Source organism: Lutjanus erythropterus, chromosome 7, assembly GCF_056507025.1.
Source record: "Lutjanus erythropterus isolate fLutEry1 chromosome 7, fLutEry1.hap2, whole genome shotgun sequence".
Lineage (NCBI taxonomy): Eukaryota > Metazoa > Chordata > Actinopteri > Lutjaniformes > Lutjanidae > Lutjanus > Lutjanus erythropterus.
In genome coordinates, this window is record NC_139323.1 from 12,438,583 (window position 1) to 12,555,668 (window position 117,086).

Genomic DNA, 117,086 nt, shown 5'->3' on the forward strand with positions numbered 1-117,086 from the left:
TTATCACCCAACCGTACAGTTCCTCTCAGCTTTGTGGGGCTTTTTAGCAGCATAATGTTTTGATTTTATAGCTGAGTCGTTTTGATTTATTCTCACCAATCTCATAGTTTTGGAGAGGGGGAAGCGGTTTACAGTGAAAAAGCTCTAAAAACACACTCTGCACTACCTGTACAACACTGGAGACAGTTAGCAGTTAGCTAGTGAGCATGCTGTAACCCTAGCTGAGCATTTAGCATCTACACAGCTAGGTACGGTGGTTGGTGGTAAACTGTCATCATAATGATAAACTTTCTCAAAATAATGACTTGGAAATTCAAAATAATGACTGTACAGATCTCCTGAGGGGTGTGACTTATTTATTTTTTTTATTTGGGACAATATCAATACAATTTGACTTGATTTATTATTTTCAAGCAATGACTTAGTATCTCCGAATGAAGACGAAGTATCTCAAAATAATGGCTTAGTAACTCAAAATCTTTTTGGAATTTTCTTAAAGTAATTACTTACTTATCTCAAAATAATTAGAAGCTTTATCAACTCAATGGGCTTTCATATAAAACAGAGCTAACAGTGAGTATTGGGCTTATATTCATTTGATAGGAACTTGTCTCTGAATGAATGCTTATGTTGCTGATAGACGTGTAAATAAACAGCCAGCTTGCTAACAAATTTGCCATATTAACTCAACAGGTGATAATATGTCAAAGTTGTGTTTCAGGTTTGTTTCCTCTGCCCCCAAGTGGTCAGTTACAATAACCGTGTACATGTAAAACTGCAATTTGCAATACCTATAATTACTGCTAATTAGTGACGCTATCTAATAGATTCCACATTACCCTAAAAAGTGTAATAATTAATCTTTGCTAAAAACTCAAGCTGTAAAAAAGCATACAATAACAAGCATCCAACTGACTGGTTTGATGTCCATGATCACAGGTGGATGCTAAATTTACTTCCTGACTTCAGAAATGCCCCTCTCCGGTTGGCATGGCAACCTCATATATTCATAGAAGTCAAACAATGTGAGAAAACAGCAGGGGGCGACTGATCCTTACAAATGAGGCAGCCACTGAGAAACACACACACACACACACACACACACACACACACACACACACACACACACACACACATAACTCACACACATAACACACACAAATGATCTGAATAGAGCAGCAGTCTCGCAGGTTGTCATTAGCAACCGTGCCGTGACCTTTTTTCTAAAGATGCTGTAATGAGTCAGATATGAGTTAGAATACCACCATCGAGTGAGAAAATCTTTGCAGTTTGTTGAAATGGAGATAAAGAGGCAGCTTTTCCACCAAGTCAGTGGTTTTAATGAGTAAACAGCCTCTGGGAAATACTGAAGAGATGGCTTAGACTAATGGCTGTGTTCTCTAAATGTTACAAATGTACATTATGTTATAAAGGCATCTGCTGTAGACATTAAATCAGTTTCTCTATTATTCATTCAGCCACATCCCTGTTAATTAATCACTGCTATTTTCTAGATAAAAGATGATTTAATATCTCGTCCTGCATCGGCTCCGTGTGAGTAATGAGAGAGTCTCTCCTAAGCAATTTAACAACTCTAATTTTGATTTATGGTGAGATTACAGGCGGTATATTGGCAGTCTTGGCAACAATGACTTCATAACAGTACAGTGAAATATATCCAGAATGTTAGTTTGAACTTTTACTCCCACTCCACCTCGAATGTGGAATCCACAGTGGTGACTCCTCTCCTGTAATAATATCCCCAGAAATTAATGTGCTGACTGTTGTAGATGAATTGTCAAGGAACTGCTGCAGAAAGTGGAGACTCTAAATATACAGATTTCACTGTCACATGAAAATACAAAAATACAGATAATTTGTTCATATTTTCTTTCTATTTCTTTTTTTAAGGTTTCAAGCACGCAAGTCATTTTATACATATCCATATATATGTTTTTAGCATAATTAAACTTCACATTATGCTGTTACATTCAATCACATCAGTCCCCAGTGTTTGTTTCATGCTCAGCAAATAAGGATTCAGTACCTTACTTAATGGCACCTCAACAAATGCTCTCAAAGCAGAAATCTGTAATATATTTACTACTAATAATTCATAAAATGACCATAACTTGTCATTGGAGGTTAAGAGAACTTGCTAAGTTGAAATACTCAATTCTCTGACAACAGTGCTACAGCCAGTACTGTATGTTCCTCTTTGAAATTTCTATTCTGGTCTAACTTGTGTTATTGTTTGCTGGTTTCACATTAATCAGAAATAAAATTGATGCCGAATGTTCATCTATGAGTAAGTGTCTGTTCATAAGTTAATCATTAATAATCTTTAAGAAGGAGTAGATGTTTATAATGGTTGAATTGATTAATATGTTAATGGAGTCTGGCAGACAGTGAGACTTAACTTACACTTAACACTTAAGTCACAACTCCAAACTCAGTGTGTATTTTCAGAGCAGTGGGTTTCTGTTTTCAAGATAACAGGCTTAACTTTACATTGACAGACAATTGACAGTTATAAACAGCTTATCAACTGACATTGTAGAACTTGTTGTCATTTGTCAAATTATAATGTTGTTATTTTTAACAAAAATACGTTTTTTAAGACAGACTAAAAAGTAAGAATATTATAGGTTCAAGTAGCATTTTCCTCACCTGAAATCTGACCTGAAACTCATTAACAGTGAGAGTCATTTGGCTGGGTTACATTGTGCACCGTATTTCTTACAGCTGATGCGAAGACACATCACATCACACAGGAGGCACCCGAACACATCCTACACTTCTCATCATTCTTCTGCAGTTACCAAGCAACATGATCACATAAAGGCCGAGGGAGAGAGAGGAGCCAGAGAGAGAACATGTGTGGGTAGAGGAGATAGATGCGTGAAAATAAAAGGATGCAGCCAGTCCAAAGCAATGTGCATGTTTATGCTCACACAATACGTCCCCCCCAAAATCCAAATCCTCTCCTCCTCCTTCCGGGTTTGACGGAGGATCTACTATGTGTGAGAAAAGGGCCTTCATGATTTGTTAGGTCAGGTTCAGTTCAATTTGGAAAAGACGCAACATAAAACTTTAAAAGCTATTTACTTCCACATAGTAAATCTACTAAAATTGCCTGTTATTACTGTTTAATCCTGAATGAGGTTGTTTAACATCTTCCCTCATGCTGTCAGAGCAGGAACAAGCTGTGAGGGTCTATTTGCATGTGGCTCCTCACAGCAGGCCTGCTGGATGATATTCGTGCCACAGCAGTTACATGGGAAATGACTCATGAAAGCAGACAATGATAAGATGCAGTGTAATTTAATGTAATTACAGCCGTGTCTACAAAAGGTCATAAGTGAGCTGTTCAACTTGGTCGTCATGGAAAATGTCTTCCTAATGGCTGACAGGGTCTGCTGCCTTTGGAGTCACCTTATGGCCCAGCAGCCTGTTTGTTAAACTGAGCAGCTCAAACAGCATCGTCGCAGGCGAGTGGCAGCTAATCAACATGTGCACGCGACCTGCACACGACCTGCACACGACCTGCACAGCGCCTGGCGAATCAGATTTATGAAATTATATTATGTAGCTAAAGTTAGAAAGAAGTGTAAGGAAAGTTTGCTACAAAAAAGTGTGTCATCACAGCTGAAGTCAGAGAACTGTGCAGAGCATGAGACAGCACTGGCCCAAAATAGACAATAGATAAATAAATAATACAACATTAGATCAGATGATAGAGTTGTAGTACTTGAGATCAGCCTTGTTCTCAAGACTATTTTTTGAAGGTCTCAGTCTAGTGTTAAAATCAACTGCCTTTGTACTCTTTCACAGGACTCCTTTTATTTCAAGGCCAGTCAACTTTTGTTACAAAATACAGTGACAGCCACAGGAAATGAAGCTGTTGCTATCTCTAATTCTGTAATAAAATTTGGCTAGTTCTGCATCTGCAACACAGCGCCAAAAAGAAACACACAGTCTTGTGTAAATTCTGCAATGCAATGTGTACTGAGAAGGCCGGGACAATATCAAGTGATGCTAGCTAGTTTAAGTGACACTAGCAAAGCTAGCTAGCTAAGTACATTGTTTCAAAGCAATGTAGCAAATGTGTAAATGTAGCCAAGTTACATTACAATAACATTAGCTGGTGTCAACTCTGACATAAGCACCAAACACAACAGGAGCCTATTTGGATAAGAGAACAAGAGATGTGACCCCTCTAAGTCTAAAAAGTCACTCAGTCTCAGTTACGGTGGTCTTGACTACAACAGTGGATTTGAAGTGTGAACTCCAAAAAAAATAATCCAAAAGTACTTAAGTAATTTTAAACAAGACAAAGAATTTACTTAAATGCTAGCAGCTCTGTGATGCTTTGAGCTTAATGCTAATGTCACCATGCTAACATGCTCACACTGATAATGCTAACATGTTGAGGGTAAGCAGGTATTATGTATATTATAAATATTAGCATGCAAACATTTGCTAATCAGCGCTAACCAAAAAGTACAGCTAAGGTTGAAGTGTCATTAGTTTTGCAGGCAAAAGCCAAAGTGTTGGCCAGCGTTACATTTTGACCTTATGATGGCACTGTGTATACTGTATTGTACTGTACTGTTCTACATGTGCATATGAAATGTCATTGCAATCGATTCAATAGTTGTTGAGAAACTCATAGCCACTAATATCCACCTCATGGTGGTGCTACAAGAAAAGTCAGGGGATTACTAAAGGCAGGAAGATTTGCCATCTGGGAAACATAAATGTAACCCATTCAATAGGTGTTGATATATTTCAGTCTGGACCAAAGTGGTGGAGCGACCAACAGGTTAGCATTGCCCTCCCTAAGCTATCAGTAGCATAGCTAAAAATGACCTTTGCTAAAGCAGTATTTCATCTTAAAATGACAAATATTACCATTTAGTTTGTACTGACTACACTTGCAGTGTTCCAAAAAATATATTCAATTCTAATTATTACTGACACATTTCTAAAATCTTAAAATGATACAGCTCAGTAACTTAATTTTCTGTAATATAAACCAGTAGACAGAAGAAAGAACATAGTGAAGTCACACTTTCCCACCCAAGCTAAACATAGCAAAACAAAAATACATAAATGGATAAAGTGTGAAGTAAATAAGCAGCTCTAGTCCAATTCCTCACAGACTTTATGTGGACTTCTCTCAGTGAAAGGGAACGGGTCTTTTCAAAGTCATTCAACTTGTCCTTCAAAGCAAACGTGATTCTTTCCAGGTAGTGAGTATAAGACAAGTCATTAAGCCAGTGTCGTACTGTGTTTTCCAATACTGGAATAGAACTTCCTTCCCTGTTTGAACACAGGTAATAGGCAGGAAATTGTCTTTGAGGTGTACAGAGACAAAAGTCTCTGTTGTGCCAATACAGTGACAGAATACAATGTCAAACCAGCCACTATAGAGAAGATGCTGAAAACGAACCTTGGACATCAGGCCAAGCTGTATGCAGATGTATGCATCGTCTGGAATTTATGGAGCATGTCTATATATAAGACAAACTGTCATCCCAGACGTCTTCACATATCTCCAGTTATTTTTCCACTGCTTTAATGTGTCATGTGTTTAATGTCTTTTGACAGAGATCCATTTTATCCAGATCTGAAGTGGTAAAGTGGGGCATACTTTTTTACTTGAAGGTATCTGAAGACATTGTTTGTAGGTATGTTGAATATTTTCTGGAGCTTGTAGAAACTATGCTTGTGATCTGCATAGATTTAGTTTTCTGTACTGGTAAAAGTTCAGACCGCTCTCCTGTCTCAATCAATGAACTTGTTGAGATTCATCTACCTAAAATCTAAAGATTCTTTGATTGGTTGTGGAAAAAAAGGCACAGCCAGACCACCTTCTGACATCTTTGACCGACTATAATCATAAGAATATTGATTAACCATAATTACAAATGCAATGGGATTGAATGTGTGCTTGTAAGGTCCAGTGTGTAAGACTTGCAGAGGTTTATTGGCAGAATATGGCAGAAATTGAATATATGAGTGCACATTTTCATTAGTGTATAATCACCTGAAACTAAGAATTGTGTTTTTATTACTTCAGAATGAACATTTTATGTCCACAGAGGAAGCCATGTTTCTACCAGAGCTGGACAAACCAAACACCGGCTCTGGAGAGGATCTTTCATGTTTTGTGTGAGTTTCACATAGTCCATATTTTCTTCTACACAGCTTGGAAGGGAAGAGTGAGAAGAGTTGTTTGCAATCTACTAGCTCACAGCAAGATGCCACTAAATCCTAGACACTGGTGTTTTAAAACACTTCACCATTAAACTTTAATGCATGTAAGCTACATCTCATCATGATGAACTACTTCACAGTGAATCAGAGAAAATTGTCTCCATTTTTAAGAGTTTGCACTTTATGGTAAGGCATAATGTGCAATTACACAATTAATTGACTTATTTAAACATAATCCCTCTACGTCATCACTTATGACCCACTAGAAGTGTGTGGTGGTGTCTATATCTGCAGTGACCCATCCCTCTGCCTGTATTTTCTTATTTTATCATATTTTTGTTCTGCTCTGGATGCTGTGTGCTTCAGCTTGTTTAGCTGTGGTGAGTAGCCAACAGCAAATACAGCATGCAGGTTTTGAGGCTGGGACTCGTAGCGACCAAGAGCTTCATGACATTCTCCATCTCCTTCCCCTGCTGTGCATTTGTGAGATCTGCAGAAAGAGTTTTACACGCACACAGGCAGAGCAGACTGAGGATCATTTGATCGCTGAGTGGAGGTGTGGACGTTTACTTGTGCTTTAGAGCATAAGTACTGTGAAACAATCAGAAACGAACAACTTCGAATGGTGTACAATCATGTGTATTCTACCTTTAATGAAATATAGAAATCATAATAACTCACAAACTGTATCATCATAATGTAGTCTGCACAGTATACAATGACTGAAGTATACATATAATAATGTGATCGTATTTAAATAATAATAATACTACAGATAATAAGTTATCAATAAACTAAATCATACCACCACTTATAAAGAATTACATGTGATTTTACATAATTTGTCTTGGTAGCATTACAGCTGTTGGAGGAAATCAACTGTCTTTTTTTTCCAAGAGCAAGTCATTGAATGTATAAATTGAAGTTAATTTTATGAAAATTTTGGAAACAGTAATTAATTATAGTAATTAGCTCATTATAATTATGCACTCTAATGATAATAACCCAATAACTAGGTTTCTTCAAAGGGACGCAGCATTCACACTGTAGTTTAATTAAAAGTCCCGCTGCTATGAGACATTAGTGATCGTGAATGCTGTTCGACCACTTACACACAAATACACACAATTTCTGACACCTGAGCACACACATTAATGCAAATATGTATACAAGCATGCATATGCAAATACACAAGCATGAATAAGAATAAATCTGAAATGTTTAAACATAAAATGAGTCATCTTTGTGTGCATAATAATGCTGCAGCTGGACAGAACTGCAGGTGTACTGCGGAGGAGCTGCAGCCTCCAGTTAACGCCTCCTCCAACTAAACTCTGACTAAAGTTCATCATTAGTGTAAATTTATGGATTCAGACCTTTTTTCTTCCCCCAAATGTACTTTTTGGAGAACATTCTGTGCATGCTTTATTATTAATTCTGAAGCATCAATAAATTTGCCTGATGCTCGAATTACAGTAAAATATCATAATCCTGCAAAGAGGATGACAGAGGGGAGAAGAATCAGAGCAGCTACGGGATGAAGAGAGAAGGAGGGGTGGAGAGAGGGAATGAATTAACAGCTTTAGTGTCATCTCTCAGTCTGGGAGAGGAACCAAAGTATCGACCACCTTAATCCGTTCATCCCTCTCTTCCTCCTCCTCATCCTCCCTATCCTCCTCCGTCTCTGTCCCTCTGTCTGCTGCCACCCCCTGACTTCTACCTCTGTTTATCTTTTTTAAGATTAAAGTCGTCTAATGCTTTATGTTTGTTTGTATGTGTCAGTGTTGATGTGAGTTTGGACTCTTTAATCTGCCTGTCTTGACTGAGAGGCTTCCAGCAACAGATTCAAAATGACTGTTGCTTTACGTGAATTATACAAAACATATGGTATATATACATATGGTTAATAAGGTCCTTATAAGAGGCTTAATAATATATGTTAATAAGGCTATATATGGTTTATGTTTATTGTTGAATTTAGACATTTATAAGCACTTAAAAGAAAATGAAACATTTTCTAGGCAGCTTAATGAAAGAGTCCCTCATAATTGTTTATAATAACATTATAGATCTAATGGCCAAGTTTAACTAACTTGACTTTGTTAAACTTTTACTAAGCTTCTGTTGTTACTCTATTAATATTGATACATATGTTATTATGTATGATATTGTTTTTATTATTTAATCATTGTAATTTCAGGCTTCTTGTCTTTCTCAGAAATGCTTATAAAAGACTTTTCAAACAATAGACATGTTTATTATGCCATTATGAACACTTATATAGTCTTATTAACACATTAATATTAATAAGCATCAAATGAAAAGTTGTTTTATTTGTCAAAATGTACCAAACATGATATAAAATGCAATACTTGAATTTTCATCAGTAAGATGGCAAATTATTGCCATGAGGTAGAATGTGTATCAACATCAGTAAGAAAAAAATGGACAAATGAAAAAAAAAAAAAAAAATGAATGCATTTAAAGTGTTCCTGCTTTCCTTGCACATGAACTTGGCCTGCGCAAAAAAGTGGATTTTGAATGAACTGTCTTTGCCAGTGAATGTTTGAATTATATATGTACAGTTGCAAAACAAAAACAATGCAGCAGTAACCGTACGGTACAATGGAAATAGAAAATTGTTGGACCAAATTTAAAAAAATACTTAAATTAGAAAAACATAAATAAATTAAGCTTTTCAAATCAAGTTAAGAAATTAGGTACACACAATTCAGTCAGACAACTCATGTTTTAGGGCATAGTTAGAGTTGGATGTCTTGGCTCTGACCTCATCACTCCTCGCAGATTATGCTTGCATAGCGATATTGAGGAGTGATGAACAAATACAGTATCTTGGACCCCCTGTCAGGGGGAGAGATGGGAATTTTTACTGGTTTAAACACACCGCCAGATTGGAAGGGTGCGTTTGGTATGTACAACAGATTGTGAGGCCTGTCACGTGTGATTGCGGCGCAGCTCGAGTTGACTGCCTGAACTAGCTTGCGGGTGTCGCTACATTTGTTTTAAGTAAGATGCACTAGATAATCAAGTTGCTTTCAAATCAACAGTTTACATTAATGCAACTTAAATTTAAGGCAAATCAACTTTAAAGTTCACTGTTTCCCTCAACTCTATTATTTGCTTTACCCAAAGTAAAATATTGGTCCATTACAGCCTAATGGTAGGAATGTTTTTTTATTGTAACCTTTGTGTTTTATTTTAGATAATTATAAACTGAATAAAATTAATATAATTGATAATGTTAGCCTGATTTAACAATAGCTGATTGGTTCAGTGACTTTACAAAAGTTTAAACAACACTATTTAACCAATTCAGGTGAACCATTTTATATCTAAGAGAATACACTATTTGATTACAGATTATATTTTTCTTGCATTAGATTTTCAAATCACCAAAAGAAATATGGAAATAACGTGCATGTCATGACATCAGACAGACATTAACTAAGAGAAAGCAGAAATGAAGTTGAATGAGACTCATTGCGAAACATTACATTACTTCAACTATGGCTGAAATACTTTACAACTATAATTTATTCAGTATTTGTTACATCTTTAGTAAGACTTGCAGTGATGATATGCATCATTTCCCAAACACATTACAGCCAGTTTTGTGATTAAACACCGCTGAATAAATGGAAGTGATATGATGATGATTAAGTGTGTATATTGATCTGAGACCGTTGAGGCCGGGGTGGGTGAGGTAACAGCTTCTGTCTACATTACAGATGGTTTATGAAGCCGTGGGTATCTGTTAATCTGACACTAGTTTCAGGGGGAGAATCAGGCCTTAATCCTATGACTAGCCTGATAAGTCCACTCACAATGAGACCCTACGTGTGGACACCATGTGTAAACACACACAGACACAAACACAAACAGCACAGTCACCAGTAAGATGGTCTGGGATGAAAATCAATAAAAGACAGTACATAGCTTAAGAGGAATGAAATGTGTAATCTTGTAGCTGCACAAGCTCAAAGTCAGACTTACAGTGTAGTAGATTTGTAATTTAAAGCTTAACAGTTGAAGTGATGGATTAGAAGCCGGTTACAAAAACACTGAGATTATGGAGGCGGTCAGGAGAAGGGGGAGCAGGGAAGTTAAATGACAAACAATGCTCCTCGAGGCACAGTGAATACAGAATATGAGCTTTTACTGAAGAGAAGAAGAAAATATAACAGTATGTGTCTTCTGATAATGAACGCTTCACAGCACGCTACATTTGTTTCTCCTCAAATTATATTTGAGTTCAATCAGAAGGAAAAGAAATCACAGAGCCGTGAGGCATCCTGCTGACATTACGGTAATGTTTCAGCTCACAGTGGGTAGACAAAATAATGCAGACGCGTCAAAGGACTTTAAAGGAATAGTTCAACATTTTGGACAGATTCCAAACACCTTATTTCACTCTCCACTTCCAAGCGAGAACCTACAGTATGGTGGCCACAAAACTTATATAGTCATATGAACACATTATTAATGTTAATAATCATTTATAAGTCCCTTAATACCTTAATAAATAACTAAAGCTTATTACAGGAACATTAATACTATGTGTTACAGATAAGGGTTTATTAAAATTGTTTTGTTATTTAGGTATGCAAACGAAAAGTTGATTTATCAGTCAAAATGTACCAAACATGCTACAAAATGCAACACTGGATTTTTCATCGGTAAGATGGGAAATGACTGACATGCAGTGAAGCAGCATGTGTATCAACATCTGTAAACACCAGGAATGTAACAACAACAACAACTCACTGCAAAGAAAGAAAGAAAAGAAAGAAAATGAATGCACTTAAATTACTTCTGTTTTCCTTCTTTAATGAGGGGGGGGGGGGGGCAAGTAGCCAGTCATGACATCAGCATGTGCAAAAACTGGATTTTGAATGAGCAGTCTTTGGTAATGAATGGTTAAATTGTGTTTGTACAATTGCAAAACAAAAACAGTGCAGCAGTCAGTAGCAGTCATTTTATAAAACAGAATGAAATATACTACCACACTTAAAAAAGAAAATTGTTGGACCTTCAAGATCACACAGACTCACACTGTGAACAAAGTGGCTGTAAAACAGTGGGTAAATTTTTCGCGCTTCACGACCCTTTCAAAATGACACCCTTGATTTTGATTCATTTGATCCAATAATATGATTAGATCATTTATCCCTGCCAAGTTAATGGAGGGCAATACTGGAAGTTAGCCACTTAGCTGAAGGAAGACTCTACTGTGCTCGCACTATAGGCCACACAATAAGGAAACACATGCAGGAGATAACATGTGGAAGTCGGCTTCATGCACCACTGAGTAGCTCTCATAGGACTGAACAGAGGCCCACCTCCAATGTTGTATCCAGTTAAACATCCATGATGGAAGAGGACAATGATTGTTATTTTCAGATGATTATACACAAATTAAAACAATATGATATTCAATTTCTGCCATATTCTGTCAATAAATCCCCCTAAATGTTAACTCTGGATCTTTAACTAGCAGACTGATACCACTCTTGAGTCTGTATGTTAAATATGAGGCTGAAGCAAGTTTAGCTTAATAGCATGAAGACAGGAGACAGGGGGAGACAGCCTGGTAAACATGCAAAACATACGGTTCACACACAGTGTACTGTGCATGGATTGTATGGGACGATGATAAATTCTGCTCATGCATTTGGTTTTCACTGAATACTTAATGACATCCATTTAGCTGCTTCAGCTTGTGTTACTGGCTCACTGTCACAATATAATGACTTAATGGGACACTTGAATAGAATGGAGCCATTATTAATGTTATTAGTAACACCTGTGCTTTTCCTACTATAACAAGTCAACATGTCTGAGGTGAACAAGCCCTACTGACATGCAAACTAATGTGATCCTCCTTTGTGTCGTAACTGTGCGTGCTATTGTGTTTTAACTCAAGTGACATGTTTTTTCAGTCGCTAACATGAAGCTTCTTTTTCATAAGTCTTCATACAGTTTGAATCACCAACACGAATCTTGGCCAGACAGTTAATGTCACCTGCAATACTCATACTCAAACCAGCCAAACGATAAAAAACACGTCTCAGAATAAACTCGGCCAAAACACTGAAAACAATTCTCGCTCAAAGCAAACACCATCACTCATAACACACTGATCTAAAACCTCAAACAACAGGGTGCATTATAGAAATGATGGATTTTGTCTTTGAAATTTGAAGTGCTAAAATACATGCAGCAAAAATGAATCAGAAATGTAGCAGTTTGCTTCAAACTGACTGTGTTTTTTCTGTCTTTTTTCTGAAGAAAGTAATTTACTTGCAAAAAAGAAAAGCTGAAACAAAAAACAGGTTCCTAAATTCCAAGACTGCAAAAATACACTGATAATAATAATAATAATAATCATAAGAGGAAGAATGTTACAACATATATAGTACAGTCACTCAGACTGTTTCTAGTCATCCCTCTCTCCTGCATTTGACCATAATTAGGCTTTCAAATTGCAATCAGCTCTGTTTAGTATGATTATTACTGTATTTAATTTTATTGTAAATATTCTGCAAAGATTTTCTGTATATTTCAACAATTATGAAAAAAGTGTGTTATAGTTTGAAATGTGCTGCAGATATATAGTGTTTTGCAGGTGGTAGAAAAAGAATGAATTTTGTGTGAAAGCAATGAAAAATGATTCATAGTTTGGTCTTACTTTTGTTTTGCTGGCTATGTGAAAAGTTTGACTTAAGTATGTTAACATTTGAGAAAAATGTAAAGGGTTGGTTCAACCAAATTACTTACTATGTATTTTCACACTGTTAGAACTAATTGTCCCTATTAATAAGCTGATATATCCTGGTATATCTGAAGATTCTGTTTAAATGTTGTTTTATTCTTTCTTTAGAGCCTGTAGAGCTTATTTTTGTGCCGCTTTTTACTCAAACTGTTTTGAAAGTTTAATGAATGTTTTGTCATTTGTGACTAATCACATCGATCCAGGATTAGACAGGTAAAATCAAACCATTCAAACAGTGTTTGGGCTCAGGCCTGATTATGAAGTGCCTTCATATTTCTTTTCATATTGTGTGTCATTTATCAGTGTGTGTGTGTGTGTGTGTGTGTGTGTGTGTGTGTGTGGGTGGGTGGGTGGGTGCGTGTGTGTGTGTGTGTGTAGAGAGTGAAGGAGACAGATCCTCAAAGCGGGGCAGGGAGGGCAGGGGCCCCTCTTGAGGTGAGACGTGTAAGCCTGTTGCTTGTAGCAGAGTTAGTCAGGATTAGGACATGTATCTGTGGGATAAGGCTGAGTTACTGGGACCCTACAGGCCTCCACCTCACACCATCTGTCCCAACAGTCACAGCCTGTCCTCAACTCTGTCACTCTCTCATTCCCTCTGTCCTGTCTGTCAGTACTCTCTCATTCACTTCTGCTTCTTCTTGCATCGTTTCTCATCCTTTCCTCCCCCCCCAAAAAATACCCTCACCTGTGCCTCTGGTTCGTTCTCGTCCCAAGTTTCTCCCTCTTAGCAGCTCGTGACCCCATGACCTTAAGAGCCTCTCAGGGGATAAAAGCTGGAGGATGTGATACCGGGTTTATGGGGTGATGCAGAGGTTAGCTTCCCATTGAGGGGGTTTGGGGCAAAGATGGAAGATGCTCAAGCTTAAAGGATCAGTACACCCAAATCCCCAAAACATATTTTTTTCACATGCAGATAGTTGAAGTTTTGAGTTATCTGTCTTTGAGATTTCTGCTGCCACCCAAATACAACGAAGGAGGCTTTCTTAGCAACTTAATTCTTTCCTGGTCCCAGTAAAACTCTAAAGGGGGGGAAATGATACTCTAAAGGAATTGTTTGACATTTTGGGAAATATATTTAGACTTGCATATTTGCTTTCTTGCCATTAGTGAGAGATCAATACCGCTCTCATGCCTGTGTGATGAAGTTACAGTGAGCAGCTGGGGCTCAAAAACCTCCAGGTTCTAAGAATGTGTAACTTACTGCTTTACAATCAGCGATTTCCCCTTATATGATGCAGCGTAAATGTGGGTTTAGTCAGGAATAGAAGCAGACACAAAGAGATAAGCAAACTTTTTGGAAGATGAGGTCATGGCAATGGTCGAGGAGACTGAAGCTAGGCAGCTTGTATTTATCTGTGAACTGAAAAGCAGGTTGACAAATAAAGTTCAGCACACACTTCTTGTCACACTGTTCAAGCTAATGCAAAGTTTACCACAGGTTTGGACACACAGGCGTCCCAAACTGCAATACCCCAACATAGCAGAAAAATCACTTACGTCCAGTCTAGACTTTGCTTAAAGATAAGATCATTACTTGCTACAATACAGAGTTTTCTCCAAGTCCATTTTAATGAGGCCCATGGTTAGCTTAGCCTGGTTAGCCTAGCATAAAAAGAGGAAGTGCTGGGGACAGCTTGTGTGGCTCTGTCCAGGTAAAAAAGGTATTTTAAAAAAACTAAACTAAGCTCACTTTTACTTCAAAAGTGACCTCAAGCTGCTGATTAGTTTAACATTAAGACTGGAAACAGGGAGAAAGAGTTAGCCTGGTTCTGTCCTCACAAAATCCACCCACCAGCACTAAGGCTCACTAATCAACACACCGTTTGTTTAATTCATAAAAAAATAAAATAAAGCTTAAAAATGGGAACTATGTCCTGGACTATTGTTGGACTTACTGGAGTCTCTGCTGGTTGCCTGAACAGCAGAGGTAAGACTACTCATCCTGCCTAAAACTATTCCCTTTCGCTTCACGACCAGGATCTGAAGACAAACCCTTTCTTCAGTCTAGCCTCATAGTGCTCTCATGTCTGTGCACTAAATATGAAGCTAAAGTCAGCAGCCAGTTAGCTTAGCTTAGCTTAGCTTAGCACAAAGACTGGAAACTGGGGAAACAGCTACTCTCTGTCCAAATATAACATAATACACCTCCTAACACATCTAAGATAACTAATTAACACACATATTTTATGTGTTTAATCCAGACAAAAACTACTACCTACTTACCTGTGAGAAGATTACTACAAAAAGCAAAAGCAAATACACATTTTCCCCAAAATGTCATTAAAATCTTGCAAACAACCACTGCCCAAAGGTCCAAAAATGTATGCTGTTGTTTTTTTACTGAGAGGAAGTCGAAACGTGAGCTCAGGGAATTTGTATGAAAGGTTGTAAAATTAAATTAACTATGATGATCCACCGCACAGTGGGAGGAAATACACAACCTGCAATCAGAATACAACCAGCACAGCGTCTACTACTCACTACTACTACCTCCAACCATTATGATAATCACAATGTGGGACCCTGATGGGCTAATTACTTAAATATACCTCTGGAAATAAGGGTGCAGAAGAACAGCTAACTGTCTCAGGGTGTAGATCAAGTTCCACCTGAATGTGAGGCGCACTGAGATGCATCTGCAGGACAAATGTGTGCATGGACGCAGACGCAGGAGGGGTGGTGGTGGTGTGTTCGGCACGAAGTATGAGGTAAGTTCCTCTGTGTCTCTCCCTCTCTTTGTCCCCCACCCTCATGGGAGGCCCTGTTGGTTTAGCTGCTAAGCTTTCCCCGGAAACACAAATGATGGACAGATAGAGAGGTTAAAATAGAGAAAGAGAGGAAGAGAAACTGAATGAAGGGAGTAGAAATGTTTTTTTTTTAAATGTGGCATTGTCTTCTACAACCTTGATTCCACAAAAGCTGGGATGTTGTGTAAAAATGTAAGTAAAAACAGAATACAATGATTTGCAAATCATTTTCAACTTGAATTCAGTTGATATTTTTTAAAGATTTTTAAGAATTTTAAAAAACTTGGGACAGGGTTAACAAAAACAGTTTGGAACATTCAAAAGGTAAACAGGTTAGTAGGTAATAGGTGACACTGTCATGACTGGGTTTTCCTCAAAAGGCTCAGGTGTTGACAAGCATGGATGGAGTGAGGTTCACCATTATGTTAAGAAAACGTGGGAAAATAGTCCAACAGTTTAAAAGCAATGTCTCATGTCAAAATTGCAAGGAATTTCTACCATCTACAATCCATGATGTCATTAAAAGTTTCAGAGAATCCAGAGAAATCTCTGCACAAAAGGGGCAAAGCTAAAAAAAACAACTTTAAATGTCTGTGACCTTTGACCCCTCAGGCAAAACTACATTAAATATTGCATTAAAAACCCACATAATTGTTTGTGCTCAGGAACATTTAGGAAAAATGTCAGTAAACACAGTTGTTGCTGCATCTAGTTAAAACTCTACCATGCAAAGCGAAAGTCACATGTCGACAACATCCAGAAAAAACGCGGACTTCTCTGACCTGACAAGTCCACATTTCAAAATGTTTATGGAAAAGCCAGCAGCTGTGAAGGTATGGGGGTGTGTTAGTGCCCATGCCCTGTCACATCTGTGAAGGCTGATAGATATATACAGGTTTTGGAACAGCATCCAGATGTTGTCTTTGTCAGAGATGTCCCTGCTTATTTCAGCAAAACACATTCTGCATGTGTTACAACAGCGTGGATTTGTAGTTTAAGAGTTCAGGTACATGACTGACCTGCCTGCACTCCAGATCTTTCTCCCACTGGAAATGTGAGGTGCATTATGAAGCACAAAATACAGTAATAAATACAAGAATTCAATTGAATATAGGTAGAAACCTTTCTGTTCTGTTTTTTATTTACTCTGCTTGTCAGAAATCCTCATTTTTTGTTGAATATGCAAACTAAATGGTTAAATCCTGTTTGTGAGTCTTGTGCTGTTTCCATGAGTCAGCGTGTCTGCTTGCCTTCAAGGTTTTGTTTACTCTCCAAATCAGATTTGTGAAGGCACTATTAACTCACTGATTCCTTAACGAGACACTATTAAGACACAGAGACTCCGGATTAACAAGTTTAGCTTTTAAGGAGCATCGAGAAACGCTTGTTGTGCATTTCTCTGCTTGGCCGACTTAAATGGGTCGGAAACAAACAGAATTAATTCACAGATTTTGAGCCTAACTGCGAGAGGCAGGGCAGTGTGGAGACACGGGGGGGTGCTAATTTGTGAGAACAAAAACAAAGTCCTTTGTGGAAATATTGAAATCTCTAAGACAGCAGAAGATGTATTGTTTGAATGTTGGAAATAATGCAGCTGAAAAAGTTTCACTGCAGACAAAATGCCAGGTTATTTAGACTGCTGTTTACTGACGTATGTTCAGTTTTTCTTTCAACATTCATCTTAAATACAGTGAAACCTCTGTAACTATGTGTTCCTGCTTTTAAGGACAGAAATACCATCTTTTTCAGGTAACTGGTATGCATGTTGATTCTGATTGAAAAGGTTCAGCTTCACTTTAGGTCAACTGATTTATTAGATAAAGAGTTTATTCATTTTTAATAAGCTCTCATCCTACTACTGAAGTGATGGTCCTGTACTTTTATTATGGAATCCTGAGTCATCTAACCATCCTGGTGCCAAGATCCAGTTTCAAGACATTTATGTAGGACTGCAACTAATGATTGTTTTCATGATCAATTAATCTGTTGATCACTTTCTTGATTAATCAATATATTGTTTGGTCCATAAAATGTCACAGAATTATGAAAAAATGTCAACCACTGTTTTCCAGTCTGAGAAATCTGAGAAATCTGGCATTTTTTCTTTATTGCAGCTACATTGTTTTAGTTCATATTGTTCCTTCATAATATTTGTATTTAATTTAATTACAAAACACTGACAAATAACAAATCTGGGAATGAGTGTACTCAGAACAGAATCACTGGCTGGTGTCTGGAGCTCTTGGAATATAATTAAGACTTATATTGTTTTTAATTAAAGACATGATAAAAAAAAATCAAAACAAACAAACACAAAAACCTAACCAAAAAACTAAATTAAAATTTCTCACTTGGGAGACCTGAATGGTTAACTATAGTCAAGCAGAGGACTCCCCGTCAGATTCCTGTCAAAGTCTCAGTTTCATGGTCCTTGTCTTTTACAAATTTTATTTTTATTTATTTATTTATTTATTTTTACCTAAAAAGCAGTTATGGAAGAATTATTCTATACTTTTAGATGTAAAAGCAGAAATAAAATCTCAAAATACTCTTTTAAAAATATGACCCAGAGTCAGAATATTCTTTAAGTACAAGTGTATTATTGTTAAAAAGAACTCGCAAATATTCATTATGCTGAAACACAAATCTCAGAGTGTTATACTATTAATAATACATTGGATTACTGGTTATTGGGGATGTGATGATACCAAAACTCAAGGTATGATAATACAACAATAAAATGTTCATGATATGATATTCATCGTGATATTAGAAGAAATCTGATTTGAAAAAAATGTCCTTTATAAACAGTAAATCTGATGTGAAAAGCATGCTTTTGTTCAGTAAAAATTTGTTTTTCCTTTTCATTTAAAATGCTTGTGCTTTCTTTATTTAATAAAATAAAAGTGGCCAGCCATGGTCTAAGTATGTGAAAAAAATGACATGAATTGAGACTGCAAAACAAAAAAACAATGCAGCAGCAGTCTTATAAAATAAAATAAAAAATAGTAAAATGAGATAGTTTTATATCACAGTATCTTCACTGCACAGTTCATTATCAAGACATTTTTTTATTGTGATATATGATATATTGTGACATTCTTATTGGATATTATGACTTAATCTTATGTATAGACCTATGCACTTTATAGACTACTGGTCAGTTTAATAGTAAAGCACTGGATCTTTCTTTATGAGCTCATCATTTGTTATGCATGTAAAATCTTAATATGAATCTAGTTAGTAACTAAACTGTTGAATAACTTGAGTCAAAAGTGAAATGTAGAGGAGGCCAAGAATGAAGGAGTACAAAATACTCAAATAAAGGGCTACTTAAGTTCAGCGAATGAGTAAATGAAGTTTCCACCACTGTTAAATAATTATACTTTATTGCTTTTTCATTACAGTGAAATATTCAAATACAAGACACTGACTAAAATCATTAGTTCAAATAGAAAGTCACACATGTATTGTGTATCACGTTATACACATGTTGCTGGTAATTTGTGGATGTATTTTCCATCAGGCTCAGTTCATCAGTAGCTGTGAGTGTCCACTGTGGGGCAGTGCAGAGTCCACTGTCCAACCTGTGACAACTCAACTGTTAAGACATTGTTTTACTCTGTGACAGATGACTAAGCCTCATTTTTTCATAACAAACTGAATCTGAGCTGGTACCACGCAGAGGAGGGTATGAAAACTGCATGAGTGTTACGACTGACATGAAGATGTGTGCATGATGTAGGATGTGATGAATGGTGATTGTGTGTGTGTGTGTGTGTGTGTGTGTGTGTGTGTGTGTGTGTGTGTGTGTGTGTGTGTGTGTGTGTGTGTTTTATACAAGGATGCAGCATCAGAGGAAGAGAGGTGTTTGTAGGTGTGTGTAGGTTCTAGAGAAAACTCTTAGTAGAACCCAGGAGTGTGCTCTAGATCAGTGGTTCCCAAAGTGTGGGCCGTGGCCCACTGGTGGGCTGTGAAGGCCCTGCAGGTGGGCCTTGAGAGATCATGAAAACTAAATAAATAAACATTTTTAAGTTTCAGTTTTTTTAGTTTCAAATGACCATGAAATATTCATAATTAATTTTACAAAATAAATAATCTTAATTAATTAGGGCAAAGCCACTGGATCTTCATTTGTCTGAACTAGTTTAACAGGTGTTACACCATATTTGGTGACCTGTGACATCAATACCAGGATGTATCTTATATCTCGGCATTGCAATTAGTCTTGTGTGTTGATCATTAAGGTTTGGGTGGGCTGCTGAAGATTTTAGGATTTCAAATTGGACCGTGACATTCTTAAATTTGCGAATGTCTGTTCGAGATTAAATCCCCTTTGAATATACCCCTTGGGTGGGTTCTTGTTAGCACCTTTAGAAGGTGCAAAGGTTCTGGATAGAACCAACAGAGAGGGTTCTGTTTGAAACCTTTCACAGATTATTCAACATATAACCCTTTATGTTACTAGAACCCAACATGAAGGGTTATACATAGGATCTTGTAAGGTAGAAAAACATTCGCACAACAGGTGACATAGCTACAAAACAGCCAAACATGGATCATCAAACTGCAATGTTTTGGTTGATGTCGCAGTAAGAAAAAAACAAGAGAAACTTTTGACACAGGGAGGGAGATGGTTGACATGTTAATATGTCACTGGAACGCAAAAAAAAAAAAGTTGAGGCCAGCTCAACTTTGATTTGTAGCGCCTCACCCAACACACAGTGACAAGTGTTGGATGTTTCTGGCTTTATGTCACCATAGAAAATGAGTTGTAGCCTGCTGCTGTGTCACCAAGAGCTTGAAAACACTGTTATTTCTAAGAGTGTACATGGAAGCAGAGAGAGAGAGAGAGAAAAGAAAACAGGGAAATTAAGAGACAGAGAGAGACAGACATAGGAGGGATAAAAACAGAGACATTGCCAGAGAGTGTGAACATGCCTGTGAAGCATGAGAGAGGGATGTGTGTGGACAGAGACAGAGAGGAGGGGATTGTTGCAAACAGGGATTTGCAGCAGAGGGGAGAGAAAGAAAGGGGGCAGTGGCACTCAGTGACAGAGTGCTATACACACTCACATGCGCACACACTCACACACACACTCCCTGTTTCCTCTGTGTCTCTCTCCAAACGTGTCAGTCAACCAGTCAGTTGATTATTTTTGTGTGTGTGTGTGTGTGGCGGGGGGATGTTGAAAAGAGCTCGATACCATCCTTCATCTCTATGACCGACGGTAAGATCATTTCATTCACTTTGACTCTCATATCGGGCCTTTATCTTTTCCCTGCTTTCATTCTACTTTTTTCTCTCATGCTTCTGTGTGTGCGTGCGTGTGTGTGTGTGTGTGTGTGTGTGTGTGTGTGTGTGTTGCTCTTTTTTTGGCTGGCTTTTTGCCTGGTCCACAGCCAGATTGAGGCCTCCATGGAGCCCTGTCACTGTTTGCTTTCTTTTACAATCCATTTTTTACCCACGGGGGGTAAAACTAATGAGCTGTGCAGCAGAGGCACTAGTCAAAGGTGGATTTTTAATTAGATGTTCATTTTAACGCTAATAACTGTTATATGTGAAGGCCTTTAATTAGAGTTGTTGGAGGAAATGGCTTTGCTCTCCTACAGCTTTCTTTGATGTAGTTACTCCTGTATGATGTTGAAAATATTGAACTTTTCATTGATTTTCTGAAGAGATACTTAGACAGTTTGGTGTCTATGAATGTTCTGAATAGTTTGATGAATGTTTAACTTATTTGTCGAATTGAAAAGAGAATAATCTGTAAATGATTCTACACTCCACTTTCATATAAAGTTTATTCATATAAGAAACAAACATGTTTTGATCTTGAATGATGACTAGATTAGACAGAAAAAGAACAAGTTCTAACATTTTGATACATAACATTTAAGGTCAACATCAGCTTCTCAGCTAAAAATAAAACTTTTTTTCACCCCTCAGGCTGTATCAAAATGTGTTTCGATTCATTTTAGAAAGTCTCAGCCTCTGGATTAAAGCTTGAACCTGTTGATAATTGGATTTGGTCTCTGAGACTTGTGGATCTTTCTGTCAAAAATGATTAAGCCCTTTGAATTCTTGCGCTTCAGTTGGTTATGTGTCCAGTAAGCAGATCTTTCTAGAAATATTACGTTATATCTATTGTGTTTTTGTGTGTGAGATTACATTAGCGCAATAACCTGCAATCATTTCTACACATAGATGAATAGGACACTTGGCAGGCTGGAGATGAAGCTTTTTTTGAGATAAACAACCCAATTTTTTGATGTATTAGTTTCTCATGCAGAATGCTCCATTTCCACAGATGAGATTTGGCATTACTGGCTAGAAAGAGGATCACTGTTTCTCACCTCTTAAAAAATGAAACAACAAAAGTTGTTGAACATGCAAAGTGAGGCTCAAATTATGAGGTTTCAAGAACACCATAAAAAATCAGAGATTCATGATTTTTTGTGTTGGTCTGTATGCGTCACAAACTTTTGCATGTGTAAATGAACATGCACGTGTATGCAAGTGTGCATGCGTTTATTAGTCATAAACGTGTGTGTATAACATGTTGGGCAGGGGGGATGTGCTGCAGATTAGTGTCTTAATATAACACACAAACAGGCCTGACACACAGACTCACGTAGTCTCACTTCATGCTGAACAAAGTCAGAATGACCTTTTTGTCGAAGCATTTATAGCACAGTTGTCTTTTTGTGCAACATCACAGCCAAAACACCTCAGACATCTACAAACTGGACACCGTGTTTAAGATCTCAGTCAACAACATGCATAGTAAAAAAAATGCACAATTACCTTATGCTTCATAGATCAGTTACAAACCATTAATTAAACCATCTTTCAGGTTGTCAAATATCCTTCTCCAGCAGTTTCAACAACCTGGAAAAAGCTTTGTCCTTTGCTTTGTGTTTCTTTAACTCAGTAGGAAGTGCTCTTAAATTGTCTTAAAACATTGACTCACGGTAATAAATTAATGTTAGTACATTTGGTGGTCAAACAGTAATAAGAATAAGAATAAGAATAAGAATAAGAATAAGAATAAGAATAAGAATAAGAATAAGAATGTCTAAATTTGAAAAGATATGTTTAGGCAATTTTGTAATAATTTAATGCAACCATATATTTAAGTGTCTAAGTTTATAAAGTTTAAGTAACTTGAATAAACAAAACCTGAATATTCAGTTATATTGAAGTTAATTAGAAAAGATTAGTTTACAGCATTTAAAGGGGGCTGTCTGGTGAATTTAAGGGTTAGCTAAAAGGTCAAAGCAGGCCATCAGAACATTGTTCTTACTAATGGCTTATAACTGATCTATAAATAATTAGTGAATTATTAAAGGGCAAAGTCTCATAGTAGGTGCTACTAGCATACCCCACATGCATCTTTGACTGAACTGTAGGCAGTCAAATTGCATTGTGGGAAACACAGGCGCAGGCCTTCACAAGGAAGAAGAATGAGTGGGAGAAAAGATGTCTATGTGCAGCATTGATTTGGATACTTTAGAAACTGTCTGTGGAGAGTCCCACCCCTTTTTTGCTCTATGATAACAACAGCTGAGTTCTTAAGTTAGATAATGTAAGCAAAATGCTAGTTAACCAGCTAATAATCTACATCAATCATTAGCGAGCTAATTAGAGCTAACAGCTAATGTTAGCAAAATACTAACTAGCTAACTAGCCTACATTTTTCACATTTTTAGTTTCCTTGATAGTTACCTAGCTAAGTAGCTACCTTTTTGCTAACATGACCTAACTTAAAGATGTGACTAAATATATATGCTGCTTTTCAGTTCCAATATTTTTTAATCATCTTCAAAATTTGATTTTCTTTACAACATAGACAAGTCGAGCATATGGAATATCTATGTGCTAAAAGAACCAGGAATGGTTGAGGTTGACCAAGGTTCCTCTGGATACCAAGCTTACTCAACAGCAGGTTGAACGGTGATGGGACTTAGGAATGGACAATTAGGAAGTGGTACCAAAAAATGCTCTATAATGACTGTCTTTCTGAGAGATTTGTAAGCTTGTAACACTGTTCATTTCTCTTGTTCCTGTATCTCAGACCCTCTCTTTCCATCCCATCTTCCCTTCAGGACAAGAGAAACAGAGACAAGGACACAGGGAAGTACAGTTTCATACAGAGAAAACTTGCCAACCAGTTGACTTCTTGACATCACCACTGCTGCTGTCTATGAGCTGCACTGAGACACAGGAGTGGACTTTCCAACAATCCTGACACACGGAAATACCCTGTTGAAGCTCCACCAGCAGCAGCAGCAGCAGACACCATGTCCTCTCCATCCCTCCCAATGCCCTCTCTCCCCCCCAGCCCTCTGGCCATGGAGTATCTAAACGACTTTGACCTCCTCAAGTTCGAGGTGAAACCTGACACTCCTCCGCTCCCTCCTCCATGTTCATATCCCAAATCTGGCCTCCCCCATGACCCCTCCAGCTCTCCGTACACCAGCCACCCTCCACAGGACTCCAGTTTGAGCTCCAGCCCTTACAACTCCCTGCCGCCCTCGCCGACGCTCAGCGACGCCCACCCACCGCCTTCGGGCTCTTCCTCCCTCTCTTCATCGTCCTCCTCCATCTCCTTCCCCCTCTCCATCTCCAACAGCTTTACCTCTGGCATCAGCTCCGGCTCTCAGGGGAACGTGGAAGGCAGCCCGGCCCACGGCGGGCCTCAGGGTCCCACCCCGGCCTCCCTGGAGGACCTGATCTGGCTGGCGGCACTGCAGCAACAGTTTGGAGGTGAGGTGACAGGGCCCGCCACTTTGCTGGGGGCCTTGGGAGGAGTTCCAGAACGAGGGGACAGAGAGAGGGGACCAGTCAATGGCTTCCTGGGCTGTGAGGACGCTGTAGAGGCTTTACTGAACTCAGCTGCTGCAGCCGTGAGCTCACAGGTAACGATCTCTCATTTCTACCTCAAGTTATTATATGTAACCCATTAAAATGTCTAGAAACAGTAAAAATTATGTTATATATTTTGTTTATTTGTGTACCCCATGTGTTTCCATTAATGTTCAAATGCAGAGAGATCTGTAATTTATTCAGGATAACAGTGTGTTTCCTGCCAGCTGTTGCTAGCTAGTTGCTATAACTTACAGGAAATCACAAAGATGTATTATATTGAGCTAGATAGTGAATGCAAAATGGCACCCATTCAGTCTAATGTGAGTTCGACATGAAAAGTTGTTTAGCTTCAAGGTTTATGTCCTGGTTATAGAGCCCACTGATTATGTGCAGTAGTTTTTCCCTCCTTGCCCCTGCCTGCAAGTTCCCTCCCCAACCACAGACTCTACATTGTGATGATGTCACTGACATAGCTTTTTTCCGCTCAAGCAAAAAAATTACAAATATAAAAACTCCATGGATCAAAAACTTGTTTGCAGTGTGTGGTGTCCTATCTACAGTTTTACAGATGTCTCTTTTATAATGGTGGCTTGTGGGGGAAACTATTTTTGGGCCTGTGGGGAAATTTTTGCTGCAATACCATGAGTGGCCACTGGGCAAAATTTTTGGCAAGGCTGAATGGCAATGCCTTGTCTAGTTCTATTGTCTATGGAAAACACAGGATATGTTGGACATGTCAGAGCGTGACACAGGACTAATGTGAATAAAACTTAAATATTACCTCGTCCATGAACTCGACTTCTGCCTCAGTCATGTCAGGTAGATTTTCATCAGCTATGGTGGTTATTTAAAAGTGCAGATAACAATTCCTGTGATCCCATACTCCTTCACAACACCATCAAATTGTTATTGTTTTAATGTAAGAGAAACCCCTAGTGGCAGAATTTACATATTGTATATTTAAAATTATGGTTGGTATCATTTGGATTTTATTAATTCCTTGAGCGTCCTCCTTTATTCTTCACAGCAGAGTTATGTGAAACACTAACTATCAGAGATAAATGTTACCAGTGGAAACACTGAGCTAAGCTAACATTAGCTGCATGACCAGAACAACAGCGGTCTCTTTCATGGTTTTCTCGAATATTTTGAGGTTTACTGAGGTTACTTTATAATAGATTGACATCCTGTCCTTGCAAAGCATTTTGTAACATAGCATTTGCTAAATTGAGGTGATTGTTACAAACCGTTGTGCTGTACACCTGCTAGTCACGCAACAGCTGAGTAGAATAAAAGAGAATAATGCTGGACTTATGATTTAATAAGACAAATGCATTAAGAGATGGGAAGACATGCATGTCTATAGGCGCAGACGGATAGTCTAGTTGATATACGATACGTGTTTGGGGTACCAGTTTTAATTTGAAACTAAAGAGAGTGAAAATTGTGTAAGAATCAATAAGCAGAACTGATAGCAGAATTCCTTAATGATTCCTTTGGAATCTTGATTTTAGAATTAATTATTATTTGTGTGGCTTCCCACCATTAATAAAGACTCCTGATCCACTCAAGGTGTCTGCCTGTTAAAAGGAGGTTTTTCCTCACTACAGTCGCCCCAGTGCTGGCTCTTACTGCATATGGTCTAGACCTGTTCTATAGTAAAAGTGCCCTGATATAACTCTGTAATGATTTGGCACAATACAAATAAAATCTAATCTAATTTGGAACTGGTTCTTGATGCCCAGCCCTACTTATGATTTTCCTTCCTTACACATGCCTCTTCATCATCTTCTTCATCATCAGTTTCCAGGTCTTTCTCAGAGTTCGAGCAGCAACTTGGGGGACTCCAGCAGCGACAGCGGAGGTGACATCTCCTGCACCAAAGGGACAGACATGTGCCATCGCCCGCTCGTATTCCTCTCATCAGCCCCCCCATCGCTCCCCAACACCGCCCCCGCCTCGGCCCCTTACCCACAACCCCTCAGCCCCCAGGGCCGCCTTCATCACCACCAGCATCACCATCATCAGCACCACCCACACCATCCAATGCATGGCAGCCATCACCATCATCACCACCCACAAATTAGTCAGGTACATGGGGCGTCACTTACACACACTGACCCAGACTGGCTGAGACAAGATGATAATTTGTTAACTGTTCATCAATTGAACATGGGTGATAACAAAAACCTCCAAAGCACTCACTTCTAAACAATTAAATGCCTTTATTGTCATTTTTTGAAAACATGGGATTTTTGAAGGAAATGAGAGAACAGTGAACTTGTCGCATTAGAGGGCTGAGCACAGGGAGAGAGGGATCGTACAGTGAAGGATTAGGATTAGGACATTAGAACATGTTATTAATGTCTGTGTGTGTCTGAAGTATCACTTTAAGCATTGCTCGCTACGTGGCAACAACAAATGAAGCTTTGTCTTTGAGGGTGAAAAGTATTGTTTTCTCATGAAAAAACAGAGCTTATCTCTAACACTTTACTCCCCAATGTAGTATTTAATATTTATCTGTCTCAAATATGTTTTCTTGAGCCAAAGAAAATTGTACATACAGTAAACTTGTGCCAGTACTCATTTTCATAATATAAGAATTATATTATAGTTTATTCACAAATATATAAGACACTATTGTATTGTATTTCTGATTAGAGTAGTATCAAATTTAACAAATCAATAAACGAAAAAAAAAAAGAACTATAATTACATTAAATGAAAAAATTATGTACAAGTACAAAAAAGATCTGAATCTGAAACTAAGAGTAAAAACATAACTAGGATAAGGTTTTTTAAGAGCTGTAATTTCTTATCTTTATCATCTGTCATATTTATACTTAAGTATTTATAAGCACTTTATAAATACTTAACACATGGTTTATGACATACTACAATATAATGTTTAATACTGTACATGTTCTATAATGTATGTGCATTTGCCTGCAATTATAAATTATCCCATAAAGACAAATTTTATACTATTATAACTGTGTTTTATCTGTTAATGCCAGTACTAGCCTCCACCTATGGGTGCCAGTTATAGATATTGACAGCTGCACTTACACCTGCTTACAGCTATGTTATAGTGTGTTATAAACCATGTGTGAAATGTTTATGTGCTGTATATGAATGGCATTTGCACCACTTTAATTGACTAAATGTGCTTGGAGGAGAAATCAGTTGCTACTTCACAGAACTCGGTCTTGAATGCCGTTTTAATGTGATTTTAATTGGCCAATAAACTTTGCTTATGTGTTTTGTGGTTGATCAAGATGTCTGGGCGGATCTCTATATGGAGCACGGTGTGAGCTTATGATAATATCTGCTATTATTGCTGTGCGTAATCCCGATAACTGTCACCCACACTTAGTCAGATTACATGACAGATTATGGACATGTGGTGTTGAAATGTGCCCCCTGACAGACAAACACCCGGTATAAGACATCACATGTTCAACGCTATTATCACAACTGTGCATTTAAGTCTGAATATTCACACTCATCTGACTGTAAACACATTTTCCAGCATGTGTCTCGTTGCCACTTAACATTAAGCAACAGCATATTCTGTGTGTGTGTGTTTTCTCCATCTGCTCAGCAGTGCGGGGTGAATGAGCGCTTCTCTGATGAGCAGCTGGTGAGCCTGTCGGTGCGGGAGCTGAACCGACACCTGCGTGGAGTGAGCAAGGATGAGGTGGTGCGCTTGAAGCAGAAACGCCGCACGCTAAAGAACCGCGGCTATGCGCAGTCCTGCCGCTACAAGCGCTTACAGCACCGCCATGCTCTGGAGTCAGAGAAACATGTGCTCACACAACAGGTACACACTCTCACACACACACACGCACACATCCGTATCACTATCTGTATCTGTTCAACAAACAAAATTATCTGTCTCTGTATCTGTATTCGGATTACACTGTAAGTCATTTTAAATTGGGCAAATGTTTAATAAACCATCAAAAATAATTAGAAACCTTACTAAAGATATATATGTATTTAAAAATATCCTTCAATTAAATTGAATAATATTGCTGCATTAAATGACTGACTGACTAAGGTAGAGGAACTTTATTAAGGTAATCATGGAGTGGACTTTTTTTCTGAACAGTATTGCAACACATTATTTAAGATTTCCAGAATGATGTATTCAGACTCTTCCATACAGATGTACCTGCTTGGCTTGACTCGGCAGCCTAGTTCAGCAGGGTTTTACAACTCCATTACAACAGGGCTCCCCGCTTGAAGGTGTTTCTTTTAACTGATGATGAGCTTAGCTCGAGCCAAACAGCTATAAACAGTAAACTGTGAATGAACATTTAATTTCTGATAAATTCTTAACAATAAAATAATAATAAAAGTCCCATGACGCTTTTAACGCTTTTATTATGAAGCAGCAAAATGAGGAAATACTGCATTTATTTTCTTCAGCTGTAACACAACTCTGACTGAAAGCAAATATGAAATGTAAAATAAAGCAGATACCTGAAAATACAAACAGCGACACAAGAGAGAAACTAGGTTCTACTGAGAACAATATGCTTCTGAAGAACCTGTTTTTGAAGAAGCGTTCATTAAGTGTTTTTTGCAAGACTAAGGGTTGCATTAAGAACCCTTTTTAGGAAAGTTCTTCACTATAATAAAAAAATGTTCTCAGTAGAATCCAAAGTGTGTTCTTAATAAAACCCTTGGAATATAAAACAGTTCTCAGTGGAACCCCTGGGTAGGTTCTTGTTAGCACCCTTACAAGTTGGTAAGGTTCTGGATAGAATGTGTCAAAGGGTTCTGCATGAACCTTTTCACAGCTGGTTCTAGGTATAACCATTTATGTTGGATTCAAGGTGGAACTCTGTGAAAAGGATCCAAGTGGAACCTCTACAAAAGGGACAACCCAAGGAACGCTTTATGGTTCCAGTTAGCAGTTTTATTTAAAAATGTGGTCTTGCAACACAGGAGGGAGAAAGAGGGATTGTCATGAGTTGGCTGTGGTCGGTGTAAAGTCACCACCAACTGCTTGGAGGCGGGTTGGGTGCGCTTTGACCCCACTCCAAAGAAAGTCCAATTCACACAGCACTCGATGGAAAAGCCCCAAAAGATGCTTGAATTAAAAGGTGTGGATGTGGGGAGGGGTCCGTAGAGAATACCTATGCATGAGGTCCAGAATTCTGTGCTATGCCCCTGCACACACACAAACTTAATCCTAAATCTAACATCAGATTCAATTTGACATTGCAACAGTTTATGGCATGAATCACAACAAGTGAACATCTCAGCACTGACACAAATGGCAACTTTTTTTTCTTCCCTCCTCAGTTGGAACAGCTACAGTGTGAGCTGACTCGAGTGCTGAGGGAGAGAGACGCCTACAAGGCTCGCTACGAGAAGCTCCTCAGCACGAACCATGGCATCGGCAGTGGCGACGCCCCACCGACCCGCACCAGCAACCCACCTTCCCCGCCCCCTGATTACTTCCTCTGAGTTGAACCCACAGGGAGAGGAAGAAGAAGAAGGAATGAGTAACAAGACCAGCCAACATGGAGCAATCAATGATGAGTAATCAGACTTAGGGAAGAAAACAAGGATGTGTATGTGTGTGCGTGTGTGTGTGCATGTGTGTGTGTGTGTTTGTGCGTGAGAGAGAAAGTGAAAGAGAGACATTGGCAGGCAGTTTTGGGGGCTATACAACTGTGAAATCCACCCTTGAATGATTAAAGGGGAATTGACTGTTAATTCATAGAGTTAGGCTCAGCTTTAGGCTGCTTCATGGACTTCTTTTGAACTTCACTGTGAATCATAGTTGCACAAAAACCAGCTGAGAGCTCCTTGAGGTCTTTTGCTTGTGATATCAGTGCAACAGTGGACAAACAAGACTATGAAAATGGATGGAAAAAAAGCTTTATTTTGCATTAAAACTTATCATTAGTCCCTTACACTGCTTGGCATATTATCTATGCAATATTGCAATGTGCTCTCCAAATGAGTGGTTAACTGTAGTTGTGTTTTTTTATAATAAGCTGCTAAAGCTGCAGAGGTCTGAGTAGTGCAGTGGTGCTGGATGTGGAGTGGTATGGGCTTGGATAAAGTATCCACGGCATGCAGTTGTATTTGCCAGCTAATATTTCACAGTTGCCTACCAAAGTGTTGAAGCTCACCAAAACTTGTTATTCTTTGTAAGATGAATAATCATAGATTAAAGAATGTACAAGGATACCTTTCATGGGAATCTTCCAGTGATTGTGCTAAATGAATAGTGGGGATATTGCTCTTGTGTTTTAGCAAAGAAATCTACCTTTTGCTAGTCGCAAATGGTGACTTTTCAGCCATCAGAAGCGACAGAAAAGACTTGCTGTTTGCTCTCAAAAATGGGTTTTTACATACAGAGAAGTGGAGCTGGTAGTGTGCCTACGTAAAGCAACTGCATACGAGAGGTGAAAGAGAGAAAGAAACCCATCGCAGCAGGCGAAAAAGAGTGTGGCATGATTTGTGTGGTTGTGTCCAGTTCTCCAGACTACAGAAACTATTTTTGGGCAGATTGAACACCTCTGTAACGGGGACGATCACCAAATTTATGCATGCGCAACCACAGAGCTGGTCACTGTGGGCTCGGATACTGTGGGCTACGGATGCAACAGAAAATTAATGGTGCAGGGATTTAAAAAAAAAAAATGCAAAAAATCTCTTCATGGAGACACCTTCTTAACTGTCCCATGAAATCATTGCCAGGGTTCATGCATTAGAGCTATTTATTTTGTTTGGGTGTAGGTTAAATAAATTGTTCTTTTATTTATTCACTTATTTATTCAGTATTTATTGTTTATTTATGTACTGATTCTAATTATTTTACTTTACTAGTTTTACTCCATTAGTGTGTATTTTTACTTTCCTACAGTTTATTATTTCATTCAATTAACCTTTCCTAAGTCCTGCCCCTTTTAGAATCTTGGTCAAATTTCTCCTTCCCTGTTTCCTATAGATATACTGTGTGCTTGGCTTGTCTGTGTTGAAAAGAAGCCCAAATTCTGATGATGGTTAAAAGATGTTGCGAGGGGACTTAAAGTAAATATATGTTGCTTGTAGTTCCTCAGCAACATCTTTCAACCATCTTCAAAATGTGGGTTTCTTTTCAATGTAGGAATTTATAGCACATAGCAAGTATAGGAAACAGGAAAGGAGAAATTTGACTGAGGTTCTGCTGCATACCAAGCTTGCTCAACTGTTATTGGACCACAGAGCAAAAAAGGAAGGACTTAGGAAGGGTCAATTATGATTAGAATTAACATTATTACAAAAATGATGGCCATTATCATGGTTTCCTGCTCCTGTTGTAGTGTGGTTTCATATGCATATGAAATAAACAAAGTACTTTACCATCCCTGCCATGCTGTGGTGTGTTTTTGTGCACCTTGCACACAGATTTTAACCTTCATCTCTTCTCCATTCACCTATCTGAGCATCTCCCATGTTCGCACAGTCTTCCACAGGCCTTTTTCCCTGCAGCAGCTCGCCCCTGCAGCCCACATGCCCTGCTCCATCCCTCTCTCTTTATCTCTGTCCCTCTATAGTGAGGCAGTGACCCTGGGTGTGCACTGTTTGGGATGACCTCATCTTCAGCTCTACCTCCCTCTCTGTGTCTCTCGCTCTCTCTCTCTGGCCTGTATAATAGGAGCAGGATTAGGGCTATAATAGCGCCCTGGCTGCTCACTGCCGGAGTCTATTGTGGCTTTGTGTGGGAGGGACGCACCACCGCTCATGGCCACACTCACATTTTGACAGAAAACATGTCCAAATACACTCCTTGGATCAGGAACTAGAAATTACTTGATTTAATAAAATGCAAATGTGTCTTAAACATGTTAACAAGGGAAAAGAGGAGAGAGACAGACTGATACACATGATAGGCAGGTAGGTAGGTTGTCACGTCTCTTTCTACCAAAGGAATATCCTAATGACACATTTTAAACATATATCCCCCAAGGACACACTCACACTTACACAAACAAGGCCAATTAGCACAAGTAAAATGTAGACTTGTCGTATGCTGCCCCCTAGCGGCTGGTCTCCGTATCGCCTCCATCTTCCAGAGGTCAATGAGAGATTCGTGACACTGAGCATCCTTCCACAGAGCTGCTGCCTCCCTGCCTCCCAGCCTGCCTGAACCACCATCATCCAATTCAATTGCAGAGCTGCATGCACCTGCAGCAAGCGCTTCCAGGAGAGGAGTCCTCGGGGTGGAGGCTAATTTCATCTCTCCTCGAGCAGTGTCAAGTCAGTGACTCAGAGTCAGTTTGGACTGGAGAGTGAGCGGTGATGAATGACGGTGCTGACAGCAGGACTGGACCTGGGCCCTAACCTGAGGAGACAGAGTGATAGTAGATAGTAGAGAGGCGGAAGGAGACGTAAATTGTGGGTGAGAGTGCGCGAGAGAGAGTGCGTAGAGAGCGCGCGCGAGAGAGAGACCAAGCTTTTACTTTGTAGTTGCCGAGAGCCGCGTGACAGGTGAGAGATCATTCCGAGCTGCCAGTTGGGCACGGGGTTGATAAAGTCAGAGTTGGGTGGGGGCGGATGGGGTGAAGAGGGTGGAGGGGGAGGGTGTTCTGTATCTTTGGAGTGCTTATTCCACGGGTTTCAGTTTGCAGATGCCGACAGATGTGCCCGAAGACAGGCTCAACACCGAGGAGACAGCGACCAGGGTAAGGAGAGACAGGGTTGCCTGCACGTGAGCTTGGGGCAAAAAGCTCTAATACACAAAATGCAATTAACTAATCAGGTTTTGGGCAAAGTGGTGATAATGTTTGATACTCTGGAGTGGTGTGTCGAGCTTCCAGTGGGTATGTGTGTGTGTGTGTGTGTTTGTAGTTTAGGTAGGTGGTGGTGCAGGGTGGGGGTGTCTTGCATTACAATCACTTTTCTCATTTCAATCACTAATTCATTAAATTCAACTTTTGGCTATTTTTTCTTCTTCTACTAGTTGCTTTAGTCAGTATAATAATTTATAAAATGACAACGTGAAAGATGTCCTCATCCACAGAGCATTATCACCTGACTCTGTAACGCTCTTATTGCTGTTTACTGTAACTGGTGTTTTCAACCCACAACTTTTTCCTGATTCCCTATAAACACAGTATGTTGTGGCAACATAGTGACATTTAATTTATGACGTAACAACGTAACTGCAACATTACAGTTTCAACGTTACCATTAAGTTACGTTGCTGCTATGTTTGAAATAGTCCAAGGTAACTGGTAATCTGTGGTATTTTTGCAACTACATGTTCTTTATGTAAAGACGTTGCTGCAACGTTGCTAAAATGTGACAGTTTAACTTTATGACTGTGATGTTCATTCATTTTATTCACTTATGATGTAGCAACACTAGCTTCATTTAGTGTAATGTTCCTGCAACACTTAAAATGTTGTGTTGCAGCAATGTTGTGGCAGCTGCCCTGACTTAGCTGCATGCAACACCCTGACAGCAAGAAGTGACATTGTCGCAGCATCTCCAGAAAGTGGTGAAAAAGTTGGGATTCATACCGTTGATTTTAAAATAGCATGCTGGCGACGACACTCTGTTATTTTACTTGGTTGTCACATTGTCATATGTTGCAAAAATTACATTGCAACCACATTCCTGCAACATCTTTGTGTTAGTAGGATTTAAGTCACTCTGTACTCTCATTGTGACAGTTTCTGTCACAGTAAGTGGCTGTTTTCAGTGGAAATGCTCTAAAAATCCATTGTATGCTAACAACCCACCTCTGAAGTTGGTGGTTTTCATTAACTGGTGAGCTTTTAGCATCTAAAGAGTGAGATACTTCCCTCAGAGGATGGTGGAGACCAAAGCTGTTGGTTTCTGGGAGGGGGTGTCTTACATTCCAATCACTTTCTCATTTTAATTACTAAATCCTTCTATCGAACATTTGGCTAATTGTTTTTTTTTTTTTTTTTTGCTTCTTCTGCTAGTTGCTTCAGATTAGTTGTTTAATCAGGCACCCTGTCTTGCATTCCAATCACTTTCTCATTACACCACATCATTATATCCAACTTTTAATTGGGTCATTGGGGATTTTTTGAAACCCTCTTTTGAGTCTTAAAATGGGTTCAGTTAGAATGACAATCAAATGACAGTGTGATAGGTGTACTTACATAGTGACAAATTCACTGACAATTATCACCTGACTCTGTAGTTCCCCTGAGGTCTATGCCTGATTGTTGTTTTAAGTATTGCTTTTTTGTTTGAGATCACTCTTAGGCTCTTATTGCATCACTTTCTGCAACAGTGGGAAGCTTATTTCAACAGGAAAGCATTAAAAACCCACTATATGCTACCTATCAGCACTGAACAGCCAACAAACTTTGTGATTAGCATTAGCTGATGAACCAAAGTAATCTAATGTTTTGATTGGGTGGAGGTCAAAAGCTAAAATGAGAGTGAATACTGGACTTCTACTTAATACAAAGACGATTCTAGATGAGTAAGCCTTTTTCACAGCAGCCACTTTGACATGAAACAGTAGGATAATCGTGTACCAGTGATACTAATTGAGGTTCTGTTTCAACAGAGTCACGGTGCATGTTGACTCACTGGAAAGGCTCTGCTACACTAAATGGAATAGGACCTTAATTAGTATCTTTGGTAACACCTGTGTTTACTACTATTTCATATCTATTTCTGCCATGAACCAAGGGCAGCGCCCACTGGTCGACTACTAGAGTGGCTACTAGATTGGTTGCCAGGCTATGTTGCTCCATATTTGTGCAAGTAGCCAACTGTTTGCTAACAATTTCACCAGTTAGCTTAAAAGGTAAAACTATGTCAGTGTTGTTCTTACAGCTTGTTCTACTGGCCAAAAAAAATCAGTTATTGTTGGGGCACTCCACCGATTTCACACATAAAGGTCAGTTTACTCACTCTGTGTTTATGGAGGAGTTCTGTTAATTTATTGTAAAAATTAACCTGCTGATGTCATCAAGAGTTATTTTGGTTTGGGTTTGAGACTTCAAATATTTGACAGAAGAGTGTTATAGCCTACACTGTGGGCGTTAAGTTTTGAAAGATGGAGCATTTAAGAGGCAGGGAGAGTCTAATGAAAGACACTATTATTGAGTTGAACTGAGGGAATTGTAGGATCCAATGTTTTGAAGCTTGACTCACAGAGGGAGCTGCAGGATTTCTCATGTAATTCATGATAGAGCTTCAATTCATTAATTGTTTCTGTTATTTTTCAAGCAAATATGTGAAATATTTGCTGGTCTCCAGCTTCTTGTATGTAAGGATTTGCTTCTTTTTCTTGTCATTTATGATAGTAAATGAAGAATCTTGGGGGTTTGAACTGTTGGTTGGACAAAAGAAGCAATTTGAAGATGTCACTTCGAGCTCAGGGGAATTCTGATGAGCATTTTCACATTTTTTTGACATTTTATAGACTGACAGACTTATCGATTAAAATGATCTGCAGGTTAATGGATAATGAAAAAATAATCGTTCGTTTCAAGCTTTGGTGTTGTTTTTTGGTATTATATAAAAAAATACCATATTTGAATACAGACTAGCTGCAAATATTATAAAATGATGAGAGCGTTCTTCCATGTTCCTCTCCTCTCCAGTGTGACAGTATGACTCTGTCCAGCACTCCGACTGTTCGCAGAGGTAGCACCCCTCTGCCATTAAAGCACCAGCTCAGACGAGAAGAAGCTGTCCATGACGACTGCGACTGGACATCGGGTGCAGCCGGACCTTCTGCTTCACCAATCAGCTTCAGCCCAGCCTTGGACGACACTCTGACTGTGGCTGTGGAAGGCAGACCTGACGGGCCTTTAAGAATCGCCCTGCTGGGGCAGAATGGCGTGGGGAAGTCTTCGCTGGCACTCGCCCTCGCTGGGGACATGGACAGGACTGCGTCTGTGGATTCTGAAGGTACAAAGCGGAGTATTTGACAGGACTAATGCAGACAAGTATAATGAAGTGGAGAGGAGGCCTGTAGTGCCGTGGCGTTCTGCAGTGAGTAGCAGGTAAATAAATCACAGCACCCATCTCCCATCTGAGACCTAACTGCTGCTCTCCCTGTCCTCAGGGGAGGGTTATGTGCGCACGGTCACCGTGGATGATGAGGAGAGCACCATCATTATCTTTGACAACTGGAGACAGGTGAGCCAAACAACACTTTGCCGTTCCCATACTCCCTGCTCCCTCATTAGGCCCTCTGTGCAGCCGTACACAGTGTGCTCAGCTGCTTCTTGCCGTTTCACTGATGTATATACTGTATACATCTGTTGTAGTCAGCTGCTGAGTCACTGACTGTTTTAAGAATAAGGTCAAAATGTACCTTTTCAGTTTTGATTTCTAATTTACTTTTCCTACAACCTCATTTTGTTTTCTTTATTTGAAGCTCTTTGTTTGCTGCATGCACTAATGGTGTGCTTTATCAGGTGAAACACTGGGATAATAGTTCCAGGTGTGAAAAACTGACTCTGCTCCTGCATGCATTAGAGATGTAATAATGAAATTTCTAATATTGCTCTTAAACTGTGACAATATCTATCATGTTATTACATGGTTAATTCTTTTCTTTTATTATTTTTTATTTCTTATTATGAAAGGGCTTTTTCTGATTTCTGAATTAATAGTTTTGCAAATATACTGTGCATATATAATTCAAGCATTCGGTGTCAAAGACAATTCATGCCAAGCACATGCTAAGGTCATGGCTCGCTACTTTTAATCTTATTTTATTAATCCTCTATGGTTGCTTCTAGGTGACTTTTTTGGTTTTTTACGCTCAATACACACAATACTTCCTCAACTGTAAGAAACAAATATACAGGACCCTAAGGAATAGTATTGCTTTAATTTGTTCCCAGGCCACGCTGAATCCTATTTTTGCAGCTTTCCTCACGTTGTTCACGGTCACCACAAGAATGGCCTGTCTTGTAATTTTACAATCTAAAAGAAAAATCACATTATGAGATGACTGAAGTTTAATTTTTAATCATTTAATGTACTTTATTTGATAATTAAGCAGGTAATTATTAAAACTGACTTTTTTGGCATCGTGTATTTAGGTTTGTATACTGTTCAAAAACATAAATGTCATCATATGTTTTTGTTAATCCCTAAAAATTAACCCAGATATATTCGATAGTGCTGGTTTTAATAATATAATAACATGACTTTTCATATCATTACATCTCCAGCATCCATGCATCCATCCATTCATATATAAATTAGAATTTCATAGTATCCCAGCATGCATGGTGCAGAAGGTGGCGTATACCTCAGATGGTTTGCTTGTACAACAAGCATAAGAAGTGAGATTAAAGGGAAGATCTATTGTCAAATGAATGAGGCTAAAACAACAAAAACTTTAATAAAAAAAAAATAATTTTAGGTGTCTTAGACATGGAGAAAACACTTGATTCATATGTATCACAATTCCCTCTTGAAAGATTATGAATCGATGCAGAAAAGTCAATGATCGGAAATTTAAAGCCCAATTCTTGACATTACGATTCTCTGTAATAGGTTTGTAAGACCGGGCTCCTTGAGTGATGAAATGAGATGGATATAAATATGTGTGTCATATTTTTAAGTTCTAAACAGGACTGCTTCTTAAGTTTTGGTGAGGATGGTTGAATGTGAGCAACTGCAGAAGGATTCAATCTGAACAGCAACCCCCTGCCTTAAAGCTAGCACATGGAAACAGTTTGGCTTCCATGAAGTTGATTATGGATCATTACAAACATGTTTTAAAAGCAGCAGGTAGCCACGCAGTGAGAAAAAAAAACAAATAAAGAAATGGAAAAATTCCCACCGCTACTGCATCTGTAGCATATTGCAGATGTATTTATATTCTATATCTGGAACACATTGCATTGTTTACTGTGGTTGACAGTACTGTAAAAAAAAACTGATACCAAGCCTCAGAGAAACGCTGTGTCCAAAAGAGGCCAAGAAATGTGCTGCATCTGCTTGACTGAGGAAAGCTCATTATCAGGTTGTTTTTGCACACTTTTTCCTCTTTTCCCTCGAGTGCATTTCACAGGCATCTGTGTGTGAATGTGTGCGAGAGAGAAAAGAGCTGCCCACAGAGCAGATGTGCCAAAATTCTGCATTAATGTTTTTGATTTAGGTGGATATGTGAAAAAACTGAATACACACACTCACGACACAATCTGTCTTTTTTGATGAGGGGGTTCTTACGTGTTACTCTCTGTTGAGTTGTATTTGTTGTGAGAGACACTGCAATGGTTGCCTTATAAGGAATTTTCTTATATAATTGTACTATTACATCTAGAGTGCAAAATTTGCCTTTGGTCTGTGTTTAATTCTGGACTTTAAACGAAATTAAACGAAAAGTCAGTGGGCCATGGCAGGCTGAGGTTTAGTCAGTTCCCTGCAGTGTGAAGAAAACTCACTCTGGGATATTTTATTTTTAGGGATTTTTCTCTCTGTCTTGCTTGGAGAGGATGAGTGTATGCGTGTGTGTGTCAGCAAGAATTTGAGGTGTACTGCATCAGGCATTACCTACAGTAGTAATTTCTCTCTTAACCACAGGGGAATTTAGATGGAGTACTCACTTGTCTGCTTTTTCTGCAGGCAGCATTTCCTGTGTTTGACAACAATGTTTATGAGAGCAATGAAAAGTCAAACGTTTGTGCTCAGTCTGTCTCACTTATAAAGGAGCAATATGTAACAGTTGCACATCCAAAAATAAGTACTGCAGTTCAAATAGTTAGCTGGAGCCTTGGACTGTATATTGAATAGGTTAAATCCAAATATAATATGGGGTTGGGGGGTTGTTTCCCCCTGCCCTCTTGTCCGCAAATTTGAGGAAGCATGTTGTCAGAACACTGCAGAAGCATAAGACAAATACAACATTGTAATTTAACAATAACAAGCGAGGACAGGTCCTACACTGTTAGTTGATTAGCTGTCAATTGTCTGTCAATACACACTCTGAGTTGGACTTCAGTGACTACCTTACTGCCAGACTGCATTCACATATTGCTCAATTTAATCCTTATAAATGTCCTCTTCTTCAAAAAGATTATTAATGATTTCTTACAACACATAAACAGACACTAACTCATTCGGTGAACATTCGGCATTAATTTGAACTCTAATTCATTTGAAGCAGGCAATGAAAAACACAAGTGTTTCCTTGATCTTTGGTGACATATCATAGTCATTTTAAAATTTATTACAGTAAATCTATTACCCCTTTAAGCTGAAGCTACATTGTTTTAACATACTTTGCATCTGCCTCTGTCTGTCCCTCAGGACCTGTCGGCTCTGCTGTGTGAGGTGTGCGTCCTGGTGTTTTCAGTGACTGACAGGCGCAGTTTCCACCGCACCGCTCAACTGCGACTTCTCCTGAGGGAGACGCAGCCCCAAACTCCCATCATCCTCGTCGGGAATAAGAGTGACCTCGTTCGCACACGTGAGGTCACCTCACAAGGTAAGATGATTCTCGATTTACCATATTGGCCTTTTCCTCACCTGTTGTATTGTTGCCTTCTATTGTGGCTTTTATTTTCACGGTTGGTGGTGATATTTTCAGCTCCTTATCTCTGTCAGTAAACACTAACGCAGGGTGAAATCTGTGAAAATGTAAATGTCAGTGTCTCAGCTCCATCTTGGTGTGGGAGTACGAGGGAAGTCACAATGACAGTTAAAGCAGCAGAGCATTTAATGTGAGTATAATAATGTACTATTACACAGCCTGTCTGTGGCACACTTCCCAATTTAAAGGTTCAGTATGTAAGATTTGGAGTTGTCTGTCGGCAGAATATAGCAGAAATGGAACATAGCATTCATCAGTAAATTTCATCAGTGTATAATCACCTGAAATTAAGAATCGTTGTGTTTACGTTACCTCAGGAGGAGCTGTTTATATCTTTGCAGCCAGCGGAGTTGGCCTCTGCTGGCCATCAGAAAAAAAGCAGGTTTAAGGCACTTCCGCATTGCTTTCACTTTTCAGACCCGGAAGCTTTGTACACTTCTTCTACTGTCAATGGTCCTCTTCTATGGAGCCATGTTGCTCCACCATGTTTCTACAGTGGCTTTCTGTGTTTTTTGCTGGTTTCACAGCCACCTCGTTCACACTTGGAAGGGGAGGGTGAGGTGAGCCGCGCTCAGTTGGTTGCAATCTACAGCCTCACCACTAGATATTACTACTCACTAACATTAAGTATTTCTCAACAATATTAAATATTCCTGACTAAACAAGCAAAAAATGAAAAACATCCAGTTATTCCAGTTAAGAGTATAGTGTTGTGTAGTAAGAGGAGTTATTTTGGGCAGCTTTAATACCTTGATAGAAAATCAAAAGTTCATGCCTGCGTACATAAAAACTTGTCACCACTTGATGGAAACTAAAGATTATGGTGTTAAGGTAACTGAAAATTCAATATGCATCTTAAGTTAATTGAATGCAGAGAAGCATTCTGAATTTGTTACAGCTATAGTTGTTACATTATCCAGAAAACTTCTGTGTTTGGTAACATTGAGGATATCGTGAAATGAAATATTTTAAATGGGAATACAGAATGGGTAAAAATATTTCTGGTAGCAGTGGTCTTAACAACCATAACTATTCTGACATTCTGAGCCCTGCCCACATCAAACCAATGAGAAAAAGACCAGAAATACAGATATCTCTCCTGTGAAATAACCAAAACTGTGACAGACAACAGTTTGTTCTTGTAGCTTCAGTTTATATTCATAGCAAGGAGCTGATTACAAGATGTTTTCATGGCCTGTAAGGTAGTTTACAGTGTTTGCAGTTTGCTGTCTGTGCGTTGAGGCTCATTTAAGTGAAAGCGAGGTAGAAAATCTGCAGCCTGTCGTGGTGTTTTTATCAATAAAAACTGATGTAGCATTCTGTCTACTAACTCGCTTCAGGGTCTGGTCACAAACAAACCCCCACATCTATTGTTTTGCTTTGTTATCATCTGTCTCTCTACCCTTGACATGTTTACAGCAGCTGACAGTTACTTGTCTTGTTCAGATCATATCAGCCCCTCAAGATTTTTTGATAGACACCCGCTATCAATACCTCTGTAAGTCTCAAAAAACCCAATCCATTCACCCAGAGTTACCCTCTGGTACCGAGATCTTCAACACCTTCCCTGATGAAAGAATACACACTGTATTTAAAGGAAATGATGGCTTGTTCCTGAAGGTTTAATCAACATTTTCTAGATTACTTACCTGCAGACATGAAGAACTTCATTTTTAAGGTTAAAGTGCTCCAGCTACAAGCACTAAATGATGCACAGTATAGCCTGTGTATAGTTAACTGGAGATTATATTTTGTCATTTTATTAGATTTATTTGCATATTTGCTTATCATCTCTTTATATTTTATCTTATAAATAGTATTTTTTTTTTTTTGTTGATTCTGTTATATATACTTATAATTTTATTTCTTTCCTTGACGTCCTCTCATGCACTGGGATGTTTATAATGTGCTGACTGACTGTGAGGATGTGTCTGGGGGGTAAATGTGGTTGTTATGGTCCAGCCCTGGAGTATCATATAACTGCAGCATGCCCTGTTTGATTCCAGCTGGGGATCTTTGTTGCATGTCATACACCTCTCCTGCCTATCTCGCTACTGTCAAAAATGCCAAACAAGAAGTCTTTAAAGAATTTGAAGCTTGATGTTTAGTAATAATTAAGGATGATAATACCAGCATGTCATTGGATGATAAAAAATAAAAATAATATACTATAATAATACTTAAAATACTGGTATTGGCCAGAAATGAGCATTTTTGCTGATATAACCAGCTGATAAGATGTGTGGAGGCTTTTTGAAGTGTCTTGAGTGGATAACAAAAATGTACTATTTAAAGTGTTTGCTCAGCGTCGGTCATGCGATGACGAGCCAAATCGCATTCCTTTAACACCACGACTTTAATTGCCCATCTCAAGAGCCGTCATCCCAATCATTACGACCAATTTGTGAAGAACAAAGAGAAGCAGGCACTAGTGAAAAAAACCAGTCTGCAGGTGTTTTTTTTACATTTTTTTGCCTAGTGTATGTGTGCATATTGAAAAACATTTTATTTTATGTCTCCATCTGCCAGTGGGCGATAGGAGTAGGAATAATAATGTGTGTAAAAGTAGGCATAATAATATGATCTCTGCAATTAAGTGGAAAAAAATCTGTGCATACGTATATTGATGTTGGTATTAGCAATTGGCCAGAATGAGTTGGATAATATCGGCATATTGGCTGAACTTGGCAAAAATCCTGCTAATAATGCAAACAAACTAACTACATGGCCACAGTTAACACTGTGTCACTGTTAGCAGAATTGGAATCCCATCTAAGTCCATATTTTAATAAGTAAATAAATAAATAAATAATAGGGATGATAATGATTAATCAATGATCGATTAATCAGTTAATAATTTGTTTGCTCAAGTAAAATGTAATCGATCAAATATCAAGTAAAGATCTGAAATATAACATAGATTATTTTTATAGGCATGCTTTTCTTCTTACCTGATATTCAAGTATATAGTATGTTTGATATGTCAGCCTTTACATCTTTAAATGTTTTATAGACTATGTAATGCTGTCAGCGAAATGCGTTGCTGTGGAAATAAAGCTTTAACTGGGGAGGAAAACATGCATTTGGTATTGTTTTGTATCAACAAAATTTTTATGCTTTTTAAGAACGATTTCATAACAAATTAATTGATTGTTAATGTGCCCAAAGATTAATTAAGGAAAGTGCTTACAATTCAAAACCCTTGTAATAACTAAATAAATAAGTACTTACATAAATATGACTAAAATAAATGCTGAAATCAGTAAATTAGACAATGCATATATAACATAGTCTAAATATTAATATATATATTTTAAAGGGTTTTTCAGAGATACTTATATTTATTTCAGGCGCTTTTATTTTCTAATGTCACATTTATTTATTTATTAGTCATATGTATGTATGTGTGTATTTATTTAATATAGACTTATATAGCACTCCATAACTGCTGGCCTGCTTGTAAATTAATAGCTGTCTTTATTCATCTCTTCCACTGTCCGTCCTTCTCTTCCCTCAGAGGCCATGTCCAGTGCTGCTCTCTACAACTGTCTTTATCTGGAGATCTCTGCCTCTCTGGACCACCGTACTCCAGAGCTCCTAGAGTGTGCGGTGCGGCTAGCCAGGGGCCAGCCCCCGTGGCCCCCGGGGACCAGTGCAGAGGACATGAGCGGCGGCGGAGGCCAGCGTGAGAGCATCACGTCTCGTGCCAAACGTTTCCTGTCTAGCCTGGTGCCCCGGTACCCACGAGAGCGAGAGGTGGGCAAGTTCATGAGGCAGAAGTCCCGCTCGTGCCACGACCTGGGGGCGCTGTGATGGGGCGCCTGTCATGGTCAGTTGGTCAGATATTTGAGAGAGGTAGCTGGAAGTGATGTAGTATACCAACAGAGAAAAAGATGTGAGTAACAGGAAGTGTGAAGGTGCCAGAGTGATGGCGGGACAATGTTGTGAATGACCAGAAGAGGAAAACAGGGAACATGACAACAACGTTAGTGATGATGTTTATCATACGATATAGAAATTTTATACACAAAACTGCACTCTTAGAAATAAGGGTTCCAGAAGGGTTCTTCTTCTGGGTAAGCTTTTTGAAAAAAGGGTTTATCAAAGGTCCTTTGTAACTCTAAAGGTTCCATTAAGAACCCTTTTCAACTAAAGAATCCTTTTTTGAAGAAAGTGTTCGTCAAAGATTGTTGAAATCTTTGAAGAACTCTTTCATTCATCGTAAGAGTTCTTTGTACCATAATAAAAAAGGTTTTTGGTGGATGGGTTATAGATAAGACCCTTGGAATATAAAACGGTTCCCCATAGAACCCCTGAGTGTGTTCTGGATAAAAACCCTTGTAATGTCAAAAGAGTTCTTGATAGATCCCCCTTTGTGGGATTTAGATAAGACCCATGGGATATAAAAAGGTTCTTGATAGATAAAACCCTTTGAATATAAAAAGGTTCTCTGTGGAACCCCCTGAGTGTGTTCAAGTTAAAACCCTTAGAATATAAAAAGGGTTCTTGATAGATCCCCCTTTGTGGGTTTTAGACTAGACTCTTAGAATATAAAAAGGTTTTGGTAGAAACCCCCTGGGTGGGTGTGTTCTAGATAAAACCTTGGAATGTCTAACAGGTTCTCCTTAGAACCCTGCCCTTTATAGGTCTTAGATAATACCCTTGGAATACAAAAAGGTTCTTGGTAGGATCTTTTGAGTGGGTTTTAAGTGAAACCATTGGAGTATAAACAGGTTCTCTGAGTGTGTTCTAGATAAAACCCTCAGAATATAAAGAGGTTCTTGGTAGAACCCTGCAGTGGGTTCTAGATAAGACCGTTGTAATATAAAAGGGTTCTCTATAAAACACCCTGAGTGTGTTCCAGAAAAAAATACCCTTGGAATATGAAAAGCCTCCCTGGGTGGGTTCTTGTTCACACATTAGAAGCTGGTAAGGTCCTGGATAGAACCCCCTGAGAGGTTTCTGGGTGGAACCATTGCACCATAGGCAGGTTCTCTGTAGGACCTCTGATAGGGGGTTTTGAGTGGAACCTTTCACAGATTGTTTTAGGTATAACTCTTCATGTTGAGTTCAAAGGGTTCCAAGTGGACCCTGTATAAAAGGTTCTACCAGGAAGCAAAAAGAGTTCTCTTGTGGGGATAAGCTGAAGAACGCTTTATGGTTCCAGTCAGCACCTTTATTTCTAAGAGTGTAAACACAGAAGAAGATAATAATCTCGTTGTAGAACACATGTAAATAAATGATCGTAGTGATACATAACTGCCACCCTCACAGCTTTGGGAGATAAATAAATAAATGGCATTTTTTGAGTCTTGACACAGTCACTGCATGTTTGCCTTGTTATTAAATGAGTTGTCACATTGTGCTTACACCTGTTCAAGCCCAGGGTAAAGTCATGACCACACACATTCAGAGCTCATTAGTGGGTTAGACTTTGCTGATGATTCACGTTGTGTTCATTTATTCGCGGCTCTCGTGGTATCCATGGGGACAGCAAGCAGCAAAGTAGTGAAATGCCAGCAAGGAGAGAGGGGAATTAAAGAGATAAAAACTGGACTTACAGAGCTCGGCATGGCAATAAGAGAAGGAGCAGATTATTGTATATAGGGTGATTGTTGCCATGTTACTGTTGTCAAGGAGACCTGGAATCACTGAGACGTACACATTATGTCCAGCTCTGTGACTATACCTCTACTCTTTATGCTGCATATAGATGTGGAGATGGGAAGGCCGATTGCTGTGCGGTAAATTGCATTTTTTAAATTCAACTCCAAATTAAAATGCAGAGGATTCTGTCAGATATCAGCCTCTCTGCACTCATCTGTATCACTCTCTACCCTCAGCACTTCCATCCTCCCACTTCCACCCACACGTGAACAAAGATTTAACACATCATAGGTCTTTATACCCATCATTTGTTATCAAAGGGAGAGCTGTGCTACAATAGAAGTAAAAAATAAAATGGTGGCATGATATTCTGACTCATTCGCTTGGCTGCAAACTACTGGAACGGATTGAAAGGTTGAGATTTTGGATCGCCAACATGGGACACAGGGTCCCTCTTGTGGCTGAGCTGAGACACCGCAGCCAAGCAGAGGAAATGAATATACAAGGGAAATATGTATGCAGCTCTCCATCCTAGTTCATAAGTTTCTGCCACTTCTGCATGGCACTCAATCCACTCAGAGGAAGTGCACCTGTCTCACACGTGGTGCGGGAAACATCGAGTCTGATTCATTCTTAAGTCCTAATAGAAATAGCAGACACAATTTTCATGCAAACTAGCTGCAGCCAGATGGTATTATAAGGGCTTTCACATCTCTGAAAGGAGCTCTGATTGTCATTTGAATTTCTAAAAGTGTTGGTAAAGTGCACATTAAGAGTGTGCATGTAAAAATGCAAATGTAAGAGGACAACATGAATGACGTTCCAGCTATAAAAACGGGTCGCAACAACTCTGTATGCAGCACACATAGGATATGCACCTGAGCCGCCAGTAATGTCTGCATCAGTTCATTCACATTAGCATGAGTACAGTTCTGCTGGAAAATTACTAAAAAATGTTTTTGGATGAATTTGTCTGAATCAAAAAACATGTAAGCATTTAAAAAGCAGTAATTTGTTGTGCAATCGACTGACCTCATGATGGCACTAAGGCTCTGGCCAAAATATACAACGCTTATTGTCCAGCAAAACATCAGCTTCCCTGCTTACATGTATTTGTTTACAGGCCAGTCTTGCCCAGTCCCGTATCATGGCGATGTTCATGTATCGCAATGGACCAAAGCAGTCAACGCAGCGTCTACATATTTGTCCATGGACACAGATACTTTGACTTGTCACAGCAGGAAAGCACGGGTCAAACATATCGTGCTGTCCCCATAACCAGCATACAACAACTTAGGGCCATGCAGCTTGAAAAACACAATAGCTCACATAAATGGAAAGCAACCATATTTAATGTTACAAATGACATTTTCCTGCTGCAAAGAAAGTCTAGAATTGGAATAAACAACCAGAGAAAATTTTAATTAAGAAGTTTTAATTATTTTCTTTTTTAATGGAATGATTTATGCGTGAGAAAGTATGTGGTTAGTGGGTTTTCAGGGTAAACAAAGAGTTGGCATTCTCGGCTCAAAAGAAGTCTTGAGCCACTTCAGAGGCTGCAGGCCTGGAGCTTCTTGTCAGCCAGCTTGAGAGACACCCAGGTGTTGAGCATGGACGCTCTCAGTTTGCACCACACCAGGTGATTGGTCAGCCCGAAGATTTGAGCGGCAAACTGAGCGGCGGCCTCAGGGGAGAGGATCGTGGAGCAGCCGAGACCTGCAGGGAAGAAAGGCAGGCTCAGTTACTGTGATGATTAAACTCATGTAATGACAGGAGGGAATACAGGAGGTGCTACACTTACCACTTGGCATACGGAGGGACGACCAGACATCTTGTGCACCCCAGTCTGGAGTGAGAGGCGGACAGTTGATAACGGGATACGCCGTGTTTCCAGACATGACCGGCCCGAGGCCGTTACTTCGGCCAGCTACAGCCACAAACACAGTGGGTACGCCGTCACCTGAAGGAAAGCATATACATGTTATCACGTGATACATACAAAATCCACACTTCTTTAAAGAGACGAACAAAAAAAATAAGGTTATATTAAAAATGAATGCACACCTTCATATTCTGCTTTGATGCGGAGTGTCTCATCTGGACCTTTGTGTGCTGAAGTGACTCTCAGGGTGCAGGGGATCCCGTAGGAGGAGCAGGCCTTCCTGATTTTTTCACAGTGAGCCATGTCTGAGGTGGAGCCCATCAAAACCACCACTCTGCCGCTGGCCTCGGACTCCAGCAGCAGCTAGAGACACAACATGCAACTTTAATTGAGCAATGGGAATGTAAAAAGTACACAATACAATAAACAAAGAAAAAGGATGACTTGAAAAAATGTCTTTTATGAAAAGGTAAAGTCAGTAAGATTTTTCTGAGCTGTTCATAAATGCATAAGAACATCAAATATGAATGTTTTGGTTTTGTCACAAGCACAGCAAAACAATCTAAAAAAAAAAATAAAGAAATGCAGGCAGATCATAGGGTTCTTTTAAAAAATCTGATAAATCTGATGTGCACAGCATATTGGTTCATGCAAAATTAGTTTTTGCTTTTAATTTAAAGTGCTTCTGCTTTCCTTCTTTAATCGAATAGAAATAGCCATGACCTCAGAATGTGCAAAAAAAAAACTGGCATGAACTGTCTTTGGCAATGAATGTTTGGATTATGCATGTACAAGTGCAAAACAAAACCTATGGAGCAGTCAGCAGTTGTTCACAATAAGTATACAAAATAAATTAACTTAAATGAAAACTTTTACAGTGTTTGTCATGGTAGGTATCATCACAGTCTGGTAGGGCATTTAGACTTTTTTGGCAATATGACAATATTCAATTTAATTGAGAAAAATGTATTATTTCATTGTTAGTAGAACAAATATTGAATATAAAAGACAACTTATTACATAAAAAGAAACTAAACATTTTTTAATGAGAGCCAGACATATGTTTATTTATATTATTTTATTTATAATTATTAAATAACTTGTTATTAGTTTTGAGCTTAAAGTCCTGATGAAATGGGCTTCTGAGTGTATCCACCTTCTATATTGTGACATATTTCCAAGAGAAACAGGATTGGCAGGTGTGACATAATGTTGGAGTAAAGGAAAGGAAAGCCTGAAGCCTGACCTGGCAAAAAGAAGAAAAAAGAAAAAGTAGATTGGGAAAATAGTTTGAGTGTACCTTGACCCTTTCAGAGACCCACTCAAAGTTCCTCTTCACCATCTGCATTGCCTCAGGTGTGATCTCTTTAAGGTCTCGGTACACCTAGAAAAAAGGAAAACAAATCATTTCAACTTGAATATTAATCCATAAAAAGCATCAAAATAATTTAGCAAGACCAAAGAGAGGTTCCTGACCTGCTTATCTTTCTGCTGGCTTCGATCTCCAGCTGGCCACAGCCTCCAGGAGTCGTTGTCGATCACATCAGCAAGGACGATTTCTTGGGTCTTCACATTCACGCCAAACTCGATCTAGACCCGAGGAAGATTCATTAGATGAATCAGTGGTCATGTTAGGACACTGGTTTGACCAGCAGAGGACAGCACCGTGCTTCATACCTTCATATCCACCAGCGTGCAGTTCTGAGTGGCCCAGGCCTTCTCCAGAATCTCAAAGATGGCCACGGTGCTGCGGTTCATGATGTCCACCTCGCACTGACCGATGTTGAGCCCAGCCAGAGTGAACTTGGCCTCCAGCAGCTGCTCCTCCGACCACTGCGGGTCATTGTTGGCGTCATCCTACATCAGAAAGCAGCCGATTATATAAAGACTGATTTGACATCTGGCCTCTGTGAATCAAGTTACAACACTTTATTAAAGACTGAAAACATATTGGAGGCGGTCGAGGTCTCACTTTAAAGAACATCTCCATCTTCAGGGGGGTGAAGCGGTAGCCTTCCTTGACTCCTGGATTCCTCTTAAGGAACGAACCAGTCGCCACTCTCCGACAGACCCACTCAATGGGAATCATCTCGCAATGGGCCGCGATGAACGCTGTGTCCGAGTGCTGCTTCACAAAGGCTGTCTTAACGCCTGGAACAAAAACAGCAGAGATATTAAAAACAACAACATCTGAAACTTCATCTTCCTGTGTTCATTTGGATTACAGATAGAGGTTGCGACACCATAACTATTAAGATTTTTATAGCCCTAAAATAAAGCACAAGTGAGGGGGATGTGGTCTGTCACGTTTTGGTTAATTACAAGCATGAAAGTCACAAGACAGCCATCACCACAGCTCGGCTGAAGCACACCACACTCATGAGTGGCATGTGGGTTATAGTTACCCAATTACTTTTAAATTAAAGCAAGATGGAGAGTCATTTTGGAAATCTGGGCTTTTTTTTGAACCCAGTGACACACATGCATGTACTGTGACCCTACACATGTCAACATGACTGCATGGCTCAGTTCACTTGAAGTAAAAGATTTAAAAAAATGAGCTGCTGTAAGCAATTCTGGAGAGACAGAGCATTGATTGTTGAGTCTTTGGTCATCAAATACTGATGTTTTGGGAATGAGACTCAATAATCCACTATCTTACTGACTGTGATTGGCCAAAGTCTCCCGTCACGGGCTTGATTATCTGAAACCTGAACACTGAACCTAGATGAGGATCAGAAGTCTAGTTTTCTCTCAGATTATGCTGAAATATATTATGGAATTTTTGCCCAATGCTAAAAATATACCATCTATCCAAAGTAAAATATGACAAATCAAACTTTTAAGTTGTTACTGAATTTGTCACGAGGGCCAAAAAAGAAAAAAAAAAAACAAAAAAAAAAACTTTGCAATTTTAAGTCCCATTTCACATCCATACTGGTATTAAAAAAAACAGTATGAAAGATATGAAGGAAAAGGAGTCCATGTTGGTTTTGTTTTTAATTTTTACAGTTTTTCCCCAAAAAACACATTATAAAATGAGACTGAAGTTTATACAACTTTATAAAAGTAGCAAACTTTTAAGACCTGTCACAACATACTTTGGACATTTTCAGGCCTAAAATTCTGATTACTGAATTTTGGACTTTAAAGACCTGCAGAGACCCTGGTGGAACTGAAACTAGTCAACTGACATAATATTGATTACCAACCATCTCTACAACCAATCAAAGCCATTATAAAATAACTTTTTAAAAATTTAATTTTGCTTCCAGCTTCAAAAATGTGTTTTCTCATCATCTTTGACAGTATTATTTAACTGTTTGACAGACAAAACAAGGCATTTGTCAAGAATTACAAATGGTATTTTTTTTCAATTGATTAATCAATTAGATGTCAACTATTAGCAGAACTATTTTTAGAATTTATTAATTGTTTTAAGTCATTTTAGTAAGAAATGTCTGATTTCAGCTCCTCAAATAAAAATATTTTCTCTTTTCTTTCGTCTTCTATGACAGTAAAATGAATTATTTGATCCATAAAATAGTGAAAAATGTTAAAATATGAAAAAAATAACACAAGCACAAGGTGATGTATTTAAATGTCTCCTGATGTCCAGAAACCAAACAACTAATCACTTAATTTAGAAGATGATTGACAGATCAATTGATAATGAAAATAACTGAAGCTGAGGACTACAGCTGCAGGATGTTTTAAACATGCTAAAATTGGTGGGGCTGTGTTTCCCAACAGCTAACAGAGAAGGTCAAAGGTTCTCTCTCTCTGGATACAGTCACCTCACTGACCTCTTATCTCACTCAGTATATGTCAGTGGGTCAAACTGGGAGCCCACAGGAAGATCCAGTGGGATTCATTCATTATGAATGTGAGGGAGTGCTTATAAAATAAAAATAAAAAAAAAAAACACTTTGACTCTAATAATTATACCCCTCACAACAGCAAAGAACATTTCTCAACCTGTGGGAAACTGCCTCGGGGTGAGAGTGACACACATTACCTGGGTGGCAGAGCGTCTTTTTGAATGACTCAACTATTTTAATAACTTCAGTGAGTCCTCACCAGATTCCTGGAGGAGCTTGAACACGCAGCTCGTGGTTTTGTTGGCAATGGCAGCCTTGCCCTCCATCTGGTCCTTCCTCGCTGCATTCCCAGCGGTGATCTGGTCTTTGGACTGGACCAGAACCAGTCCGGGCTGGTCTACCAGCTCAAAAATCTGCTTTGTCTTTCCTTCATTCAGCTTCTGGCCGATTTTCAACTCTTAAAAAAAAAAACAAAGAAGCACACACACATGCACCCAATTAAACGCTAGACATTTAATTTAAATGCAATCAAAATGTGCACTCAGTGTCGTACAGTACCTGGTGTGGAGGCCATGCTGGTGCTCTGTAACAAGCTGCAGTCCTGGAAGACAAAACACAAAATGAACCAAAGTGCAACTCGACTCTGAAAAGTTGCAAGATGAAGAGGAAGCAGGAGGTGTGCGAGCCGCAGAAGAGGGAAGTGGAGTCTGTCTTACGTCCTCTCATAACCAATCACATCCCACCGCTCGCTCGGACAACCAATCACAGCAGCGCATTCCTCACCACGTGAGGGGAAGATGCACCAACACTAAATATTTGCTAGACGCAGAACTTTTTTTGGAGTTTATCCATCAAACTGCCCCCATTTTCTCTTTGACAAGACTGATTTATCATCGAGAAGAAACAAATGGCCTCTTGACCGAATCGATTAATCTGATTCAGATTAACTGTTGTCCTCTTCATCGCAAAATACCACGTGCGATTGATTATCCGCTGTGGTTCATTTCTGTGATAAGTTATGTCGACCCGTTTCTCACGTTAAAGCTGTTCTCTGTTTTTCCTTGTTGCAAAGTTGCCTTTGCTTGATTACTCGGCCACTAAAACAATGTCAGCTGAGCTGACGTTGTTTTAACAAGCAACGTTGTGTCTATAGTCAACGCTGCGGCACGTGTTCGGTCACTAGAGCGCGTTTGGACACGCACGCGCTGATTGCTCTGGCAACCCTGCACGAGACCGTCCGCCTGGTTAACGGAGGAGGACTGACCGGCAAAGGAGCACCGTAACCGGGCAGCGGAGTGATGGAGTTTGAGGAGTCGGGTATCGGAGAGGAGTGCGGGGTGTTCGGGTGCGTGGCAGCCGGAGAGTGGCCCACACAGCTGGAGGTGGCCCAGATATTAACTCTGGGTCTGGTGGCGCTGCAGCACAGGTGAGTAACAAAGAGGTGTGTGTGGACAGTAATTAAAATAACAGATAAAAATAACCGGTTAGGTTAGAGGCCATTCATGAGGATACATTAGAGGAGTGTTCAGGACCAACGGTGAAACGAAAACCTACTTTTTAAGTCCAAAAGTGCGGCCAATATAGTGAAACTATGTCTGAGTCAAGACGAAGAAAAAACACTGGTTGAAATGTTTTAACTTGACAAGTTATAATTGCAAGCAATGGTCTGCCACAAGAATTTGTTTGCGCGACTGTTTAATTAAAGGGGATAAAATATGTGTTGTTAAACACATGCCTCAAGGCAACAATGTTTTTTCTATGCTGAGAATAAAATGTGACTTAAATTAGGCTACTTCTATCAAATTAAGTATAATAAATGTCACCATAAACTCAATGTTGAGTATCAGATTAACTCTCAAACATGAAAATATGTAGAGATGGATATAGCAGCTATTTTCATTAGTGATTAACCTGACTATTATGTTCTTAAACTATCAGTTAATCATTATCCATAAAATATCAAAAAAAAAAAAAAAAAAATTGCAGGGGCGTTTCTAGAGGAGGGGTCTGTGAAGGCACTGGGTATCCTTGAAATCTTATTTCCTGCCCCAGGTTAGTCCATCCAGAAAGTTGCCATGTTGTGATTGCAATAATTAACACAAAGCCAACCAGTCTTTGTGAATTTTGCACAAACTTTCAATTCTGAACAATCACTGCAGCAAAGTTTGACATTGTTATTAACATTTATCAATGCTCTCTGCACATTTCTATTTCATAATTTTGTGTATGCTGTTGTGACAGAGTTTGAGCTCCAAAGAATTTTTGCTTTGTTGTGGAATTAACCCAATACACACTTTTTAATCTACAAATAAGACATATTCTATTAGAAGTTTTGTAATACTGATCCTTTTTGGTAGGGTTACATGGAACACTCATTGCTGTTTTATGTTCCCTGCTTTTGATTTTCAATTTTAAAAAAGCTGCATTATATTGCATTTGTGCCTAAAAACATTGTAACATGCATCATATTTTTTAGAAAAGCTGCCATCAAACCAGGAATTTTAGGCTGCAACAATCCCCAAAACAGCAAAATCCTGGTGACCAAGTGCCATCCCATTATACTAAAGTATATTTGTCTATTGGCCTTTCTGTTTAGCCTACTTTAAATTTTTACAAGGTTAATTTATTGTATGGATCATTTTACAACATAGAGGCATGTAACAAAATGTTAATTGTTGTTCCCTTCACACACAACTATATTTAAATACAGCTAATGTATAAATAAACAGTAAATCTTATCCTTTTTTGTGGTTGAATGGTGAGGATGATTAAGAGTCTCACAGCCCGAGGAAAGAGCTAGAATGGAGGTACAATCTCTTTTTGAGGGCTTTAACAATAAAAAAAAAAGTCCTAAATACTTTTTATAATTTCACACATCTCAATATGTTATATTCAGATTGCTTGTTTAATTAAACCCAAAGATATTAGTTTATTATCAGAAAAGCATCAAATTGTCACATTTGGCATTTTTCCTTAAAATTGCTGAAATTGTTACTGTTATCAAAATAATTATAATAGTCCTTGCAGCTGTAAAAGGCGACACACAGACTCTCTTAAAAGGCAGAAGTAAGATGAATGATTTGTGAGTTTACTGCATTTTTTCCAGCATAGCAGGATCATATCTATTCTGGATTCTTGCAGCCTGTTTAGGAATAATTTCTTAAGTTTATCTTGGTCACGTAATATTTTGTACTATTTGTTGACACATGGGATCAGTAGATATTACCTCTCTCTCTGGAGATGGATCACGGGAGGCCATTGAACAGACTGAATTTATCTTTATTATCGGCATGGGATCCTGCTCTTCTTTACACCGGGCCTTCACCTTATCAGCAAAGTCTGAATAAGTTCCCAATTTTTTTGCTTGTGTCTGGAGTGTGGGGTCTGGAAAAGGGAACAAAGGCGGGTTTAATTTCAAATCAGATCATAATTACCTAAATGCTGTTGTTATTTGTAAAAAGTAATGCTAATACAAGATCTACATGGATAAGCAAAGTTTTTCTTTTTCTTACATTGGATTTCATCCTGAGACGTGCCTTTTGTTAGCAGTTACAATCATACCCTTATACTTAATTTCATTATCATGCTCCGTGGCAAATCACGGGACTGAGTCAAAAATTACAAAGTGTTCAGTCAAATCATGTGACATTTTACAAAGTGATTACAGAGGTAGACACATGTCAAACCTTGATCTACAGCTTTCCTCTTCATTCCTCTGTTTGCTGAATAGGTGTCCTCTTTATTGGCCCTAGTTTCAGAAGAGCCTGCAAACAACATAAAACAGTTACAAGACACCAGGCCAGTCTTCAAAAGCCAAAAATTGTTTCCACGTGCTATTTAAATAAAGTTGAACAGACAGACTTGTGACTTCTTCCAATAAAACAGCATTTTTCTTTAGAGCTGCTTCACAGAAAAGGAATAACTTGCAGATGGTGTGATATTATCCAGTTTGATTTGGGAGTTATGGATTGATTCTATTCCAGTTTTTTTTTTAAGTGACGATAAAAAACTGAGACTAATATCACTTCACTTCTGTAGTTTCACACCAGTACTTCACTGAATGGAAATATATGTAAAAAAAAAAAAAAATCAGTATTTTCACCAATAATTTTCTTGAATTAAGTTTTAAAGGGCCAGTTTGACAAATTACAAACCATGAAAAACATATTTTCTCACTTACCTCTAGAGGTCCAGATTTGTTTGTCCAGATTTTAAGATAAACATCTATGAGATTTCCACTATCCTCACAGTACAACTGGGTTGAATGGGATTCTGTCAGCAGTGCTTTCATCACTGAAAAAAATAAACTTTAAAATTTCTCCTTTCACAAACTTTATCCTTAGAATAAGCCAGATTGGAACCACTTTCTATGGAAAAAATTGCCTTTATAAAAGCTGTGCAAAGCGAGGTCTGTGACAAGTTTGGGTGAACTGACCCTGGACAAATTTCACTTCTTGGTTTAAGTTTCGAGAGATCATAAGTGGGGACAGAGACAGACAGATTGAATGATATTATCAGTCCGATATTGGTCTGTATCAGCATTCACCTATCTGTTGTCAGATATTTTTTCTAAGGAACAGTATACATTTTATGTCAATTTAATCATTTTCTTAATTGAAGTTGTTCTGTCTGTGTTTATTTTCTTCAGTATTAAAAATACCAGTGAATGACCACAAAGGTCCAGTAGTAGGTTGGGCTCTAGATTTAAGTGGTGTAACATTTGCATTGTGTACATGTGATATCAGCTGATGACATCACTTTAAGACGTAAAGTCAAAACAAAGCTTAAATGTTTTTGCTTGTTGTGTTCTGCTTATGTAGGGTTCATTGAGGGATTTTTTGGTAATTCATAATAAAAAAAAAAAGCTTCATGTGAATTTTTTTGACATGAATAAATAATGATATTGGGCTCACTCATTAATCTTTGCTGTTGATCCAGACAAAGTTCCTGGACTGTGTGCAGCCTTGGTTCTTCATTGTTTGGTGCAACATCAAGGCTTATAGACGAGACGGAACCAGAAGTAGAAGATCTTTCCTCCATCCCTCCCGCTATTGTGGTTGCTGTGTTCATCTTTGTCAAATAGACATCGACATGATCGTTCTCCTCACAGTCCTCCAACATCGTGAGTCTCTCTGAATCTTGATTGTCTGCATCTCCTGTGTCATGTGGTGAGCCATTAGTTGCACGATTCATAATGGCGTCCACCTCGTCGTAGAACCTCATAACGCGTCTTGGGTCTGCGTCATCGCTCTTTCCTCTTTGGAGGGAGCGGTAAAGGTATTTGAGATTTTTGTACTTGGTGTGGCACTGCTTCCAGTCACGTTCAATGCCTTGCTGCATTAACCTGTTGGAGATCTGGATGAAGATGTCTCTCTTTCTAGTCGAACTTTCCAGCTGCCTGCACACGCGTTCATCGGACCAGACTTGAATCAGTGCTCGCACTTCTTGGTCGCTCCAGTTTCGGCCGGTGTCGGACACTGTGACCACGTGGAACTGGTCAGAGCTGGATGGGTCTGAGAGTGTTAGGTGGGCATCTGGAGTGAATAAAAGTAGTTTAAAGAAAGAAAGAGGCTAAATATACTGTAAACTGGGCTGGTCATTGATGTGGCTTACCTGTTCCTCTCCATTTTATTTCCATGTCTGCATCCATATCGTAGTCATCACTGTTGTCATCTGAAAGTAACAGAAAAACTGATCATTCTTTTAACTGAATACAAACTACTCCATGCACGTTTGGTTGACTAAGATCGTCAAAATCGATGCTTTTTCAATGCCACTTGTTCAAAACAATACAATATCAATTAATTACAGTATTGAATGTGCCAAAGCTATAAAAAGATCTAAAGCGTTTCAATGGCTGGAACTATAACTATATTTCCACCGTAGGGACCAGGATATAAATTGCATTCTATTTTACACCCCAAAAGTCCCATCTTGGGTGGTAATACTTTCTAAAAGTACAGGAACTCAGGGGAAAATTTGATTGGTCAAATACTCACAACATTTTATTCCAGCCGCCATTTAAAAAAAATCTGCTGCTACATCCATGTTGATGTACTTTGACATATATACAGGAGGAGCCTTCTAGTTCCTGGCATTAAAAGTTCCAGGCATTTGGGGTGGAAACGCAGCGCAAATGCTCAATCAAGACCTCAGGTCAGTCTGTTTTGTATGGCTTGAAATTTGGCTTGCAGCACAACCAGATAGCATTCAGTGATATCTGTTGCAGCACTGTGCGGAGGTTGTTAAAAAAGTTATCCTACTTTGAGTACCTTTTTTCATTCTTTTTGTCATGGTATTGTAAGAGATATTAATAATCATTTTTATACTAGTGTTTTATTGACGTTTAAAATTCTGGTATTGTGACAACTCTAGACTTAATACATACCATCATCAATTTCAATGACAACTTCACTTTCTGAGGCTGTTGTCTGAGCTGTTTGTTGCCTCCCTGCTCCCATGTCTCCATCATATAACTTCTTCTGCATCTCCATGGTCCCATTTTCCAGTCCACGGTCCAGCAGAATGGCTTCCACCTCATCAAAGAACTTCATGTACTTCCCGGGGCCTCCTGTGCCACTGCCTCCAGCAGCATGAGCACTTTTAGCAGTCTTGTAATCATACTTTAAGTTCTTGTATTTTGTTCGACATTGTTTCCAGTTGCGCACCACCCCAAAGTTTCTCTGCATCTGGCGGGCCATCTCTTGGAAGATGGATTTATTGCGCAGTGTGCACTTTAAGCGCTCTCGAATGCGGCGGTCAGCCCAGACACACAGCAGTGCTCGCACCTCATCATCTGTCCAGTGGCGGCCCCCCTCTTCAACCACGCTCGGAGTGTAAGGAAGAGTCCGATGGATTCGACTCCTGATACCTGCACACACATGCACACACAGTTACTTTTGGCTCAGGTTAGATGGAGCCTCTACCAACATGTTTTAATCTAATCTGCTGTTAGATTATGTTCAAAATCTGTAGAGCAGGCAAAAGTTTTCTACTTCAAAAACCACTTTGACTGACAAGCTTGTCAGCTGATTAAATACTAAAATGTGTTGAGCATTGTTGTGATATCAGCGCTACAGTTGGGGTTGAACCTACATTTACCTTCCTGCATTGGGATAGTGACTGAGGAAGAGTAGATTCCTCTTTGATTACCCATATCTTCCACCTCTTCCTCCCAGCCCTCCTCTGGCCTTCCATCCACTCCTGGGCTGTAGTTTCCTGAGGTGCCTGCTGCTGCGTCAGGCTTCCTGCTCTGAAGTCCCAGGCTCCTGCACTTGGCCTGACACTCCCACCAGCTGCGCACAACACTGAGCCTCCTCAGACGCTCTGAGATCAACTCAAATGTGGCTCTGCTCTCAGCTACGTGCTGAGCGCCCACCTCGTCCCACACTGTCATGAGAGCCAGCACCTCTGCCTCCCCCCACTGCCTCTCCACCGAGCCTTTCTCCTCCACCACCTCCATATCACCTCCTCTTTGTCTCTCTGCTCCTCTCTCCATGTTTGAGCTGACCTGGAAACGCTTTCTTTTCCCCAATCCGTCTGTCTCTGCTGCCCGGTTCCCTAGGCAACCAGGCGGTTAAGCCTGAAAGCAACGCCTCCATGCAGAAAAGCAGCCTCACCACTGGCTTAAGCTGTGTGCTGAGGGGGCGGGACCAACTGTAATCCGAGAAGCAGCTTGGTAAATAGACTGAAACTGCAGCAAGACGACTCTCCGTATATGGCAGCCCCACTGCCGAGAAGCAGACGTTCCTGTTTTCTTTCTTTCATTCCTCACTGCTGCTTCGTTTTGCCTCAATCAAACCAGTTTATTTTGCCTCCAGGCTCACATCAAGCTTTTATAATTGAACAAGTTCAATCTTGTTTAGTCTTGCAGAAAAGAGACTGAGACTGTTCATTATAAAACTCACTTCCCACTGATAAATTCATAATGTTACAGTTTATATGTGATTTTTTTGTGTCCACTCAGGGGTCAGGAAAGTGCCGGGATTGTCACATGCAATGGAGCCACTCCACCCACATACACAATCCACAAGGTAACACTGATAATCTTCCAGAAGTCCCTTTCATGATTAGACAGAAGAAGAGTTGAATAGTGTTCAGATACATGGAACATTTGAGCTGCTTTACATTAAAGGTACACTATGAATAAAAACTTTTCATCATTACAGTATGAGACAGATTATGGCCTGATTTCCCACTTTACAACATAATAGCTGCTTACTATTTACTTTATTATTTGTGCAGACTGTGTCACTGAAAAGCATGATTCCTCTTGCCATTTGTTTAGGGAATGGGATTAGTGAGCTCTGCATTCCCACCCGAGGCTCTGCTGAAACTGCGCTATGGTAACCTTGGTATCTGTCACACACGCTATTCAACCACTGGGATCTCAGAGCTGCAGAACTGCCAGCCCTTTGTGGTGGATACACTGCATGGCAAGATTGCTGTGGCACACAATGGAGAGCTGGTTAATGCTCATGCTCTGAGGAAAAAGGTGAGGATGACCCCATGATTTGCTCTGGTGCATATCAACAGCAGTTATTAGGTACTCTGTTGGATCTTGTCACCAAAAATAAACATGACTAAATAACAAAACAGGCCTCTGTATAAATTTATAATTTTTAATCAGCTGGTGTTCATCTTGTGTGTAATAACTGTCTTTAAGACATAAATAAACATACACAAAGTAATAAATACTGGCCCGCATGTATATATACTGAGTCATTTATTGTAAAATGTGCCATGTAGGTCATGCGTCACGGTGTCGGCCTCTCCACCAGCTCAGACAGCGAGCTCATCACCCAACTGCTGGCACTGACCCCTCCCATGGAGGAGCTGGACGCACCAGACTGGGTTGCCAGGTCAGTGTTATGAGTTGACGCTGCGTAAATATTAAAGGGGTAGTTTGGATTATTTAACGTGGGGTTGTGTGAAGTACAGTCGATGGCAGTCGGCATGCCCCCAGTTTAGAGAGGCAGAGAGGAGTACCAGTATTGAGGCGAGGCAATGAACTGTTGTGGACAGGATCAGCACCAAAACATATTTTAGCCTCTAAAAAAGAGCCACCAAAAAATCTAGCAGGTTAAGTGTACACTGTATTTTCACCACTTTGCTGTCAGACAGCCTTTTCTGACAGGAAACCTCTATCATATAAGCCAAATATCGCCAACCAAACTCCATAGGCGAAATCAGTAATTTTACTTTGCAGAACACTGTAGTTGGTGGTCTACCGCTGCCTTGATCTGTTAGGTTGTTTGTCTTATTGTGTGAATTTGGTGAATCCAAACCATTCTTTTAAAACGCCAAAATCACACAATACCACAAAGAAATTAATGGTCGGCTTGGAGAGAGCAATATAAGGCTTCTATTACAGTGAGTTTCACTAAAGCGTGTTGGATGGTAAAATAAAGCGGTCAAAATATTCTAAATATAGTGTATACGTAAACTGATCAGACATGTATAGTGGCTAAAATACATTTTGTTGCTGACCCTGTCCACAGCAGTACATCACTTAGCTGCCGTGCTTGTGCTCCTCTCTGCTTCTCCAAACTGCAGGCATCCACTGTAGCTAATACTGACTATAGATAAGTACCTCATTACCCCTTTAATATTCTTTTCTATACACAATTTAAATACTAATTTCAGTTAGTTTGTTTTGTTCTTTCTGTTGTAGAATTAAAAATCTGATGACTGAGACCCCCACATCATACTCACTGTTGGTGATGTTCAAAGATGTTATCTATGCAGTGCGTGACCCTTACGGAAACCGTCCGCTCTGCATTGGACGGCTTGTTCCCATCTCTAAACTGCACAGTTCAGGTATTCTTAACATGTTTATCCTTAAGACCCAAATGTCTTGTACTGATAATAAAGAGGCCCCAACAGAGGTTATCATTGCTCAAGGTTTTAGTCACAGGCCGACAATTGATTTCATCAGAGGTCAGATGTGTAAGCTGGTTGATGATTAATTTCATTATTTGCCCAAAACAAACTGAAGATACCCTGAGCACAGCAGTGTGGGTGCCATCTGGTGCTTTTTTTTTTTTTTTTTTTTGGCTCATTGTCATTCTTTGTCCCTTTATTCAGGCACTGGGGAGGAAGACACTGAGGGGTGGGTTGTGTCCTCAGAGTCCTGTAGTTTCCAGTCCATCGGCGCCAAGTGAGTTTTTGCCACAAATTTAATATCCATGCTTGCCAACAATGAGACCTCAAAAGCAGGGAAGATTTCAATCCAATTTCTCAAGTTACGAGACTTTGTTTCCTGCAGTGACTTTTAAAGAATGGACAACAAAATAAGTACAGTGCAGCAGCATTTCTATATTGAATAATTTTAAGCTTAAACTAATACTTGTCTTTCATTCATGTGGTTTTTGCCCCTGCCCGTTAAAAAAACATGACACAGCAAATAAAAAAAAAAAAAAGCATGCTCCTTTCCTTTAAAACTTCCCTTCAGAAATGGGATTTCTTCTTAGGCAGTCTGGTTTGGTATAGCTGTATTGTTGTCTGGGTGGAAACTGGACTTTTCGAGTTGTATAGGGCTTATACATGTCAGTCAGAAATAGGTTGTGTTAATAAAAAGGGGAAAAAAGATGTGAAAAGTTGTCAGAAACACAGGAGGATCATGACCCCGGAAGGAAATGAGAGGGGAATGAAAAACAGGAGTCTCCTGGGAGAATTGGGAGGGTTGGCAAGAATGGTCAGATCTTCTATATCATAATGGAAGTGCTGTGGGTAATGACCATTTTCATGTCCTCCTTGTGGTTCACAGGTATTACAGAGAGGTCTTACCGGGAGAGATAGTCCAGATATCCAGGCACGGAGTCAAGTCTCTGAGTGTTGTCCCTCGGCCTGAGGGAGACCTCCCTGCCTTCTGCATATTTGAATATGTTTACTTTGCCAGACCAGACTCTATTTTTGAAGGTTTGATTATGGATATATCCTTTATACCATTCTGTTCTGTGTGACATACTTAACCTTTTCTAAGTGAAAATGTGTTGCATGTTTAATTATGTTTACCACTGTACTGCAGGGCAAATGGTCTATACTGTGAGGCAGCGCTGTGGTCGGCAGTTAGCCATCGAGGCTCCAACAGACGCAGACGTGGTCAGCACTGTGCCAGAGTCTGCAACTCCTGCCGCGCTGGGCTACGCTCAGCAGGTCTGTCTACAAGCCATCTGAATTAACTCTGATGAAATGCTGTGATACACTCACCTTCTGATGGACCTCTTTCTTCCTCATGTCCTCTCACAGTCTGGTCTGCCATATATTGAGGTTCTGTGTAAGAACCGTTATGTTGGGCGAACATTTATTCAACCAAATACCCGCTTGAGGCAGCTGGGAGTTGCAAAGAAGTTTGGGGCTTTGACAGACAACTTTGCTGGAAAACGTGTGGTGCTAATTGATGACTCTATTGTCAGAGGCAACACCATCTCCCCCATTATAAAACTGCTGAAGGAAGCTGGTGCAACTGAGGTTTGTTGACCAAGGATCTTATATAATCTTTAGTGACATGATATGGTTGGTGATTCATAACCTGGGGATTGGAACAAAGGGTTGCAAAATAATTTGAGGTTAACAGACAGAAAACATTCATGCTACACAAAATTACTTTTATTTTTTTGACATTTTTGTAATCTTGCTATCTTAATATTTCTACCTCCTTGTGTCTCCTGAAAAAGATTCAACATAAACCAGGGCTGCCTGCAGTGTTTTATATTAAGTTGCAATAAAAAGCAACTCTGCTAATGTCAGAAGAAATTATTACTTGTATGAAATATGAGGCTCATTACACATCAGTGAAAACAAGAACTCCCACTACATTACACAACAAAGGTAACATATTTAATGAGTGAGCCAGATGTTTAGACTGAATCTGTCTGAGTCAGCTCAGCAGGCGATTCATTGACTGATTACTACATGTAGTGTAGATCAGCTGATAGAAACTCTCAAAATTACAATTACTGGCCTGTATTTTCTCAACAGGTCCACATCAGGGTTGCCTCTCCACCAATCAAGTTCCCTTGCTACATGGGCATCAATATTCCAACCAAGGAGGAGCTCATCGCCAACAAGCCAGAGTTTCAGGACATTGCTGGATACATTGGCAAGTGTTATTAAGTGCATTAGAGCTTTACTGCCTTAAATGTCATAGTCAGTTGGTGCCTCTCCAGTAACATTTGATGTGTCCTGTAGGTGCCGACAGTGTTCAGTATCTGACTGTGGAGGGTCTGGTGTCGGCTGTGCAGGAGGGAATCGCCTCCTTCCAGAATGACAAGATGATCACCTCCAATCACAAATCCAGCAAGAGAGTGGGCCACTGCACCGCCTGCCTGACTGGGAAATATCCAGTGGAGCTGGAGTGGTAACTGGGGCACCAACACCATGACCAACCACAGTTACAACTATAGCAATGTGGAAGCTCCCACACCTGATACATGTAGACTGGAAATGAGGTGGTCATTCATCTCAATACTGGTATCTTGAGCACTAAGAGACGTATTAAACACACAACCACATCATGACATTATTCTGCTGAGATCCTTTCACTGTAAATCAAAATGTTGCTTTTGATGACCTCCAGTGGTTGTAGTATCACCCTGCTGCAGTGATGTAGAAGTCTGTTTACTAAGGTGTTTTTTTTTTTTTTAAACAGGTATTCATCTCACCACACCACACTGATGCTTTTGTTTGTACTTCAAGGTTTTCATGTAAATGTTTTTTTTTTTCAGAAAAGTCTTAAAACTAGTTTGACATTCCAAACCTTAACACCAGCAGGAGCATTAGAATTTGCCATGTCAGAAAAGTGCACAAGGCTAGTGACCAAAAAATTAAATTGTCTTTATTTTCTTTGTCAATGTACTTTTTTCTACCTTTACCTAAAATTAACCACTATTTTCTTTTGTTTTTGAGTCTGAATATTTTGTTTTCTTAACTTTGAAAGTTACATGAATAAATTTGCAAAGTTAAATAAAAAGAGTGCAATGAGATTTTTTTTTTTCCAGAACCTTAATTTTCACATTGACAGAATTTTATTTTAGTAATGAACAGATATTAGAAATAAACATGAAGCTGTATATTAACTTAGGAAATAATACAACATTATACAGCACAAAATAAAACACTTGAAGAACATGCAAACAGGTTAACCAAACAGGAACAGTTGGTTGTCGTTTGAAACCAACAACCAATTTAGAACTTCAAAATGGCCAAAACGGTTTTAGTAACATTATACAACTTCCTGAACTCAAACTGTACCAGCTGAGAGAAACGTCTCCTGCTATTTATCTGGTACTTGACAACAATACTAAGGAAAACCTCACACTGCTGACACTTGTTACATGACAGTTTTCACAGTGATACTTGTACTTCAGTGGGCAGGCCGGTGTTGTCCCCGTTCACCACCATTTTCTGCATGTTAGAGAAGAAGAGGGTGATTACAAGAACACAGGAATGCTGGGAGGCCAGAAAGTAAAACCATACAGAGGATTATTATTATTATTATTATTGTTATTATTATCATCACCTTGGGGAGTATCCATTGGCCATTTTGCTCTCAAATGAACCTCCTGTTGAATGAAGAATAGTAATGACTCAAAGAATCTGAAAAAAAGGATTGAACACTTCATCTAAAGTAGTAGTAGTTCAGATTATTTGAAGTGGGGTTGTATGAGGTATTTTACCATCAGCAGCAGGAGTACTGGGGTGGGAAGATAATATATGGCTGTGGACAGTTTCAGCAGCAAAACAAGCACACGCTATATTTTCACCACTTTACGTTGTCATCAGACAGCCTGTTCTGACAGGAAACCACTTTTATATAAGCCAAATATCACTACTGCCAAAGCTACCAAACTCCTTTGGAAAAAGGAGTTTTGCCTTACAGAACAGGAGATGCAGGTCTACTGCTGCTGTTAGTTAGTTTGTGTTATTGTGTGACTGCAGTGTATCTGAACTAACCCTTTAAAACACAGAAGTCATACAATAACAAAATCATAGGCAAGAGTAGACCAGCAACTCCTGTATTCTACAAGGTATTGGAGGTTTCCCATTAAAATAGGCTGTGAGACAGCAAGGTAAAAGGGTGAAAATATTCCCAATTAAGCGTAAACTTAAACTGATAATGATTTGTTTTAGATGGACTTTTTTTAAGGTGGCTAAAAACATTTTGCTGCTGACTCTGTCCATAGCAGTGCATTGCTTAGCATCTGAGACACCTGCAGGTAATATGCCAATGAAGGATGAGTACCCCATACAACCCCACCTCAAGTAATCTGAACAAGCTCTTTAAATTGTTAAACAGCTGACAGGAAATAAAAAGCTACTTCTAGATCATAAAACGTTTAATAGAGGAGACTTACCCAGGCCAGAAAAGCCAGCTGCAGATGCACTGTGACCTTGACTCATCCAGGTTTCCTGATCAGCGTCTGCTGAGTACTGCTTGGTGCTGAACCTCTGAAACATGCTGTGTTTACTCGGGCTGTAGGAGAGGCCATCATGAGGCTGCTCATATTCAGATGCAGAGAGACAGCGCCTTAACATCTCCTTGCCATGACGTTTGGACCCTGGCGAGGATGCAAAGTACTCGTCCCTGGAGCGTTTGGACTGGTGGTGGCTGTCCCAGCTTAACTCCCTGTGGCGTTTCCTCAAGAGGGAGCGGTGAGGCGACAAGGCAAGGGCAGCAAGACGTGAGGAGGAGTGGCCTCTGCTGGCCTCGGAGCTTGTTGCACAGATTCGGCACGGGGGCCCATTGAAGAGAGGTGATTTATTCTGGCAGACAAACTTGTGGTAGAGCTTTCTGAAGTCCTCATCAAGCTTCTTTGGCGAGGCGTCGAAGGAAAGGTGCCAAGGGAGCCTGTGACGACCTTCCGCTGTTGTGGTTGACTGGGTTGAAGGCAGCTGTGGCTTGAAGGTATGATGTGAGTCTTGAGGGTGAAGCATCCTTGATGGCTTTTGTGGAGGGGAGGAGAGGGAAGTGGACAAGGACCTGCGCCTCACAGGCTCTCTAGAAAAGCCTTCTACAGAATGACCTGTGGGGCTTCTGGAAAAGGCCTGAGGTGATCTACTGAGGCCAGTCAACATCCTCACTTTTAAAGGACTCTGCCTGACCGGGGAGCCATAGATGTCTGGTCTCTCTTTAACAGAGGTGCTTTGTGATATATACATGGAACACCCATCAGTCTGCGCTGAGTTTGTAAACAGAGAATGCCTTCTGGACCCGAGAGACAGGTCCAACGATGCTTTTGAAGTGGGATAGGACAGTCGTGAAGGACTGATGGCGTAAGCTGACGACTGATCTTCCAGCTGGGACATATTGAAGGTCCTGTTCAGCGAGCTCTTTTTTGGTTTGGAGGTCTCAGAGGAATCGGAGAGGTCCATGACGAGGATAGGCTGGTGCTGCTCTCTTCTCACCCTCCCAGGAGACAGCTGCTGTGCTCGCCAATCCTGAGAACTGGTCAGCATCTGCAAGGGAGACCGAGGGGTAGCCACAGACCCCATAAACTGCATCTTCACAGGGCTGTTTGAACTCTCTTCGAGCAGCGTCCTGCCAGTCAGCTCTCTTGGGTTGCCGTGTCGCCGCGTGACAATGAATGTGTTGTTGATGCTTCTGTTTGGCTGCTGTCGCCATCTGCGGTACCTCCTCAGCACAGAGTCAGCTGCCTCAGAGACGTGCTGCCGATGCCAGGCCCTCTCTATTCGACTGATCATGCTTGGGTAGACCTCCACCCAAGAGCTGCCGTTACTTCTCAGAGACCTCTCCAGTTCCTCATCTTGGTCCTCGGGCTGACTCTCATCCAACGAGCTCACGGTCAGCTCAGCCATGTCACTTCTAGCCATTCCTGAAGGGTGCAAAAGGAAGAAAAGAAATGTTCCCTAAAATTAGACAACAGTAACTTGCCATGTACATTTCCTGCAATGTTGTGTTTAAATATTTGTCATATTGCTTTCTTGTCCTTACCATCATCCTCCATAAACAATTGGGCAGACGAAACATTAGACGCACATGTCTCATCAGATTCACTATCTTGATGCGTCAAGTCCAGCTATTGAAAATACACCAAAATGAATTTAAGGTATACTAGATATTAAAAATAGATCTGTTGAAACAAATACAGTACACTTACCTGAGAGTCTCTTGTAATGTCCTGGGCTGTGTCAAAAGAAACATCAAAGTAAACAGATTAATGCACAGACAACTTTTAAGCATCTCTACTGATTTTAGGTTATGGATACTTACCACTCAATGTCTCATCCCTCAAATCTGTCAGGCTCTGAGGAGAAGACAAGTGTTCAATTGTAATAGCTATATATACACATTTCATATCTGAAATCAATGAGGACTGTATTTTGTGTCAAATGTAGCTGCAAAGTATGTTCATAACAACCCAAACCTTTGGTTCCAGCTTGTTCAGCTCCGTTTCTGACTGTCTCATGTAGCGTTCAAGTGCTTCATCATGCAAGCAGTCAAAAACAGAAAAGACACACAATGAGCTCAGGGCCACATAATAACTAACGAACTGCAGAGATGAAAACAAATCAGAGTGGTTAGTTCAAGGTAAAATTCACTGCTTTTCAAGTGGATGTCCAGTCAGTTTTGATGGTAAGTGTATCAGTCGATTGGAACCGTGCCAGCAGTGCCTACATATACCAGGATGCATTGTGTGCTAACACTCACGCATATGATCACCCACCTAATCTTTAATTTATTACTTTGTTGGGCTCATTAGTACATTCATGTGGGGTTGGAATAATGGGAAAAATGAATTCTCGACTGGGAACAAGAGTTTCTGAGTTGTCATTTATTGATGTCATATATGCAGAAATATGGTGGTCGAGAGTAAATATTTTGTTGTTAACTTTTTATGAAGTCACATAATGCATATCATTTTTGGTCACATGTAGTTTGTAATATAAGCTAGAATTAAATTGTAACTGTTAGTCCACACAGAGTGACCAGATTAATTAGAACTATACTAAGTCTTAGCTTTAACCCTACTGCTCTACACTAGTGCCCCCCTACTATTAATACCACCAATGCTGTTTCCATTTTACGACTTAAAAGCACATGAACACTAAGTCTGAATAATGACTTCCCATCTGGCAAACCAGGACCACCCAAGGAGCATGTGAATCCACTAAAAAAAAAGTTGGGTGATATAAATGCTCATCTAGAGCACCTCCTGGCTATCCAGAGGTGGAGACTAAAAATCCAACCTGAAACAGCCTGTAGTTATTCCTTAACACAGACTACATCACTGTGACATCACTGGATGCACTAAGAACAACAGATTTTGCGGCAGGAGGACTCAATTTTTTGGTCAATAAAACACACACTGAGGAATTAATCGATTCAACTGAGTACATTTACCATCAGCAGTGATTGGACAGCCACATAAAAACTGATAATTTTTCCCTGTAATTGCAGGTCATGCTAAAAAAAAGTAAAAAAAACAAAACAAAATATATTCTTTTTATATAAATTGCAAGGATAGGCATATATAACTTAAACTATTTATTAATTAATTATTTAATTTCAGCACTAAAATTAGACAGTATGAATGAATGAAAAGTATTTACTTCGAAGATGTAAAAACAGTACATTTTATGTTAAATATGCTCACACAATGTTTATTTCAACTATAACCCATTTATATTATTTCTGTACATCCACGTTATACGTGTATATGACTGTACTGTAACATTGTCTGATAGCTGATGGTATGTGGAAGTCTCTTGTACTAACCGTACACAGACAGACACAGACAATGTTATAAACGCTTTGTAGTTAACTTACTTCGGACATTTGTATTGTTGAGGTCCACCTCTATCCCACCATCTTGGTATTGACTTTTTGAGTACTGTTGAAAGTAAGTGCAGAAGTAAGCAGACAAATATTTATACAAATATTTATCTTATACGTTTGTTTAAGCTAATGTTAGCTACGTCACTTCATGCTAACTGTTACGTTACAACCTGATAGTCTATCAACACACCTTGTCTATGATTTTCTCCAGTGATCTTTTGTAGTTCAGGGTGTTGGCACGCAGCATACTTTTGAATTGCACGTCCATATTGCATATAAAGTCCGCTTTCTTGATGTTTCTTGATGTCAGACGGTAAAAAGAAAGCGGGTGGGCTAAGACAAAGGCGCTTTACGTTCAAATGCTTCCGTTACAAAGTGGAGACACATGATTGGACGGGGTATATGTGGTGCCTTCATGTTGCTAGGAAATTATACTTTCCAAAAAGCTCTCACGGGTATTTATTTTTATATTGAATATTTTGAAAGTCAAAACGTCTTTAATAATAAATACCAAGGTTTGATTATGTTTATGGCAGAGTTGACATGTGTGTCAATAATATAGTGGAGATAAAGTGTCCCATGTCAACATGATGATGTGCAACAACATTGGTCCTATAGAGTTTAATGGACAACTAAAGCATCAAACACGCAATGCCTTCCCGCCAACCTGTTTCGACAAATTACTAAACAAATTAATCCTAAAATGCCATGTTTTAGGTTAACTAATGTTGTTATGACTGATCATGATAAGCAAGATTTGCTGCTGCTGCTGGCGTAAACGAGTATCATAGAAGCAGTTGAAATAGCCATTAGTGGGACGTCATTCATGTTTGAAACGTCATCTTGACGCGACAAACACTTTCCAACGTGTGTCTCACGTAGATGGATATAAACAACCCTACATTTGTTCCAGATGAACCATATATGAATTAAAATATGGTTTGTGCGTTTTTGTCCAGATTGGGAACCCGCAGAGAATGAGCGGGTGGTCATTGAAAGTGTCATCAGTATGGCTGCAGCTGCTCGGACACTGCAGGAACTTGTAGCCGCTGCAGCCTCTCAGTACTCTGACCGAGCAGCTGTGACATATGACGGCGGGTCAGTGACCGGGAGCCCGGTCTCCCTGCTGTACAGAGAGCTGGCTGAACTGTCCAGTGAACTGTCTGATATTCTACGGAGGATCTGCTCTCGTAATAACGGCGTGATTGGGCTGTACGGTTCTGATGATTTGTTCATCCCTGTCTGGATTTTGGGGTGAGTTTTTTTACTCGCAAAGTACAGCATCTGACCAATGTACGCACGAGGCATCAACAAGTTATTTCAATGCAATATCAAATGAGCTGTATCTTGTTTCCTGTGTTGTCTGTCAGGATCCTGCAGACACCTGCTGCATATGTCCCTCTGGACCCAGACGCTCCAGGACTCCTCTCTGCCAGAGTCATGAAGCAGTGTGGCCTCAAGTACTGTGCTGTGAAGACTGACATCCTGCAGGTTGAGTAGTTCATATTTTATGAATATAAATATATATATAAGTATTTAATAGTGATAATAACTGTATCTACAAATACAACATTTGATAATAAGCATTTAAAATTTAAAGGTTAGAGGGTGAAAACTAACAAAATGATGATTTATTAATATTGCTAAGAAGATCAGTTCCAGATTCTGAGGATGATATGAAGCACAGTGTCCTGGCTGACATATGATCCAGTATGTTACATTCATTTTGAACATCTCTTCGGCAGATAAGGTTGTCATTAAGCTGTATGAGCTCAAACACATTTTTAGATATTTGTATTAGGCCTGGGTGTTATTTTCATATTGGTCAGTATCGATAATTATTGTTCATTTAAGTTGTGACTGATGATATGTTGTGTGCTCCAGAGGGTGAAAGTGGCTGAGGGGATAAAATAAGCTTGTTGTATTAACACTGAGCGAGATAAATAAACAAAACATGACATTATTTTATAAATAATCATCAGTAATGTGGATATAATGTCTAAGTGAGTAAAAGCAAATATCAGATCAGCTGGAACAGTCTGGTCAATTCTCAAAATGACATCACTTAACCGTAATGCAGGCTTTAAAGCCAGGAAAAGACAACATTTTTGACATCACGATATCCAAAATCTACCACAATATTTACTGTCATATCATAATACAATAAAATATCATTATATTGCCAGGCCCTAATTTGTATCACAAATTCCTCCCACATTGGCAGCTGCACTCCCCATCATATGTTTTTTTAATCAGGTTAAATTACATCATTATAGACTAATGAGTGCAACAGACAAGTGAAAACTAATCAATAATACAAAAAATAAATAAAAGTAGGAATTATAGCCTGTGTTTTGTGTGTTTGGATCAGAACATTTTCGTAGATGAAAGCAAAACTATATTGATCAACCAAGTCATGTAGAATAATTAACAGTGGATTGAAATCTTTCTCTCATTTGATTTTTTTTATTATTATTGTTGTTATCACAGTTAAACAGGGTGTACATAATTATATTTACAGAAAATACCAAAAACAAAACATTAAGTCAGGAGAGAGGAGGAAAAAAAAGATGAGAAAAAGTAAACAAACAAAAATCACATCACATCTCATTTGAATTTTGACTCTTCTTTATTCTGCAGACAGCAGCGGCTTTGTTGAGATGAGATTTTGCCAGTGCTACAAAATACACAAAACATACACAATAAAATGCAGCATTCTTCAATATTGCTGCGTCTCCCCAGCATCTTCAAGTTGAGTCTCAGAAAACTGACAGCTCTTGTTTTAGCTGGTTCATATTAGCAAATAAACTACTGAATTAAACTAATTAATCAAATTATGAAAACCAATTGATATGCAGAGAACCATGGGAGTCTTGGACAAACAGATGTATAGGTGCATCAAAAGCCTGAGTTCAATCAAAAATCTGAACATGTTCAAATAAAATGCATACAGCTGAGTGAAAACAGTGTAATAAGTATTCTTTTATTTCCTTTTCATGTCAAGGATTTCCAGTCGTCTCTCATCAGGCACGCATCTGTGGAAGTTTGTTTGGTGGTGCCCAAGTTCAAACTGACTCTAACACAAATCAAGCTGCTGTCGGTCACTGAGCACAAACAAGGGCCAGAACAGCCCATAGTTCAGCCAGCAGATGGAGCTGCAGCTGCAGTGTTTAAAGAACCTGGACACACAGGCTTGGCCTATGTGCTGCACACATCAGGCACAACTGGCCTTCCAAAGATTGTATGGGTGCCACACAAGTGTATACTCCCAAATATACTGCACCTGAGGTGAGTGTTGATACATTTTTTGTCTTTCTTGGTCCATAAAACTTTGTTTTTTGATAAAAAAAAAAGTGCATCAAAAACTGCACCTTGCTTGGCCATGGATGGATGACATAACAGGCCAGTGGGGCACAGAGTGTCTAGAGTGGTAGTGTGAGGGAGTGTAAAAATCAATCATACCAACACAAACAGATGTAAAATGACTACAAAGACACTCAAAATGACTACGACAAGACACTGTATCTTCAATTTGGGTGTGCTCCTGTAAAGATGGGGTGGAGTTGGGGGAGGGGGGGGGTTGTTTACCTGTCATTGACTCATTCTCAGTCCATGCCCTTGGGTCAGATCTTTATTTCAGATGAGTGCTGATGATGTGGTTTTCCTCGCTTCGCCCCTGACCTTTGACCCCTCTGTGGTGGACATTTTCCTGGCCTTATCATCTGGGGCTCAGCTCCTCATTATCCCCACTCTGATCAAGAAGATGCCCAGTCGACTGGCTCAGCTGCTGTTCAGACATCACAGGACGACCGTCCTGCAGGCAAGTGTTAACTCAAGTGTGTTTGGCTTTGGAAGACTTTTCAGCCACTATATTTTTTGGTATTTTCTTGTTTTCACAGGTCACGCCAACACTGCTTGTCCGCTTCGGGCACCGTACCCTAAAACAGGAGGTGTTGTCGTCTGGCTCCTCGCTGCGGGTGTTGGCTCTGGGTGGAGAGGCCTGCCCCTCGCCAGCTCTGCTGAGGAGCTGGAGGCACGAGGACAACAAAACCCACATCTTCAATATTTACGGTATCACTGAGGTGTCCTGCTGGGCCTGCTGTTACAGAATACCAGAGTCTCTGCTGCAGTCTAGCGACACGTGAGTGCACCCCGTTTGAAATTATTTATTAAATCTGCATGTTAAAAGGATAGTTCAAATTATTTGAAGTGAGGTTGTATGAAGTACTTATCAATAGTCAGTGTATTACCTGCAGTAATACACAGGAGAACACAGGAGATGCAGGTCTACTGCTGTCTCGAATCAGTATGTGTTCAATCAGTCAATACAACTTTATTTATTACATGTCTTTTAGCATGGTGTCCTCTGTGCCTCTTGGGACTCCTCTGATGGACACAGTGGTGGAAGTAAGAGATGAACTTGGACGCATTGTTACAGAAGGTGAAGGACAGGTGTTCATAGGTGAGAAAGATCTCATTGACTGACACAGAAATGCAAATGTTATTTCAGTGAGCAAAATCCACACTTACCCTTTTGATTCTTGGTGCAGGAGGAGAGGACAGAGTGTGTCTCCTGGATGATGAGGAGACTGTTATCCCCGGGACAATGAGAGCTACTGGAGACTGGGTGAATGTTAAAGACACACAGCTGTGCTACCTGGGACGGAAAGACCAGCTGATTAAACGTCACGGAAAACGGGTGAACTTGGACAGCTTGCAGCAAGTAAGATGTTTTTATCAATATACTGTGTAAGAAATCCAAATTAATGTTCACTTAACGACATCGAAATACACATATATCAAATCATTGTCTCCCAAACCTATAAAGTGGAAGGTGAAGTATTAATGTTTTCTGTGTGTTACTCCAGCTCATACTGAGTCTGCCTCAGGTGGAGGCCTGTGCCATGTGTCTGTACGAAGGCTTTCGGCTGCTGGCCTTTGTTGTGGCGTCCGCATCTGGTGACCAGAAAGCAGCTTCTCCTCACACATCTGGGCAGAAGCATGTGGAACAAACAGCCTTGACTGATCATCAGGAAGACCTCGCCTCCTCTGTGAAGCGCCACCGGGGGGAGACGGGCGGTGCAGATGGAGATCTGTGCAGGCTCATCCTGAACCAGCTCTCTCTGCTGTTGCCATCCTATAGCGTTCCTGACGCGCTGGTGCCGGTCCCGGCTTTGTCCCTGACTCCTCACGGTGAGCATCAGACACACAGAGGTTGTCCACACCGGGTATTAACACGCATCCTGGGCAGGCCTAAAAGTTGATGATTGATTTTATTTTTATTCAATTCTTTCCTAATTTGTTAATGCTAAGTACAGAAACACAGAATGTCAGTCAGAGGTCAGTCTATATAATGATCTCATACTTAATAGTGTGCGATATATGAGTTAGTATGGCAGAATAATAAGTAGAAGAAACTTTCTCATTGAAGTCATAAAAAATAACTAATTTTGAGATGCTAACTCTTTATCTTGATATAATAAGTCATTATTTAGAAATACTGCGTCATTATTTTGAGTTTCTCATTATAATCACTTACAGGATCTTTTTTTTTCTTTTTGTCACGTTGCCACTAATGGGCTTCCATAGGAGAGAGAGCACCTGGACAGCAGCATAATGAAAATACAGATCTTTCATAGGGGGATGTATGATATGGATCTAGCTGTTTGTGACTGTTAAAAGAGACTCCAGTCTAACATCAGGCTTCATTATCAAAGAAAGTTTACATCCCGTTGACACTTCTATCCATATTCACACACTATCTTTCTCGTGCTCATCCTAAGAGCTCTGTCTCTGCTGTGAGTCTGCTGCATCACACTTAAATACCATTGTTTTTCAGCAGTTCATACTGGGCTCCAAATCTGACCCACTACTGGTTATGTGCACAGCGTTTGACTGGCTACTGTGGCCACAGGGTGTAATAATATTTTTTTGAGGAGCCAAAGGCCAAAATGAGGAGGCACAACAGCCACGGCCACCGTGGTCCTGAGTTATCTAATCACAAGTGGACAGCTCTGAGTATCTGAGTTCACACCTGGCATTACAACACGTCAGATACTTCTCGAGTGATCACCTGTGATTGGATCTCACTTCCCCACTCTCTATGCAAATAATCACCAGGGCTGTTAGCAGGAGAGAGGCTCTGCGCTGCACTGGGTTTTGAACTATGTTCAGGAAGATGCACACTTGAACTTTCTCTGACTGTGTGGAAATCAGATGTTTTCACATCACAGATGATGACAGGGTCAGAGAAAGTAAAAGTGTGTGTCCCAGCTCTCCTGTCTGCTCTGTCTGCTCTCCTCCTGTCTACACAAAGAAAGAAATAACTTGATGTATAACATTTAGCAAATTTAACAAGAAGGCCCAAGTAATGAAGAGGTTGTCATGGACAGCGCCTCACAAAGTTTATAAAAGTCTTTGCTCACTCAACAACTTAAAATAGTGTGACTTTTTTTGTAAGGGAGACTGAGGTTACCAGAGTGTCCACAAATATCTGCTGCTTGGAGAGCCCAAACACACAGTTTGAATTACAATGAAATAAATTATGTCCTTAGAGGACGTTACGTAAGTAGGCGGTCTGGCTTTTTTCTTTTTTGTTTAAGATTTTTTGAGGCTTTTAACCTTTATTTGACAGGACAGTTTGTCACACCTGAAAACTAGTCGCTTGGACATTAATTCATACATTAGTTAATGTTAACTATGGCATTAATTTATACATTAGGTAATGCTGTAATGCTGGATGTTTTTAATGTGATGGACCACAGAGAGCAGAAACACTGTTCATTGACCTACAGGGATGAAAAAAGATCATTTACTTAAGTAAAAGCATGAATATGACCCTTTACCCCACAGCAGAGGGCCACAGGCTGTAATCAAACCCGTTTCCACTGCTGAGGACTCAGATTCTGTACAACTGTGCTGTTCAGTGTGGCCCAGGACACATGCCATCCAGACTGCTAAAATGAATGTGTTCATTTAGTGGCCCAGACCACCTCTGAATGTGGTCTGAGAGAACAGATCTCAATCTCAAATCCTGAGTTCACACGTGTACTTTGAGCTGTCTGCTTGTGATCGTGTGACTCCGGACACATGCGATGCATTTATTCACTGTCTGTTATCCTCGTGTTTGTTTTATGGCAGGTAAAGTAGACATGGAGGCACTTGTGAAAATATATGAAAGAGGGAGGAGAAGGTGTTTAGAGTCTGATTCTTCACGGGGAGACGTCACTAAACTGAAGCAAACCCTTCAGTCCTTGTGGCAGGTATTCCACTACTACTCACAACAAAACTCCACATTTCTTGGTTTAATTTGTGACCTGAATATGTCTTTACTCAATCACCTGTCGACAGAAAACTCTCTGTCTTCCTGAAGACGTGACCATCAACGAGGAATCCAACTTCCTGTTGAGTGGAGGAGACTCTCTGAAGGCGCTGCATTTCTATGAAGACATCCTTACCGCTGTGGGAGTGACCTCACCAGAGCTTTTAGAGGTTATACTTGACGGTACCTTCTCTGACATGCTGCGCCATGTCGAGAGGGTGACACTGGTGGCGCCACTAGAGAATAGCCCATCATCACTGTCTGAGGTCAAGAAACATCCTGTTGATGCTCCCTCTGTGGTGCCAGCAAAGAGAGGACGCAAAGAGTCCACAGCAGCAGAGGAGATGCAGGCTGTTAAAGTTCTAAGACGAGCAGGGGAAGTGATAGAGATGAAAATCAGAAATCTAGAGACAAATAAAAACTTCCAGGCTGATGCACTCGAGGATTCTAGTAAGAAAAGTGGAGATGAAGCGCTGTGCCTCAGTCTGAGTTGGTCCTCGGACACAGGCAGATGTGTGGACGCCTCCCCGGTGCTTTTAGTACAAGAGAGGACGGATAAGACATCAGATGAGGGTCAAACAAAAGTGTTTATTGGCTCCCACTCTCACAGGATCCAGGCTTTAGACCTGATCACCGGGAGCCTCATGTGGGAGCGAGTTCTTGGGGACAGAATCGAAGCCTCGGCTGCAGTATCTCACTGCGGGAGCCTCGTGGTCATAGGTCAGTATTCGCTCTCTGACTGCTGTGTGAAAATATTTGACAGTGTGTTTGTGGCCTTCAGGGTTTATCTTTTGATTTTACCAGGTAGCTATGATGGTTGTGTGTATTTCTTGTGTGCTGCATCTGGAAAGTCACGGTGGGTGTTCAAGACGGGAGACGCTGTGAAGAGCTGCCCTGCTGTGGATCCCCTCACTGGGCTGGTGATAGTGGGCTCACATGATGGGCATGTTTACGGCCTGAACCCAAAGGTGAGTGTGTTTAACATGAAGAGATACAAAGTCTATAATGATTTAGAAAACTCACTTATTTGTGCATCAAATCAAGCACCATATGCACAGGGTTTCTGCAGGTCCTTAAAAAGGTTAAGATACAATAATCAGAATTTTTGGCATTAAAATATCTTGAATACAATTTTAACAGGTCTTAAAAATTGTTTTATGAAGTTAACATAACATTTATGAAGTGGGATTTAACTCCAATCTTGCTTTTAAATGTGTTTTGGGGGAGAAATTGTATTGATCACACTGTAATAACCAGAGCCAGAGTCTTAGTTTGAAGTGACAGTTAATATTTTTTGCTGGAAATCAATCAAACAGCCACAAAGCAACTACAGAGATACACAGAACAACTACAAAGAGACACAAAATGACCATGGACAGACAGATGCAAAATGACAACAAAAACTTCTAGTTTCTGAGTCTTGCTTATTTTGCAGGGGTCTTGTCCAAGCCAAAGTGAACCAGACAAAAACAGGGTTAACAAAAAACATCTGCCTGTAAACATCTGTTTCGCTCTGTTGTTGGCCTTTCATTATACTGACATATTGATGTTGTCGGTCAACAAATCATAAAATAGAATCTGTGACTGTGTAATGCAAAGAGTTAATTCTGTGTTTAAAAAAACAGTCCGGCTCCCTCAGGTCTGTAGGAAACTTTTAAATATTGTTCTATCAGTTTTGTGTCTTGTTTTATGCTGTTTTGTGTTTGGGGAAACAGCTTTACTGCCAACGACAGGAACAGAACAAGATGTTCTGCAGAACGATTTAGAGGATCTTTTGTGGCTTTAAATGTGAGACTTTAATGACATGTGGTATTTGTTGTCTGAAACATGGATTGTGTTTTCTTTTTTTGACATAGTATGTAAGCAGGGCCCAAAATTAGCAACGCCAGGAGCCACATGCTGGTAAAATATGCAAGCAGCTGGTAAATTTGCTTCACTCACCAACCAAAAACCAATAGTAATCTACTGAGTGACTGGTTAAATTTAGACTGGTTTTATTTAGTATTCACTGGCCGTTTGGCTGATGGACAAAAAAGTTAATTCTGGACCCTGATTGTAAAGTTTAATTCAATATTAATTACATGATCCTGTTTTCAAGTCCATCAGTCATGGTCAGACTTTATATTTATTAACTAATCAGTTGTGTTAAATAAATTGTGTGTTTATTGCTGTGGCTACTCTGCATATGAGACTAAACTAGTTTAATTAAAGTTAGCTAAACTTATGTTTAAATTAAAGTTACATAGACTAGTAAACATTGTAGAGATAAATAAAGATGTACTGTGTTTGTTTTTTGTAGGTTCAGCAGTGTGTCTGGAGGCGTCACTGTGGGGGTGGAGCTGTGTTTTCCTCCCCCTACCTTCACTCCTCGCTCAGGCAGCTGTATGTGGCTTCTCTGGGGGGTCACCTGCTCTGTCTCAGCCCTGTGAGTGCAGAAAATATCAAACTGCAGCGAACTATTTTGTCATCCTTTTTCAACAGAGGGACATTTTGACACACGGTGCACTTGGCTGTCTGTCTGTGTGTGTTTCCTGTCGCAGGACAGCGGAGAGGTACTGTGGTCACACAGTAGAGGCGTGCCATTCTTCTCATCTCCGAATGGCTCCTCTGGTCACGTGGTAATTGGCTCGGTGGATGGAAACATCTGCTGCTTCAGCAGCACATCAGGGAAACTGGTGAGAAGCAGAGCTTAGACTCGTGTTTTGCTCCTCTGTGTCGTGTGACAGTTACAAATGCTTTGGCCCAGTTTTCACGATGGTTGAGCAGCACAGAGAACCAAACAAATGCTATCTGTTCCTTACATACAGATTGTGGTTTAATGTTGCTCAGCTTTCTGTATCACATCATTAAACTTACAAGTGATGAAAATGTCTAAGGTTCGGTGTAGGGATATAACAATAATTGGTTTCACGACAAACAAAAATCCACACGATTAGTCGTACCATTTCAAATTTTAACTGTCTTGATATCTGTGTTTGATGACTGCACTTTGAAAAACTCAAGGTGAATACTTTCCAGAAACAACCAAAGTTTGCAACTGTCTCCCAGACACAGTATGTTTGTTTTACATCAATTAAAACACTGACTTCACAAAGGTTCTCAAAGTAAAACTTGGTGAATTGTTTTCAGCATATGTATCAGTACTGTTTGAACATTTTCAGCACATTTTAACAATACTGTGATAATAATGATAAGCATGATAATTTTTGTCATTGTGATATGAAATTTTCATACCATTTCACCTCTAGTTTGATGTTTTGAATAAAAACAAATTTAATGCAGAAGATTAGTAGATTTCATGATCTGCTGCTAACTGATAAATTTCCACAACTCTTATTCTTACGCAGCATCTTCTCAAATACTGACTTCTGCACAAAAAATATTTTATTTTTAGCATTGCTATTAGTATAATCTTAAGGAAATGAACACTGTATGTGCTCTGATTTGATGACCTGTTACTTTTTGACAGAATTACTTGTTGATCACAACAAAAGGATAAAACTTAAGTGATAAACGTGAATTGTTGTGATGACCTGAAAACACTTTTGTGAGGACATATTTAATAATTTGACAAAGATACTTTCATTTTGTGTGCTATGTGAGATTTTGAGGCTAAAACTTGCAGTAGAGCATCTTCTGTTAAAGGGAAAGGTCACCCTAAATCAAAGATCTGTATTTTTCCTCGTACCTGTAGTGCTGTTTATTCATCGAGATCATTTTGGTGTGAGTTGCTGTTTTCATGAGATATTGGCCTTGTCATGATTTTGAAAAAAGCAATTCCTGCCATTCTTGTGCTGGGTTCACATTGCCTTCACACATACAAGGGATTAGCAGGAAATGATGCAGCGTGTAATCCAGCATTACTGTATGTAATTTAATGTCACTGATATCAGCCTCACTGTTGACTGCTAACTGTCCTACAGCTGTATTCAGTCACTGCTGCTAACATTTACAACTCTCACAACTGTCGTATTTCCAACTAGAGTAGAATTCAGAGACTTGTAGTATTAAATCGTACCTGCAGTTACCACAGTAACCATGGGCGGTGCCAGGATTGAAACCTTAAGGATTACAGCTTGTGAAAATTGAGCCAAAGCCATTTTGAAAGGATAATTCAGATGATCTGAAGTGGGGTTGTATGAGGTACGAGTCAGTGTATTACCGGTACCTGGTCCACAATAGTACATCATTCATACTGCCTCAATTTATGCTGATCTACCCTTTAAAAAAACTGCAATACTTCTGCATTTCACTCTTGTGCTTCTCTGCAGGTTTGGCAGTTTCTAACAAAAGGACCCGTCTTCTCCTCTCCATGTGTCACAGCGGACCAGCAGAAGGTTCTGTGTGGATCACACGATGGCTGCCTGTACTGTCTGAATTGTGCTGACGGCTCTTTAGCGTGGACTTTCCAGACCACAGGGAAGGTTTACTCCAGTCCGTGTGTGTTTGATGGCTCTGTTGTGGACAGGAGGGGCACTCTGGTGGCCCTGGCCTCCACAGACGGCACAGTGTGGATCCTGGATGGACAAGATGGACAAATGCTGGCCTCATTCACTCTACCTGGGGAGCTCTTTTCATCCCCGGTGGTGTGGGGACAGTCTCTCGTAGTGGGGTGCCGCAATGACTATGTGTATTGTTTAAAGCTGACTGTCAGAGAAGAAACATAGAGGGATCAAATTTTATTTTTGCACTGATTTTAATAAACACTTTTGGCTTTTGTATCTGTGTCAGAGTGGAGCTTCGGGAAATAAACTTTAATTAAAGTTCAGGGAAATAATGAGTCTGTGGCCTTTCAGTTCAGACATCAGTATTTAATTTACATTATTCATAACATTTTGTATCTCTTTAAGAATTTTCTCATGAATATCTCTAAGTGGGACAAAAAAGTGCAAATAATACCAAACATTTTTCTTGTTACATGTAACACTGCGTACACTACACTATTGTGCACGACCAACGTTAGAAACAAAATGACAAAGTGACTCTTTCTGATCGAAGCTCTGGTAACGCCTTTGACTTCCATACAGTACATACTTACATACATACAGACCATTAAAGGGACAGTCAGGATTATTTGATGTATGGTTGTACGAGGTACTTAGCTGCAGTAGATGGCGGCCGACATGCCCCCATTTTGGAGAAGCAGAGAAGAGCACGAGCACAAAAGCTAAGCAATGTGCTGCAGTGGACAGAGTCAATAACATAAGGTATTTTAGCTACTTCAAAAAGGTCCACCTTAAAAAAAATATCAGTTTAAGTCAGGGCTTTTCAACCTTTTTAAACTGATTGTTAAAAAACCCATGGTCCCCCTTCCCAAATAACAAAAAGAGAAAAATAACACTGATGCTTATTGTGTTACTGCATCCAGACTTGTCTCTACCTGATGATGCGCTGTGATTGGAGTGGTGTTATTCAAATGTGTGAAAAAAAAACATCCCTTTGCCCCGTTGGCTGGGTGCTGGATCACAAAACCATCCTTTTTTATTTGGGTGTTATTCAAACGTAAGTAGTCATTCAAAATATGCTCGTTATTGAGCACATAAAAAAATTGGCTTATTGTAAATTACCAAAAATTTTAAAATTCTAATCGAACCCTTTGGTAGGACCACTACCTCTATGGCTCACTAGATAGCACTCTGAGGGCCCACCAATCGGCAGTGGCCCAGTGGCTGAGAATGGCTTGTTTAAGTATATGCTAAATTTAGAATATTTTCAGTGTTTTACCTTGCTGTCAGGTACTGTTTTCCAACAGGAAACTGCTGTTTAAAAAGCCAAATATTACTCTTTCTAGCTCAACCAGACTCCACTGGCAAAATATGTAATTTTACCTTGCAGAACATACGAGTTACTGGCCTACCGCTGCCTCGACCGGTTGGTTAGTTTATGTTTCCAAAAGTTAGTGTGAATCCAAACTAACTTTTTAAAATACTGAAGTCACACAATAAATCAGAAACTGTTGGAGGCAGTGGTAGACCAGCAACTCCAGTGTTCTGTGATGTAAAATAGCTGTTTTTGCCAATGGAGTCTGGTTGGTTTGAAGAAAGCAATATTTGGCTTATATAAATGTGGTTTGCCAATGGAAAAGGCTGAAAAGCACTGAAAATATTCTATAATATTAGAATAATAAATATAATAAATATGTTTTACTGCTGACTCTGTCCACAGCAGTACATTGCTTTCCTTCCTGTGCTGTGACTCCTTCTGCTTCCCAAACTGGGGCACACTGATCACCACCGATTATAGGTAACAAACTAACTAAGGATAAGTACCTCATACAACCCCACTTCAAATAATCAGAACTATACCTTTAAATCAGTGGCAGGAAATGAGAATGCTGGGGGGGTTTTCAAAGAGGAAATGCTTACATTATTATGTAAGATCATACCACATTTACGAGGAAGTGATGGCATAAGCCTACAAACACAAGTGTGTTACAGGAGGACGGCTACAAAAACTGTATGTTACAGCAAGCAGGTGTCGTGTCTATCTCCGTCAGCAAAGCAAAAAAGTCCAGATTACGTCATCACACAGCTGTGAGGAGGAGAATGTGCAGTCCACTGTAAATGCCCAGTAACACTTGTGGTCTTCAGTGCTGTGTTTAGGTGCACCCACCGTGTGATTATGACGGATTCTGTTTACTTTATAACGGTGGAATAGTACAATAGCCTCTTTGACAGCTATCACAGTCATCACGGACACAGTGAGAATTGTTAAGAGTATGAGTAAAAAAAAAAAAAAGAAGAGAAAAAAGGCTTCTTTTGTACATGACAAACAAGGCTCAGAGAGGAGATACAGTATCATTTCAACATAGATAAATCGGCTGTTTTACATAAATAATACCAACAAGGGCAGAGAAGACGCTTGTAACACTTCCATCAGATTGAACAGGTGCAGTTATGGTTACTGGTAGCCCTTAAAACACGATTCAGACAGTTACCCTCTGTTGATTAAACACTGTCATTTACGTCAGAGCTTCACCTCTCTAATACAGAAGTGTTTTAATGTGTTGAGCGAATGATTTATTTACAACCATGGTGACACAGTTGGCTACAAAATAAAAAAAAAAAATTGGGGTTGGCTATTGCAATGGCCAGCCATGGTTGTGATTGGCTGCTGAGGACTCCCCGGACTGCAACATTGTTCGTTCTATCTGTGTCTTTTTGGGACGTATAATCGTGTTTGGATACAGTATGTGCATGCGCGCAACAATTGTTTACATATATGTGTGCGACTGTATTGGAGTATTTGAATGTGAAGCGCACTTTAACATGATAATAGTACCAGCCAGTGTGTGTGTGTGTGGGGGGGGGGGTTAGAAATGATGGAGGACTCTACTTGTTTCACAGTCAGCAGGGTTTTCATGGTGAGTTTGGGGAGGGGAGGGGGGCAGGTGACGGTGACTCTCGAGGTGCTTCAGAGTCCGTGGGCAGTGTGCAGTCTCAATGCAGGCCAGAGCCCGGCCAGTGTGAAGCTGGGGGGTGGGGGGGTGGGTTAGTGGGGTTATTTGATGATCTGTGGACAGTCGCTCCAGGCTTTGGCCTTCCGCTTGGCCAGCGCCAGCCAGGCCGGTTCTGTGGACTGCGGAGAGTCACTGGACGGGAAGCGCTTTGACACCTCCTTGACAGCAGGTGGCGACGGTGTAGAGTCTGCAATCTCAACTGAAACGACAAATCAAGGACAGAAATTTGTTATAAATCTATTTATTAAAGCTGTAAGGGTTATTTTAGGAGAGACATTTATTGGAACTGATTGAGCTGCAGCTAACTATTATTTTCAATATTAATTTGTCTTTTTCTATATATATATGGTCAACTTCAGGAAATGGTGAGAAAAGCCCTTCACAATTGTCTGAGCCCCTGGTGATCATCATGATCATCATGTTTTGAGACCCTGACCCCAAAATATTTCATTTACAATAAAGCAAAACAAGGAAAAGCAGCAAATGCCAACATTAGAGAACCTGGAACCATCAAATATTTGGAATTTATGATGTCTTAATTAACAAAATACACGGTACCAGTGGGGTCTTAAAATATTAAACAAGTACTTAATTTAAAAAATTGAAAATTAGCCCTTAAAAGTCTTAGATTTCATTGACAAAGGTCTTAATTTATTTAAGTCCTTTCATAGCTTTATATAAATGCCATATCATAACATCCTGAATAACTTTCAATTCATATCATTTTGGTGTAATGTATTATCATACTGCAGCCACACCAAGCAACAGCAGAGCAGAGATGGTGCATTGGAGAGCCAGTAAAGTGAAAATAAGTCAAAGATTAACCTACTTGAGTTAGAGACGACTATGCAAGTTTTTTAGTCCATAAAACACTGCTGGAGTTTCACAGGAAAACAGTGTTGCAAATTCCCAAGCAATGGAAGTGAATGATGACCAGTTTTCAGACATAAAAAACTGGACAAAAACATAAAATGCTTCCATACCGCTTGTCTGGTGTAATCCAAGTCTCCTAAAGAACCAACATGCAAAGTTGACTAAAAACATGTTATTTACACCATGTTTTTAGCCTGAATCTTCACTGTAGATCCTTAGTTTGGAGCCACGTTCATATGAACACACGCACACTGTCTGAACTGGGTGTGTGTGGTGTGACTGTGTGCAAACAGCATGTTGGTACTTTAGGAGACTTGGATTACACCAGACAAGCGGTATGGAAGCATTTTATGTTTTTGTCCAGTTGTTTTTTTATATTTGAAAACTGGTCACCATTCACTTCCACTGTTTGACAGAATATTTCCTATCAAACTCCAGCAGTGTTTTTGTAGATTAACAAAATAAACCTGATCATCTAATGGCATGACGGTGAGTAGATAATGACTGAATTTTCATTTTTGGGTGAACTATCCCTTTAAGCCTATTCCAGGGAATATGAATGTGAGTATTATGATTTCCTAACCTCAAGGTGTTGGTTAATCTTTGTTATCTTGGGCATAAATCTACTACATCTTTAATGCCTTTGTTGGTCTGGTTGGTCTGGTTGTGAACATTAAATTTCATTCCAAGTGCTTGTAAAAAGTCTTAACTTGGAGATCTGTGGAAATCTAATCTTCTTAATTTTCTAACAGTTGGCCTAATTAATTGACTAATTGTTGCAGCTCTATCCTAATAGGAAATTTATCTAAATAAATAATTTTAATCAATAAAAAATATTAAAATACTTAAAGGGGAAATGCAGTACTTTTCATGTGGATGTCCAGTCAGTGTTGATGTTCTCTTGCTTGTGTAGCCGTGCAGACAGTGCCTGCTTGTATCAGGATGCATTGTGTTCAAGCTTCTGAAGCCCACGCTCATGTTGCCATGCATCACCACCCAAGCCTATAGCTATGATTTTAGGTTGCCAACTTTACATCTGGCCAGGGACTACAGATGAAAACTAGCCTTTTGGCTAATTCTAGCATATTTACCATTTCACCCATACATGGCTATTACTATTTTTAGAAATAATAATAGCTAAATCCCCAGCGTGCAGGTTCTTACCGGTGACAGAGCTGGGTAAAGTGTTGGCTTTTTTCAGGTGCTCACGGCGCTCAAATCGTCCCAGGAGGCTGTCAGGTCTCTTGGGCTCCTCTGGTGTCTGAGGTTTAGAGGAAGGACTGGTGCTCCCGCTTCCTTTGCTCTCTGTGGGGCTCACCAGTGTAACCTGCATAAGAGAATCGTGACTGTATGAGAGGAAGAAAGCTGCAAAACAATATCAATGTCAGAAGAAATGTTAGAACATGAGCAAGGAGACAGTCTGGTGCACATACACTGTCTCTGTCTCTAGCTTGTTTTTCAGCCAGTTTGGCCTCTCTTTGGCTACGACGCTCTTCTCGATTCTGCTGCTGCTCCCTGAAGCCTTTCTGCTTCTGCAGCGCCAGCGTGATCCACAGGGGCCCAGCCTCCTTCTCCTGGACCCTCGAACTGTCCAGTGAGTGCCTGCTCTGTAGCGATGGTTTTTCTGCAGAGGAACACACGCATACCAGCATATTACTTGTCAAGATATTATGTTAAATTTTTTACCAATACTAAAGTTCTAACAACAGAAATAGTTATCCTTTTGATTTGCTGTTTGCAGATTCACAGGCTGGAATGATATTGGACTAATGTTGTAATATTGAGGGAGAGTCAAGAGAAACGGTGTGAACATTAAGCCTCATTTGCGGAAAACAAGTCAGTAGAGGAGACGTTACCTTATTCTCACATAGAAACAGCTAGCCTGCCTCTGTACAAACTGAAGTAACAAAATCCACCTACCAGCACCTCTTCAGCTCACTAATTAACAGGTTATGAAAACCTAAGTAAAAAGAATTTCTTAGTAGCAGTTTGTTTTTGGGGTTGTTAGCTTGAGATGTGCTGAGGTTTGTTACCTTTGGACAGAGGCAGGCCACCTTTTTTCAATTTCCAGTTTTTATGCTAAACTAAGCTAATGGGCTACATATGTAACTAGACATTTACGGCACAGACATGAGAGTGGCATTGATCTTAAAAGGAAGAATACAGTAGGTAACACTCCTATTTACATAAATATCATGTTACATGCACAAGCCCTTTGAGCCCTTCATGAGACTCTTTTATCTTTTATTACATTATACGGCCCAGCACCTATTATTTATCGTGTTTGGATGTGCATACTTTTGTAAACTTTTGATTACATTAACCTTACCATCTAACACAAGAAAATTAATATGTATATTGGCTAAAGTGTTGAACTAATCCTTTAAGCCATAGAGAGAAACTATATGTTGGAGGATTTTGCTCAAGATTGTAAATTCCTGATTAGCATTAGCAGCATAGTGCTCGATCAACGTTAGACTGACCTCTCCTGATGAGCTCTGTCTTTCTGTCCGCCTTCTCTCTCCAGGGGATGTTGATGGAGGGGAAGAAGGATCTCTTCTCCTTTGGCTCCTCTTCTGCTTGGACCTGGCCTTGGCTGCTCCGGTGCAACTGGGCCACTGCTGAAGGTTCCTCGCTCCTGTTCGGCTGCTCCTGGCTGAACGACTCTGCGACCCCCGTCCTCGGGACATCACTAGGAGGCCCATGGGCCACTTTAGGTAGCGGTGATGGGGGAGGTGTAGGAACTGCCCCAACAGGTTTGGGTGACGTCGCTGGTCTACGGTAGAGCGGTGGCTTTGAAAGCACTTTCTCACCTTCACTGGAGCTGGTAGACTTACCTGGTTTAGCCCGAGGGACAGCCGGTGAGGCAGTTGCATGCAAGTACTTGCCGACCGCGCCTTCTTTCTGAGGCGATGCAGGACTTGATTTATCAGAGAAGACAGAGGAAGCATCAGAGTCTGGCTCAATGGGGGTGAGAGGTGAAGGGACGCCATCAAAGCTGTCCCCAGCACTGTATCGTTTCTTCCTCTTCTCTGTGGACTGTTCACTGTGGAAGCGGAGGGAGTAGTTGGTCCTCCTCAGCTTGATGCCAAATGGTGAGGGCTTGTCCTCGCCATCCTGGCCTCGGTCCTCTCCATCCTCTCTACTTTCAGACACCTCCGCCTCACTGTGAGCCCTGCTCTTCAACTCCAGCCCCTCAGGTTTGGCTCCAGGACTGGGAACCAGGAAAGAGGGGAGGTCTTTGGCAAACATACATTCCTCTGACCCTCTTTCAACGATGCGGACAGTCTTACTTGTCCTGTTCTGAGGTTTACTGGTTGGAGTTGGGCTTTCAGACGGAGCAGCTTCCTCTCCTGCATCCTTATCTGCATCTGCAGGGAACACCTCAGAGTTCCTGTTGGAGTCTCCAAACTTCTTCTTCGCAGGGGTGATGGAAAACTTGGCGCTGGCAGACATTGTCTTCCTGAGGTTTGTGTGGGAAAACGCAGGCGGTTCTTCGCTGCTGGGCGGAGGCTGGTTCTTGTTCGGGTCTGGGTACTCGTCATATTTCCCCTCCTCCACCCCTTTGAATATCTTTGATCTAATGCTGGCCCATTCTGCCAGGACAGCGGCGCCAGACTGGTCTTGTGAAAGCAAGGTCTCGTTGAGTGATTTGGTTTTGCCAGACTTGCGGTCCGGTGAAGTCTTGCTCTTGGTTGGTGGTGTTCCCTGTGCCTTTCTGTCCTCGCCCAACCCCAGAAGAGACTTGCAAGCGGTGTCTTTGATCTGGTCCAAATTGACGGCTGTCCCACAGAGCTGGGCCCCTGTCACTAAGATGGCGGTGTGGGGGACATATGGAGACGTTGGCAGATTGGGGGAGTCTGCTCCTTCAGGAGATGAAGCCTTCATGGTCTCCCTTTGTTCAGCTGCAGTGCCGCCCTGGTGGCTGGAGGCCGGCGTCACAGGCGTCAGGTTCACCTTCTGAAACAAGATCTGTTTTTCTCCAGAGGAAACTTTGAAAGAGAAAGGCCTCTGTCTCTCCTCCATCTCCCTCCAGCGCAGCTCCTCTGCTCTCCTCTTCCTCTCCTGTGGATCTGAGCAGCTATCTGCCTCCTCTAACGACAGCCTCCTCCGCTCCTCCTCCTCCTTTCTCATCCTCTCCTCTGCTTCCATTTTCTTCTTTTCTTCAATCTCCTGCAACCTCAGCCTGTCTGCTTCCTCCTTCTTCTTTCTTTCCTCCTCTTCCTCTCTTAGTTTCCTCTTCCTCTCAGCCTCGAGTTCCTGCTGCCTCCTCACTTCCTCCTCCTCCTCTTGCTTCCTTCTTTCTTCCTCCTCTTTCCTCCTCTGCTCTTCCAGTCGCCTCTGCTCTTCCTCCTCTCGCATCCTCCTTTCCTCCTCCTCCCTCCGCATCTGTTCTTCCTCCTCCCGCTGCCTCCTTTCTTCTTCCTCCCTGATCCTTCTCTCCTCCTCCTCCCTCCTCCTACTCTCTGCCTCCTCTCTAAGCCTCCGTTCTTCCTCCTCCTGTCGTTTACGACACCTCTCCTCCTCTAGCTGACGCAGCCTCAGCTCTTCTGCTGCTCTGTTCCTCTTCTCCTCCTCCTCTTGTCTGAGCCTCTGCTCCTCTAGCTCCCTCCTTCTCCTTGTCTCCTGTCTTTCCTCCTCATGGAGTCTCTGTTTCTTGAAGCTTTCCAGGGACTCAGTAGATGCCCTGCGCTGGTCGGATGTGGAGACACCTGCGGCCTCGAGGTTCTCTTGCACCACACCAGGAATAGACACCCCTTGAAGGTCCTGAGAATATGGAAATGTAATTAGTTCCTATTTTCTAACCACAACAAAGAGTGTGAAATGTCACAAAATAAATCAACAACATGCTATACTCTTTATTACAACTTATAGCTTGACATTAGCTCCAGCTTACCTGTGTAAATCGCCGGTGCTTGCGGGAAATCCTCTGGTTTTTGGGTTTCACGGACAGTTTATGCTTGGCAGCGGTGTTGTCTAAACGAGGAACAGACTGTGGAACAGCATCCAGGTTGATGGACTCAATGGTACCAGTGGGTGGAAGAACTCGTCTGGACCTCGGGGACTTCACTGGGGTGCTGTGTGGTTCGGCTTGTTGAGCACCCTGGACCTGCTTTTGTCATAGAAACAGAAAAGTATACTATACTACTACTACTACAATATCCCCCCCCCCCCCCCCCCCCCCCCCCCAAAAAAAAACAACAACAAAAAATAATAGATTCATATAATCATAATCCATCTCAATCATCACCTATGACCCACTGGAAGAGCGTGGTAGTGTCTGTATCTGCATTTCCTTATTTTCTTATGCTCTACTTGGGATGCTTTGGGGTTTCAGCCTGTCTGGCAGTTGTGTGTAGCCACCAGACAATACGGTGTACAGGTTTTAAGGTTGGAAAAGTTCTCAACTTCTGGATGACCATGACTTGATGTCATACTATGGTGGCCAATCATGTAAGCTGCTGATAAGATTGCTCCACAGTCAGCCAGAAATATTGCTGAAACTGGGCGCTATCCTAGTGGAGTTCATTGACCAAGCGATGATACTCTCAGCTAGGTTTACTTCATGTTCCCAGTTTTGACATCTGTATCTGGCTGTCAGTTTATGCTGCCAAATAGCAAGACCAAGAATCTTCATTTGGCTTATGTCCATTTTGTTTTTACAGAAAGAGAGAGAGAGAGAGAGAGAGAGAGAGAGGGGGAGAGAGAGAGAGAGAGAGAGAGAGAGAGGGAGAGAGAGAGAGAGAGACACGGAGAAAGTAGTTGAGAGAGTTAGGCAGTGAATAAAGAGAGGGAGCAGTGGTAGCAACAAAGCTGATGAAGCAAAAAGAAAATGTTCTTTTCTTATTGTTTCACTGTAGTTAAAGCACAATAAAACACACTAACAGACCCCTGTGCTAATTGCTATAACTCCTGAATTGGAATAGAGCCTTATTCTAGGAGCAGCTAATGTTGTCTCAAGCTAGTGGCCTCAAGCCAAGTTTAGGAGTGTGCTAAAGAGTTAAGGTCAGCTCACTACTTTCTATGTACACATTACAGATTTTTTTCATTTGTAGTCTTAAGCCCCAGACAATGCTAATTCAGTTGATATCACTTGAGAATATTTGTCAGACTTAAGGTAGTTCCCTCTGCAGACACAAAAGGCTTTATATGTTTTTTCACATATAACAAAGTACTCCACAACACCTGTAAACTGACTTTTATATGTAAAATTGGCAGAGTTCTCCTTTAAAAATAGAACTGAACTGTTATCAGAATACATTCATAACTTCTTACCTTTGGCTCTGTGTTTGCTGGCTCTGCTTCGACCTGGGCCAAAACCCGGAGAGGGCTCCGGGGTACCTCCTCCTCATCTGAACTTCCCTCATCTCCTTCACTTTTCCTCAGAGAAGGAGGCCTCTGGCCAAACTTAATACCTTGTGCTATCTGCTTCTGTTGATGAACAAAAAAGGTGGCAGGTTATGTATGAATACAGAAGATAACTGTTCAGAGTGCAAGGCTCACTACAAGGCCCACCTGCAGATTCCTAACTTTATCCGACACGTTTTCCTGGGACATGCTGTGATCCAGACCAGGCTCGGTCGCCGGCTCCTCTGGGATAAAGATGCTGTCGTGTGAGAGAGCTCGAGATCCGATGGGATTCAACTCCCTGCAGGAGAATACAGAGCATCCTCAGTGCTGCAGCAGCATGCTATTACTGTCAGTCATTCATTCATTTATCGAGAACGGGCTGCAGCGTCACTCTGTAAATCATTTTACACAAACAAATGAATGACCTCTTTACAGCAGTACTTCCACCGCGTCAATTAAAGGCTGTTGAGCCTTTTATAAGATGTATCTGAGCAGAGCCTCACCCTTTGCAGATTGCAGATTGAGCAACCACAACTTGCAACGTTTATGAGTTTGTTCTTACACTTTCATTTTTCTGGAAAGGAACAAAATCTTTTGAGAGGCCAAGCTGGTTCTTGAGAAAGTCTTTTCACCGTCAATGTCAAGATAGAGTTGGCAAAGAAATGAGCAAAATCCCTTTATAGGCACATACTGATAAGACCTGTGGTTGTGGGTTTTATCAGCAATAAAACAACAAGAGGAAAAGCTCAGTTTCGTTAGCAGGGTTTCCAAAGGTCTCAACAAATTAAATTTAAGACTTTTTAAAACCATTGTGAATCTAATTTAAGACCTATTTCATGTCAATGCTGCCACAAAAGCACCTTCATGGTTTGTAGTAGTGTTTATTGGTTCAATGTTGGTTTTATTCTAGAGCTTTTATAGCCTCTTCAATCCATTTTTCTTCTCAAAAACACATTTAAAAGCAATACTGAAGTTAATCCAACTTAATAAAAGCAACATTAGCATCTTGATTCAATTTTTAAGACGTGTCAGAACTGATTTAAGACATTTGAAGACCTAACATTCAGATTATTGGATTGAGAGTTTTAAGGACCTACATAAATAGGTTAGAATATGTGTAAAAATGAAACTTTATCACTGTAGTTACCTCAGATTTTGATTGGACTCTTCATCGTCAGACACAACTCCATTGCACACTTCCCCAGTAGAATAACTCGCCTTTAGCTCTGCTCCATCAAAGCAACCCTTTGCCTGCCTCTTCTTCTTCCTCCCAAAGAGTCGTCTGAAGGGCTGGAATTTGCCCTGTCGCCTTCTCTCTGTTGGCAAAAGAAAACAGATGACATCCACGGCCACATGCAATCACATCATCAATCTTTATATCTCACCCTCGGGGCTAAATAACGAGCAGGACAGTGCATATGGGCGTGTTTTTTTGTATGCGCGTGTGTGTAAATAATGAAATGCAATTGATTGAATTAAAAGAAAATAAATCAAAGTAGCAGATGGAATGAGAAGAAGAAAACCTTGGCTCTTTGGTTCATACTTACTTGTATTTACAGGAAGTGGGAAAGATAAACAATATGTAAAAGGGGAACACCCACAGCAGCTTTAAAAAGTGCTGAAAATATCCCTGAATTTGACTGGAAAGAGCATATCCAAGATCGGTCTGGAGAGAAAGGAAAGCAATGAAAATCCACAACCACATCCAGACTATCTGTATGAGTTCAAGGGTTAATGTGTGACTCATATCACATTGGATCTGCAACACTTAAACAACTCTCCAAGATTGACGTGTGTTATCTGATGCAAAACTGACTTAATAAGACATATCACAGCTAACTGCTCTCTAATCATTCTTCCAGTGGCCCTACGACCACATAAGATCAGTATGCAACAATAAAGACGCAATGTGCAGCCAAAAATTGAAAGATGTCGACAACTGACCTACATAATAAAACAGAGCAGTTGTAATAAACCTGATTAGTTCTCGTAAGATCGGTGCTGGCTCATGAGGAAGTCATGCTTCATGTCCATGCATGGCACTGCATGGACTGCCCCCACTCACTGCAGTTTCCTGGCAAGAAATGCTCAGACACAGCGTTTAATGCTTATTTCACTCCTGATTTGTCTTGGGCATGCACTCCTGGATCGCCTGTCAGTGAACCAAGGGTGTTCCCCAAGGTTCAATTTTGGTTCCATGTCTATTGACTATTTATATTAATGATATTATTCAAATTTTAGTCTACTATCAAGCACATTTATACACTGATGATAGAATATTGTACCAAATTGCCAACTCCGTTCAGCTAGCTGTAGAGAACTTCCAACATTCATTTAACATTCTCCAAACATCTCTTATTGATGTAAAACTATTCTGGACCTTATCAAACTCCAACCAAACAACTGGTTTTGTCTATAAGTCCCCTGAGTTCTTACTGAGCTGGGAAGATTTGATTTTATGTTCTAAAACTCTTTATAAAACACACACACACACACACATATATATATATATATATATATATATATAAAATTCTGGTATCCCTAAGTAAATTCAAATCCATGATCATAACTACGCTGCCTCTGTTTGTATCTGTTTTACTTGAATTGTATTTTGTATCGTGTATTTTTATGAATAGTATTCATACATTTGTTTTTATTTCAACTTGAATCTTTGTTTAAATCATTTTAAGTCATTGTTTACTGACCATCACTGTAAATGAGGGCGGGCCCTCAATGATTTTTCAAGTTTAAATAAAGGTTATATTTCCCCATCATGTTTCATGCCAGAGAGTTATGAACTCTTACACTCGAGCCGAACTTTCCCATGTGTAAAGGGAAAAAAACATCGCTCTGTTCTCCCCTCAGGATCCCAAAGATAAGACATGATGTCATTTGAAAATGTAAACAGATGTATATTAGCTTAATTTCAAGATGTCAAATAAACATCTCGGACTGTGTGCTTTTTTTGTGTCTGTTCATCTGTTTGTGTGTCTTTGTGTGTGTACTTGTGGAAGTCCACTGGATGAACTAAGTGGGTGAGGTTACAGAGCTACAAAGCTACTCTACACCACTGTGCAGACAGGCGTTCTCAGGGCTCTGTGGGTATCCCTTTCAGAGCTATAAGTAGCAACTGGTGTGGGATTTCACTTCGCATGCTGCTCACTACACCAGAGGCATCATGGGAAATGTTACAGTAAACTAATTTCCCCACTTAGATCCTTGACTCTGAAGTGTGTCTTCATGTTTGTGTGGCAGAGTGTCAGTGCTCTGTATGTATTTATGGACTGTGTGTGTACATATATATATATATATATATACATATATGTGTGTGTAGAATGTGAAGAGTATGTTGTAATAATTGTGTCTTTAACTGACAAAATATATGAGGTTTCTGCTTTATATAAATTAGATGCTGCCCAGGTTTAACTAAGAAGCAATGCTTTTATCCTTTACAAGTGAATGTGTGACTCATGACCTATATCATATCAAATGATCAATACAAATCAATTGTCTCTATCAAAGTCTGCAGCGTCAGTCTGGACCATAACTGTGATATTGTCACACAGAAACATTATCTCCAGGTTTTCAGAAATCAAGGGTCAAGGGACAAGTAGACAACTCATTGTGCAACCACAGTCAAATGTTCTCATCTTGTACACATTTGGAGAACAACTGGAAACAATATTTTTCTTCTGAAAGGAGAAAGGTTTTAGAAACAGCACCTTCTTTTCTCCCAACCTCTTTTTTCTCAGTGTGTAGGATTTAGTGTCATCTAGCTGTGAGCTTGCAGACTGCAAACACCTCATCTCATTCTCCCCTTCCAAGTGTGTGGGAGGACCTAAGGTGGCCATGAAACTTGTGCAAAACACGAAAGGCCATATCTTGAGCCAGTGTTTGGTTTGTCTGTTTTGAGCTACACTAGAAACATGGCGGTGCAACATGGCGGCCTCTACAGAAGAGGAACCACACCCTCTGTAGATGTAATAGCTCATTCTAAAAAAAACAAACAGTTCTTATTTTCAAGTGATGCTAATAAAAGTATAAATATTATATTCCATTTCTACCTTATTCTGCTAATAAAATCCCACAAATCTTACACACTGGACGGTTAAACTGCAAGTTTGATGTTTTGGGAAACAGGCAGAGTTAGAAGAGAAGATGGATACCACTCTCATGTGTGTACAGGAAACTCAAAGTTAGCACCAGCATTTGCATAGGTTAGCTTTACATAAAGACTGTAAACAATTGGAGACCAGCTCTTCTCAAAGGTAAAAGGAAGCTTGGGAAGCCCATGGCGACCTTACGTAGACGCCGCATCGTAAACACGGAAGTAGACAGGGAGGATAGACGCGGATGATTGCTGGCAGACCATTTAGCGTTGTGAACCTTGACTGGCACAGTTTTGACAAATGGAGGATCATACATACACTGTACCAGAACAAAAAGCAGCGGACAGTGAATCCCCGTCATCCAAGAAGCGGAGACGCGAAGAAAGTAAACGCAAGCATGACAGGAAACGGCAAAAACATGAATCCACATTGGCATAGCGTTTACACGATGGAAATCGCTGATGGAGGACAAACGTTTTCACAGTGACGCCGAGGTTGCCTGTTTTCTGCTGGACAGGTAATTCATCCTACACACATAATTGTAGTTTGTTGTGAGATAGCTTTTGCTCGCCATTTTGTCCGCTGACGGCCACCGTACTTGTGGTGAGAGAGGGGCGGTGTCGGGGTAAATCCTCTTAGTTGCAATCTATGGTTTGAACGCTAGATGCCACTGGAAATCACACACTTCTCCTTTAAAGTTCACAAATAGACCTTTCTCATGGCAGCCATATTCATATGAAATAGTGGGGTAAACACAGGTGTTACCAATAAAACTAATTAAGGTCCCATTCCATTTCATGTAGCAGAGCCTTTCCTGTGAACCAACAAGCATAACAGCAGCACCCTGACTCTGTTTGACCTGAATGGAACAGGAACTTAAATCAGCATCACTGGTAACGTCTGTGTTTACACGACTGTTTTGTGTCAAAATAGCTGCTGTCAAAAAGTTTCATTAACAAATTATATTGTTTGTTTAAGCTGTCCAAAACGCAAAATGTAAACATGACAAGTTGAAGTTTTAACTATGGGGTTCTAAAGTTTTAACTGCAGGGTTCTAAACCAGTGGAGAGTCCAGCAAGTCACAGCTCCTGGCCAAGAAGTAGTCCAGCTCGTGAACTATAATAGACCTCAGTAGGATTAGGTGGGAAACTTTCGAGGCGCTAGTAGGCAGATTTCGTAACCATTGGATAGATCCGGGCTAGCTGCTTTCCCCTGTTTGTAATCATTGTGTTGAGCTAAACTAACCAACTGCTAAATTACCTTCAGATTTAGTGACATTTAAGTGGCATCAATGTTGTCATCCAGCTCTGGACAAGAAAGCAACAAAGGGTAAGAGAGGCAGAGCTTTCGCTACTGTGGTTATAAGTAAGATTGCAGTCAACAATTGATTTCATTGTCAGTTGATCGGGTGGTTATTCTCTTCATGAATGGATTAGTCGTTTGCTCTTTAATAATGTCAAGAAGAAAAATGTTGGATGTTGGTGTCTGTTGTCCAGGTTACAACCCAAAGATGTTCAGTTCATGATCATATGGGACAGATGGGGAAGATCAGTACCCTTATATTTGAGAGGCTGGACCCATGCAATTTTTTTTTTCTTGAGGTGTGGCTTAAACAACCAACTCATTAACACAACAGTGCACTGATTTTCTGTCGGTTGATAAATCACCTCAGCTCTATTTACAAGTCCCGTCTCTGTAAGTATTTCTCAGGGTGGGAGTTCTGGGATGTACCACACAGCAATTATGAGACGTCACTTATGTTTCTATCCTTGGGTTGATGTTTTGTCCTGTTTTTTTTTATTATCCATTTTTCTTTCTTCTTTTTCATGATTGTCAATTCATATTTAAGACCTTGATGTTTACATCAGAACAGAGATCTTATAAAGCATTTCATCTTAAAGTGTTTTGAGTGTGAAGGTCTTAAGAGAAATGAGAGACAAATGGGACTATTTATTTGTGGAATTGCTCTTAATGTATTTACCTCGGATTTTGTTAGACTTTGTCCATGGCTTTACTTTTTTCTATATATATTAAAAAAAATAAAAATAAAGATATATAAAGAGTACCGATGAAATCCATGTCTGTCAGACCTGTTCTCTCTGTCTATGTGCAGTGAGTGATATTATGGTGTGACACTGATGTTCTGTTCCCCTGCAGCATGTTCTTCTAGCATCACAAGCCGTCCAGTGTGTCTACTCTGGTACAAAGCCTATAATGCACTGCCATGGGCATGCTCACACACCCATGCGTGAAACGAGAAAGGACACTTTTTTCTGCAGCGTAGACGACTCAGCAGCAGCAGCCAACCTAACGCCGGGGTTAACTCTTGCTTCCAGTGTGCTTGTAGTGCAGCGTGTTTTGACCCTGGTCCTCTGGATGCAGACTCCTGCTGGTTTTTCATTTTAGCCATCTGATCAGGGAATATTTCCCATCTGGTGAAGGCAAATTAACTAGCTGGCAGCAGAAAAACAACACAGCAGGAGGCTGAGGAAGAACTGCTTTTCAATTCTACTATTACAAAAAGTTAAAAATGCCCACAGTGCAGCAGCATTAGTGGTAAGAACCAAAGTAACTTCCAAGGTGTTGCAAATTAATGGATTTTCTTTCATTAAAGACACAGTTTGACATGGTGAGAAATACACTTAATCACTTTCTGGTGGAGAGTTAGATGAGAAGATCTGTCCATTCAATATGAAGCTACAGCTAGCAGCCTGTTAGCCTTGCCCAGCATAAAGATGGGAAATGGGGCTAGCCTGGCTCTGTCCAGAGGTATTTATTATAATTACATTGTTATTATTATTAAATGACAATTATAGCCAGTTTAAATAAACTCAGTACTTCACACGTTATATCTTGATTTGTGTAATGGATACACAAAGCAAGCTGAAAATGAAAAGGGGCCATTTTATTGGGCCAAGGAACAGTAATAACCCTCTGTAAAACAGCTAATATTGTTTTTACACTTAGTTTTTTATACTGATAAAACAATTGCTAGGCGTTTCCTCCTGTTTCCAGTCTTTGTGCTAAGCTAAGCTAAGCTAACCTTCTGGGCTGCTAGCTGTAGCCTTGTTTATACAGTGGTATCAATCTTATCAAACTCTTAGGAAGAAATCGAATAAATGTACATCCCCGAACTTGAAACTATTGCTTTAACACTGAATTTGGGGGCTTCTCTCTACTGTACTGTATTACAGTTCATTGAAATAAATGTGGCTTTTTGACATTTTCATATTAAAGGACCAGTGTGTAGGACTTGTGGCATCTAGCAGTGAGCCTGCAGATTGCAAAAACCTCCCCTTCCAAACACGTGGGAGAATCTATGGTGCCCACAAATCTGACAAAATCAAAAAGGCCATATCTAGAGCCAGTGTTTGGTTTGTGTGTTCTGGGCTACTGTAGAAACATTGCTGTGCAACATGGCAACCTCTGTAGATATAAATAGCTCATTCTAAGGTAATTAAAAAAAACCCTGATTCTTATTTTCAGGTGATTTTAAACTTTTTAAAGCATATTCTATTTCTGCCATATTCTGTCAACAAATCCTAAAACATCTTACACACTAGACCTTTAATGTGTTATTTGCCTGTGATCAGATTATGTCTTAAAACAACTTGCAGGGATCAAAGAAAAGCTTGTAAGAAGGAGACCAAAGAAGTAAGAAACGTGAACACAGCACACCACTATGTAAAGTCAAACCCATCACCACACCATGCACTTCTTAAAGAGACAATTAAATAAAACATTAACCTCAAGCTAACAGAGGCCATTTCATCCTCATGATGTGATCATTGAATCTGCTTTAATGCACTGTCTCTTTAAGATGTCGCTAAAAGCACTCATTTTTTCCTATTTACCTGGGCCTTTGGATTCGGTTACCTCTAAAAGCATGTCATGCTTAGTTTCCGTGGCGTCTGTTGCCATGGTCACTGCACACCTTGGCTGTGGTGAGAAAAGAAGGAAGTGAGCATGGGGATGCTGTTATCATCTTTACTGCAGGGGTGTAAGAGGAGCAAGTGTGAGCTTTTAACATTGAGGGAAAAGAGAGGAGAGACACATACAGAGATCAGGAAAGGCGTATTTCTTGCTTTTTTTATTTTGCTCTCCATCACCTCTAGCACTATCATCAAAAAAGCTTTGCAGAATGACGCTTGGTGATGGGCTTGTCTGGGGCAGGATAAAGCCACCGCTGTTTTAAAAGCAAAATGAGCCCTCTGAGGCCACTCTGTTGTGGCTTGTCAGTGTAGAAATGGTGATAATAAAAGTCAGCTGTACGTCTGAAATGACCACACACATTTAAGTGGTTGGCGGAGGCAGATAGCACGTCTGTCTTTCAGCAGGTTGACCCCTTGCCTCGTCTAATGGTTAAAGATCCACAGCAGAAATAATCACACAAACCACATGAAACATCTCTTATTTGCATCTCATAAACTGACAGGAACCAACAGACCACAGACTACTCCCTGAACCCTGCATCCTCGAGCACCTGTCTGCAGCACGTCGTCGGCCGAGCCAGAGGTTTTCTGATGTGCTGCAGAAATGTGTGTTGTGCAGAACCACAAGCACCCGGGCCAGCGATATAAAACCAGAGGGAGTGTGAGACAGTACTGAGAGAGCCGGGGAGGAGCCCGCTGCCTGTCTCCAGTGGGATCAGCATGCCGTGGGCTTCCTTCCTGAGGCTGACAGAGTCGGACAGACTCTCTCAGAAATGTCTCGACCCAAAAAAGGCTCTTTGTCCTGTCTGATTCCAGCCAGCGCAGAACAAGGAGTGAACAAGCATGTTTGGTAGTAGGGGTGTGTGAACACAGACAGAGAGTGAGTGTGGTGAGAAGAGACACTGTGTGTGATTGTGTCTGCGGGTGTAAAGAGAGATATTGTGGATTCTTTTTCTGTTTGTCTGTTTATTTACACGTGTTGACTGGGCTTGGCTGCCAGTCCTGATGTTGAGCAAGTGTCTATGTTGATTTTTTGGTGTGTGTTTGCAGTCCTATTATTGCTGCAGAGGACAGACTTGGGGAGCAGCTAGAGGTGGGATGGGAGAAGCACGAGGAGCAGCCATGTGCTCTACAGAAGCAGAGAAATGCCTTTGACAAGGATACAGCTGCATCATAGTATGGCGGTGGCATAACACGATGCTGCGTCTCAGCACTCTCGAACGAGCCGGCAGCTCATTTGATGGTTACACCGGCTCTGCACCAGAGCGGGCCAGACATCTACCAAACTCCAAATGGCATGGCTCAGTGTTGTATAGCGGCTAAGGCGCCATAACCTTACAGCACAAGTAGCTTGCTGACAAAGCAGACAGACGAACGTGGTGGAGCCGTGTTTGAAACGGTTTACCTATTTCAGCTGCACAGCTCGAGATGGCTGCGCACCACTGCAGTAAAACCTTAGGGAACATCGATCTGCCCTTTTGCACAAAGCTTGTTTTACCCAGGTGAACGTCGCTGCTGCTGCCTCCGCTGTGGCTTTGGGAGAAAACGGTGGAATAAATACAAGAGACAAAACAGCAGGTTTGGGTATGTTAGGTGTGTTAGCATCAGGTGCACTCACAGTGGGGAAACATGAGTATGAAGCATGGAGGGTAACACGGGAAGGGACGGATGAAGCAGATGAACATGATCTATCAGGATGAATGAGGTGACAACGACAAACCAGATGAATCCATATTGCAAAAAGTATGCTCAACAACAATATAAACACAACACTTCCGCTACTATTTTTAATGAATTGAAGTCTAAGACCTTTTTTGTGCACACAAAAGGCTTATTTCTCTCAAATTTTCTCAAAGTTTATCAGAATCCGTGTTTGTGAGCATTGCTCCTTTGCCAAGATAACCCATGTGGTGGATGCAGATGTGGTATATAGAGATGCTCCCTCTAAAGATTCTGATCACAGCGGTGTGATAAAATCATGTTAGTGGTTCAAGACATCACAACTAAAACAATGAGTGTTGCCATCAACTTCAGCTGAAAGTGATGGCTTGAAACTCCATTCTAGCTGTTTGATATTGATAGACTAAGTAAAAATGATGACACAGTCATATAAATTTGATCTTATTTCCTGTGTTTTTTTGGTCTGATGTGTTGATACAGTATGTCAAAGTGAAAAAAGGAAAAAAAAATGCCAGAAAATATAGGTAATACATGGTAAACATTTTAATGTATAGTGCATGTTAAAAGGCAAAATTAAAAGTATTCAGAAATGGGCAAAGACGGGGTCAGCCTTACTATGACACAGGTGTGTCTTGGAAAGGTCACAATGAAAGGACAGTCTGGCTGTCCTTCCCTGATATTCTTACCCCAACCCTAACCAATCACTTCTCATGCCCAAACCTATCCAACCCAACCAATGAAGGCAACAAGCACCAGCCAATAAAGCTGTGACAAAAACCGTGTTATTGGTCGTGATGCCATGGGGTTGAGCTCATTACCGTCAGCACCAAAAATTCAGTTGTGTAATTGTGTTGTAACACGTCCTCTGATTGATCAACAGTCGAGCCAAAACATCATGAGATTGCCAGTGGATGGCTAAAAACATGTTAAAAACTACATTTTCAACATGAAAAAATGAATAAATAAAACATTCAGTGTGGATTTATCTTTATGGATCTATTTTACCATGTCTCCAGAAAAGATGCTGCAGTTCAAGGCTGGACTGCAAAGCTTCTGAAAGGACGATCACACCGTTAGCATTAACATAACGTTAGCTTGTCTTGCGCAGCTTACTTTATGTCTAACCCCATCACTTTTCCATCTGTTGGGTAACTTTTCTTGGTGTTGAGAAGCTGCAGCATTTATTAACTGACACACTGTAACCTGTATTGTACATTAAATGCCAGACTGACAGTTTACTTCTGTTTAAATTTCTGCTCTGCTATGAGCTGCACCTTCACTCAGTCTGCTGCTCACTTGCTTTGCCATACACACATAACACACTCCACTATTCTTTAAAGGGGCTACACACTGCACAAATTGTATAGGACCCTGTGAAGTACACAAGGGCCCTGCCTCCCCTTCGTGTCAAAGCAGTTGTCATCGTTTATAACTTTGATGAGAGGATGAATCAGAACTACGAAGAATATAACATATGGAGAGTGAACGGGGTGATCAGTAATCAGGTAATCTTGTGTTTCCTCCTCTCCAAGTTTGATATCATTCATTCACAGTAATGTTAAGTTGCTGCTCCTCCCTCTGACTGTCTGATGTTAGCTGAGCTGCAGCCTGTCTGTCTGTGTTGAGTTTACAGACACATCCAGGGCTGCTCTGTGACTTTGTGCCTGACAGAATTGAGAATGAACTATTTTATCACGTTTGATGAGCGCCAACATGCCGCAGCATTTTAGAATCTGTAGCTCAGAAAAGACAGAAGTGTCACACATGAACACACATTCATATGCGCATGAACACTTTCCTGCTGCAGCCTCTGTGGAGACCAGTCTGTCTGTCTGTCCAGACAGACTGTATATGGACATGATGTCAGGAGTGTAAAAAGTATTCAGATCCTTTACTTAAGCAAAAGCACTAATATCACACTTTAAAAATATTTCACTACAAGTAAAAGCCCTGCTTTCACAAAACCTCACTAAAGTAAAAGTATGGAAATATTGTCCGATAAATATACTTGAAGTAAAAGTATTCATGTCGCAGTAAGGTGTTCCCTGTCTATTATTATGTCTGATGTTTTTGGATTAATATTATTGCTTTAATGTTACTGCTGTTTACTGCTGTAGATGTACATCAGGTTGAGCTAATTTTAACTACTTTATAGGCCACTGTGGATAGTTTACAGCAATGCATCATGGTCTATAAGATCATCAAATGTCTGTAGCATCTGTGTCTGTCCTGTGAGAACCACGTTTTTCTAAAAAGTCAGAAAATAGTTCAGTGCCTAATAAATATCTTTTTCTCTGACAGGGATTTTAACAAATTTGGGGACAAAATTCAAGGGAAATAAACCATTTGTGTTCACAGAAGTCTAACACTTTTTACTTGAACTTATTTTGTTGAGTGTATGTTTTCACAATCGCTGCTCATCGTCTCCAGGTCTAGACTTTACACGTCAACAATGCCAACTCTTTGTCCCAGTCTCATTCTCTACCACTCTATGAAGTTTGAGCAACCTCTGGTTTCCATGGCAACGTATCAGCAGCAGCCGGGCCCAGACGAGACAGACGCAACACAGAATCAAGTCGCACAACAAATCCTTATCACTACAAACAGACTGAAGTAGTTCACTTGGCACAAACGCCTACATATGAACAAACACTGCGTGTGATGTGATTGTTTCAACACAGTGCCAGGCCACGTGCACAGGGACAATGAGGGAGTGTCCACTTGTACTTGGTTAATTACAAATATGGACAAGAAATATCAGAGGTGTGTGGTGATTAATCATTATCACACTACTGCTGCCAAAGCTGTGAGTTAGTCAAGTCATGACATGGTGGAACAAACGAGTAATTCCCCACAGTAATGCTGTTTACATTCTAATGAAAAGAGCTGTTTTCTTCTGAAGCGATCATATTCAATCAAACTCATTTTGTTATAACACACATCATATTGCAATTACAGATGCAGCGCTGTTTTCCCAGTCAGATTGAAATTAAGGTCTTGATGTCGGCAGCTTCACCCCTGGTGAGCCATAATTTTTGGATGAGACTATAAAAAGGGCATCTTCAGGAGAGGGTGGTACTGATGATGTTTACTGAAGTTCAGTTCAGTGTTTATTTTAATATTTATTTTGTGTGTCCAGGGCTTCACCAGAACATCAGCATTGCCATGCCTACGTAAACAAATCAAACAGAACACAGAAATGCAAAACACCTCTACACTTTACTTTCTGTGTCGTGATTTGATTTTACTGTCATGAACAACTCGGCACAATGAACAGTTCATTCAGTTAGTAAAGACAAAAAGCTAAATAATTGTCCTAACATGTTTTTCATTTAATTACAGTTAACACGGGCATAAAAAGGAAACACATGTCAATATGTGGTGTATTTCACATTAATCCAGTTTGATTTGTTTTTATTTCAGCACTAAAATCCTCCATATATCTCCTGCATCTGACAATTTGACAGCTTGCTGCACACAAAAGCACATCTGCTTTACTGGCAGTCTTCCTATATTCACAATAAAACTGCAGTTCTGATGTTACCCTAAATGCATGAACTGGTTGCAAAGTATCTAATCAAAGTGTTTATTCACATAATTCAGCTTGATTGTGCTGTGCATTTCACTTGCACTTGCAGATTGAATCCGTGGACATTTATTTTAAGCACATCAAAGATAAAGTTTCCCCAGAACACCAACATGTCTTCATGTTCTACCTTATTGTCTAAGCTTGTCCTGCCTTTGTGCCACAAACGCTGCACAGGGCACAGACATACCAAACAAACGGGCAAAGCACCGACATGTGATGACACCATTTGTCCTAATGTTCATGCTGCCATGAAAACAGAGCCCCATGTGTTGGTGAACAAGTGCAGTTCAGCATGTCAGACTCAAACCTACTTCAAATTCAGTTACAGCTGAGGCGTTTTGTATTAACAAGATTAAAACTGCCAGCATGCTTCTTCAGAACTGCTTGTCAGATGGTCAAAAATATTTTCAGTAACGCCCTCCGCCTACACCTTTCTGACCAAAACCGACAATCTGACATTCCCACCCACTTCACGCTGTGATTGGTCAGCTGTGTGGAGTTGAGAAAGTTAGGTGGGTTTGAACTTCTCTCTCTAAGTCTCCTCTTGTCATATTTGACACAACAGTTTCTAATGTGACCAACTACGTGCAACATTATGAATGACTACAAAGAAAGACTGTCTGAAAATGTTTGCCGTTATGCCTATATTAATATAATATTTCACTCCTCTCTCTCTACAATGGTTGGCTTTTCGCTCCGCCTTCTGACCCTAAAGCCCCATTTCCATACATATGTTCTTGGTTTGACATTGTTGCATCAATCCCGCATGACAGGGATTTGCATTTCCATGACAACAAGGCTTCTTGCTTGAAGGTGGCTCTTTTAACTGATGAAGCACTTGTCTTGAGTCAAGCTGCTGTAGTACGGTGGATAAAGACACTTAAGCTAAATGCTAATGGCAGCATGCTAAAATGTTCACAGTGATAATACTAACATCTTGATGCTAAGCAGCTATAATATTTACCATGTTCCCTTTATTGGTTTAGTGTCTTAGTATACTAACATTTGCTTTTAGCACTTAACACAACAGACAACTGGCAAAGTAAAATGTTGACCTGCTGTGGTGCTACATGAAAAGTAAAAGGATCACCAAAGTAAGTGAAATTCATCTCTAGGGACCATAAATGTCTGCACAAAATTTCATGGCAATCCATCCACTAATTCACTCTGGAACAACCAACTAACTTATACTGTCATCCCAAGAACAACTAACATGACACATCATCTGGGAAATTGTCCTTAGAAACTGTTTGGAAAAGGGCAGGCATTTTCAAAAAAAACACTTGGCAGGTGATTGGATGAACCATCTGTCTATCACATTTAACACAGGCTAACTTCAATCAATCTGAGCGACGCTTCCATGGATGCTTCTTGCTGTTGTCACACCTAATCCACGTCCATAGTTGCCAGTAGTCCCTCCTAGAACACTGATTGGCTGCAGCACTTTTGTTGTGGACACAAATGGATAACTTGAAGCCTGGCAAGATGGATTCTCATGTGATCTCGCAAATCCAGCTGCCTTTGCAAGGTATCAGAACCACGCTGCTAAAAACCTGGCTGGAGTTGCAAAACGAGCACCAGTAGAGGCCATTAATGCATAACTGGACAAAGTCCAGTCCAGTACAACTGGCCAGTGGTATACACTACCTTTATGAATTATATAATGCTCAGCGTTTGTTCAGACATCGTGCTGTAAGGTGTTCTTGGCATTTGTCTACTCTCTAGATGTCCACAGGATGCATGAGGAGAAACAATGGACATTAGCGTGACACGCAACATGTATCACATGACTGTGGTTATATTTTCCACATTAGCCAATGGTTATCTGACAGTGCTCAAGTGTGCAAACAAACAGAAAGGCCTTCTCTTTTGCCTGAGCATCTCAAACACAAATACTGTGACTGCTGATATTCACAGTTGACATATAACAAAAATTCTGAAGTGCAGTAATGTTTTTACACTTCACTACATCACCCTGTACAACACAAGCGCCTCATACTGGTTTTGCTCGCAGAGAGACAATAAATAAACACAAAGAATAACTGAAAACCAGTGTTAAAGTCCACAAACTATGCATGAGACCTCCAGCTAACATTTCATCAACTTTGTGTATGAGAATGCCTTCTTACCGTCCTGCAGTAGCTCTGTGTGCGAGGGGATCTGTGAGTGTGTCGCCGTTCCACCTGCCTGCTGTCACTGTGGATCTAGGGCATTACCTGGAGTCAGGTGTCACATGCAGTGAGGCCCTAGTTGTGTGTGTGTGCGTGTGTGTGTGTGTGTGGGCGTGTGTATGGGAGTTAACATCCCTAGATATTCTCATATTGATGGGAATTTGATTGCTGTTCTAAGGCGCAGTCACGTCCTCGGGGACGAAAAGTCATGTCAGTTTGGGTTCACCAGTGCGGATGTGTGTGGCAGAGCAGCACATGTACAGTGTGAGGGGAGGAGGAGGAGGTGTGTCAGTGGGGATTGGGGTAGTGTGAGCTCCGAGCGAGGAGAGATGGGCGTTCTCCTGTGTCTGTTAGTGCTGCTGTGCTGAGGAGGCACAAAGTGACACTTTGTTTCTCCGCCAGATAGCCAGTGCAGGAGAACAGAGTGGCATTCATCATTTCGACTGGCTGACGCACACAAAGGCTTTCCTTGTGGGTTAACAGTAACCGTGTATATGCACATGTGTGATTAGAAGGGTTTGTAATGTGGTGCACCATAATTACTTAAAGGGAAATTTCGCCACTTTTCATGCGGATGTTCAGTCAGTGTTGGTGGTAAATGTAGTCAACTGGAGTAATAAATTGTTTTTCTGTATTGACTGAGAAGCTCCCCTGCTGTAAAATCTGTTGTTTTTCCTGCATCCAGTGATGTCACAGTGATGTAGTTGGTGTTCAGGAAGAACTACAGGAAGGGTGTGCTAGATGAGTATTTTTGTCACCTTACACTATATTGTGGCCAACAAAGTAACAGCTATAGGCTGGGGTGGTGATTAGGCTTGAGTGGTACAAAGGTTTTACAGTATACCAGGGGATTAAGAAATCCTAACAAAATACAGACACTCCTCTTTCTATTAAACTGATACAGAGAAGCTGTATTGAGACGATGTATTGTAGTTTGCAGCACGCGCCACAAGAGGTCAGTCTCTCTACTGATGGACAAGGCAGCACTGAGAAACATGACATCTGGGGGACAAAGTCACAGGGGTAACAAATAAAAAAGAAAAATGCCATGGTGACTATGATGATCAGGTCTGTCCATGTTTTACACAAATACCTCCATAATACCACATACCCCAGTAAATGTCAGGTAAGTATGAAAATAACAGATACTGACCAAGCCTAGTGGAGATATACGGTATCATGAGCATAGGCACTAGCAGCTTGCACGCAATGCATCCTGGTACATGTAGCCTTCAGCGCTCACATCAACACACGGGTGGATTGGTGAAACTTTCCAGTGGTTTCTTTTTATGGCAAACTAGGGCTGCAAAATTTGATAATTTTTAATTCCAATTAGTTGTTTAGTCCATAAAATGTAAGAAATATGTTGATCACTCTTTTTCTAAGCTCAAGATGACATCCTAATATGTCTTGTTCCGTCTACAACTCAAAAGATTTTCAGTTTACTGTCACAGAGGAGTACAGAAATCAAAGAAGCCAATATCAGAATGTGAAAATGACTCCAAACAATCGATTATCAAAATACTTAGGCGATAATTTTAATAGTTGACAGCTCATTGGTTAATGACTAATCACTGCAGCTCTACTCAACACACACAGGTGGACTGGTGAAGGGTCTTCTGAAATCACTGAAGGATAACTTAAGACAACAGCAGACAAAACAGCAGCTTAGTTCCCCAATATGGTTGTCTTAGTACCAAATGACTCAATAAGATCCTCCTTTTTATGGTGATATTAGTTGGACCTGGAATCATAATAGCTGTGTGCATCATCATATAGTGTCAGTGTATAATAATAAGGCCAGCTCCCCCTATCTCCAATTTTGGCAGGATCATACTGCAGTCTCACAGGGATATGGTAATGATGACGGCTTTACCAACCTGGATGCCGACTATATTGCAGCAGCATAGCAGTTCAGAGACAGCAGACTGCTCACTGACTGACTCTGTGCAGAAATAGAAACCCAACCTAGTAAATCAGCAACACACAAACACTTGCATCCACATGCAAGAATCCACTTTGTGTATAAAGAGGCCAGGATCATCTGCCCCCTGCTATTCTCAATGATACTGAGTAAGCTACTGCATTTGACATGTAGTAAAACAGTTTTCATGGAAATGAGGAGATGAAAATATATTAAAGTATGCACTGATTTTTCAAAAGTTAATAGATGATTAGGAGGGCAGGAGGAAAAATGAACCAAAACCCCTCATTTTAAACCAGTTTTATGTTAAACTATTCTCATTCTGCAGTGACATAAAATAGACAAACCTACCGAGTCTTAGTGACAATCTATGCATCATCATCACTGTGATGTTGTCTTAATCTACAGCCTGCTGCATTTTCTTGTTGCATTTGATTATATGTTGAAATTTCTGAGGTGACCTAAATGCCTCCAACAAGTCATTCAAACAAACCTTGATATCAGCAGTAATGTTGCAGCAGTAGTATGTTATTAAGAGCAGAGATGTGTTACATAAATGTGTATAATCTTATCTAGGGATCCCATTACAGAAGAGCTGATGATAACTTGCACCACACTGAGTAATTAGGGCAGACCTCACAAGAAATTAAGTGACAGACGGTAAATACAGTTTTGTGTTTCAGATAAGGGCAGCACCAATACTAACACTTATATCTGTATAATAGTATATATTAGTATATAAATACTAGGTGATTATTGTTGTGTGACACACTTACATCTGTCCGTCTTTCAGAGGCTGGTGCAGAATCAGTTTGGAGTGAATGGAGTGAATACACTGGTTGTATCATATGAAACTAAAAGACCGAAGGAGCCTATTGCTACCAACCACATCATGCCAGCTTGTCAAGAGGCTGGCTAAATGACACTCAAATATTACATTTTTGTTAGGGATGAACTGGCGTCGCCATTTTCAGTCTGTTGACCTCTTGCCTCAAGATATCTGAATGAAAATGGGTTCAATGTGTATCCAAGAGTCTCCCCCTTTACAGACACGCCCACTTTATGCTAATTCCATGCAGTTTTGTGCAAAAAACATGCATGGAAACATTTCAGCATACTGGGGTCCCTAAACAGTATTGGAATTATATCAATTGGGTCTGGCTGGAAAGCTGAGACTCTTGTGGATTCAATGAGCCCAGCTGTATTCATGTGTGATGAGCAGCCATTTAATTGCTGTGACACCATTTTTTCTAAAACTTGTACATGATAGTGGTTACTTCAATTCAGTTAATGGGACCGGATCCATGCAAGAACATTATCCTTCTGAACAGCCAGAACTTCCACTGGGACATGCACGCTCTGACCTTTGAATAGGCAACATCAGGTGAACATTATTCAGAAATTCAGCTTTTGTGAGTTTCAGTTTATATTGTTGCAGAACTGCCTGGTTGCTTGTAAATGTTCTAAATAAATAAATTCAGAACTTTGGACTTACCATCTCACTTATTGTTTCCTTGTTATAGATAGGGAAGCCCAGGATGTCTAATTACAACACCATTACACTATTTAAAGAAAACTGAAACAATACTGTACAAGAAAAGCAAAAAAAAACATTGCAAATCTCTGCTGGTTGGATCTAGCAATTGTGGAGGCATTGCAGTAGGTGCTTCACCATCTGTTGCCTGGCAGATATCTGCACTGTATTGAGTACAGTTTCTTTGCAAAAATACAGTTTACACTGTAAGCATGCAGTGAAGTTGTTGCTGGTGCCATACAAATGACACTTGTGCACCTAAACCACCCACAAGCACTTAAAGTGAATGCGCAGCTATGAGACTACAAATCAATTGACATTTAAACACGCAGAAAAAACTATGAGTCAGACTGTCTTTGTCTGCCCTACAGTGGTTAAAATCAAATCTGTCACAGTTTTATCTGAGGTCAAAAGGGGGACAAATGACTCAAATAAAATGGATGCTGTCTGGCACTGCTAAGACACTCCACAGATGTCTCGGAGAAGATGTTCAGTAGTCACCATTTGGGTGCTGATGACATGAGAACTCCATCAGATGAGTGTTTAGTGTGCAGCTCAGTGCAAGCGAGAATCCAAACCATCAGGCTGGATGTGAAACTTTACACTGCAGTTCTTCATAAAACTACTGAAACAGAACAGCGATAGTGACGTAGTCTGCACTATGAGAGCAATACCATATTTCTCCTACAAAACACACAGCACACAGAGTCCGTACTAGTGCTGGGCAATATATCAATATTATATCGATTTTGTGACACAAGACTAGATCATCTTATATTTTAGATATCATTATATCATGATATGGCATAAGTGTTGCCTTTTCCTGATTTTAAAGGTTGCATGACACTAATGGCAGTCATTATATCCGTTATATCCACATTACTGCTGATTTATTATCAAAAATCTCAGTGTGTTAATATTTTGTGAAAGCACCAGTAGTCAACCATACAATACTGCTGCAATACTGACATTGAGATGTTAGGTCAAAAATATTGTGATGTTTAATTTTGTACAAATCGCCCAGCACTACATTCTTAGAATATTATACGGGTTCCAAAAGGGTTTTTCATGAAGAACTGAGGTTCATCAAGAGTTCTTTGTAAGACTTAGGGCTGCACTGACAACCATCCAAAGAACACTTTTTGGAAGAAAGAGTTTATCAAGGATTGCATAATTCTTAAAGATCTTTTTAATCAAGGGTTTTCTGTACCATAATATACAAGGGCTCACAGTAGAACCCTGTGGGTGGGTTCCAAATAAAACCCTTGGAATATTAAAAGGGTTCTTGGTATAGGTGTAAAGCAAAAGTTTCATCATGATACAATATTATATTGATTCTTTGGACAATGATATAATATTTGCTGATATTACAGTCTGCTGTGAAATTATTTTGATTCAATTCAAATCAGGGATCTGTGATCAAACTCAAAGAATATTATCTGTCTATTTAACACATTCAGTTACATTTGTGCCATCTGACAAAAAGCAACTAAACCATGATTCAACAATTTTATGACTGGACTCCTCCAGACATATGTGACACAGACATGCCATGGAAGTTTCAAAATAAAAGCATATCTTAAAGACAATGATAAAGATCGATATTTTCACTTTGCATCAGTCATACTGGATCAATAAATGCCCAGTCCATAAGGATCCAATCTATGTATCATTATACCTCTAGTTCTCAGTAGAACTCCCTGGTTGGGTTCTTGTTAACACCCTTAGAAACTGGAAAGATTCTGGATAGAACCTCCAGAGAGGACTGTGGGTGGAACCATTGCACCATATAGGTTTCGCCTTTAGAACCTGTCACAAGGTTCTGGGTAAAAATCAATCACAGATGGTTCTAGGTATAACCCTTTATGTTGGGTTCTAGGAAGAATTCTCTGAAAGGGTTCCATTGGAACCTTGATTAAAGGTTCTACAAGGAACCAAAAAGGGTTCTCTTATGTGGGGAAGCCACAGAACCCTTTACAGTTATAGTTAGCACCTTTATTTCAAAGACTGTGCAATAAAATCATTGATGATTTTATGTTTTGCACTGTTTGAGAAATGATGGAGGTTATTTTAGAGAAAATGTGTACAAAATGATATTTTATATCATGGGAGAGCCTAAAATATGGAGAAATTATTTATATTGCCCAGCCTGAGTCCTCACTGTTTACAGATTACAACTAAAACAACATATACTCACCTGTCAATCAGGTGCTGAAGCAGCCAACCAAAACCCACACCAGTTCACTCAAACCAGCACCATACATCCAACACCAGCTGCCTGTGAATTCATCTCTGGCAAACTGCCATCTCCTCTCTCTGCCTCTCTGTCTCAGCACACACACACACACATACACACACACACACACACACTACTGACGGTGACAGTAATGCAGCATTGATTTAAAAGCCTTTAAACGACGCGAGGAAAGATAAATCCATAATTTAATATTTCATTTTTCTCGCACATGTAGGCCCGCACCATATGGCCTGTACGGGGTTTTCCAGCTGACTCCAGTATCCTGACATTTCAAAGGCTGTATTGTGTTTGGTTTGCAGAGATCGCTGTAGTGAAAGACTACATCAACACAGACCTAAAGGCACGGATCAATACGGAACCGTTAATGGCAGATTAGCGGACGTTGTCGCACAGGGATTACAGTCTATTAATTGCAGGCTAAAAGGCGCACGAGAACAAAGAATCTGGCCTTTGCTTTTCTCTCATATTGTCACACACGAGCCACAAATAGCGTCAAAGTGATCGGCATCATTTTGGATTTCAAAAAATAGCCATTAATTACAATTTGGCCTGTTGACATCGGCGTTTGCGCATTTCAAGCCGGATCAAATTGCAAGTCCCAGCCCATTTACAGCACGCACACACACACACACACACACACACACACACACACACACACACACACACACATCTGCGAAGGATGGAGCAGAAGATGTGAGCAGGTCAATGAGAAATGAGAGGTGAGATACAGTGACAAGGTCATCAGCGTCGTGAAAAATGGAAAACAATCAGCAGAAACACAAACAATATGGAAGAAATGAGGAGAAGAAGAAAAAAATCCCACCACCTTGTTTTTCTTGACGCGGTTCCTCCTCCCTGTGATGAGCGCTGACTGAGGTAAAGCCCAGCTCTGCTCCGGCTGCTGCTCAGACCGCTTTTGTGTTGCTGATGCTGCGGGTGCCCGACGGAGAGACGCACACACGCACCGTCAGTCAGTCAGTCAGTCCCGCACAGCTGCACGCAGGGAGACAGAGATGGAGATGGGAGGGTGTGGCTGCGAGAGAAAGAGGAGCAGCGGCGGCGGCGGCGGCGCCAACATATGATGAGCACGATGCGGGCACGTTACTGTAACGTAAGCGCGCGCATTTCGGAAGTACTTAAAGAAACGAAGAGCTGAATGGAAACACTGTAGCCACCCCGAGGGAAAAAAACACACATAGTGTAGTCCTGAAGGTGTTAATCCTGCTGGGATGTGTCTGTGGTTCTACTGACCTAATGCCCAACTGTAGGCCTATTTATAAGCATCACTGTACGTCTTGGTGGTTCTGCCTTGTATTTATAGTAGACACATGACAGCAGCTTCAGCTGATGTCACACTGTACAACAATAAAAGGAGGCAACAGGGTATCATACTCTAATACAGACAATGTAGGGGAGAGTGGGGCATCTTGTCACACTGGCTTTCATTTTATTTTCTCGGTCTCATCAAAGCACATCACAGTCACTACATTTCCATATTAAATTAAATGTATAATTTGTACATATAATTGTATGTATAATTTTATACTTTTCTCACTTTAGTATAATTATATATGGTTAAGTATATAATGTGCATTTGTGACAAGTTACCACATACGTTGTCACACAAATTGTCACATTATGTTTTTCAATAACTATGAACATAAATGCAGAGGCATATGTGGCTCCCTGTTTTACAAAAAGTGAATGGTGATGAATAACGGTTCTTAAATTTTTTCTTTTCCACTCATTATTGTTGTAGACCTAAAGTGATTATGGCATTCTTGAATTGTAAAAATGTGCAGTCTATACACTGAGTGAAATGTTTACCTCTACATCTCAGCATCTTTGCCTCTAAATTTTGTCAGTGGCTCATTGTTTGTCTCCTTAGGCTAACAATGGATACCAAATCCAAAAAAGGAAAAGTCTTGGAGGAAATATAGAATTGAATAGCTGCCGGTCCAGAGAGATCTTTTTTGTTTTGTCAGCCAAAGGTTGCTGACCCATGATTTAGACAGATATTTCAACCACCAGGGCTTTATCAATAACAGTGCATGAAAAAACAAAACAAAACAGGAACAACCTAAATAAGTAAATAAATAAATGCACAAATAATTTGGTTTATAACGTATCATTTCAATTGGCTCCCCTTCCTCTTTCTTTCCTTATTTCTCCCTTCTGTTTACATACTACCACAAAAAGATATTTTATTATTACAATTTGCTCTAATTAAAGGCTCCTTATGCACCCATCTGTGTATTTTGAAATTTTATGGCCACATCATTTATAATACTACCACTGTGTGAAGGAGTATAGTGTAGTAAAACAAACGTGCTTACATGTTGCATAGCAACCATCAAACCAACTTTAGAAGCTAGTAAAGTTGTTTTCTGTAGGGCTGCAGCTGGATAACGTTGCTCTATGTAGACTGAGGCAAATGGTCACGTATGACAGGTTCCCATCAGCACTAAGTACTAAGAGGAGTTGTCCCACAGTCCCACACCTTATATTGGACCAGGCATATTATTTGTCTGCACATTACTACACATGTAGTTCTAACAGGGGAGGAGGGGAGGAAGGAGGAGGAAGAGGAGGAGGTGGAGGAGGAGGAGAGGGGAAGAGAGACGGGAGGTGGAAGAGAGGAGAGGAAGGGCAGTTGTCTGACAAATGAAATTTTACACTTTTGCTCACATCTGGAACCAGCACTGAAATTTGTCTGATCCAACACAGGGCCAGAATAGGGCCAGATGGCTGAGGTATGGCTATGTTATGAGCCATATGTGGCTACCATATCTGGACCTCCTGTGGACGGTAATTCATTGCTGTATTGGGTCAAGCGTCAGAGGGCTGAATGGATCGTGACTTGGCCTGCAGTTTGGGTCCTTGAAGATCCCAGTGAAAAGAATAGTTTCAATTAACAATTAGAAGCATGTAGCTATAAAATAATTGCAACAGAGGAACCTCAATTTTAGTTGAACCTGCCCTTCATGATGATAGTCAATTAACATTTTGAGACATTTTTCAAGCACAAATTCCCCAAATTATATCACTGTAAACTAAATATCTTAGTGAGCTTTTTGAACGGTTGGTTGCACAAAACAAGACATTTCAGTATTTTTTCACTGAACAATAAATCAGTGGATAATCTGCCAATTCATGGAGAATATAATCATTAGTTGCAGAGAGGTAGGTAGAAACTAATAAAATGTTATCCAAAAGAAAACATATAGTCATTATTTAAAGATCTCTGTATGGAAGGACAGACACACATTCCAAAGATCAGACTGTAACCTGTTATCAGCACATTGAGGATAATCTCCAAGCCTGAAAGCTCTTTTAGCTTCTAAGTCTTAAAGCATGAAACAGCATGAAAGCATTAAATAACCTTTTTAACTCTAAAGAGACCATTTTAACACATGCCAAGATTTAGAATATTTTTAGAACGTTTCCTGACAGATTACTTGCTAATGTAGATAAACAAAGTGTTCCAGGAAGTGTGCAAAGGATTAATAACAGAATCTGCCATTTTTCCAGGTTTATGGTAATAGGCTTTACTAACTCGAGGCTAAATACAACCCAAATGCAGCATGTATAATTTGCTACCACCAACTATGCTCTAAAACTGATATAACCAACATTGATAGATTAATACTTGGCTTTTAAGAGTTACAGGCCTATTTCCATTCATAAGTAACTGTGGTACACAAAAAATTTACTAAACTCTGGTCATGTTTTTTGTTTGTTAAAGATTTTGTAGGTCTTACCAGGAAAAAGTGAAGAGGTTCAGTTATCCTAACATCTTAATAGAGTCATTGCTGATCACATGCAATGACTGCACTAATCAGGTTTTGAATCAGACTATTGTGGTAAAAGGTGATGTGGGCTCATCATTGACTGGATGGATGGATGAGTCAAACAGCTGCTCCTCCACACAGAGAGGAGTAAAGTGACGTGGCTCTAAAGAATATGATAAAAACTGTATACAACTGGATTGTTTTGTGTGTTTTATTGTATCTTTGCTGTATCTGTGTCAGCTGAAGATGCAGTGTGAGTGCAACAGCACTGAAAGGATGTCTTTGACAACTTTGTTTGCCTGTATTTAAGTACTGAGGAATGGCACTGTGATCTGAAAGCTTATGAAGTTATATAGTCAAGTAAAGTAAAATTCCAAATTTTGAAAAACTTTCTTGCAAGAAAGGGCCAAAGAGGCCGCTGAGCTGTAAAACCCTGAGGCAAGCCCAGAAAACACTAACTGCACTACATCTCCCAGCTGTCAAGGGGGCACTTAAGGTTCCCCAAGAGGGAGGTGCTGAGGACAAATAAGTCACATATTAATTGTTCAATTACATCATTTTTAAAGCAAAAATGTCAGAAATACCTCATTCCAGCTTGTATCATGATGCAATTTGCTTATTTTATGTCATAAATTATAGTAAATTGAACATTGTTGGGTTTTACACTATTGGTCTGACAAAATCTGAAGACAGTGCATTGGGTTCACATTACTCGAGAAAATAATACAAATAATAATCGGTTGCAGCACTATGCAAGGCTTTTTTAAATAAAAATAAAAAGGCCAGATTTTC

General features: G+C 40.2%; 7 protein-coding genes across 10 annotated transcripts; 4 read left to right on the top strand and 3 right to left on the bottom strand.

Moving 5' to 3' along the window:
- The first annotated feature begins 20,833 nt into the window (after positions 1–20,833).
- On the top strand, positions 20,834–31,697 carry nrl (neural retina leucine zipper). The gene is made up of 5 exons (XM_084722164.1): positions 20,834–20,993; positions 23,869–24,681; positions 26,435–26,722; positions 28,239–28,454; positions 29,948–31,697. The coding sequence occupies exons 2-5, from the start codon at positions 24,064–24,066 to the stop codon at positions 30,110–30,112; spliced, it is 1,287 nt and encodes a 428-aa protein (XP_084578290.1). The 5' UTR covers positions 20,834–20,993; positions 23,869–24,063; the 3' UTR covers positions 30,113–31,697.
- Positions 31,698–32,731: 1,034 nt separating this feature from the next.
- Positions 32,732–44,405, top strand: LOC146323677 (GTP-binding protein REM 2-like). Its single transcript, XM_084722165.1, has 6 exons — positions 32,732–33,130; positions 33,264–33,324; positions 36,238–36,547; positions 36,705–36,778; positions 39,911–40,088; positions 43,711–44,405. The coding sequence occupies exons 2-6, from the start codon at positions 33,271–33,273 to the stop codon at positions 44,004–44,006; spliced, it is 912 nt and encodes a 303-aa protein (XP_084578291.1). The 5' UTR covers positions 32,732–33,130; positions 33,264–33,270; the 3' UTR covers positions 44,007–44,405.
- Positions 44,406–47,220: 2,815 nt separating this feature from the next.
- On the bottom strand, positions 47,221–59,016 carry paics (phosphoribosylaminoimidazole carboxylase, phosphoribosylaminoimidazole succinocarboxamide synthetase). Of its 2 annotated transcripts, none has more exons than XM_084722757.1 (15): positions 58,605–59,016; positions 57,892–58,374; positions 57,117–57,176; positions 56,417–57,037; positions 55,190–55,267; positions 54,730–54,887; positions 52,062–52,104; positions 51,763–51,960; positions 49,655–49,833; positions 49,360–49,539; positions 49,159–49,272; positions 48,983–49,066; positions 47,865–48,045; positions 47,602–47,760; positions 47,221–47,516 (listed from the first exon to the last, which is right to left on the bottom strand). In XM_084722757.1, exons 1-15 carry the CDS (start codon positions 58,999–59,001, stop codon positions 47,350–47,352), a joined length of 3,102 nt encoding a protein of 1,033 aa, XP_084578883.1. In that variant the 5' UTR covers positions 59,002–59,016; the 3' UTR covers positions 47,221–47,349. The 2 variants fall into 2 exon arrangements, with proteins under 2 accessions (XP_084578883.1, XP_084578882.1); XM_084722756.1 differs by having other exon boundaries at positions 58,599–59,016.
- ppat (phosphoribosyl pyrophosphate amidotransferase) lies at positions 52,768–64,476 on the top strand. The gene is made up of 11 exons (XM_084722755.1): positions 52,768–52,929; positions 59,470–59,536; positions 59,791–59,997; positions 60,252–60,364; positions 61,177–61,322; positions 61,590–61,662; positions 62,272–62,423; positions 62,533–62,660; positions 62,754–62,975; positions 63,486–63,606; positions 63,696–64,476. Exons 1-11 carry the CDS (start codon positions 52,802–52,804, stop codon positions 63,866–63,868), a joined length of 1,530 nt encoding a protein of 509 aa, XP_084578881.1. The 5' UTR covers positions 52,768–52,801; the 3' UTR covers positions 63,869–64,476.
- hjurp (Holliday junction recognition protein) lies at positions 64,317–69,661 on the bottom strand. Its single transcript, XM_084722758.1, has 9 exons — positions 69,494–69,661; positions 69,295–69,358; positions 67,892–67,947; positions 67,738–67,771; positions 67,625–67,650; positions 67,459–67,543; positions 65,861–67,339; positions 65,026–65,068; positions 64,317–64,910 (listed from the first exon to the last, which is right to left on the bottom strand). Exons 1-9 carry the CDS (start codon positions 69,569–69,571, stop codon positions 64,898–64,900), a joined length of 1,878 nt encoding a protein of 625 aa, XP_084578884.1. The 5' UTR covers positions 69,572–69,661; the 3' UTR covers positions 64,317–64,897.
- A 550-nt stretch (positions 69,662–70,211) lies between these two features.
- Positions 70,212–81,343, top strand: aasdh (aminoadipate-semialdehyde dehydrogenase). The gene is made up of 14 exons (XM_084722762.1): positions 70,212–70,557; positions 70,674–70,794; positions 72,308–72,591; positions 72,931–73,123; positions 73,203–73,444; positions 73,659–73,765; positions 73,854–74,026; positions 74,172–74,496; positions 76,444–76,565; positions 76,654–77,344; positions 77,429–77,592; positions 78,924–79,049; positions 79,165–79,299; positions 80,896–81,343. The coding sequence occupies exons 1-14, from the start codon at positions 70,313–70,315 to the stop codon at positions 81,289–81,291; spliced, it is 3,324 nt and encodes a 1,107-aa protein (XP_084578888.1). The 5' UTR covers positions 70,212–70,312; the 3' UTR covers positions 81,292–81,343.
- A 1,624-nt stretch (positions 81,344–82,967) lies between these two features.
- Positions 82,968–113,540, bottom strand: cracd (capping protein inhibiting regulator of actin dynamics). Of its 3 annotated transcripts, none has more exons than XM_084722761.1 (9): positions 113,330–113,540; positions 92,455–92,623; positions 91,473–91,605; positions 91,233–91,388; positions 89,854–90,066; positions 87,440–89,723; positions 86,390–86,580; positions 86,121–86,283; positions 82,968–84,282 (listed from the first exon to the last, which is right to left on the bottom strand). In XM_084722761.1, the coding sequence occupies exons 3-9, from the start codon at positions 91,512–91,514 to the stop codon at positions 84,125–84,127; spliced, it is 3,207 nt and encodes a 1,068-aa protein (XP_084578887.1). In that variant the 5' UTR covers positions 91,515–91,605; positions 92,455–92,623; positions 113,330–113,540; the 3' UTR covers positions 82,968–84,124. The 3 variants fall into 3 exon arrangements, with proteins under 3 accessions (XP_084578887.1, XP_084578885.1, XP_084578886.1); XM_084722759.1 differs by having other exon boundaries at positions 89,854–90,069; positions 113,330–113,539; XM_084722760.1 differs by lacking the exon at positions 113,330–113,540 and adding an exon at positions 92,855–93,152 and having other exon boundaries at positions 89,854–90,069.
- Between the last annotated feature and the right edge of the window lie 3,546 nt (positions 113,541–117,086).

Excerpts from the sequence above, each read along its gene's own strand:
- nrl (XM_084722164.1), top strand. The coding sequence starts at position 24,064 with ATGTCCTCTCCATCCCTCCCAATGCCCTCTCTCCCCCCCAGCCCTCTG. Across the intron at positions 24,682-26,434 it reads CTGCAGCCGTGAGCTCACAG|TTTCCAGGTCTTTCTCAGAG; the intron begins GTAACGATCTCT and ends CTTCATCATCAG. Across the intron at positions 28,455-29,947 it reads AACATGTGCTCACACAACAG|TTGGAACAGCTACAGTGTGA; the intron begins GTACACACTCTC and ends TTCCCTCCTCAG.
- LOC146323677 (XM_084722165.1), top strand. The coding sequence starts at position 33,271 with ATGCCGACAGATGTGCCCGAAGACAGGCTCAACACCGAGGAGACAGCG. Across the intron at positions 36,548-36,704 it reads TGCGTCTGTGGATTCTGAAG|GGGAGGGTTATGTGCGCACG; the intron begins GTACAAAGCGGA and ends CCCTGTCCTCAG. Across the intron at positions 40,089-43,710 it reads ACGTGAGGTCACCTCACAAG|AGGCCATGTCCAGTGCTGCT; the intron begins GTAAGATGATTC and ends CTCTTCCCTCAG.
- ppat (XM_084722755.1), top strand. The coding sequence starts at position 52,802 with ATGGAGTTTGAGGAGTCGGGTATCGGAGAGGAGTGCGGGGTGTTCGGG. Across the intron at positions 59,537-59,790 it reads CCACATACACAATCCACAAG|GGAATGGGATTAGTGAGCTC; the intron begins GTAACACTGATA and ends CCATTTGTTTAG. Across the intron at positions 59,998-60,251 it reads CTCATGCTCTGAGGAAAAAG|GTCATGCGTCACGGTGTCGG; the intron begins GTGAGGATGACC and ends TGTGCCATGTAG.
- paics (XM_084722756.1), bottom strand. The coding sequence starts at position 59,001 with ATGGAGAGAGGAGCAGAGAGACAAAGAGGAGGTGATATGGAGGTGGTG. Across the intron at positions 57,177-57,891 it reads TGTCATTGAAATTGATGATG|ATGACAACAGTGATGACTAC; the intron begins GTATGTATTAAG and ends TGTTACTTTCAG. Across the intron at positions 47,517-47,601 it reads GTCCCTCCGTATGCCAAGTG|GTCTCGGCTGCTCCACGATC; the intron begins GTAAGTGTAGCA and ends TCTTCCCTGCAG.
- hjurp (XM_084722758.1), bottom strand. The coding sequence starts at position 69,571 with ATGGACGTGCAATTCAAAAGTATGCTGCGTGCCAACACCCTGAACTAC. Across the intron at positions 67,651-67,737 it reads GAGGGATGAGACATTGAGTG|CCCAGGACATTACAAGAGAC; the intron begins GTAAGTATCCAT and ends CTTTTGACACAG. Across the intron at positions 65,069-65,860 it reads AGCTGGCTTTTCTGGCCTGG|GAGGTTCATTTGAGAGCAAA; the intron begins GTAAGTCTCCTC and ends TTCATTCAACAG.
- aasdh (XM_084722762.1), top strand. The coding sequence starts at position 70,313 with ATGGCTGCAGCTGCTCGGACACTGCAGGAACTTGTAGCCGCTGCAGCC. Across the intron at positions 76,566-76,653 it reads CCCTTCAGTCCTTGTGGCAG|AAAACTCTCTGTCTTCCTGA; the intron begins GTATTCCACTAC and ends ACCTGTCGACAG. Across the intron at positions 79,050-79,164 it reads ACCTGCTCTGTCTCAGCCCT|GACAGCGGAGAGGTACTGTG; the intron begins GTGAGTGCAGAA and ends TTCCTGTCGCAG.
- cracd (XM_084722759.1), bottom strand. The coding sequence starts at position 91,514 with ATGTCCCAGGAAAACGTGTCGGATAAAGTTAGGAATCTGCAG. Across the intron at positions 89,724-89,853 it reads AGCACCGGCGATTTACACAG|GACCTTCAAGGGGTGTCTAT; the intron begins GTAAGCTGGAGC and ends CCATATTCTCAG. Across the intron at positions 86,284-86,389 it reads AAGCTAGAGACAGAGACAGT|GTTACACTGGTGAGCCCCAC; the intron begins GTATGTGCACCA and ends TCTCTTATGCAG.